The sequence below is a fragment of the Carassius auratus genome, chromosome 8 (assembly GCF_003368295.1).
Source record: "Carassius auratus strain Wakin chromosome 8, ASM336829v1, whole genome shotgun sequence".
Lineage (NCBI taxonomy): Eukaryota > Metazoa > Chordata > Actinopteri > Cypriniformes > Cyprinidae > Carassius > Carassius auratus.
Genome location: NC_039250.1, coordinates 9,863,316 through 9,991,612, shown reverse-complemented (window position 1 = coordinate 9,991,612; position 128,297 = coordinate 9,863,316). Strand labels below are relative to the sequence as shown.

General features: G+C 37.5%; 4 protein-coding genes and 1 long non-coding RNA gene across 10 annotated transcripts in view; 3 read left to right on the top strand and 2 right to left on the bottom strand.

Moving 5' to 3' along the window:
- Positions 1-13,076: 13,076 nt before the first annotated feature.
- LOC113107255 (metalloprotease TIKI2) lies at positions 13,077-69,485 on the bottom strand. Of its 3 annotated transcripts, none has more exons than XM_026269632.1 (7): positions 69,004-69,485; positions 65,741-66,310; positions 34,026-34,172; positions 30,465-30,639; positions 17,416-17,506; positions 14,019-14,264; positions 13,077-13,924 (listed from the first exon to the last, which is right to left on the bottom strand). In XM_026269632.1, the coding sequence occupies exons 1-7, from the start codon at positions 69,112-69,114 to the stop codon at positions 13,699-13,701; spliced, it is 1,566 nt and encodes a 521-aa protein (XP_026125417.1). In that variant the 5' UTR covers positions 69,115-69,485; the 3' UTR covers positions 13,077-13,698. The 3 variants fall into 3 exon arrangements, with proteins under 3 accessions (XP_026125417.1, XP_026125416.1, XP_026125415.1); XM_026269631.1 differs by having other exon boundaries at positions 14,019-14,267; positions 65,741-66,307; XM_026269630.1 differs by having other exon boundaries at positions 13,078-13,924; positions 14,019-14,267; positions 69,004-69,483.
- LOC113107256 (uncharacterized) lies at positions 60,545-64,133 on the top strand. Its single transcript, XR_003292627.1, has 3 exons — positions 60,545-60,800; positions 61,460-61,533; positions 62,537-64,133. It is a non-coding gene; the product is annotated as an uncharacterized LOC113107256 (long non-coding RNA).
- A 17,147-nt stretch (positions 69,486-86,632) lies between the features above and the next one.
- Positions 86,633-91,216, bottom strand: LOC113107254 (leupaxin-like). The gene is made up of 9 exons (XM_026269629.1): positions 91,170-91,216; positions 89,689-89,813; positions 89,078-89,130; positions 88,848-88,947; positions 88,409-88,672; positions 88,148-88,321; positions 87,639-87,720; positions 87,341-87,489; positions 86,633-87,138 (listed from the first exon to the last, which is right to left on the bottom strand). Exons 1-9 carry the CDS (start codon positions 91,180-91,182, stop codon positions 86,872-86,874), a joined length of 1,227 nt encoding a protein of 408 aa, XP_026125414.1. The 5' UTR covers positions 91,183-91,216; the 3' UTR covers positions 86,633-86,871.
- Positions 91,217-92,378: 1,162 nt separating this feature from the next.
- Positions 92,379-97,731, top strand: znf692 (zinc finger protein 692). 3 transcript variants are annotated; one of them, XM_026269627.1, is made up of 13 exons: positions 92,379-92,469; positions 92,552-92,650; positions 93,250-93,444; positions 93,804-93,835; positions 95,156-95,668; positions 95,748-95,808; positions 95,897-95,974; positions 96,068-96,178; positions 96,265-96,315; positions 96,546-96,624; positions 96,823-96,937; positions 97,092-97,191; positions 97,354-97,731. In XM_026269627.1, exons 3-13 carry the CDS (start codon positions 93,278-93,280, stop codon positions 97,634-97,636), a joined length of 1,590 nt encoding a protein of 529 aa, XP_026125412.1. In that variant the 5' UTR covers positions 92,379-92,469; positions 92,552-92,650; positions 93,250-93,277; the 3' UTR covers positions 97,637-97,731. The 3 variants fall into 3 exon arrangements, with proteins under 3 accessions (XP_026125412.1, XP_026125410.1, XP_026125413.1); XM_026269625.1 differs by having other exon boundaries at positions 92,380-92,650; XM_026269628.1 differs by having other exon boundaries at positions 92,380-92,650; positions 97,092-97,227; positions 97,354-97,470.
- A 915-nt stretch (positions 97,732-98,646) lies between these two features.
- The window catches only part of LOC113107250 (F-BAR domain only protein 1-like), a 37,124-nt gene continuing 7,473 nt past the window's right edge, over positions 98,647-128,297 (top strand). For both annotated transcript variants that reach the window (XM_026269620.1, XM_026269619.1), the window contains exons 1-16: positions 98,647-98,761; positions 109,187-109,240; positions 117,239-117,330; positions 119,250-119,324; positions 119,946-120,087; positions 120,296-120,448; positions 121,151-121,255; positions 122,372-122,470; positions 122,639-122,735; positions 122,946-123,063; positions 123,400-123,424; positions 124,436-124,496; positions 125,847-126,031; positions 126,654-126,678; positions 126,803-126,859; positions 127,409-127,460. In XM_026269620.1, coding sequence (XP_026125405.1) covers positions 109,208-109,240; positions 117,239-117,330; positions 119,250-119,324; positions 119,946-120,087; positions 120,296-120,448; positions 121,151-121,255; positions 122,372-122,470; positions 122,639-122,735; positions 122,946-123,063; positions 123,400-123,424; positions 124,436-124,496; positions 125,847-126,031; positions 126,654-126,678; positions 126,803-126,859; positions 127,409-127,460 — 1,319 coding nt within the window. In that variant the 5' untranslated portion in view covers positions 98,647-98,761; positions 109,187-109,207. The remainder of the gene's footprint in view (positions 98,762-109,186; positions 109,241-117,238; positions 117,331-119,249; positions 119,325-119,945; positions 120,088-120,295; positions 120,449-121,150; positions 121,256-122,371; positions 122,471-122,638; positions 122,736-122,945; positions 123,064-123,399; positions 123,425-124,435; positions 124,497-125,846; positions 126,032-126,653; positions 126,679-126,802; positions 126,860-127,408; positions 127,461-128,297) is intronic.

Sequence of the window (128,297 nt, the reverse complement as noted above, 5' to 3'; positions counted from 1 at the left end):
TGGGAGGGCTTTGATCAAAGCCGGGGGGGAACAGCCAAGTGGAGGTGGCTGCAGAATGTGGCTGTGATCATTGAGGAAGGGGAGAGTATGGGGGGGGGGGGGTGTTCACTACTGAGACACACTATCACTGCAAAGAACAAACACCTGCTTATCTCCTCACCACCTCCTCCGTCTCCAAACCACTGCCTGCTGCCAGTCTGTAGACTCACTGAGACATCCGGGAATGGGGGCTCGGGTAATAATGGCAACTACAGCTTACAGTGACAATAGCATTGACTGTAGTAACTAGTAGTAGTTAGTGAAAAATTAAACGGCCTTTAATTTAACATGGTTGCCAGCTTAGCTCTTATCTGCAGATTTGCAAGGCTCTTTGAGTAAAATTATAGAGGAATTGGGTGGTGTGACCTCCCTAATTAAGCCTTGAACCCAAACAAAGGAGGTCAAAACAAGGTTGAGGGGGTCTTATAATGCATTATTTTTTTTTCTGGAAAGCATGTATATACGTTTCAACAACCTTTGTAAACAACATTTTAACAACCACAACATACGATTACAAGTTACTAGTGTGCTAAATAGACGCCAGTGAACAGAAGCCAAAATTGTCTGAGGAGTAGCCTCATAGCAACAATACGTGGAGGGCTGTAGCTGTCAATGACAATAGTATGGAGCAAGTACAATGACAAAACTTAAGTACTGTCATTATCACTGTATACAAAACACAATACAAAAATCTTTGGTTTTGTGCTTTCTCAAAATAGTGAGCTTAACTTTTTTTTTTATTAAGTTTGCTATTAGTGCTTTTAAAAGACTAATCGCTATTAATCGCATCCAAAATATAATATTTGTTTGCATAATATATTTTTGTGTTCTATGTTCATTTATGTTTATGTAAATACACACACATACAGTATATATTTTGAAAATATTTAGATGTATTTACGTGTCTATATTCATATTCATTTAATTTATATTAAAAATAAATATATTTCTTGTATAAAAAATAACATATTTTTCCAAAAAATATATATGCATGTGTGTATATATATATACATATATTCATGGTACGCATACATATATTATGTTAACAAAAACTTTTATTTGGCATACGATTAATCGCGATTAATATTTGACAGCACTTATAAATATGATCCAGTGAACAGTGAACCATTTTTATTTATTTATTTATTTTTATCTAAAAAAACCATTTGCACTATAAACAACCTTTTGTGTATTGGAAGGTTTCTATGAGTGTACATAAAGAATGTTTTCTTATTCTTTATTTTTAAAAAGTGTAGTCTACTGTTTGGACAGGCGTGAGACAAACCTCGAGCGACTGAAAATTACTAACAGAAATGTCTTAAAATTTGGCCATCTGAAAGTCATTGAATAATTCGCACATTTAATAAAGCAGGAGAACAAAGAATAGACAAGAATCTTCAATAATTAAATCATATATTTGCCTAACTCCGGGAGGCACTTATTGAGCACATGTGTCAGGATGAGTAGCCTATTGGGAAAAAGTCTCAAGACAGTCTAACTAAGCGATGAAATATCTGTTCTGGCCGCTGCAGGTTTATTTTTGAGCTCAGAGCAGCACAGCTCACATTCTCCCTCTTCTGTGAACAAGAGACATATTCCTAATCTGCCAATACTAGTTAACCCAACAGTCATTCTTATTTAAGACATTTTTAAAGGCGTCTGAAAGTGTGCGATTTTAATATTTGTCTGGCTAACACAGAGACGTATTGGAATATATTCGGGACTGCTGAAAATATATATTTATTTTGTTTTTTAGGATTTCCTTCAGGTTCTGACACGCGTGAAACGTTATGCCTAACTCAAAACACACCCAGAACAGCTTTCTTCAAAGAGACTTGTTTTCTGTGTGTGTCCAAACCTGATTTATTTTCAATAAAGCAGCTGTGAATTGTCCGTTTGGACAGAAATGTAATAGTTCTCAGCTTGTATCAATATTTTGCAGACTGTCCCGGGAAGAAAAAATTAATTATGGATAAAATAAATGAATAAATAAAGCCTTTGAAACCCAAGAAAGTCATATCGTGAAAGGCTCCGCAATCCTTTGCCAAGCACAACTTACAAACACGCTCCTGAAAACCCACAGTTTATTAGAGTTGACGCATAAAGACGGAAAATTAAATTTGACAAAGATAAATTAATAACAGAAGGCACTACTGGCAGATTTTAGATGGGTTGTGAAGACAATTTAATTTCCATAAATATTCAGTATTTCGGTAGCCTACAGAATATTGTTGCTATTTGACCAAAAATAGCTAACAATAAAATTTAACAATAATTGTAATAATAATCATAAATTATTATTTACTATAAAACGTTTGTGTAATTATAAATATAGTTATTTACCTAACATAATCTTCTACATTATCGAAGTAAATGTACATTTATAGCAAAAGTCCACTATCTTTGACTATTATTAAAAACAAGAAGCCAGGAATAGGCTAATTTAAATGTTACCACAGCTGACAATAATAATAATAATAATAATAATAATAATAATAATAATAATAATAATAATAATAATAATAATAATAATAACAAAAACAACAACAACAACAACACATTGTTTATTATTATTTTGTAACAAGGCTAATGATATGCAATAGTGCACATCATGTTTTTGTTCTTTTTAGTCTTTAAATTCTCCTTTAAAAGTTTGAACAATGAATTGTCCATTGTAACTGGAGGTGTAATGGGTATTATATATATATATATATATATATACCCTAGAAATTAATTAAAACATTTATTTTATTTTATTTAAAATGTAATTAGTTTAATAAATATCACAGTCAACCATCAGTTTGCTGCTCACAATCTGCACAAAAACGTCAGAACGATCTATAAGCGGCTGTGAGGAAGAAAACCCACAAACGAACATATGTTTTAACTTTTGTTCCAAGCAGACTAACACACCGAGTTGAGCTGGAGATGCCGCCGACGTTTCATCCGTTTCATGCTCCCTGAATGATGTCATGTAATGGAATCACTGGAGAAGATGACATTTCAGTGTGAGGAAGGAAACGCACAATTAAAATCAGAGTGAATCGGCATTACACAAATCTGGCTTTTGGCTGCTGCACAGGCCTGCACTAGCCCCCCTATACCGTGTGTCTTACTTCACAAGCAGCGAAGTTGTAGCCTATGTATGTATGTGTGTTGTTTGGGGTTCTAAAGCATCTAAATAATAGCTAAATAAATCACGCCTTCCCGTTAACAGCAGAAGACCAGTGGGCCGAAGCTTGGCAACGAGACAGCGTTTGGATGGAATCTAATCCCAGTAATTTATTTTAAAAGCCTAACGCTTCATTACTGTAATATTGTTGAAATCACCACATAACTTAATTGCTGCTTCCTTGCCAAAATAGCCTAAAACGTAAGCTATTCTTCCTGAGATCAAAGTGTGATTTAATTACAGGAAGTAATCAGGGAATTCAAATGTTCATATTATTATTTAGGACTAAAAGACTATGGACATATTTACATTAACTGATTTGATTTCTTATTTGTAACGACATAGGTTAACTGATGCCTGTTTATAGGCTGTTTGTTGTGACCTCTGTTCTCGACTGCTTTGTGTTTTTTGTGTGAGCCTTTATTAAGCAGCCTATTTGTCTTTGTAGAAAGAACCGAGTATAGTGCCTTTTTTTTACCTGGAAAAGGGGAAATGGAAAAAGCGAGAATTAAATCAATGTGTGTTTCCAAACAAAACGAATGGAATCAAAGACGTGTTTGGTTTTTCTGTGCTTCTCTCCGCGGGCGATCCCTCACTTCTTCAGATGACCCCTCATTGGAGTCTCGGATTGTGCGACACAAAGGCGAGCAGATGGGCTCTAGCCTCCTCTTTTCTCTTTCTCTGCACTAACAGCATTGCACGCAAAACTAACACACGTCTCAGCGCCGTTTCTTGAGGACGTGCTCTTGCCACCATTTCCCGTCCTGAACAGACTCGGGTCAATTAGACATTCTGGCTGAACAATAATGTCATTTCTATTCTATTTGAACTATTCAATGTTTTGACTATCTATCTATCTATCTATCTATCTATCTATCTATCTATCTATCTATCTATCTATCTATCTATCTATCTATCTATCTATCTATCTATCTATCTATCTATCTATCTTGTTCGTACTGTAGGCTATATCAAACATTTTAAAGTAGTAAAATAATTGTTCCAGCTCTCATATTGAGCTTTCTCTCCACAGCAACAGAAGGGCAGCCAGGCCTGAGAATCCGCCGTGTTCATTGCCCTTTCAGCCCACTTCGAGAAGTGGTTTAGTCCTCAGAAGTGTATTTGGCATGAATAGATTGGGGTCTCAACAAAGCGGCCGAGCTCTGGGCTCCTCATCGGTGTTTGGAAACCACTGGTTCGTGTGATGAGACCGAGGGGAGATCTGGGTCTGAAGGCTCTCTCTCTCTCTCTCTCTCTCTCTCTCTCTCTCTCTCTCTCTCCTCTCTCTCTCTCTCTCGCTGCATTAGGCTGTAATAGGTTTGGGATGACCTAAACGATTTGTTGACTGGGACAATAAATCTGTTGTGTGTTTCTTGGCATGCTGAGGGGAGGATTACAAGTTGTCGTACAAAGGAATGCAAATTGCCGGCCAAACTGTTGGAGAGGGCTTGGAGGAGGCGAGCAATTCGCACCATTTGTGCGGATCCCTTCTTCTTTTTCTTCCCTTTATTTTATGTTTTTCTATTAGGCCTAATAACTGTGAAGGGGTTGAAAGTAGTCACTGTATTCATCCCAAATCAATGGATCACCCATGGCAAGCCTTGTAGACCCCCATATTTGCATTCCATTGAAATATCGACGCTAAAAGGTGACCAGGAGGACAATGTCCTTCACTGGTGTTAGGACATTTCAATAGGGGGACCGCGTGAAAAGTCTTGAATCACTAGGTTTTCTTCACCCTCTTCGATCTCTTCTGTTCTGAGTTTCCCTGTGTAATTATTTCACTGAGTCTGCCGAGTTTCATTTTGGTCCACAGGCAACTCATTTCACCTGCTATGGTTTTCATAACAGTATCATTTGATTCCAACAGTTGCTAAAAAATACTATTCGATAGATTCAGAATATCGTAGGCTATTATATTTACGCGTTTTAAGGAAATGCTGATAGTCCTATAGACAATTTAAATTGTAATGTTCTTACTATTTTAAAGTCGTGCATATCGAATTATATATGTTTTTCTTTTGTTTTAAAATAAAACATTATTTTATTATCTTTATTATATTTTTATATAAATTGTAAGGCTATAATTTTTTATTTTTTATTAATTTCCAGATATGTGATAGGCCTACAAAATTACAGCTCAAAGTGGGTTCTCAGATCTGAGATGGACTGCAAAAAAGCATCTTTATTCAACACTAAAACGGTTCAAATAAGTAATTTCAGCACTTGGTATTTCAGCAGAGTGTGGTGGAGCTTGTAGATCAGTCACTTGTAGGCCTTTGTGTATTATAAGCACAATTAAATGTCTCTCTGTTAATAATTTTTCAGGTTTAAAGTATGTTGGATGTCTAATTTGTAACATTATATTTAAGCCACTGTAAAGCATTTCATCCATCTTGTTTGCTCTGTAATCGGGGTGGATAAATTGGCTGTCCTGTAGATGATTTCAGTTTTGGAAGGATGAGTAGGACAAAGCTGTGTTCAACAGCGCCTCCTAGTGACCACCGAATAGGCCTACAATGTAACGCCAGTTCCCCCAAACCTCGAATTCGTATTCTTCATCGAGAAAATAAGGCCATATATTTTTATTAGTCAGTTATAACGAACAGTAGACTATATATTTATACTAAACAAGTAATTTCATTTTAGGGATTAAAAAAATACATATCGACGATCTTATTGAAAACGAAATAAACCTTTATATTTTATTTGATAAAGTCTATTTAGCTTCATTAATCAACCTCTAATTTAAAAGCAAATATTTTCACCGTCTGTCAGAAATAGCAGGCTAATCCACTAAATTATAAAAAAATTATAATTTCTAAATCTAAGCTATGCACTCCATATGAATCCATCCATCCTATCTGTGTGTGTGTGTGTGTGTGTGTGTGTGTGTGTGTGTGCGTGCATGGAGGAGTTGCTGGACATTCAGCTGACCCCAGCACATAGTCAAATCGCTAAACCTGTATTCCCTCTCCTTTAACTCCCTTCCTCTTGATCAATGGGGAGGGATCCGTCGTTTTAATTAAAACACAACAACATCTTTCTAGTTTGAAAGTCTGCTCCTGCAGAATTCTCAGGAGACGCCAGGCTCCTCCCAGTTAACAGGTTTAATGGTGCTGTGCTAAAAGCACCTGTCATGTGAAAATTACAATGATATTTTACGACCGCCCTCTTCTAGGGACAAGCCATAATTGCGATCCCCATAACTTTTAACTGACTTTTTGTTGCATAACAGCAAAGATGGTTATTTTAAAAAGACAGTTACGAGAAAGCGCGCGTGTGAGCGCGCAAGAGAAAGACTCTGCAGATCTCGATTTATGTCACAAAAACTACACTTAAGCAAAAGGCCACTGAGAGTATGGCAGGCCGTTTTCACCTTTATTCCTTAAACTGATCTAGCATCTAAAGTAAACGAATCGTAGACGATTGAAAATGATAAATTCGAGGCCTCTCTAAAGGCGAGTCAAAGTGGAAATCTTTTGAAAACCCTCACCGGGAATCTACTCATCCTAAACCCCCACGCATCTCTTTATGCAAACCAAGGCTGGCCCTTCAATTAATCTCATTGTCTTTGATCAACACTTGTGGCTAAATTTAAACCCATTGGCACTCGGCTGCCCATATGTGGCAAGCTGTATGAGTGGTCGTGCGACCACGATTGGTTTGATAAATACAATTATGACAAGGCACAAAAGACCTGAATATCCATTTCTAAGGAGTGGAACGAGTGTTTTTCCCGCCACATACAGTACATCGCCCTGGTAACGGCGCCTCTAGAATGCAGATCAGGCGCTTGGCTCTTGTGTTCTTCTCAGCAATCGAGTTTGATAGCTGTCACTTTTGTTCACAGGAAAAGAGGGCAGGTGGAAATTACAATGTGCTCCGAAACCATCGCCCAGATCTCTTTCCTCTCTCCAGTTTTGAATTGATCAATTTGCCTCCTTTTTTCTTTTTTGCCCTTCCACTTACGAGCGCCAGAGTCCTATAAAACCGCTCACTTAGGCGCGCGCGGCGGCAGCGGGAGAGAGGTCAGTGTTATCCAAACAGTGCCATCGGGCCATTTGCTATAGCACCCTCCAGCCAGCAAGCCGGAGGAATCAGAGCCCGTCACTTCAATCAAGCTTACAAGCACAAGCTGTGCACAATGAATTTATAATGCCAAGAGCAGAGGCGCAAAATCACACCAGAAGAGCAAGGGAGAGGGAAACGTGGAGAGAGAGATGGAGAGTGTGTGGGAGGTGAAAAGCATTGCACACACACTGAGACACACATTGACACACACACACACAAATAGAGTATTATGCTATCGGTGTCAATGGCTACTATTTTGCTTGTGCGGTTGCTTGTTTACAGATGGAAATAAACAAGTGATTGTTGAAGGTGAGAAAATAGACTGTGAGCAAAGCCAGCAGTAAACAGGGACCTGTTGTTATTGTGTATGTGTGTGTGTGTGTATGCCAACAGTGTTAATGTGCTATTGTCAGGTATAGCTGCTGTGTGGGTGTCTAGTTATGAAGGTTTATTTCAAGAAGCGTCTGTGTTTTCACAACACTTTATAAGTGTAACAAAATACTGTGACTAGCTATTTGAATATGGTGTGTGTGTGTGTACGTTTGTCAGGGATGTTTGCCCATTTTACACCTGGCTGGTGGCCTTTGACCACATTAAGTTCTTAGTTATTATGGCTGCTCTTATCATGTAGCTACAATCAAACATTTAAAGAGAGATACATATACATGTTTACCTAAAGAAATCGAATAGGAATGACAGAGCATAAAATAATGTGAAAATAAGAGGAAACATCTTGAGGTGAGGAGAAAATGAATCGAGCTGTAGTTCCTCATCTGTCCTCTAGTTTTAAATGGAGGCCAGTCAGTCTTTGGCAAACAGGATGTTTTTACGAGGCAGCACTGCAATTACCTGTTACCTTGACTGTCTCGGGTTTAAGAGCACGTCGGCCTTGGGGTTACCTGGATACACCTGGGGGAGGTGATAAAGATCTTAAGTTAATGGAGCCAGTGAGTTCAAATTAAACCCATTCTAAGTTAGTCTCCAGGTTTTCATCAGAGTGGGTCTGAGGCCTATTACCTTGTCTGTCTCCAGGGTCTCAGTTAAGGACAGATGCCATTCACTGTGTATTTCTGCATCTACAAATAAAGCTAAATGCTGTTTCCATGGTGTGGACCTCACCCTGCAACACTTTCGGTGACATTTCCATCAGGTGTCTGTTACTGACTGATGGGAAAATATTTGATCCCTTATCTGTGCATGTTTCCCATCACCTAAAATTAGAATTTGCATATGTGTGTGTGTGAATATCTGTATGTGCCTGTGTGTGTGTTTGCATAGTGAGCATTTAGCATCAGTTAGCAGACAATGGCCTCCAAAAACACACACTCACCCCATAGCTCTGTTTGATCAAATTTAATCCAGGCCCATTTGACCTCCACCTTCCCTATGACCTCTAGCAAACTCCTCGGGGAGATGAAGGCTAAGGTGTGTGTTTGTATGCCTTGATGTCTGACTAAGGAGTAAACGCTGATGGTCAAACACACATCCCTTTTTTTCTTTCACTCTCTGTCTTCTCACTTCCAAATGCACCCCAATCCATTCCTCTCCTCCTCCCATAAAACATAAAATTCCAGCATAGCGTGGTTTTTATTTGATCTGTCAACATAGTCTGCAAAAACCTGGTTTATTTTTTCCAGTTTTGCTTTTTTACAAAACATCTAACCTCGGTTTTTGTACACTCTGCTCATTATTCAGTGTGTGAGCAGTGCTTGTTGATCTGTAGACCCCTTTACTCAGAACCATTTTGGGGTCAAATGATGCCTTCTTTTGCTTAGTCAATAAAAATAATGTTAGAATTAGTATTCATTACGGGGACAGCATCTTTGGATAAAATCATATTTGTTTCTCTCTTTTTACCATCTAGCTGCCTCAGCAGACAAGCTTTCATGTGTATGTAATTATCAGACATCATTATGTGCTGATTGTCATCGCTGGAGCATCAAAGCTTGGGATCCCGCGTGCGTCAGTGAAGCTTACCACTACTTTCCCCCTCGCGCTCTCTCTCTCTCTCGCTATGTCCAATCATTTATTTATTAATTTATTTATTTTGAATAAATTTGTTGGCGTCTGTTTTTGAGTGCACTCTCTCGAGCTGCAGTCGGTATCAAAGAGAGCGCGTGAAGTGCCCCTTGTTCACAAATAATGAATCGGTGAAACGTCGAGAAAACCTGTGAACCTCGACATACACCCCTCTTTCTTAATTCGCTCTCATTCTCTTTCCATATTAAAACATTTCTTCCTGGGTAGCAAAATATGTATTCCATAGCGCGCCACGACATAGAGACATGCCACAAAATAATGCAAACTTATCTTGTGTAACCTATTTCAGTTTCTGTTTTAACACATTTTATTTTCACCTCTGTAACTTATGTTTGTGTGTGTGTGTGTGTGTGTGTGTATATATATATATATATATATATATATATATATATATATACATACATATTTTTTTTTGCCTGCTAGTAATTAAAACAGGCTATATTTTTAGAAACAACTTGTCATAAATTGGGCTAGTTTGAAACACTTATATAAAATATGGACATTTTAAATGTTCTGTACTAATTTACAGTGAAAATATTATAGGCCTACTTCTTTAAAATAATTATTAAGCTACGTCCAATCGTCTCCCTTTCATTTAAAAATTTTAATTGAACATGGTAAACATTTAATTCAAACAAAGCAAATTAAAAATCGGAAAAAAAAGGCTACAGCACAAAACGTGCTCAAATACGTTCCATAATATTCGTAGTTTATTTCTTTAAATGTAGACGAAAGCGTGGATATATAGCGATATTAAAAATAGAACCTGTTCATTTGACACATTTTTGTCATTTGTTATTCATAACTAAAATTATAAGCGAAATTTTAAAATCTTACTATAAACTATTTTTTTATTTACGTTTATATTTTTAAACATACTGTCACTTCAGGAGGTAAACATAATTAATTCCTCGAAACTGCATTAAAAGCGGTTATGTAACTTCTATATTTATATAGCCTATTATGTAGCCAACATGTTGTTTGTCATAAGATATAACTCCAGAGAGATTTTTAATTAAAGGATATTGTATTAAGACAATGAATGTTGGTTTATCCTTGAATGGCTCCTACTTTATTGTCTGACACCCACACAAGGGCAAAATAACCTCAATGGAAACACTGTGTAGCATATACATTATAGAACAGTAATATATTTTGTAATAATAACAAGATTATCGACATTTTGTAAAATGGGGAGAGCTGCATTTTTTTCAAGGTGAATATTGATGCACTAATGTGTTTTTCAGATGTTCCTTTGAAGGAACTGGAATAACAGCACTTATTTGAAATAATAAATTGTCCTTACCTGGTGATCTCTGAAGAAAGGGCTTTCAATGGCAGTCCCTCACATTAGCAACAAAGGCCCTTCTTGTTATGTGTTTTAGAAACATGTCCCTGAATTTGTATTGATCAGATGAATCCTAATATAGCCTGAATTTATAATGTTATATTTGAAAGACCTCGAGTTGATAACCATTGTGTGCATGCTTTATCTTTCGCTCTGCTCAATTAGAACTGCTGTAGATATATTTCCAGAGAGCATTTGAGGGCCCCAAACAAAATAATAAATACAATCTAATATTAATTATTGGCTATCCTCAGCATCCCCACAATGTAGACAAGATGCTGAAACTACTCCGTCTTGGTCTGGCCCTGATGGGCCTTAACCTTGGACCATTTGACCGTGCAAAGGGGGGCTTTAAAGCCGAGGGGGTCCTGGAGGTGTGTGGGCAAAGTCATGCCTTCCACATTATATGCTTTAACATGGATAGCAAATCCAGCACGGTTAAACAAACTTAACCTTCATTTGTGAAACGGTGCAACTCAAAGGGCAGAAAACGACTTGTGAAAGTAATTACCGCTAGGGAAAAGCAACAGAGGGAGAGAGAGAGAGAGAGAGAGAGAGAAAGACGGAGTGAAGGTAAAGAACAGAAATCATTTAAGATGAAGAGGCATTTTTAATGAGTTTGCTCAGACATTGATTTTCCCCAGTAATCTTTTATTAATATGCATTGGGCACTCTGTCCCCAAGCCCAGGGAGGGGTCACAGCCTGTCAGGACCCCTACTCCCTCAAATAACACCCCAAAGCCCAGGGAAAATGGTATTTTAGCAAAGGCAAACATTGTCCTGTCTTGGCTTAAGGGGCCGAATAGCTGTTTATTTTAAAACTTGTTCCTCTCTGCCTGGATAAGTGACACACTTTGAGGCAGAGCGTCAGGAGGTGAATATATATATATATATATATATATATACAAGATATAAGAAATTCATAACATTGATATCTAGCTTTACTTATTGATTTTATTTAATATATTAGATGCCAAGTTGCCTAAGTGTTTGAACTTAATTCACCCAACCACAGTATTTAATTGGAAGGAAAAACATATTAAGAATTGTGCAGAATAATTAAATACATAAAAATGCTATATAGATGAAAGAGTGAAATTTATTAATTTCATGGTAAAACAATTTTATTTTTGTTCCTATTAGCCTACATTTATTTTAACTAAACATATTGAAACATATATAGGCTAGCGTTTCAAATAATTTAATATTAAGCATTTGTCAGTGCTTTTAGTTGCTTTAAAGTTTAGCTAACTGAGACAAAACTTCTAAAGATAAAATTATGACAAGGATTGTTATTGTTACTGCATTTTAGTAGGTCTACTGTGTGATAGCCTTTATTATTTATATCACAATTGTTTATTATAACAACTTAAAATTATATTGTTATATAAAAATTTGATAATTGTTTTTTTATTTAACGTAGACAAACCATGCATCTTTTGAAACGTATTTCTTAAGGTTGCACGCGAGACTGCAACCCATTTCTTTCAGTTATAAAGGCGTTGTCTGCCACCTAGTGGCTACAACAGGATGGATTCATTACTTTAAATGGGTGTAAAGGGGAAGTTGATCCTACAAAAATGTTTTCTAATTTTTACTTACGCCATTCTAACGCAGTGTTTTCTTCTTCCTTGAAACATAAAGGAGATAGATAGCTTTTCAGTACAAAGTTAAATTCCAAGCTAGGCCTATACCAGAAAGATAATAAGTACCATACAACTATGAATGTCCATATGAATTGTCATCAATATTAAAAGTCTTCAGAAGCCACGAAGAACATATTGATTTTAACTCCTTGACCTGCGATTTTTTTCCCCTGTGCACTTGCGTCTGTTTTGATCAGTCGCATGCATAGACTGTAGGTCACATGACAAGCGAGAACAAGGGCCTATGACGTCAATATTTGTATGAATTTATTTATTTATTTTAGCTTGAAATTTAACGTTACTATCCGCTTTTATTGTGTGGAAAATTTGTCTGAAGATATTCTACCTGACAGGAAGAAAGAAAATAATATTGCTTTGGGACTGCCTGAGGCTGAGTAATGGCAAAATTATTGTATTTTTATTTGTGGCTGAACTGTTCATTTCAGTTATGTGCTAAATCATCTTTGAAAATGTGTAGCTATTCTAATATCATGTCGACCACACTGTACCATTTCCGTTCCTTTTAAATAAATACTATTTTCGCATTTTATTAGACAATTTCGTACTATATAGCTAATAATAATAATTTGTATATTTAATATTATTAATAATAATAATCATAGTACAGTTATAGGCTATTATACAAAATTATAATAACATTGTATGGCTTGAGTGCCAGTAGAGGGCAGTATACATTGATTTCTCGGCAACGCTGCAAAATATCAATGGACAAGGCAAGTTTGTTAACATAACTATAACTTTAATACTTGAGAAATGCATGAAAATATACTCTTCATGAAGTAATAAATATAAAAATTCTGTATGAACAAATGCACAATTTACAAAATATAAGTGTCATCTCTGTGAACTAGTTAAGTTATCTGTCAGTGACCATATTACATAATAAGTCTCTATTATATAATTTAGGTGTTTAAGCTTAACCTCATATTGATAGTTTTGGTATAGTTTCTTTTAGCCCCATATCATTTATTAGAACACATTCATATTTAGCTGTCTGCTCTGATGGGGCGATGGGGAACAGTCATGGTGGTATTCACATAAAAAGGTACAATCTAAGCTGATTCTTATGAATCATCTCTGGGCAGAGTCATTGCATAAGTATAACAAAATGTTCTTGCTTTTATCCTATTGTTATTCTTTCAGACTACCATTCTGCCAGATGTAACAATTAGAAATTACTTACATACGTCTACTGTTACATACTGCGGCAACTAATTTACTGTAGGCAGACATCCAAATCTGATCTAAGCAGTACCTAAATGTACTTCACTGCCATTTAATTTTACCACAGGCAAAGTCACTCAGATAAAATTCTGATTGATTTGGTTCGTGAGCTTCCAAGAGACCCATTTCCCTCTTCAGGAAGTGAAAAGCAGTTGTGAAATGAGACAGGCCAAAAGGCAAGTCAGTTCATATGTTGAGTTTGGAGTAGCGAAGTCAAGTGCCCTGGGGTTTGTGGGGTGGCTGGAAGACTTCAGTCTGTCTCGGAGCGGCGTTCGTCTTTGCTGTTGTTCCTGTCGTGTTCGAGGAGGTTCCACCGTCACATAGCCATTGGTTATCCTTACATTCGGGTTTGGAGTCGTGCTGAGGTCAACATGAAAACAAAAATGTGGATTTTGTTAGTTAAAAGCAGCTTTGAATTCCCTGTTGTGGCTTCTGGCATGCGTTCTGTCCTCACCTGTCTCCTATGCGCACCCACAGGTCACTGAACAGCCGCGGTCGACTGTGTGTATGATGGGTTTTACGGGGGCGCTTGTAGCGGCCAAACTCCTCGAGCTGGCTGAGGCTGTCTGGCAGCAGCATGTGGGAGAGTTCTTCCTGGCTGATCTCCTCTGGCTCAGGAGGTTCTGATATCCATTCCGTCACTGCCTCAGAGCTGCCTTCAGTGGGATTCACAGTAGTCCCCTCCACCTCAGACCAGCTCCTTCTGTCAGAACATGTGGAAGTTATAAAACTTGAGGTATGCAAAAAGATAAAATTGAAATGGTTAAAACGCAAGTATCGATATATATGCTTAAAATTAAGGATGCATGATATATCAGCACCATATTTGTCATCAGAAAATATTAGATATTTCTGCTGTCATCTAACACTCACTCAAATATTTAGCTATGTTTAATAATTTAATAATGTAAATTCTTCAGTAAATCTCCAAATATAATTTTTTTACCTGTACATTATAATGTGGTGATGTCTAAATTGAGTTGATGCCATAAAAATGTTACATTTTACACTTTAAAAATTATTTTTTGAGGTTGTAAATAAAACTCGGATTATTGGAGTATGTTTCAGAAGAAAATACTATCTTGTCTTTCTACTTCAGAATTTCATGTTTAAATCAATGTGTTACTTGCCGGCTTTCTTATTTGAAAATATTATAATATTAGCATGTATTTTGTTGGCTAATTTTTGAAAGTAAGTAGCAATTTCTGAGTGAAAATCATTTCAAAGTAAATCCCATACCACATTTTTTGTGTAGTTTTAGTTAATTTATTTAAAATAATTATTCAAATTATTATTATGTGTTCTTAGATAAAAATCAAGTATTTTACAATTAATCATTTACACCATGGACATAACTCTTAAATTACTGATATGGGACAGAATTTTAATATTTTAATAGTTTAATTATTTTTATATAAATGTAATTGTAGAATTTAAAGGGACTAATTTGAGTTTATATTTGGTTACATTTTTAATTAGTTGTATTATTAATTCAAATTTCAACATAAGCCATTTATGACATTAAGTAATTCCCTATATATCTCTATTGGTCTGAATTTTTTATATTTAAAAAAAGTGGATTTATACATACAAAGGTTATCTGAGAACTGTGCAGTGTCAGGAGACACTTTTGAAGTACTGGAGATAACATCCCTGCAGTGTTTCAAAGAAGCTCTGGCTTAGTGGGAGTGTGTGTGGACTTCTTTGGACTTCAAACAGTGTTATATCAACCTTTCGGCTTGCTAAGAATTCACAATGAGTCAGTGAGGTCAAAGCCACAAGCTCCAAGTCTTGAGCTCCCTTACTGATATCCAAGTTTAGGCTTAACTACCAGTTCATGTTGCTATTAAATGTGTTATATAATCACCACCTTAGTATCATCCATACTAACTAAAGAATTGAATATTACAGACATCTGGACATAGATTTTACCACAGTGTACCAGTAGGGCGTAGTATTGCCCAAGTTTATGCGACTCTATACTTGTCACCTCCGGCTTGTGAGTGCCCACTGGGGCATTTTATTGCAGTTAACATCAGCCAAAGCCGTGCACACTGGTAAACCGTCCTTCATTCCGAACTGCCTCATTGCGGTTAGGCCAACCCGCCGTGTTTAGTACGTCCACAAAGTGTTTTGTTTGGTTTGAATCTCGTAATCACCCATATGTGCACCACAAACACACTACAGGACTGTTTTCGGGCCTCAAGTTTGTGGTTTATGAGCTTTTAGTAAACACATGTCCGGCTGCCATTGCACGTTGTTATACTTGCCCATCATATCACCTCATTTTTTCGCTTTACAGTGGAGAGGAAGTGAGCAGAAGGGAGCGTGGGCCTATAAAGCTGAAAGGGTTTGTGTTTCTTAACCACAGTCAGTCCGTCATTCAGCCGGTCCATCCAGCTGTCAGATTGTTACCACAGCCACTGTCATCATCTCCAGCAATCTGAGAACCCCCCCTTCAAGCTCACTTTCTCTGCCTCTATTACTTCCACTGCCGCAGTGTGCCAAAGGAAATTGTTCGCACTAAAATTTGCAATAGGAGGTTTTTCAAACTACACCGGCTGGATGTTGCGGTGGTGGTTGGGCGCTTTGCAAGTTCGAACTACCTTTCTGGGACCGTTCAATTGCTCGGCGTTCTCATTTTTCCATTTGCGCCTTTGTTGGGTGTTGGAGCCATTACAACAGCTATTTAATGAGTACAACCTACACAGCCTTTGGATCACCTCTTTCCAGCTCCCCTAAAGGCCTGTTGAGTAATGGTACAAGTATGCCAGCGATGAAGGTGGGTTGTCTTTGTTTGAGCAGGCATAGCACCCCTCTCTAAGACAAATGGGTGAGGCATGAGTTGGCACAGCGCTGGTCTGGCCCACTCTGTCATGGTTAGCAGGGGGAGATCAAAGGGATAGTTTAACCCTGTTTGCAGTTTAGCACAGTAAGTGGAATATCCTCTCAGTGAATTACAATGTGCTTGGGGTTTCGATGTGGTGAAACATGATGCTTTGCTGAGCCTGTGTATGAAGTATGTATCATTATATTCTTTGCCACAGGATATTCGGGAAAGTTTGTTGTTTAAATAACTTTATAATTATTAGGTGTGTGGGCAAGGTATTGGCATAGGAAGAAAAGGAATTAGAAGAGGACAGAATCAGAATAGGGAAAGGGTGAAGAGAAGAACTTTCCTTGTGAGAACCATAAAGCCAAGTGTGAGAGCAGAATTGTACACCATTTTATATTTAGGGTGACGCTTTAGTATAGGGCCAGTTCCCTAAAGTTGCTTATTAACATGCTTGTTATTAACATATTGGTTGTTTATTAATACTTAAGGTCCAAAATTTTCACAGGTTAAAAAACATACCTCACGATATGTCAATCATGTTTTCACACTGCCACAGAAACTGTCATCCGACTAGTATTTTTTTTTTAATTGATCAAAAATGTTTAAAAAAAAATGTATTCGTTTTTGCACCATAGTAGGCATTAAAAAAAAAACGTATGCAAAAATCGTGTGCATGATTTATTCATTTTTTCTTGAATGTCATGTACGAGGTAACAGAATGCATAATTTAATTAGTAGATTTCTATGCCTTAATTTAATATTTAGTTTATATATTAATTCATACTTGACAAATTAACTATTGTGGACCAGGGTGGAGGAGAACTCCCAGAATGCAGTACCTGTGTTGAATTTCTTGCCATTGTAATTCAGTAGATTCTATTTCTTGTCATTCCAATTAAATTTCCTGTGTGATGTGGCCAACACACTCATAAACTCAATAGGAGCCAGTTGTTCGATTCAGAATTTTGCACAATTCTGGTATGGAGTGTGTGTGTGTGAGAGTGTGTGTACTCACTGTGTGATGGGCTCTTGTGCTGGTGTGTGCTCCACATCATAGCCCTCCTGGCGCAGGATGTCCAGTACACTGTGATTCCCCAGAAAATGACCTGCAGCACACAACAAACAAGTAGCAGCCATGTTAAAGAGGAAAGGTGTGCAAATATTAAGAGAAAGCAGATAAGAGCATGTAGTCTTGGGGGTGACACTCTCTCAAGAACCCTCCTTTTCTTGTGTTCTTGATCTCGAGGTGCACTTGTTCCTTCAAGAATGGGGCTATATAAAATGCCCGTGTTTATGTTCTCTCCGCCTTGGCTCTCACGTGTAATACACTCATAATTCCTTCACTCTTGAGACATCAAACGCACGCGCTCCAGCGCCATGCTGATGAAAGCTGTTTCACTTCTTTGCACAGCCGATAATCCCATGTGTCACTCAACTCAGCAATAAGCGCTAATACAGCCTGACCTCATCGCCTCAGCATGCTCCGTGAGCTTATTAACGGCACGCTGAAAATCTTCAAGGCTGTCTCTTTTCATGCTTCTTTATCATCATTATTTTGCTGATCAGTCGTGAAGACAGGGCGGGGGATGGGGAGTGAGGGGCCCACAATGCTTTCTTGGCCGCCAAGTTCAAAGGCTGCTGGGGCGACTGGCACGGAGCGTGAAGAGGCTACCGCTGAGCGTCGGTCAGATCAGACGGCCAGATTACGGCGCTACGCCCTTCGGCATGGTGGGAAGAAACAGGCGGCCCATTGAGGTGCTCCCCTTGTGTTCCACACCTCATCTTCGTTCCCAGTGTCAGACGCGGACAGGTTCAATGACACGGCGGCATGATCAGCGGGCTTTCACACCCACATCCTCTGTTTAATGTTCATATTAAACTCTGTTAGAATGTACTTTCATGGAAATGTTGAATAAAACAGCCATGCCTCTGTATTCTGCGTGTGAGGTCGAGAGGTTCAATTTATGTGCTGTATTTATTTGCAGGGTTCCAGCCACATAAATAACCCTGCCGGACAGAGCACTCTCACAGACTTTGGCTACTGGAGGAAGTAGTTACTCGAGAAGTGTTCAGCTACTACAGGAAGTAGTTAGCTTAGGTTTCAGGCTGCGGTGAGGTGCGGTAGGTCACCTAGCTACCAAATTGGTGAGATTTTTCTTGGTTGGGACTTTTTAAGGCTGTATGATACGTACACGTCGTGTTGGAAATATCTTATCTGCAAGTTAAACGCACATGAACTTCACCACCAAACGGTAATTACACATGGGAAACTCAAAGGTGTTTGGCTACTGGAGGAAGTAGTTACTCAAGAAGTCTTTGGCTATTAGAGGAAGTAGTTAGCTTAGGTTTCAGGCTGCGGTGAGTTGGGTTGGTCACCTCGCTACTAAATTGTTGAGGTGTTTCTTGTTTAGGACTTGTTCACAAGAATTGAAAATAAAGCAGACTTGACTTGACTTGACTTTAGGGACTTTGGTGCATTCAAGTCTTGTCAGATAGATAGTATTTGTGAGTTGAATGCACATGCACCCCTATATCATAATTATATGTAGAAAACTCAAGCCCAGAGTTTCAGAGTTGATGACGTGACAGTAAAATTATGTCAAGGGTAATAGATGCAGTTGATGGTCATTTTTATTTACAATAAAACTACTTAAATGGTTTTGAAACAAAATATGTATTGTACAATTTCTATGGAATATTTAACAATTTATTTTACAAAAAAACACAGCTGATGCACATTCTTTATTCATCTTTTTTAAGAGTTAAAAAAATAATGCTGATTTTTTTAGGTACATTGAAAGGTACATTGATATCTTGCTCTGACCAAACTGAATTAATTGTACCTGACGTTAAGGCTGTGCAATAATAGTCAAATAGATACTCATGATTATTTAAAAACAGAACCCTGATTATTAATCATGATTATTGTCATTTTAAATCTTGTTACATTTCATCACAATTATTGCATTTTCACATAAGCATGAAGAAAACATTAACTCGCATGATATGCTCACAGATTTATTTAAACAATGCAAACAACCATTTGAAAGAAAACAGACTGGCTTTATTACACTTTTAATTTGAGTACAATATCTCAATAGAGAGGATAGTAACACTTTAGTATAGGCCTATTAATAACATATTGACTGTTTATATACTCATAAAGAATATTGTACATAATGTGTAATGTACTCTAATCCTAGCCAATACCTAAACTTAACAACTACCTAACTTACTATTAAAAAACAGCAAATTTGTAGTTTGAGGCAAAAGTTAATTAGATTGTTAATAGCAAGAATTGGACCTTAAAATAAAATGTGACCCAGATCACTAAACTACAGCTTAACTGTACATGTTTGCCTATAAGGCAGCACTTTTTCCATACTGTAGAGAGAATGCATTTACATGGTTGCCAGGTTGGGAAGACTATCTAAACCACTGGGCAGATAATGAATCGATTTCTGGAAAAAAAAAAAAGCTTTAACTGGGATATTTAAACTCTTGAAATCTGGCAGCTGCAGATTCAGATGATTATGTTTAATAACTCAAAGCAGAAATCGGGATCATGATTAAAATACAATTCCTCATGCAGCCATACCTGACGCCATAATTATGACTTCCCAACTTATAAATATGAACTTCCCAGCAGGACTTGAATGCACCATTACTGAAGCATTCTCCTTTAATTAATGCAAGGAGGCAGGCGCATGCTACAAAACAAATCAGCCTGAACTAATCTCTTGCATTCATTCTTTTAAGGCACCCACACCCAAAACACTGGCACACGATAAATAAATATACACACCCAGAAACAAACAAACAAACCCATGCTCCGCACACACACACTCGCAGCTCACCAAAGGATGATACAGTTCATTATGTATATTTGGGATGTTTATTTCATAACCGCAGTTAGCATATTCTGATTACCAAGAACAAACTGCTGTTTCAAAATCTTGAAAACACAGCCAGTACACGCAGGCCTTAAACAAATCCATTTGCAAAAGCAAAGGCTTAGCAAAAAGCTCCTGGCTTTACGCTAGTTATGCTCAAATCCTTCATCCAAATCACAGAGATGAGACAGGTGCAGTGACTGTCAGTTCATTCCCTCTGAATCAGTCTGAAAACAGCACATGTAGTGTTTCCATTGCTGGAATAGGAGTATTTTTTGTCAACCCATAGTTTTTTATTAGTAGACCATAGTGGGAATGATTCTATAGGTTCGATTCCCAGGGAATGTGCCTACTTTGAATTCACTGTAAGTGGCTATTAATAACAGTGTCTGCCCTATTAATAAATGTGAATGTTTGACTAATGTCTTTACAGCCTGGCTTTTACTGTAATGTGGAAATCCACAGCTTGAACTATATGCTCTCTCTCTCTGACTTTCATCAGACTTGTTCCCATTTTCTCTCTCGTGGTAATTAGGGCTCTCAATCACTTTATAGCAGGACTTCTTTGGTGCATTTATACTTTTTCCATACCCCTCTCTCCACTCGGCCCTTCATCATACTCAGAAGATGTACTGTGAATGGTTCAGGTGTTGGTTTGAGTATTTTGGGTTGTGTCCAAATATGTCAGCACCTTCGGGATACATGATACATTACACACAAGAGCATACATACATATACAGCCAATGTTTTAGGTTTATGAGCAGTGTTTTACACACCAGTTTCTTAGTTTAAGTCATAGTTACTGTTATTTATTTAGAAGTTATTTAGATTTAGAGACATTTTTAATATATGTAATAATTGTACATAAAAAAAAATTTGGTAACACTTTAGTATAGGGTCCAATTCTCACTGATAACTAGTTGCTTATTAGCATGCCTATTATTAACATATTGGCTATTTATCAATGCTTGTAAAATACATATAATGCATGACATCCATAATCCCACCCAATACCCTAAATTTAATAACTACCTTATAAACTATTAATAAGCAGCAAATTAGGAATTAATTGAGGCAAAAGTCATAGTTAATGGTTAGTTAATAGTGAGAATTGGACCTTACAATAAAGTGTGACCAAATTTTTTATTAATTTTACACTTCCTAAAATAGCATTTAATTTAATATGCCATTAATATGTAAAACAGCCCAAACCTAAATTGTTAGGATATTAATACATTGCAGTATTATTTTTTGTCATCATATTTTGTATGAAGTAAATTAATAACCATAATTGAATCTTTTTAATCTTTTTATTTTATTTTGCTAAATCACAATTTCTTTGTCAAACTTTAACATATTTGTCAGTAGTCAAGCATTGTTAGTGTATGTTTGTGTAACACTTGATGAGGAATCACACATATAAATTGACTGATACTGAGTTCACACACAATAGGCCTCATTGTCTGCCAAAAAACAAAATATTCCTCAGCAAGAGTGAACTGTAGAAAGAAAAGAGAAAGCACAAATAGTCAGAAATATGATTCGAATTTGAAAGGCATTGTAGGTGCCCAGAATTCATTTGTCTTTGATCATAGTACTACTTTTGGGTTGTTTTCTCTCTGCTTGCTGTCCATTATTATGAGCATGTATGCATCTGTGTGTGTGTGTCTGTGTGTGTGTCAGAGGATGCTCGAGGATAGCCTCTATCTCTGACTTATTCATTTTTCTGCTATCCAACACTCACCCTACAAACGACGAACACAATAACCCTACAAACGACTGACCTCTAATGCAGCACAGCTCTGTCTAATCCATGCGTACATACACTACCTTCTACAAGTTTTTACAGCAGCAGGAAATCTATAAATCTCAACATGGTCTCTGAGTCAACAAACCCTCTCCGCCGCCCCGGGTGTACGCGAGAGTATATGACCCACAGATCAGCAAGGAGAGCAGCTCTCACACCTCTTATAAATCTCAGAGTGAGATCAGGAAATTCCAGCCCTCGGGCCATCCCGGGGATCTGAGCTGAGTCGAGAGATTAGTGAGAATTAAGGGGGTGCTGCTCTCTTTTACCTGTCCAAAGGGACTCCTCTGGTGGTAGTTCAGCAGACTCCATAATAAGGGCACACTCTCTGTGATGTAGGGGTTCGGGGAACTGGGCTGAACTGTTTAAAGATCTGTTTGGGGTTCAAGGGTTTGATGCAGAAACATTGAAACTGTTTCCTTTATGGCTTTAAATATTTACATTTCTTTTACAGTAACTGTAGGGTGGCAGGCAAGCAGATTTACCAAAGAGAGAAAGAGAGAGTTAATCCAATGGTTGGGGACATTTTCACAGTTGGGGAAATGTGGAAATGGGGTAAAGAGACAAAAAAGGGGCAGCAGGAGTGCATTAACAGTTAAAGTTCACAAGGGTTAAAGTATTTAGGGGAAATTGCCCCTACCGTTTGTTTTAGTTTTTGACAAGATGGGGTCCTACTTCTTTTCTTGTAATGCTTAGGAGGCTTTGTGAAGCAGTGGGCATGACTGAAGAAAAAGAAGACTTTCTTGCACATAAATAGACATGAAATGGTGCGTGCACACATACTTGCAGAGCAAAAACTGTACTTTGTATTGAATAGGTATTGCACAACTTTTTGCGTGTATATCTTTCTCTGACTGTCTTTTTTATATGTGTGTGTGCTTATATATATTTGTACAGATATATATCTGTACAGATTTTTTTGTATCGTCTCTGTTGCGGCTATATGCTCATGTGACGTTTTTGTTCATTTAAGCATTGCGTTTTATGTTTAGATGCAATCAGCAGCGAAAGATAACTTCTTTCGTTATATGTGTGCTCATAGAGTGTGAGAGTATTGAACGGAGTTATTTTTGCCACTTTATATGCCTTGAACTAGGGTGTCGTGATATACTGGATATACCGTTATATTATCGATATCGTGTTAATTCAGTGTGTGACAATATACCGGTATTAGCGATAACCGCAATATTTAAAATGAACAGTTCTCTTATAATAACACCACATGCAAATACTCCATCTCCAGTACCTGGTTGAGCTCCCAGGTGGCAGTATTGTGTCTTAACACTGACACCTGTCACACAAGAAGAAGACGCAGCACTCACAGATACTCCGAGGAGAACCATGTTCAGCAAAGTAAGTTGCCATTATTTTACTAGTCATAGAATGGGAAACATTTATTAACCTGTTAACAGCGGTTTTCTGTGTTCATATATTTAAGTAAAGGGTGATTATTTTAATAAGTACTGCATTTTCTTTACTCGTCTCATTTTTGTATTTGCAATCAATACGTGCGTAGTAACACTTTATAATAATAATAATAATAATATAATAATTCACATTAATAAACTTTATTTTCTATAGCGCATCTAAATGTAGATCTCAAAGCGCGGAACTAAACAAATAATATACTGTATAAAATAATACAACAAGCAAAAATATGAAAAGAAATACAAATCAAAACAACAAAAAATAAAACAATTAAAAAAATAAATAGTACAAATGTTTAATTAAAAGCTACCCTAAAAAAATTGTTTTAAGGCGAGATATAAAAATGCTAAGAGTTTTAGCTTGACTTATCTCAATAGGTAAAGAATTCCACAGTTTTGGAACTAATGAAGAAAAAGCCCTATCGCCCATCAATCTTAAACTGGTTAATCGAACAGTTAAAAGGCCAGTTTCAAATGAGCAAAGGTCACATTTAGTTTTGGTTTAAACTCCATAACCGAACCATCAACGGGCAAAGTAACCGACCCAGCTTTACGTAATTGGTGGGTTGAGCCATTGAGCATAAACTCAGTTTTTTCACATGTGACATCCATTCTTTTATCATGGAAATACATGTGGAAATAAAATAAACAGGCACAGTGTCATTAGGTTTAGTGTGTATGTAAATCTGAGGATCGTCTGCATAAAGGTGAAAATTTAGACCAAGAGATCTCAAAAGCTGACCAAGCGGAAAAATATAGATGTTAAAAAGCAAGGGGCCCAAAATTGATCCCTGAGGGACTCCAGATTGCACAACACCAGTTTTAGAACTAAATCCACCCATAGACACAAATTGCTTACGATCAGAATATTCCTAATCATCTAATATTCCTGCTGTCTGTCATTCATGTTAATCAAACAATAAAAAGAGAGAAAATCTCTCACTGCTCTTGAATAAATCATTTTTGTAACTTTAATATGGAGAAATATTTAATTTACACAGTAAAGAATATGCAGTGTTTTTATACATTTGATTGCTTTAAACAATATATGTAGCATTTTTATTTATTTGTTGTACTATATATATATATATATATATATATATATATATATATATATATATATATATATATATATATATATACATATATATATGGAGCTTATAAACAATAATAGCTAATAAACATATAGCTATAGTCCTATAGCTTATAAACAAATTATAAACTATAGAACAATATATATAGGACAGTATATTTATATATATATATATATATATATATATATATATATATATATATATATATATATATATATATATATATATATATTGTCCTATTGCTTATAATTTGTTTCTTATTCTTATTTAATTTCTGACTGTTTACTTGTCTTCAGTGTGCTTTTTTTTCTTTTCTTTTTTTTTGCTAGTATTATTAATATTATTATTATTATTTTTGTAATACTGACACTGGTGACAAGAATTATGAAATTTCTGTGGTATCAAAAATTCGATATCACAAATACCTTACTGAAAGCAAGAATAATTAACAAAATAATAAAATAAAATTACTTATATAATGATATAAGATTTTGTCATATCACTCAACTCTATTGCATATTTAAAATATATATTATAATTTATTTAATAATGTATTTTAATAAAGGGCTACTACATTTTTTTTTTCACTCCCAGGACTCTCAGAATTAGTTGACTTTGTAATAATACCCACAGTTCTTTTCTCAGTTGTAAAGGGACACAAGGTTGCTTAAATAATTCGCCTAATAAATCACAGACTCTGTCTTGGAGTGCATCCACATACTCTTTAAATATGTATGTATTGGCTGAATTCACATATGCAGGTAGATGCATCCGTGAAAGTGCGTCACAGTAAAACTGTGTGGGTGGGGAGAGAACATGTGTTATGTGTGTAATGTGAGCTTAAATTCCATTAGCACCCAGATCAGTTGTTTTAGTAGTAAGGCTAATGAGGCGTGTAATAGCAGAGTCTGATAATGAGCTCTGCAGATCTAATTAGCACTGAGAGTCACTTTAGCATCTGCGGAAAAGTCCTAAGAGATGCAGACCAACACAACACTACAGCTCAAGATAAATGGACTGTTTTCTCCAGCATCCCAAAAGCCATTAGATTTGATTACCATTTAATAGTTGAGCTTTTTTATTGTGTAACCATTTGGAGTAGTTATTTAATGACATTGCCATTTAGATAAAACACTTCATGTTTATCGTTTGAACATGACAAATGTTAATCTGATTTCCATTTTAACCAGGTGTAGCATTGAAGCAGATTCACCTGCTTTTAAATAACATTTCTTAACAATTAGAAGACCGATTGCAATGGTTATTGTGGTGCCATGCAGAATTGCTGGAAGTCAAGCTACATAGATAATACAGTTCAACTATAAATAAAAAGTAAAAAGGAATCCACAGGTCTTCATTTAACCAAACCATCAAAATGAACTTATTAACTAAAATGAACAGGACTTCCCAAACATGCATCATTTCCTTGGAAGCTATTCATTTTGAGCACTTCTGATAGGAATGACACTAAAATGACCACCACAAACAACTGCAAAACACATGGGCTGAGAGTTCCTCACCACACACAAACACACGGATGAGTGATCACGTTCATACAAACACTGTAAGACATAAACAGTGGCCTGTGTGCTTACTGGAACTGATTGCTTTAGCACCTGTGATATTAGCCTTGTCATTTATTAGTGTCATATGCATGTCAAATCAATAGCAAAACAAACCTGAGGCTATTAATGAAAAGACAAATGCTCCCCATCACATGCAGAGTGTGTATTAAAATCGAGAATGGTGCCTGGGCTGTGGCCATCACAGGAAATTCCTAGGGATGTTTTCAATAAGAGCACAAAACTCCACGCAGCAGTGAGAAACCAGGCAAATGAGAACCTCCTGAAGTGCCACACACACACACATTCTCTCCTTTCTCAGCAAACAGTTAATTACATGCAACTGAACATGTTTGAGAGGCACAATGATTTGCATTAATGTACATCAAAGTTTATAATCATATGGCATTGACCTATGGCATATAGGTGGTTTTTATGTAAGATTTATATGTGATTGTTCTAGGTTTATTAGTAGATTCCTAGCGGATGTGAAAAACTGATAACTGCATTTTGTGTGTGTGATCTGTACCATAAACAGATGTGCCATGGTGGCATGTTCCCGCTTATCCTCTGACCTCTTATGTAACTTTGCAGGCTCTCTCATAAGGTCACACTCACAAAAGAACAAAGCATAACAGATGAAAGGGAATAAGAACCTTTTTCTTATGAAAAACAGAATTGACACAAAACTAGTCTTGGTTTTAGTATATGTGATACTCCAAACCAGCAGGGAGCAGTAACTGCTAGCAGTGTTGCAGTTCTACTACAGCAATTTAAAAGAATAGTTCAACCAAAAGGGCATAAAATAGAAATCTACCTTATCTACTTTCTATGCATGTTGTTGATTTTATTGTAAATTTATTTTTAAATTGTGCATATTATATTTTAATTATTTCATTTAAAATGTCATAACTGCATCTTCATGAGCTATTATTGTAAATATGCGTTTCCCAGTTCCCAAATTGGACATGAAATGGTATCGCAAGTCATATTTTCAAACGGGAAACTCTGAGATAATTTTGAGACCTGAGCTTGCATTCAGATCTGCCTCCATCCGGTTCATAATCGATGGATAGAAGAATGTTCCCACCCTAAATTTTTATTTCTTAGAAACTTCTCTAATTTACATTTAACAGACACTTTTATCCAAAGCAACTTACAGTGCATTCAGGCTATACATTTTTTTTTTTTTTTTTTACTAGTATGTATGTTCCCTGGGAATTGAACCCACAACCTTTTGCGCTGCTAACACAATGCTCTGCCACTGTGCCACAGGAACATATAGGAATAATGTTTTTCACTTGCACGTCACAACGTCAAAAAAAAAAAAAAAAGCTACTGAAGCTTTTAGGTATTAAAAAGGACACAAATGCACTATAAAAGTATCATAAAAGTTGTTTTTCATACCTAAGCTGTTGGTTAGTGAGTTGGTGATCACTGTGACTGATTCAATGAGTTGAACTCAAAAACATCAAATCATTTAGAATTTTTGTCAAATTCAAATTAATGAATCGTGAATGAAAGTACATGTGCCAAGTAGAGCTATGCTTGATTTTTCAGATGAACACTTTGGAAAATGTATGGGAAGATGTATTTTTTTGTACACCAGTCCATTCTTTGTAACTGCATTGTGGAGACATTTTTTTTCTCTTTTTGTGTGCCACAGAAGAAAGTCATACTGCTTTGGTACAACGTGATGATATAAATGACATACACGATGACAGAATTTATTTTTTTCTTTGGGTAATCTATCCCTATAAAAGCTAGGCATTCGGTTTCCACAAATTGTGCTTTCTTTCCAACTCTGCATTATGAGAGTCAGGGTTGAGGGTATGTGCGAGTGCACGTGTGTATGATTTCCCAAAAGGGTCTTGTTGCCTGTGCCATGGGGCTTCCTGTAGAATCAAAACATGCTATTGCTGTGGAGCAAAGATGGATGGCCTGTTGAAACCACTTTACCAGCACAGCGTGTAGTTTAATCACCCCTGCAAAGCCTCATAGAGCACTCTGGTAACTGTAGAACCCTCCGAGCCCAGGTTTACAGCTGCTAATTTTGCTTTCTGTCAGTAGTTCTGACTAGGTTCTGTATGAAATGGTCTAAGTGAAACTGAGCAACTCAAACAAGAGCTCTAAGTAGAGAGAGGCCTAGCACACAAGGCAAAGATAGACCAACTAAAACCTCAGCCATCCAACTATTAAAGGGGGGGTGAAATGCTATTTCATGCATACAGAGTTTTTTACACTGTTAAAGAGTTGGATTCCCATGCTAAACATGGACAAAGTTTCAAAAATTAAGTTGTACGTTTGAAGGAGTATTTCTGTTCCAAAAATACTCCTTCCGGTTTGTCACAAGTTTCGGAAAGTTTTTTTCGAGTATGGCTCTGTGTGACGTTAGATGGAGCGGAATTTCCTTATATGGGCCACAAGGGCACGTCTGCCGGAAGAGCGCGCGCTCCCGTATAGCAGAGCACTGAGAGCAGAGCATAGACAGTAAAAGAGCAGAGGCATTCACTGATCAGAGCAAGAGTGTCGCGAAATGTCACAAAAGAAGTGTATTTTTGGTTGCCAGGGCAAGACAACCCTGCACAGATTACCAAAAAAAAAAAAACAGCATTAAGGGACCAGTGGATGGAGTTTATTTTTATAGAGCATCAACAGAGTTGTGCAAGTGTTTGTGTCTGTTCCCTGCATTTCGAAAATGCTTGTTTTACAAACAAGGCCCAGTTTGACGACGGATTTGCGTATCGTTTATTTCTTAAGGATGATGCAATCCCAACGAAAAAGGGCCATGATCATGTGTTGGAACCGCAGGCGGTGAGTAAAACTGCTTCAAATATCTCTGCCTCCTTGTTAGTGCGTCCGCCTCCCATGCCGAGACCCGGGTTCGAGCCCCGCTCGGAGCGAGTCGTTTCTGCTGCTGCTCTCGTTCAGTTTCAGCCTCAGGATCTGATTCTGGATCATAAATATACGCTGAATCTGACAGTTAGCCATGGTTTGTTTTGTTTGTTTTTTTCCTCACGGTGTCACAGCTTCCAAACGCTCTCAACGCAAAAGCTTACTCGCGCTCGTGATTCTTTAGCTCCGCCCACACGTCACGCCTCCAGCCGGTCGTGTTTTTCCGGGAAAAATCGGTACAGACTATCTTTTTCTTATGAATATAATAAAACTAAAGACTTTTTGGAGTTATGAAGGATGCAGTACTACTCTATAGGTACTCAAGATTAACAGGATATTTAGTGAAAACGAGCATTTCACGCCCCCTTTAATGTTGATTTTGGGACATAGAGCATTGATAAGATATATTTGTAAAAGTCATTATCTTTTTATGAATTTTTTATTTATTTTTAAACACCGGAAAGGGTGGCATCATGTTAAATTGTTCTCCATTAACACATACATCAAGTTTCTCACACACACTGTAGAAACCTCAGATTCACCCCATCCGTGCTAATGAACGACACACAAACATAACCATGCGCTCAAAAGCACACCACGGCTTTCCCTCAGGACCTTGATGCAGCACTCAGGAAACATTAGCAGCATTAGCTTGGAATGCAAATTAAAACAAACAGCTCACACTCTCACAGATGAAAGTAGCTGTCTGTCCTCTAACTGGGTCTCATTCACTATTAAATGTGTTCAAGTGTTCTTAGTTACGCATGTACAAGGCTATTGTGCAAAATTCCCACTAGATTCAGAACAGGTGCGTACACACATACATTTCTATTCTCATTCTAATGAATCCAGATTATTCTAAAGCATGTGGCCAGAGTTAGTAATTAGCCCAAAATCTCATATTCTCTGTATACACTCTCTCTTTCTCTCACTATATAAATAATATATGGATAAATAAATACTTTTATAATAATAATAATAATAATAATAACAATAATAATAATATATATATATGCTGTAACCATAAAAAAAAATAAAACCCAATAATAAAAAATAAATGTAATTGCAACCTCATGATTGATGATCCTGATTATTACTAATTTCATGAAAATAATGCTTTTTGTAAGGAATACATTTGTCTCACAGACAAAGAAACACACGCACACACACAGGTGCACTCAGAACATTAATGAAAGTGATTTGTTCTCAGTCGTGGGAAAAGTTCTTAGGACCATTTCATTTTACTGCCATCTGGGGGAGATTGTGTGTGCGTTTGTTTTGTATGTGGAGCTGAACCTATTCCTAGTCAGTGTCAACTGACCTCATCTTCACTTTGTTACGAGTGTGTAAGTGTGTGATGGATGGTTTAGGTTTTGTGTGACTCACCAGCTCCGAAAGCAAAGAAGAAGCTGTGGGTGGGGTTTCTCTGAAGGAGGGCAGAGACGCGGCGGGCCATTCGTTCATTGCGTTTGTAAATGAGTTCATGTCGCAGGTAACTGTCAATCTGCTGTGCCGTCAAGCGCTCGTGAGCTGGCAGGGAACTGTTGATGAAATGTGGAAGCTGAGACAGAATGAGAGAGAGAGAGGTGTTACTAAAGGCCTGGCATGGATCGGAGTCTGTGTATAAATGAGAAACTGGGCAGCTGAGACATTTATGCCACTTCGTGGAACGTGACAGCCACACACATAGAAAGACTGTTTTACTGTCTTGGACTCCACATGAACTGATTGATTTGCTGCAGGGTAAAGTGTATGGGAAGCTTTCTACAGCTGGCCGGTCTTTCTACACAGTCTGCTATGAATGGTGAGGGATAGACATAATAGATTGAAGTAGAAAAAGGGAAATAAGGAATAGAAGAGAAAAAAGCGAAGTGAACTCCAATGTGAAATGGTTTGATGTGATGTGGCGACGTATTTCCTAATGAAATGACTGAGGTTTTCCACTTTTTAAAACATAAATAACTAAACAAATAACCAGTGGTGTTAATGAACGTTAGTCTTTCTTGACATCTTGGCCACAGTTGTAATAAATAAAGTATAATCGATTTCCTCTTTTAGATTTAATATAAAACTATAACATTACTATCAGTAAAACATTTACTGCTGCTAGAGTAAATAAAATAAAAAAATATGTTGTTTAAAAAAGATCCATAGCACTGCAATCTAGAGTTTTCAGTGTACAATATGATTTTGTTGGTTTTTCAGTGCTTTTACAGCAAGTGCATTGAGACATTGTTACGAAAATTGTAGAAGATTGTCTAGATTTGAAACTTTATCTAAATTTTAAAGTTTGTAACTGTAAAAAAAAAAAAAAAGAAATATATATATATATATATATATATATATATATATATATATATATATATATATATATATATATATATATATATGTTTTTTTTTTTTTTTTACAACAAAATCATATTGTACACTGAAAACTCTAGATTGCAGTGCTATGGATCTTTTTAAACAACATTTTTTTTTTTATTTACTCTAGTAGCAGTAAATGTTTATATATATATATATATACACCTTCTCATTCAAAGAGTTTTCTTTATTTTCATGACTATCATGACTACTGAAGGCATCAAGGGCTATTTGACCAAGAAGGAGAGTGATGGGGTGCTGCTCCAGATGACCTGGCCTCCACAGTCACCGGACCAGAACCCAATCGAGATGGTTTAGGGGTGAGCTGGACCGCAGACAGAAGGCAAAAGGGCCAACAATTGCTAAGCATCTCTCGGGGACTCCTTCAAGACTGTTGGAAGACCATTTCAGGTGACTACTCTTGACGCTCATCAAGAGAATGCCAAGAGTGTGCAAAGCAGTAATCAAAGCAAAGAACCTACAATTTGACATATTTTCAGTTGTTTCACACTTTTTTGTTATGTATATAATTCCATATATAATTCCATATGTGTTAATTCATAGTTTGATGCCTTCAGTGTGAATCTACAATTTTCATAGTCAACTCTTTGAATGAGGTGTGTCCAAACTTTTGGCCTGTACTGTATATTATATGTTGCAATTAAAAGAATTGAATTCTTAATCATAACAAGTTGCAGTACAAAAGATATAGTCACAATTTTGAGATAAAGAGGTGCAATTATATGTCAAAGGAAAAAAAAAATCATGCGTTAATTGCAATTTTGAGATATATAGGGCAAATAACTTTTTTATTTATTTTTTACTTGGGCTTCCATATGTTTGGAATCCATCTTTGGAATTGGAAAAGTGTGTATAGATCTTTGAAAGAGAGCAGGACATTAGGGATTATATATGGTTATGGAGCTCAATTCTGGACCTTTTGCTCTAATTGATGGTCGGAAACACAGCGCTTCCCATGTCTTGACCGGCTATACATACACCAGAGATGGTGGGGGGGGTAATGGATAATGGTACAGGGACGGAGGAAGCAAGAGAGACTTAAAAGGGAAACTGTGAGGTGGCCTCTTGTTAGAATCCAGAGCTCTGGAACGTCTAAATACTATGTGTGTGTGTATTTATCCATACGCCCTGCTAATGAGAGAACAGTTTGGAAATGGAGAGGCAGGGGGGTAAATATGGCTATACACGTGTGTTTATCTGAGAGATTCCTGCCTGAGCTGTGCACTAAAGAACTGAAGTGCAGTGGAGCAGAAAGCCATACATTTGGCTCCATTTTGTACGTGTGTGTGTTCAGACACTGATAGATGAGCTGCTGTACCCCTGTAAGCATCCAAACCACTTTTACAGAAGGCCTTTCCTGTAATGCCCTCTTACACAAACCCCAAACCCCCACCAGCATAACACACAGTAGAAAGCCTTCAGTGTGTTGAAGATCTGAACAGGGTCTGTGCAGAAGCTGGCGAATGGAAGTAAAGATGGTTATATATATTATGTAATAATCTTAAATTATGAAATGTTGTATGCAGTATTTATATAGTAGGGACTAATATACCTTCTTTTTTTTTTTTTACTTAGACCTAACTCACAACTGACAAGTAATGAGTTTATGTTCACATTATCCTTGAGTGTGGTTAAGTTTACTGCCCATAGAGAAAGAGAGAGTTCTCCCAAAAATGAAAATTGGGTCATTAATTACTCACCCCCATGTTGTTACAAAGCTGTAAGACCTAAGAACACAAATTAAGATATTTTTTGAGAACTATTTTACCCTCCATAGACTACAATGCAGCTACCATTTTCAAGTCCCAGAAAGGTAGTTAGGACATAGTTAAAATAGTCCATGTTACATAAGAAGTTCAACCTTAATTTAATGAAGCTACAAGAATACTTGCACAAAGAAAACAAAAATAACAACTTCATTCAACAATTTGATCTCTTTTTTGTCAGTCTTTGATGTGTTTATAACATTGGCAGTTCTGTTGCTGTCTATGCAGGATCAGAAAGCTCTCGGATTTCATCAAAAATATCTCAGTTTGTGTTCTGACCATGAATAAAGGTCTTACAGCTTTATAGTGGTGAGTAATTAATGACAGAACTATCCCTTGAAGAGAATTGAGCAGAGGACTCGACTTAAACTAAAGTCAAGTACTTGACTGGAGTTCAGTATCCTGGAGTACAAGAGCAGAACAGAGATAGAATGAGGAAGAGAGGCATAAAGCAATGAAAGAGAGAGCACAGATACCTTATCAGGCAGCAGAGCCATTAGCTGCCCTGCGTCTGACCTCTGCAGGAAATATGGAACAACAGAAAGATATTTCCTCCCTTCCTCGTCTTACTGCTCCCTCGCATTTTTCCTGAAATGTTTGTTCTCTCTTTCATTATGTGTGTCTGCTGTTGCTTTAATCTTTTAGCATATTGCAGGGTGAAGTGGAGAATTATAGGCCATTTATCAGAAGTAACCTTCTGCTGCTCAAACTTTAAGCTCATAATGACTCCAATGCATCACATACATACTCACATGATGTATAGAACAGGACCAGGCTGTGTTTTTGGTGCGCATACCTGGGATGTGTCATGATTTAAGATGATGGAGTAAAGGTCTCCACAGTTGTAGTGTGTGATGAGGTCCTCAGTAGTGAAGGCGTCCTGCAGAATGCCTGCACGCAAACTCTCATGCTGCAGTAGAGTCTGGTTTAGAGCAAACAACACCTGCAGACAGAGAGAGAGAGAGAGAGAGAGAGAAAGGGGGGGGGGTCAGTCATTCTGATCGCATAAAATACACAAGTGTAGTCATTCTCACTCCTGGCACACACAATATGATGTCACATCAGACATCATGTGTTCACAAACGCACTCCTTATTTATTCATACACTATAAACATAGTCCATGTGAACATTTTTTCTTTTAGGGCCTCTCAGATATTACGCCAGGTACAACTTTGTTGTGTAAGCCAGACAATTTCTAAAAAAAAAAAAAACAGGTATGAGAGAGAGAGATACAAAAAAAGACAGGGAGTGTTCCTTTAAAAACAGCTCTATCTCCAGGGTCCAAGGGTCGTAAATTTACAGTCTCCATTAAAATAAAAAGTAAACCCTCTTTAGAGAGAATTTATGGTGTGCAACAGCCACAGACCACAGCGACACTGCAGCTGTCCCAGACTCCTGGGGTTAAACTTCACACTCCCGCCCACTGCGCTCTCACGCCACGGCTGACTGGCTGACTCGCTCGACTCCGGCTGTCAATCAAAGTTAAGCGTTTTGACAGCAGAGCCTGCTGGAGATGGGAGGAGGGGAGTTTTTTCCGTTATTTTGCATGGAAAGGTAGATTGAATTTCACGCTGTCGTGCATTCTGCTGGCTAACACGTTCATACCCGATCATGTGTGGTCAGTTGATTTGTGTACTTGATTACACCTCTCTATTCTGGCTGGGACCCGTCACACTAATTGCCTTGGAGATTTACAGGGAGGGTGTGTTTGTGAGCGTGTGTGACAGAAATACAGTAATGAAAATGGTCTATGAAAGCAGTGATGCTGATTGATTTATATACTAGCTTAAAGGCTACAGAAGATTTAGTCCCTGCTTCATGCAGAAAGGTTGGAAATGAGAGTCTGTGCTGTTCAATTTAGCACTGGGAATGAAATACAGATTTCTGTTTTGCTCACTAGTCTGGTGTGCTTTGCCTACACTGTGAGCATCGCCAACAGCAAACCAAGCTTAACATCACTTTACAGTAAATATTAAGTTAATGTTAAGAAAATGCCTCTCCTAGAGTCTCATCTTCTCCACATCAGTTCTTGTCCTCTCTCCATAAATCTGTGGATTACAATAGGAGAAAAGTAAATATATATATATATTTTTTTAATTTCATATTTTTTATATGAAATTATATAGTGCAACTAATTACTTTCTCAGCATAGCACTTTTTTGCAGTAGTATAGCTAACTGTCTTTTTTGTTGCTGTTATTTTAGTAATATTTATATAACAAACTTACTTCATCCTCTTTGTCCCAAGTGAGACATAAGGCTGATATGAGATTATTTTTATACCACTATAGTATTTAATGATATTTTGAATAGCTTTTATTTTATATTTTCAATGTAAGTTTTAGTTTGTTTTAATATTTTTTTTTTTCATTTTTATTAGTTTTGTTTTATTAATATATATATATATATATATATATATATATATATATATATATATATATATAATTTAATTCTGTATAATTCTGTAATTCAACATTATATTTTATAAAGTGTTTTTTTTTTAAGTTTACATTTTTGGTAAAAACTTTTGTATAGGGAACAATTATAAAACTATAGTTGCTTATTAGCATGCCTATTAATATTATTAACATATTGGTTTGGATATCCCTAATCCTACCCAATACCTAAACTTGACAACTTACTAACAATTAATAAGCAGTGATTTAGGAGTTTACTGAGGCAAAAGTTATAGTTAATTGTAGTTAGTCATAGTTATTAAAATTGGGAAAAAAAAAGTGTGACAAAGTTTTTTATTTTATTTTATTTTTATTGCAGCTGAATTACTGAAAGCTATATGTATGTATTTTTTTTATTTTTTATTATTATTTCTTTTTTTTATTTAACTTGCTCAGCAGAGCCTGATGTTAAAGGGGGTTTGGGAATACTATTTAAACATTTTTTAAACAATCTATTTCCAGCCTCCTAGTGTTGTGCAGATCTTTGTCACGCTTCCAGTGCGGTAATCCAAAAATGGACCACGATCAAACCAGCACCAGAAGAGCACGAATGCACTCCATCTATCGCACTTCACATCCAGCCAGCACTCCGTGCTCTGAGCCGACCCCCTGCCGGCCTTGTAATCGCTGGCCATTTATTTCAATATTGCGTGTGTTGTTTTATTGTCTTCATTTTTTACACTGCCATGTCATGTCGGGGTGTTGCCCTCCTGTGCAGATGTGCTCTGGCTCCATGTGCCACGGTATGTACCCACACATGGGAGCTTTATAGTGATGCCAGCTGCTGCAGCGGCCATGGCATGCTCAGATTAGGAGACGGGTGTCTGACCCATCTGCCTCGCTTCTGTATTGGTGCCAAAAATGAGGAGTTTCCTTTAACCTTAAGCACATTCCATGTGAGAAATAGAGAGATGAAAGACGACTTGGATGTGATAGATAGAGGGATTAAAGGATGGGACGGCAAGGACGAGAGCAAGCCAGGAAAGAGAATTGGATCATTCTGTGCTCTTTTGCCATTCATTTGATAGACAGAGTGTGAGAGAGCACAAGACATCAAGGCCTGTGTGTGTGTATGTGGGATAAAGGATGGCTAAAGTGTGTGAGAATGTTCCATTTGTTGAAGTGTGAACACCCTTTAGCATTCATTGTTCTAAACAAAAGCATATTTCCACAGTCGCTTTCTCACTGGTAATGGAGATTTCACGGGGCGGTAGGTGTGCGATCCACGCAGATGGACTCTTGTGTGTTTTTTGACAAGTGAGAGGCTTCGTTTACATTTGGTATTAACATCCGTTTTGGAAGTCATTTTAAAACAGGATGTTGCCAAGATTTACATCATCAGATGATTGTTAAGATTTACGTATAAAATAAACCTAAAAGGTGTATTTGGGAGAAGGAGTGGTGATATTTTCCCCCGAGACGGATCTTAACCAGGTGTAAACGGGACCAGATTCTCACGGGCTGATTAAACACAGAAACCCTTTAGCAAACAACAAAGTTTGGAGAACCCAGTCTGCTGCTGGATTGTCTGCCCTTCACCCAAGCATTGCATTCCAAAATTTCATTAGCGGTTTGGAGAGAAAAATAGAGAAAAAGACCAAGGAGGGAGGGAAACACAAAAGAAGAGAATGTTAATTCCCATGTAATGTTCCCAAATGAGAGGAGGAAAAAGAAACATGCTATTTCATTGACACGTGCGAGTATGGAAGCAGTTGACTTCTTGTTCATTCACGTTCGCAGATTTCTTTTTCCAGTTCAGCTGGTGCAACATATGGCACATGATATTAGCGCTCCTACACCTTCATTTCTTTGTTTCTGTCTTTTGATTCGACTCCCCAGCATTCACTCGCTTGTCTTCATTGTTGTTTATGGAAAGTTCTGAAGTAGAACAGAGGGATGGATGGAGAGAGGATGGCAAAATAAATAATTGCTGGCTGCAAACGCATGTGCACCACAGCTGGAAGTGATTTAGTCTCTTTTAGAGTGGTCAGAGGCATTATGGGAAAAGTGCAGATGGGCACAGGTGCAGTTGGTGGGCAGTGTGAGCCAAAATCAGCTCAGCGTATCCAAGGAAAAACAGCAGTCGAGCACAGCTGACCACTTCAAACCAACATCCTGTGGATGACACTTGCTCTTTATTGGTAATTAATTAGAGCTTGTTTTCTGTTTCTTTTTCTCTGCACTTTGTTCTCACTCTTGACTGCCTCCTACACAGAGATTTTGTGGATTAGATTGGGATAACTCAAAACATACTACATGGCATGCAGTTATTTTTTTAGTTTCCAGTAATCTTTCAGCAGAACATGTTTTTCACAGCAGTGCTGGCCGAAATTTAGAATTAAAAAAGGCACTTTTCCATTCTTGTGCATGAATTTGAATTAAAATATCAAAAAATATCACAGCATTTAGAACGTCATCTATCAAAATTGGAATCTTTTCATTTTATACGATGTTATGAACTATTAAATATTAATTACTCCATTAAAAACTACACTTTCATATAAAATAATATGACTTTTTTGGGCATAAATTTTAATTGCATTTCCTAAATTAACATGTGAATTCAAATTCTGCTTGAGTGAGTTACTGGAAATATTTAGACATTTTAATGTGGTTTGACATTCTTCTTAATAATTTTGTGTAACTTTTCAATTTTTTCTCCGTGTCTTTGGATACATTTCATCAGATGCAAAAAAAAAAAAAAATCTAAAAGTTATGATATGACTATGATATAACATCTTCAGCTGATTGAAAAATATTTGATTTGTAAGAAGTTCACGCAGAACAGAGAAGACCTTTTGCGACATATGCTTATAAGCACTTTCTGGACCAGGTTTTCTTTGTTGCTATCTTGCATACTAATTTTACATACTTTCCTTGTCTTGTCTTTTCTTTTAGTCCAGGAGTCTGAATTACTGCCAAGAGAGGTTTGGTAGCACATCAATGCCGTTTGGTTTTCCTCTCCTTCCTGGCTTGCTAGACAAATCTCTTCATCTCTCTGTCTAATCTCTCCAATGCAGTCGTCTCCATCCTGTCAGTCTCTATGTCTTGAACCCGCTGTCTGCCCGCAGTGACCATCTGTGTCTGTTTAATAAGATCATGGAGAGAGTTTCTGTTTTCCTGTCTTTTATTTTCTCTCTCACACCCTCTCTCTCTTTTTGCACTTGTCCAAAAACAAACTCTGCCATTTGACTTGGCAGCACCGGTAGTCTGGTAGTCTTCAGCAATTCTTTCCCTTAGAGGAAAAAAAAAACTGAAAAAAAGAAAAAGAAAGAAAATAATCAATTATTGCTCAGTGCTCTAGCTACTTATGTGCTGTGAGGAGAATATAAGCGGGAAAAGACCAAACAGTATGAAACGTGAAATGGTACACCGTGCACAGAGGAACAGAAGAAGAAAAAACACTCAGGCTGGTCTCTAGGAGCTGAGGGAAAGATGGAATGGAGGGACGAATAAACAGAGCGGGAGAACAGCATTGTTGAGAGGGGTCAGAGGTCAAATAAGACCCAGCCTTCTGAAAGCCCATCGCTCTGAACAAACATGCCAGGAGAGATGAGCTGAGCTGCATGGGGCTTCAGGACATTTATTAAACCCTGTGTGTGTGTGAGGGGTCAGGTTCTGCTGGCCTTGTAGAGGGGGAGATCTGTTAGGACAGGATTTGTTTTCTAAATGACCTTACGATTTTTAACATACAACACCTGTGTTTTCATGTTCTGGTTCGGAGAGGACTGGGATCTGTGCTTCTCTGGATTTGGGTGTTATGGAAGGGCATGTGCTGCTATGGATGCAAGAATCGTAAAACCCTTTTAAATAAATAGAGATGAATACATGTATGACCAATACATGATATAACACATTATCGTTTAAATGTTTTTGGGATGATTTATTTATTTTATTTTAAAAGAAGCACTTTTATGCTCACCCTCACTGCATTTGTTTGAGAAGAAATACAGTAAAAACTGTATATTGCAAAAATTGTATTACAATTTAAAAATGTTATGTATTTTAAAATCAAATTTATTTCTGTGATGGCAAAGGTGAATTTTGAGCAGCTGTTACTCCTGTCTTCAGTGTCACATGATCCTTCAGAAACCATTCTAATATTCTGATCTGGTGCTCAAGAAACATTTCTTATTATTATCAATGTTGAACTCAGTTGTGCTACTTAATACTTCTGTGGAAACTGGATGGAATGTATAATAGTTTTTTTTTTTTTCCTTTGCATTTATTTGGAATGGAAATCTTTTGGAACATTACAAATTCCTTTCATGCCATTTTTTGATTCATAAAAAAAAAAAAAAAAATTCTTCAAATAAAAATAAATAAAAGTACTGAACACAAATTTTTGAATGGTAGTGTAGTGAATTTTTCTTATAGATCTTAATCATAGTAGCACTATATTAAAGTAATGAAAACGAGGCTGTGAAGGAGAGAAGTACAGCATGTTGTTGATGCAATGGATCATACTGTTGTTTACCAACATAACAAATATTCAGCTGACGAAACATATTTATGAAAAATAAAAACTCCCTCAGACAGTTTTGAAAGTTGTGAATTATGAAAGTTACATGCTCTAGGACCTTTATTAGTCTATCCCTCACTGCCTCATTTTCATCCATATTAAATTTAATGTCATCTATCTTGACTAAGGTCTGTTGATTTAAGTACTTCAATTTTACTCAGACAGTTGCCAAACATGTATTAAACCATAATAAAAGTGCACCAGGCTGAATAATGAGAAGTGATAGAAAGGACACACACACACACACACTCAAAACAGTAGGTCGGTAATTTGCAAAGTAATTTTTTTATCAGACCAGTACAAGAAAAACATACGTGCTTGATTGCTTTAAAGTCCAAATGTGCCTAACCTCCACAAGAAAGACTAGGCAAAATAGTGAATATTATTTATAACTGAAAAATGAAAATATGATATTGTTAGCGATAAGGCAGGATTAGGGAATAGAAAGTCTCATTTATTCGATATATCCACAATAGAAAGCTATGGAAATTCCTAACTATTTTAGATAAACAAACATCTGCGTCTGTGTGTACTGTACTCTTGCATTGATCCTTTCACATTAGGATAACACAAGGATAGCTGCCCCTCCCAATGGGAGAGATAACTGACTCCCACCGCTCTTTATCAGGCCCTGGGGCGTCTGATAGCATCTAAACCATATGCTGCTCATTCCAAGCAAGAGCGAGAGAATAAGAGAGAGAAAGACTGAGAGTCCTTCCAACTTCTCTCTTATCTAGAGGACAGGTTTTCGTCCGTTTAATGCCCTCAGGCAGAGTAATTCTCCTTGAGTGATTTGTAGTTTTCACATACTCTTGCTGGAGGGTGTGCTGAAACATGAACGTAACCCATGAGTTTTAATATGAAGATCGATGTGCTGAGGAAACTGGGACATAGACTCCTACTGCTGCCGTTCATTCATACAGACAGACCTGTGTGTGTTTGAGAGAGACTAAATGAGAAGCAGACAGTGACATTGTGTCATGTTCTCCTGCTCCGAGTCGCAGATGAGATCTGGAGCACAGCTGGGCTGCTCCCCACCCAAACCTGCAGTCTTATCAACATTACATCCTCTTTTTAGCTCTCTTTCTGTTTCTGTCTATGATTCATCCTCTTCATAATGTTTATTCTCCTTTCATCTGCTCCCTGCCCTTCCTGTGCCATTTTCCTTTCATGTGCGTGTGTGTGTGTGTGTGTGTCCACTAATGTTGGCCAAATCTGAGTGTGATTGAATAGTCAACATGTAGGTGTATTTCATGTGCTCCAGCTGGTGTTTGGAGAATGCACCAACTTTTTTTTTTTAGCAAAGATACCATATTGCCACTTCTGTTTTTAGCTAAAAGAGAAAATCAGCAGAATAGTGGAAAAGAAACCATTATAAAATGTTCAAGTTCATTCTTTTATTAGTTATTAACCCTCATGTAGTTCCAAACACAAAAGACTTTCATTTATCTTCGGAACACAAAGATATTTTTAATGAAGAGAGATTGATTGAGAGATTTCTGTCCCACCACTACTCAAGTCAATACTTCACCCAATTCTATGATGATTCAAATTATACTTAAGTAAACTACTGTAAAATAAATCAATTATTGATTTATTCATGGATTTCTTTTACTTTTTGAATAGTCAGTGTTTTGGATCAATGCACTTTTAATTGATGGTAAACACAAAAATACACCTTAGCTACTGTACTTTATTGTCCATTCAGTTTTGTTGAACTGAAAAAAAAGAAAAAAGAAAATGTATTTTCTTATTTAATAAATGTGCAAATAATGATTTTTTTTTTTTTTTTTAATTGGATCATGGTGCAAAGCCGGCATTCACAAGAAATGATTCAGATGTTGATTTATAGTTTTATAGTTATTTATTTGTATAGGATTTTTTTCTTACAAAGAGCATTTAAAAAAAAGAATTTGACCAGCAAAAGGGAATCTTGCTTATTTTTTTCAGTTCTCTGTGAAAATGAAGTGCTGTTGCACTATGAGTGTCCCAAGTTCGAATCCCAGCTTGTTGACCTTTCTCGATCCCGCCCACACTCTCTTTCCCACTTCACTTCCTGTCGTTACTCAACTGTCCAATCAAAGGGAAAAAATGCCCAAAAAGAAAAAAAAAATGAAATGCTATTCAAATACTGAGTAATCCACTGCATGATTTTAGCCCTGATTTGTACTCGCCAAAAGTTTTGGGAATATTGCCGACAAATGTGTGTGACAATTGCATAGTGTGTGTTATCAAAGATAAGATCCGAGAGAAGTGCTGATGTGTTGCCGATGCCTGTGAGATATTTGGCATGCTAAATATCTGGACCTCAAAAGTCCTGCAGTGTGAAATGTGTTTTGACTGGAAATGACATTGGCAACAACCTACAGCCAAGGAAAAAGTAAGATACGGGGCAAGGAAAGGGAAAGACTTTGAAAAACATGCACCGTGAACCCAGAACCCTTATTGTACATTTATGTGGAGCAGGATTATGGATTATTAATTTGTATTAAAAAATTAAAACCAAGTGACCAACAGATGATTTTGTTGCCTGTCACAGTTGCAGCTAGTAAGGATCAACTCAGATTTATTTGAAAACAGAGGGTTTGTTGCTTTGTTAGAAGATTAAATAGGCTGGATGTGACTTGTGTCATACTATGTGCAGAAATGCCGCACTAATGCAGCCTGAGCCCAAACAAACATAGCATTTCACGGCAGATCTTTGCAGAAAAGTCCAATTTCACACATGGACTGCACCAGCACTGCCTGCAGGCCTCTGTTTCGCAGACTAGAGGAGAACCAGTCAAAATGTGCGAGTGTGTGTGTTTGGCTAATGGCAGGCATATGTTGTCTTGACTGTGTGTAAGGTACATGTGACCTGACGACAGAAAACATGGAAGTGTGTGTGCTGTCATATCAGGAGCGTTAACTTGTGTTGAACACATATGAGTGTGTCTGTACAAAGGCAACTGCACTCAGCCGAAGGGGTCAGCCTCCCCCGTCAATTTCAATGTATTCCATTACAGCACGAAAGGTTCCTGTCAACACGTGCATACACACTGCAGCAAGAGCAAGCTGTCTGAACCTGAGCAGATATTGATGGAGCTTTCACAGACTGGCGCACAGACGCACCATGCGATTCTGTGGAGGAGCCAGTGGCCTCTCAGTGCTGGCTAGAGTGCAGTCAGAGTCTGAAACCAGAATTAAGGGACACTTTTTTCCTGATGGAAAAATGTACATAGGGCTTAAGCAGTCTTATGTCATCCATTTTTCAAGCTTTCACGCTCTATTTTTGGCTCTAACCATCCCAAGGCCTACAAGCTCTGTGTAAAATACACTCACGTGTATTTATACAGTGACATGAAAACCAATAAAATGGTTTATATATGAATGTGTTTGTGAGAATAGTTTAAAGAGAGAGAATCGAATAGTCTAAGCAGATTTTTTTTTCATTTTATAATTTATTATAAATTAAAATTTAATTTAATTTAATTTAATTTAATTTAATTTAATTTAATTTAATTTAATTTAATTTAATTTAATTCATAGTTTATTAAATTTTATTGTAAAGGGTATTTGTCTGGAAATAAAAATTGAATTTTATTTGATTATAAAAGGAATATTTCACCTAGAGAAGATTTCTTTTGAACTATTTTTTCCCCAAACTGGGTGATGAGGTCCCAAACATGACTGATATATTGAAACCTGTAAAACACTGACTTTACTATTTAAGATATTAATAAATCTGCCAAATAATACTTTGCTTTAAATCTATTAATGTCAATTGTAAGATTTAGGATTAGATGTGTAGTAAATCATTTTTTTAGCAGGAGAACTATTTTGTCTGTGTAAAGTCCTCACTAAAAAAGCTTCAAAGGTCTATGTGTTTGTGTGTGAGGTGCATGCTGGCCCCGACCGCCCTCTCTGACAAAGCCCAGCTCTCTTTCATATCATCAGAATACATCATGTCAGCTCTTTCCCTCTCCTCCACACCCATCACTACACAGAGCGAGGGAGCGGGTAGCTTGGCAGAGGGGAGTGTGAATTAGAAGCAGATGAAGACAGGGAGTCACAGCCAGTGTTTCGGCAGGAACAAGAGCATTTTTACTCTCTCAGAACACGTCCACTGTGTATGCACATACAGAAATAGACACACACATACACACACACACGTTTTTTTTTTTTTTGTCAAAAGTGGGGACATCCCATAGGCGTAATGGTTTTTATACTGTACAAACTGTATATTCTATGGCCCTACACCAACCCTACACCTAACCCTAACCCTCACAGGAAAATTGTGCATTTTTACTTTCTCAAAAAAACTCATTCTGTATGATTTAGAAGCGTTTTGAAAAATGTGGACATGGGTTAAGTTCTCATCAGTCACCCTCTCCTTGTAATACCTGTGTCATACCCATGTCATTATACAGAGTTGTGTCCTGATATGTCACAAAAACACTGCCCACACACACACACACACACACACACACACACACACATAGAGAGAGAGTGCTTCCGTTTCTGCAGCTGGCTGGATCCTTATCATACCCTGTGCATGACACAGAAGGAGGGGAAAATGGAAAGAGGGATAAGACCAACATAGACAGACAGACAGACGACAGGATGAACTCAAGGAAAAGAGACAGAGAGAGCCAAGAGATGGAGCCAGGCAGACAGACGTATACACACACACACACACACACACACAAACAGAGCTCCTCTTTGACTATGTGCTGGTCTTAATTAGAAACTTCTCTGGCTCTTTCTTCCTCTCTATCCCCTTTTCTTTCTTAGTCTCTCTATCTCTCTCTCTCTCTTTCTCTCTCGTACTTTCTCTCTTGGCCATGCGCAAGTCTCCAAACCAAAGAGACGTTTATTACTTTACAAGAATGTTCCACAGGTGAGGGCAAGGCCAATTTGTAAATGAGCCACTGGGCAAGTTGCGAAGCGAAACATGCCAAACTGCAGCAATCACAGTTATATTTGCTTTCATTTATGTCCCGTTTCATTTGAGTCTTCATTAGCCTGTCACAACATTATTTATTTGTATATTTATGTGTGTTTTGTGTATTTTTAAATCATTTAATCATTCAGTACTGCATGATGCAATGTCATATTCAGGGTTTAGTTACTGTTATGGCTCCCCATTGGGCTTTAAGTTAGTAAAGTGCTGTTAGGGAAAGACATTGTATGAATTTTATGGTAGTGACAGATATTCATATTCTGTCATTTACGGCCCTTCATGTCGCTCCAGATCGTACTACTTTGTTTTTCTGCATTTGAATACAAAAGAAGTGCAGTTTTCCATATAGCGAAAGCATGCAATGTCCAACAACATGAGGATGAGTAAATGTGACATATACACTACAATCCAAAACTTTGGGGTCTTTTTTAACTTTTAATTTAAATAAATTCTTTTAGCAAGAATGCATGAAATTGGAACAGGGTTGCAAAAATCTATTTCAAATGAATTATGTTCTATTCTGTTTCCATTCATCATAGAATCCTGAACAAAAATCTATCAGTTTCCATAAACAGTTTCCAGTTTCTTGAGCATCAAATCAGCATATTAGAATGATTTCTGAAGGATCACGTGACACTGATGACTGGAGCAATGATGCTGAAAATTAATCTTTGCCATCACATTACTTCTTATTAAAATAGAAAACAATTATTTTAAATTCAGATAGTATTTTACAGTATTACTGTATTTGGATCAAATAAATCCAGCCTTAGTGAGCATAAGAGACTTCTTTAATAAACATTAAAATCTTACTGACCCAGATGTTATAACATCTCATTATGTTACAATTTATATTTAGTATGAACTGTTCTTTTTAATGCAGAGGTGTTAGGTGTGGTGGACCTGTAAACTGCACAACATGTCGTGCGTGTCTGTAATTCTAGGCGAACTTTATAGGTGTTTTCCAGCATAATTACCAGCTTTCATATCTTTCATATGATGTGTTTAGTTCTGGCCAGTCCAACAGCTCAGAGCTGATTTCATTTCTCTTGTATATTTACAGCTGTAGTTGTTTTCCCTGAATGTTTTACTGTTGTGTTGTGTGTTTGTATGTTTTTATGGTGGTTTGTGTACACGTGTGTGTCTGTTTGTTTTCTTCCCAGTAGTAGCATGCATTTGGCAACCTTAAGTCTTTTGCTGAAATTACAACAGCATTTGGTTTACGTCGTTCCGTATCTTTTTGTGTGTGTTTCATTTGTGGCTCAGTGCATTGAAAAACAAACATTTTATCATTTCATTAGAACCTTTAAGAATGTGAAGCATTAGGAAAAACAGAGATCTGGGATTGGTTTCCTAGTATTGACTAAAAATAAGGGTTGTTTATTTGACTTGAGGACATGATAGGTCAGCAACCAATCACAAGCAATCCTGTCTTCCAACTTCTTCCAATGACCAGGCATCATACACACTGGTTTTTTCTATATATACATTTATATTATTAATCGATAATTATTTGTGCTAGACAGAGCATGCAAAAACACCGCACACACCTGTGCTCACACACTTTCGTGGGATAGAATTTAATAGCAAACCTCTTAAAAATGGCTTATTTCATGAGAGACCTTCAGAAAAAGTACAGAGCGCCGCTGATGTTGACAGAACAGCAGGGAAGAGGGAAAGTTTTGCACCATATTTTAACCAATGAAACCAAAGAATCCATGGCAACACACACATACACATATACAACTATATTCTGGAAACTAGAGACTTTATTAAAGTCATGACTATTTATTAAAATTATGATTTGAACATTTTCAAATAGCTGTGGTTGGTATAAAAAAAACACTTTTTGTAAATTACAGTATAATACACAGAAAAAAAACATTCAATTTGAAAATTAAATGTAATTATTATTATTTTATATATATATATATATATATATATATATATATACACACACACACACACACACACACACAGCATATTATGCGCTAGTGCTACAGAAGTTCTACAAATGATCTTTCATGAAGAATAAAAAATATATTTTTCATGCACTTTGGCAAATAAATCTTTCCTAAAATAAGTATTTCTAAATCTTTCTGGTAAAATAACGATTGGTTTATTTTTTGTTGCCGTTATGTTGCTATGTGGTTGCTAGTTTAAAGCTGTGGTAGCTGTTCAAAGTCAAAACAGTTCACCTCCATCTCTCTGTGATATAATGAACCCTATATGGCTGGGGTCCCTCTATCAGAGAAAGTGTAATGGATTTTTCCGCTCCTTTAATTGTCCGTCAGACAAAATCGTCAATCCAATTGCTTAGAAAAATAATAGCACACCTTTCCTCAGCAAACCACATGATTTAAGGTATCATTCACATCTGTAGCACAAACTCAAGCTGTTTAATACTCAAGCTTAGTGATTTATCCAAAATCCAAACCTTAAGTAATACTAATGATGATTGTCTTAGCAAGCACCACCATTTATAAGTGTGATCTGACTTTTGAACACTCGTTTAATCTTGAAAACATTTAACTGTCACAGATTGATTATCCCTGTGGGAAATAGCGCCATTAATGCGTATCAGTCCTGTTAATAAAGTTGGATAACTTGTGATGAAGCAGGTGAGGAAGAGGGTGATTTTGTGGTGGCGCTAAACGTTATTTCTGCTAGAACAGCTGTGAGCAGTAAATCCAGTGGTGCCGCCAGACTGATCTCAGCTGATTTAATTCAACGAGTCGTCTCTTTTCCTGCTCTGGACAACACCGAGGTCCGTACTCAGGCCTCATGGGAATGCATACAATGGAGCTCTTTTATTGGACTCTCAACTACTGTTCTCTCACTCTCTCTTTCTTTACCTCTCTGACATTGTTCATAAATTTAAATGGGGCCGCTCTGTTTAAGAGCAGAGAATTTGGGTAAACCTAGTTTAAAGTCTCCTGTTTCTGTAATAGATTGTGCTGATTAAGTCTTTAGGGGACCAGGCTGACTCTTTTGCAGCTGTAGGGAGGTGTATTAGAGAGGGCAAATGTGTGTAAGAGGATATTATGAAGCAAATTATGGATGCAGGGCATTGTGGGGCACAGGCAAGGATTTAGCAACCATTTTAAACCGAGGGAATAGAAATCAGTGACAGACATTCTGTTTCAAATAAATGTTCCTCTTTTAAACTTTCTATAGTCCTGAAAAAAGAGGTTTCCATAAAAATATTCAGCAACACAACAGTTCTCAGCATTCATGATAATAAGAAATGTCTTTCTGAAGGATCATGCGACACTGAAGACTAGAGTAACGGCTGATGAAATCTCATTTTTGTCAACACAGGAATAAGTACAATTTGAAATAAAATTAAAAAGTAAAATCGGGAGATATTATTATAATTAAAAGTAACTCAAATAAATGCAGCCTTGTTGAGCAAAAGAGAAAAACTTTGACCAATCTTTTGTATGGGTGCTGTGTGTGTTTAAGGTTATAGTTTAATCTGAGATTGAATAATCTCTGAATAAACATTCAATTGCATGCTCATGGTGGTACAACTATAATTAATCTTTAGCTTCATGCGGAAATACATGTAACTGTTCAGAATTTCACACAAGATCTGAATTTTCCAGACAAAAGCAAAAAAACTTGAACACAGTTATTCATGAATGAGACCCATGTAAATGATGAATATCAATGACTTTGACAGTGGGAAAGCCTCAAACTCTGAGTGTCTGTATCAGTGTATATATCTGACAAAAAGCTCAGTTTTGCCGGACCTCAGTCAGGACCCATTCACTTCTCACTTCAAATTAATATTAGAATTAATATAAATATTGAACTCAGACAGTTAAAGTCTTGGTTCCTGGATGTGTTTGGCCTTTTCCATCAAAATGTTTGACAGACGTCTCACAGTAAATCTGTATCTGTCAGAGGTACTTAAGTTACGAGGAATGTGTTTTTGTTTATGTGTTTGAGAAGAGAGCGATAGCAGCTCCCATCTTTCATTCGGGCCACTGCTCTTGTTTCATTTAGTAGCAGATGCTCTGGGTGAGTGATTGTGGTTTTGGTATCTTTTGGCGTGTGTGTGTGTCTGTGTGTGTGTGGTGCGTTGTGCCTCCTAGACACAAACTAACCACATTTTATCGCTCTGTGAGCATACGTCGGTCGGTGCCTTTATACATAATGGGAATGGTAGGACGAAGAAGAACTATTTCAGCAAAAATAAGCACTCAGTTCACCGCAAACACAGACACACTCATACTTTTGGCTGTGTGAGGGAATGCTTCATTTTCAAGGCCTTTCCACATAGATTACAGACAGGGAATTGTTCACCCCATAAACAGTGTGCAACCAGAATCCCTGAGTAGAGAAGATGAGCTCTTTGGGTTATTTCAGGTCACATTAGACCCAAACACTGCTGATGCCTACAGGGAATATTATAGGTGTCAATTAGACAGACACAACACACACATAATTAAGTCCGGTTTGTGGGCAGTCTGACAGGGCCCATGAGTCAAAGCACAGCTTCAAAGGAGGCCTTGAACACCATTTTCAGAGAACATTTAAACATTACATCTCCATCCATTTAAACAAACTCAAAACAGCTTTACCCAATGTGGTAACAGAACCCACACATACAGAACACAGAACTGGATCAAACGGCCTGGATATAAAATAAACAGTAAAGCTTAGCTGAGATATGGTGCTGGTTTGCTTGATGGGTTTGGGCTTTGGTGATTTAAGATGGTGTGAATATATATGGTTATATGTATATCATGAAAACATTTTAGGAGAGTTTAGCATGGTAATGTATAAGACAATGTTAAAGTGTCTGGTCTTGGAGGAATAGATCTGCTAAGCTGCTGCTGTGGCGGAAGAGCAAATGCTTTGACTTGCTAATGTCAATACATCCAATGTAAGAAACACTGCTGCTGCACATATAACATATATGTAATGACCCCATATATAACACACATGAAATCGCCTTGTAGCAGATCTATACAGGTGGATCTGGGGAAGGTGGAGGGTTTCTGAAGTGCTGAAATAAATCAATTCATGAAATAAATCAATTCATGTGAATAATGATGTGTAAAGCCAATGATTAGATTAAACTATTTTATTGATTTGTTTTAGTATTGCTTAAAAGCTATTTTACTCTCAACTCATCCTCCATTTGGATCATTTTATTTTCGCCGAGCTCAATGCAATGCATTCTGGGACTGTTTTTTCTTGAGAGTACATGCCATGCTGCCTAAATTTGGTCAAAGAAAATATTTTAGAAGGCAACGTATTTAGGCTGCTTGCCTTTGGCAACAGCCTTCATATCAGAAGCATCAAGCCACATTTATCATTTGGACAGCTCCAGATACTTGTGACAAGGTTCACACTTCAGGACATGATAAGACATTTATCGCATAACAAGACAGAGTATCTAAACGTAAAAGTATATATGACACAAGTAAAATATAAATGTGTAATAAATAGATATTATAGTAGAAAGTAATATGCTTGCAGAGTAACAGTTGCCTGTGATGTCTGGAAATGCTGTCTAGTTGGGCAGCTTACTTGGTTTTGGTTTTGGTCAGGACTGATGTTTCTTTCTCCAACCAGAGCAGGGACAGGGACACATGGTTATCATTGAAGGGGATTGTGGATTCCTTTCATCTGGGGGTGACTGTCTGTTTCCTAAACCTTGCTCTGACCTCCCTACCTTTATCTCTCTCTGTCTCTCTCTCTTCCTTTCTCTTGCCATTTTCACCCGCTCTCATCTGCTTCTCATCCGTGAGTGAAAGTAAAACAGGGGTTTGTAATCAGAGCATGTGTAATGTATGTCAGTGCTGGACTCCAAACCGTTTTCCCATGTAGAAGTGGAGGTTATCTATTCCCACAATATGATATAGCTCGAAGTATCTACTGTGGCCAATGAGCCAATAGATACACGCGGATCACCAGTCCAAACAGTGGTTTGTCAGTGTAAATGTGTGGGCTGCTTGCCTTTGTGGAAAAAACAAAGGAGATTTGACGGGGCAGCCTGCCATTTCAAAACACACATATACAGACATTCTGTAAGGCTGTCAGTGCCTGTTAGGCTTGGCATCCTGATTAGCAGGCGGTTTGGATCCACTTTCAGAAGACCTTTCCCCCCAACTCCTCTCCCATACACAGACAGAGAGTGAGAGAGAAGGATTATGGGAAAGTCTGAAAAGCTCTTGAAAGGGAAAAAACACTGAAAGGGAGAATATAATACATTATAATCTTCTTTTCTCAAACCCTTATTTTAGAAAGTACCTCTTTGATGCATTTGATATAAACATTACATGCGATAAATCAACAAATTCACTTAAAATTGTATTTCTTTATTTTATTTACTTGCTTATTTCTATGTTTGATATTTGTTAATTGTGCACGCTAATTTCCCCTATTTTTTTATTTTATTTTTTCTCATTATTTAGAGTACCCTCATCTAACACTCACTTAAATGTAACATTTAAAACACACATTTTTAAATCTATTTTTAATCTCAGTCAATTTACATTCTCAAATTTATTATTTAATCTCAAAATTAAAATATTATTTTTTTTATACTTTATAACGCAATCTTGTAATGCAAAAACTTACATGTAGCATTTAAAATTGTTTTAAATTATTAAAAAAAAAAAACATTTACCCAAATTACTATAGAATTTTTATATTGGCTGTTAATCTGTTATTAGCCATATAACATGGAAATAATTACTGACTTATTGTATCACCAAGACATTTAATATGAGGGTATCCCTGCTTTTACTTTCACATTTTGACATAAAAATTCTTAGGGACTGGAGCTTGTTTGGGAGTTATGAGACTTCCCTGTGAGTCATAGTAACATCAGCCTTAAAACTGACCCAGATCACATACAGCCAAATAATGGCAGAGCCTCAGTGCAGACAGAATCAAATGTACTGATGTTGTTTATCACCACATTAAATTAGTTATTACCACAATAAACAAAACGTAAGAGCGTTTTCTTTGGATGCAAAGTGTGCTACAGAAACCAGTCCACTAAAGGTGCTCTTTCTCTCTTGCTCTAACCATCTCTCTTTCCCGTTCCCCCTCAGAGGAAAACCATTAGCTCCTACTCTTCTTCTATGGATAATGTGTTTCAAATGACTCCTTGCATCTTTTTCATTCCGCTTTGTCTCTCCTGAGGGGCAGGGTGCCTCTTGAAGGGCTTGTTTGGAGAGGGATGTTTCCTCCTGAGTTTGGCTGGACCTGTGGCAGGTTCGAGAGGGGCCCCTGCAGGCCTGTATTCTACAGGTTGATGGATGGCTGTTTCACTGTGGGCAGCTCTAAGGGTGGGGGAAAACGTCTCTGCTCTGTGATGGTGTAACAGGGCTCGTTCACCCCCGAGACGGATGGCACTCCAAACAAAATGTGAGCAGCAGGGGGCCATGTGGCTTAGTAAGTTAACAAGCTCTTGTGTGCTTTTCTCGCAATATATGGAGCACTGTCACACTCGACCTCTACACAGAGGGGTCACGGCTACCGAAGAACACAAGGTGGGAGGGGGTCCGCATTTGGCTGGTAAAGGCATTATGGAAGAGAATGCACACACATGCCCCCTGGTAGATAGATTTCTTTTTAAAAACGTTCTTACATTTAAGCCTTTAAATTTCATTGTTTATTATGTCTACTGACCAGAGAAATGCTGTGCTAAACAAATAAAATTAAGCAACACCATGGGTCATTGGTCTGATTCCCAGGGAATATATGAATTTGATAAAGTCTACATTAAGTTTGCTTATATTATGCAATGCATAAATGTAGATTTACCCTTTATTAGAAAATAATACTTTGTAACCTTTTCAGAATACCTCATAAAATGATTGTAGTTATTACAAGAATCAAGTTTTCCACCAAGTAAAATTGTTCATTAGCTTAACTATAGGCTGTTGACAAGATGGTCCATTAATATGGCATTCACCTGATGTGCGATCACAAGTTTTCTTTTGGCTAATTTACATTCACATGGATCATCCAATCACATTTTAGAGCTGGAACCTATCCATTTTATTAGTGTCATTTAAAGGAACATTTTGGGTTTAAAATACTCAAGCAATAGCACAAGCTATCATAGCATCAATGATATGCTGTTGATTACAGCAGGAAAAAAATACATATTTCCTTGTTAACAGTAATGTTTAATATTTGCAAAGCTTTTAACTTTCTCTCTAAAGGTCCCCCTTTAGCTTTTCTAACAGTGTATATGAGTAATTCAACCAAAATCCTGTCTTCGTTTACTCATCACCATGTCATTCCAAACCTGTATGGCATTCTTACTTCTGTAGGACACAAAATATATTTTGATGGATGTTGGTGACTAAATAGTTTTGATTTCCATTGACAAAGATACAACGATGAAAGAGATCTTGAGAGAGTGTTTGGCGCTACTACCTTTTTTTGTGCATTGTATAGACAAAAATTACAATAGAAGTCAATGGGATCTGAAGCTGCTTATCAATGTTCTTCAAAATATTTTTCTTTATGTTCAGCAGAGGAGCAAAATGCATAAAGGTTTGGAATGGCATGAGGGTGAGTAAGGATAACAGAATTTTGGATGAACTATCCCTTTAAGTTATTAATTTTACACATTGACACACATAATGTTTGTCTTATGGCAATGCCTTATGAAATATTGAATTTTTTGTATTTATCATGGCGCAAAGCCTCACACCTTTGACTTCCCTTGTTAGTGCTTAATGCATAAAAGTAAATGAGTGCATTACTTAAAAGTGATGTTTGGAAACTAAGAGACGGGTCCAAATTATTTTGTGTTATAGACAGATGCTGTTAATAGAGCCTTACTTATTTTGAACTGAGAGCATTCCTTTAACTTCTTTCCAAAGTGTATTCAGTCTAATGCTGTATCTTCTCTGCAGTGACCTGTTTCACCCTCCTCTGACCTGTTTTTAGGAAGCTGTCGGGGAATTTACAACTGAAGCTACAGGTTGTGGCTGTATACAGACCAGCTGACACAGAGAACGTCTTGAGCACACATATACACAAACACAGTAAACATTTGTAAGTGCCAAGCGGTATAACTGCCTTTCAAAGTTATAGAGACACTGAAGTCATCTCAGGGCTGGAGTCAAAGGTGCTGAAATATGTAAATCTTGGACTGAAAAGTCATAAAATCCGTAATTGCCTCAGCCGGTGGGCCAAACGTGGCGCTATAAAAGCAGACTCCCTGGAATCACAACAATGTCCTAATACATCTCCACACCCATTTTCTAAACTCTCAGCTAATTTCTCTCTGCATTATTCCAGCAAAAACACATTATACCATTAATTGAACCACTCCAAGATGTTTTTCGAGCCTTTCAAGTCATTTTTGGCCGCCTTTACATGTAGTTCTAACCGAATCCAGCAAGCGTAAATGGTGGTAACATTCAGGATTAGTGGACACCAAGGAAAGCTGACGTGTTCGGCTCAGTCAGGGACGGCTGGAAAGACCCGTCCCCGCTCTGTCGACACTCTCTTCCCATCTCCAGTTCGCCACCGTGCTAAATACCACTGCTGTTAGCAGGCATTAAAAAGCCATTCACACTGCAGCCATGTGCTTGAGTTGGCCGCCATAATAGCTGAGCTACGTCTGGAAGGTGTCCGTTATACACACAATCTTTCTCTCGCACATCTATTTTCTCCATCTCTCTTAGCTTTTGGCATGCCAGCAGCGATCTGTCTCTCTGGAACATTGCTTTGAGCACTGTTGCCGCTCAGACATGGCAGATAAAGTCTGCTTTTTGTTTAGTTTTTTGCCTCAAAACATTGAGAAATAGCTGTTATGGCTGTTACCTGTGAGAGCCGGAACAGAGAAGCGTGATTTATGCGCTTGAAAACGAAAGGATTTGCTAATGCATGTCGATCGAATATCACGGCTAGCCACGGAAAAGCGCTCTCTGGCACGGATGAGTGCCTAAAGCCATATTTTTCACATTAGAGGTTCTGTAAAGTTGCCTTGTGGTGCACATATCCGCTGGCACCGTGCTCGAGGGACGACCGAGCCTCGGCGGAGCTGTTCTCATACTGTGATGCCCATCTGACCGTCATCATAATCAAATAGACTGTACATGGGTCCTGTGAATGATCCAGTGTTGCAATGGGAGCTGAATTGGGGGCGTTTTGGAAAGTAAGGGAGGGTTAAGAGCTTGATGGGTGGGATAGAGATGCTGTAGTGCAAGTCTCTTTCTCTCTCTCTCTCTCTCTCTCTCTCTACCTCCTCCCTTGGGCAGGTGGTCTGGCTGAAAACTGACAGGGGCATCAGAAACCAATTACCCAGAATGCTTACACACATGCTTTTCACTGCCAAGCCAAACTATGCTATCTGAATAGGCCTGCGTGTTCACTCCCACCCGAACCCCCGCCTTTCTCTCTCTTTCTCTGTGTCCAGCTCGCAGCAGAAAGAATGCAAGATGGTACCATATTATATCCCTGTTCCCAGTCTTTGTTTTTCCTCATTTTCATTCATTGCTGATGTGGCCTCGAATGCCAATTCACAAGTCATAAACGCAATTAAACTATTTATAAAATGGTGTATTAAGGAGCTTTTCTTCTGAGGTGCTAACTGAGTTTTTCTTTCTTTCTTTCTTTCTTTCTTTCTTTCTTTCTTTCTTTCTTTCTTTCTTTCTTTCTTACCAGTTTTGCCTCATAGCTGGTCACTCATTAGTTTGTTCCTGTGCTGCTTTAGGATTTTTATGTATGTTTTTTTTTTTTTGTTGTTGTTAAATATCGAGTTTGCTTTTAACTTTTACAATTTCATATATATATTTTTCATTATTATTATTATTATTTTTATTTTCTATTTATATTTAGCTTTATTAATTTTTGTATTTCAGCTAAAACTTCTAATATGTTTTTCATCTAATACATTTAATTTTATTTTAATCAGCAATTTCTTTATATAGTTTTAGTTAAGAATAACAACGCTGGTTTGTTCAGCTCTGGTTTCGCCACAGAGCACATCAATGAGACTTTAGACGTGTGCCCTCTCCTACTTTTGAACCTGACAACCTGAGATTTCTCACTTTTTCTCTTTCTTCCTGTCTTTCTGTCTGGAGGGTGTAATTTCAGATGCCCATCATCATCTCCCATGGTAACCGTTTCCTGAAAAACCAGAGCTGGAATCGTTAAGCAAATTTGATTTCTCAACTCATTTGCCTTCTATAAACGTTGCCATGTGTTTGATATTACATATAAGCTGTTCCAGTGGGAGAGCAGAGGGAAAGCTGAGAAAGAAGAGAGGTGGAGAACAGGAATCGGAACATTAAATGGCAGGTGAAATTGAGCGAGATCTGAGGCGGAGGAAAAACAGGGAAGATGAGAGGAACGATACGCCAAAACATCTCTTTTCTTGGCCACAAATAAGGAAAAAGGCAAAAGTTCTCTTCTTTCAATCACTCCGTTTTTACATCCGTAAAACAAGAACATCCGAATGTTGAAAGTTCAACCAGCAGACAACCGGGGTAGAAGACAAACACCATGTCCCAACTTCAGAACGGACTTAAACAATGCAACACTGAGTGGATAACCAGAATCTCTCTGTAGGGTGAATCAACAGTATATGGTTTCTGGAAAAAAAAAAAAAAAGATTATAAAAACAGGGGGGTAGAAGTATTTAACTCAAGGACAGCCTGAAGTTTGGACAGTTTCATGCACTGGAAGGAATGTAAGCAAAGGAAATGTATCAACCAAAGACAGGACTAAAAACTTTCAGCAATGACATTCGGGATACTTTACCCAAAAATGAAAATTAACGGACCATTTATTTACCCTCATGTCATTTTAAACCCATATCACTTTCATACAAAACTTTTAGCAGTTTGTCAAAACTACTTTTGGTCCACACAGTGAAACTGAAAAGGGACCAGGAATGGCAAACTAATAAAAATAAATCCTGCATTAAATGCAACAAGCGACTAATATATAGAATTAAAAAATAAACTTTTAAATGAATCAATGTCCAAATATGTAATTTTAATCTTATTTGTTTCAAATTTTTTTCATTGTCCCATTTCATTATGTATTTCAGTGCCACCATTTATTGACACTTTTAATAAAATACAGTATTTAACATGCTCCTTGTCCCACTAGGGAAAAGAGACGCTTGTACATTCTGCTTGATAACCACTTCGATGTTCCACACAGACAGACAGTCAATCTTATGGGTTTGTAATTACACTATAGGGTGTGTAAATGAAGACAGAATTTTTTTTTCACTATCATTTTTATGCTTTGTAAAGAGCATTATGAACACTGAATGAAGGCTATGAAGAGTTGAGAGTGAGATGGGTTAAGAATAAAGAACTGGGGATAAAACAAGACGGTGATGAACTGTTAGTAATGGATACTTGTCAGCGTCTCTCCCGTGATGTCACTGGCACTAAACCAGTATTAGCGCAGTGCAGAAACCTAATCGTGTGCTAATCTGGACCTATCTGCTGTCGTCTTAGACGGACTGGGGGAAAAAAGCCCTCCAAATGCCATAAACAAGTGCTGTAGATGTACTTGGTTCCACATGTAGCCATATAATCCGCTCTCTAACAGCCACGAACAGTGAGCACCATTTTACATCCCTCATTTATTGATGAACTGGGAATGAATTTGTCTGATCTCATTCTGATATCATTGAAAAAAATGGATGGAGGGACGTACAATCTTTCCCATGATGCCTTCCTCAAGAGCAGAATAACTGTGTAACCGAGAATCAGGCCTTGTTAAAATCACTGAAGCCTGTCTTTATCCCTCAGGCGCTGATGATCAGGGGTCGTTCGGATTCCGAGACCGCAGAGGTTACGGTGACAAAGTGACGGCAAACGGGTTTTGAAGGGAAGAGCTTGACAGGGAATCAGAGGATTTATGTGCATGCCTGTAAAACTTTATGAGAGGAGCCGCATTTCAAGCGATCCAGCGGGCGTTTTTCACATCAGTCCTAACGCGGCGGGGGCGAGCTATGAAAACTTTGTCTGAGGCGGAGGTAGAAATTATAAAAGACGAAGAGAGCTATGTTTTAGCCAGTGGATAGCAGCATCTGTTCAAGCAGTCTGGCTGAAGCTTTATAATGCAAAACTGTCCATTAGGATCATGAATGTTGTGATTAGGGCAGTGATTCTTACGCTGCATGCACGCGCCTGCTTGTCCAGGGGTCACAAAAGTAGCCATATTCCCATCTTTACTCGACTCATGGGCTTTGTGTGGACATGTGCGGGCAGGACCCAAGGGAGTATTTAGGGAGAGTATGGATCATATTAGAGCAGAGGTCACCAAGAGGCTGTACATGTGTGCTATGGAACTGATAAGATGCAGAAAAAGACCACTGGATCCACTGTAACCTAGGTTGGATTACAAATATTAATTTCTTAAAAAAGAAAAAAAAACACGTACTGGCCCAAACCTTTGGTATATATAATATTCACTTTCTTATTTAAAGGCAGTGTCTTACAATAATTCACTTTTAAAGGAGATGAAGTTGACCACACAAGTAGTTCAAGTGTGCACAAGACAAATATTCTATTTTCTATATTTCAGTCTCATTTCAATCTCTGTTCTTTGTTCCATTGACAAAAGCAATGCTGGAAAGTTTCCTCATATTTCTGAAAGGGTGCCATGTTTGTGGTCAGTCGCCGCAGAATCTTTCCTATGAAGAGGGAACACTCTGAAAACCTCTTTATCTGTTGACTGGCTGAAGAGTGTTTGTAGTGTGCTATCCGGTGTAACTCTGTTACAACCATTGCTTGTATTTGTGTGTATGTGCGTGTTTTTTAAATAATTTTTTTTATTGTATTTAGACCTTGTTCTCGCTGATAGGTGAGACAGCCGGTGGGCGACCTCTCGCGTGACGTGAGGCCATTAAAGCAAAGATGAAATGACTGTTCCATTCTCAAAGAAGGAATGCAGTGAAGATGATGAAGAGAAAGGAAAAGAAAGCTGGATTTTGGCGCTGGGATCACAGCTGTGTGGAATAGCACTCTGTCTTGTGCATTCCCAGCTGCTGGGAGTTCATAGCTCTGCTGCTCGAGCACAATCTATCCCCAATGTGCAGAATTCATTAGGGCTGGAATACTGTAGCGCAACAGACTTAACCAGACAGACCATTCATTCAGTCATTGAGATGTTTCATGAATCACTTACAATAGGAAGCACCAGGGACCACTCACTGTTAACAGCAACTTGCATGCACAAAATCAGCCTCAATATCTGTATGTTAAGACATTTATACAGTGCTTTAAATGAAAGTTTGGGAGGAGCATGTTCATCTAACCCTGTCAAGCAAAACCTAAGTATATATAAATTAGGAATGGGTTAGCTGAGTGATGAGATTTAGATTAATTCACTACTTGACTTTTTTCTTGAATATTTTAGTTGCAATTCTTTAAAGGAGAAGGTTTTCAGCACTGAGACAGTAAGCTATATTTTAGCGCGATAAAGGTCTAACACCAACTGTCAGCAAGGTTGACTAAAGCTCAACATTCATCCCTGTTAAAGCACTGCCACTACAGCTATCAAAGCACCACCTTTGTTAATATTATATGTAATATTAAAGCTGCGGTAGGTAACTTTTGATGCTCCAGCGGTTAATGAACAGAACTGCTTGCGTCTTGCGGAAGAACATCGTAGCCGGAACTACTTCTCTCTGTTTATGTCAATGAAGAATCACAAAGATACTGGGTTACTACGCTGGATTCACAGTGTACTCGCCTATTATAGAAATGTTTCTACATTTTGAACACAAACTAAGTTACAGACCGCAGCTCTGATTGGTTGTTTCTTGCCGGGAGCGATGGATTTTCTGCAAATGGCAATAGGACCACTGGGAGGAGCCAGAGGAGCTTGATTTTTTCACTGATTATCATATTCTACTGTCAGGACATAATGACAGGTTTAACAAATATGTAAAAAAAATATTTTTACAAAAGTTACTTACTGCAGCTTTAATACATGCAAAATATTTAAAAGTTTTGGTTAGTCAGATATTTTTTCGTAATACCTTTATTCATCAAGCATGTGTTATATTGATGAAAATAGACAGTAAAAACATTTATAATGCATCAAAATATTCATATTTCAAATAAATGCTTTTCTTTTTAACCTTCTATTGATCAAAGGATCCTAAAAATGTATCACGTTTTCACAAAAAATATTACAAAGCTCAACTGTTTTCAACATTAAAAATAAGAAAGGTTTCAAATCAGCATATTAGAATGATTTCTGAAGCATCGCGTGACTGAAGACACAAGTACTCTCTGCTAAGAAAAATTCAGTTTTCCACCACAAGAATAAATGATATTTAAAAACTTATTAATATAGTAAATGGTTATTCTAAATGGCAATAATGTTTTATAATATTACCGTTTTTACTGTGTCTTTGATCAAATAAAAGCAGCCTTAGTGAACATAAGTGAGACTTTGCAGACACATCTTTTGCTGTTGAGTCAGAATTCATTACACCTATTAACCGTATCTACTTCTATTTTAAACTTGACAGCAAGCCGCAGAAACAGGATGTTTGTGGGACACAAACGTCAGTGTGTACTGCATGGATAATTTCCTCTTCGAGGAAGGCCGCACCCTCAGCACAGACAGAGAGTTGGTCCTGCAAGAGCATCGCTTCCTCGCTGTGTGTGTGCCACGCTCTGGGTAAGATGGCACTTTGATGTACAGTAGGTAAATACCTCCCATCTGATGAAAGTAAACACTCACAGTATCCATGGCTTGGCTTTTCCACATCAGTGAGTTACAGAGCAAGCCTCCTTTTCAGGCCAATACATAATTGTCTAAGTGGTTCTGGACAGCAGGGGGCAATTTAGTCATTAGAAAGGCCAATTAAGTAATTAGGCCAGCAGTTTGACTGCCGCGTGTATGCTCACGGGCCCCGCAGATCGCCTGATTTGGCTCCGGTGCCACTTACGCACATTTGCTCTTGATATCAATGAAGGCTTAAGTCCCCTAGTGGACATCCTCCAAATGGAAATTGCATTTCTTTACCAGCATGATGGGTAATTGAGAAAATTAAATTGTGGATATACAAACCGAGGTCATTCCTGAGTCAGAAGCATTTATGAAGTAGAGAGTGCCAGAATCTTGGGTAATATTTAAAGACATGCTTAAAACATCATCCAATCAGCCACGTGAAAACACCAGCCTCCAATACCATCTTGAAACAATGAGGAAAGAATTTGATGATAACATCTTTGCTTCATCCAGACTGAAGCTCGTGTGTTCTCATTCCCATATTATTCAAACGCTCCAGTCATTCTAATTCCATTGCATGCTGACACTCATATTCCATTCTGCAGGTAAAGTATCACAGAGGTGTGCAAAAAGCCTCCACAAAGGACGAGAGAGAAAAAAAATCTGGAGACAGAGAGAGGTAAGGAGAATATTTTGGGCTAGGAGGTTATCCAGCAGGATAACAGAACAGAGGTGGCTGATTTTTCCATCACGCTGTGGCTCATGCCAGCAGATCATAGCGCCCAGTTCTTACACATGAGACCTGGAATGTAAATATTTAAATGCGGCAAAAGTCAGATTCTCCTTAATTCTATCATTTAAATATGCATTATTTATCTGAGGTCCATCGGATGGTTACAGCATGGAGTGCTGAGTAAATATTTGTAGCTGAATACTGATGATGATCTGTTTTGAACATAAGCCAGCTGAGACATTTGCCAAATGTATGATGGAACTTTTCCACACTTTTTCCATCATGGTATCATTCCTAATAACATTTCTAATTAAACAATAAGCATACGAGCAAAAGTATATGGCTGTGATACAGTTGTTTTCTTGTGATGTTCTGTAAGTTGCAAGTTTGAAAGAAGTCTTTTATGCTCAGCAAGGCTGTTTATGTGTTTAAAAATGCAGAAAAACTGTTATATTGGGAAATGTTATTACAATTTAAAATAACTATTCTATTTGAATATATTTTAAAATAGGAATAAATGTAATTTAATATAAATGTAATTTAGCTTTCAGTTTTCAGCATCATTACTCCAGTTATCAGTGCCACGTGATTCTTCAAGCAGAAATCACTGTAATATGATTATTTGGTGCTCAAGACACATTTCTTATTATAAAAAAATTAACTTAATATTTTGGTTGAAACCATGATTTTCTGAATAGACAGTTCTTTTAGAACATTGTAAATGTCTTCACTGTCACTTTTGATCAATTTAATATGTCCTTGCTCAGTAAAAGTATTAAAAAAATATATTTTTTTATCTTACCGACCCCAAATTTATGAACAAGAAGTTGTTAACAAATAATATAAAGTAACTGACATTTTACTCACAATAAGGCTGGTAATACAGTATGGTTTATTTTCTCTCTGCCAACACAAAGACTGTAGTCAATACAGTTTGATTTCTCTGCAGCAAACACAGAGAAGCGGAGTGATACAAACAAATCAGTGGACTGGAACTAATTGCTGTATAACAATATGACGAAGAGCTCATGACAACTACACAGTGAGTGTACAAATATTTCTGCTGTATTTGACCTATATATTTCAGTTAATCCCATTTTAACAGAGTCTTATCCCTCTAAGGTCCATCAACACTTCAGCACTTCTTCACAGCTGAAAACAGATGTGGCTTCTGCTAAAGTGTGAGTTCCAGCAACTTCATTCTGTTAGTCTGAGTTTGAGTTTGCAGTGGGGTTTTCACTCCTTACACAGAGCCTAAAATAGACTTGTGACTTTTCTGCTTTGCTAGCCAGTATCACACATAGACTCTAGTATCCATGAGGTTGTCTACATCGTCAGCAAGGCCGTGACCTTTGACCTCAGCCCAGAGAAGGGTGACATATATATATATGCTCTTATACATTTTTTTCTCCTCCCCCAATGTTAAAATGCTAGCTACAATGAGACCCCAAGATGAATAAATAAGCACATGCTTACGTACCCTGCTTTAGCAAATAACATTCCACTGATGCATCATGGGAGCTTTTCTCACAAAACCAGAGATAAAAAACTTGCTCGTCATCCCTATAGAGACCCGGTACTGCTATCGCTTTGTGCATTCTGCACACTTTAAGCAAGCATGTGTTGCTTCCTATCATACCCAGCTTTCTATATTCATCCACGTTTGCAGAGCTGGAGATGAACCATGCGCTCCATGTGGCCTTTGAAACTCACCACTCCTGCTTCAAGGAGAAAGCCAAACCCTCCCCAATGCTCCTTAACTTCCCCCTGCACTCCATCCGAGAGCCAGACGTGGATCTTTGCCAGTCCAGGCAAAGCGCTCTGTCTTCCAGGCATCGCACCCCATTATCCTCCGAGGAACCACATCAGCATTGAGATGCGGACCTGTTTTTCTGTAGCACCTTTTGAGCTCAAAGCACTTCCTGAACTCTTGGCGAACAGAGAGGAAAAGGTCAGGCTAACTGCTTTAACCCAAGGTGATGGCCAGGGTGGCTGACACAAATCCTAGTGTGGAGATGCCAGCGATAACTGATGACTCACGCCACGAAAACCCGAGAAAGAGAGCGCTGCAAGTTCGACGATATCGTAGGCAGTTACTTTTATTGGGAACGATTAATACGCTGGCTAGCGGCATTTGGACGCGTTCCCAACTCTGATCTCCCACAATCCTGCGGCTCATGTTTCAGATTAAGCCTCGCAGCGACACCACAGCCTACACATCATCCAACCCCTTCCTTCTTGCCTCCACGCATGATCTTGCCGTCTGACCTCACTCGTGCTTGAGCGTTCCAGGCGAGCGCAGCGCTTAAATTATCCCTCAGATTCTAATACAGCATAATCATTTGCCTGTCATTTTCATTTCATGCTCTTTACTTCTTCTGGGACTATTTTTGGGCGGAAAGCTGTAGGAAATTCAGATGTTCAAAAGCTTGCTGATTAGCCCTGTGATTAAAATGGATCGCTGGCTGAGCCTTCGCCAGAATCTAAAGCAGAGACTTCTAGAATCATTAGGAGTACTTTGTAACAGTTCATATTGCAATGCCTAACTCCATCTGTTCTGCCCATTCTGGTGACATTTAGCATATGAACGCAATGCAGTGAAAAATAAACTCATACTCAAAGAAATATTTGATGCAATAAATATCCAAATTGTAATTCTATCTAAAACCCATTCTGTCTGAAAGTATAATTTGCTGCTACATTTAAAAAAATAAAAGAGGGATATTTTGATTTTGTTAGCCTGGGAATGAGAGTGGTATTTTGACCTGTCCCAGATTAAAGATGAGAGAGCTGTCACCCTGCGCTGGGTCCACATTTCTCACGATTCCTTACAGGGGTGCGCTGGCTGGCTGGCAGGCCCTGCAGGCATGTTCTTTTTTGACAGCATAGTTAGGAGGTGCTGATGAAAGTGGAGAGGCTACATTGCCCCTGTACCCTCTCAAATTAGCACAGGAACCCTGTTGCCTGTCACACAGGGGCCCCGGTTCACAGATTGAGTTGCAGTGTGAGCATTCATGTCTGTATTGCTGCCGCCGATGCAGGTTTTGTGGTGGTTAGCAGTGTATTGTGGTCATGTTGAGGTCACATGAGACCACAGTTAGTGCAAAACAATATTTTGGAATTTTTTAACAAAATGTTTTTTTACAATATTTTTTAAATGTGTATTTAAGGTATATACAGTGTATATATAAAATGTGTGTGTGTTGTGTGTGCGTGTATAATTAAAATTTGAATTAAAATTAAAAAATATAAGTTTGATCATTTAACCTGTGGATGACTACAAAAACTAAATTATATAATTTAGCATTTAAAAAATCTTAGAAAATAAGAGGTTAGGTTTACATATTTTTTTCAGTCAAACACACACACACACACACACACACACACAAACAATCCATTTCATATACTGTATAGTTTTTGAAATGTATTACTTCATATATATATATATATATATATATATATATATATATATATATATATATATATATATAAGTATAAGTTATTCATTTTCAAAACACACACACTTATATATATATATATATATATGATTTTAAAACAGTGATTATTCATGATATGGGGCGTACTTTGTGATGTCATATAAAACAATTCCTGATGAAGGTCATGCGACCGAAACGTAGTAAATAAATATTTAGATTTTTTGCCTAGATATTTATATATATAGATATATAGATATATTTGCCTATACATATCTTTAACCCACTCATTTTTCAGTGCAGAAATAAGAGCTGGATATCCTCCACCTGCACATCATCAAGCAATAAGGTTAGTTTGTCCATCTTTTACTCTAATGTTACATTCGACAGGCAGCAATAGGATAATCAAGACGTGTCAGATGACAGCGCGACCCCACAGGCAGACAGTCATCCTCTTTTCTCCCTCTATACCTCATAAATTTTATTCAGCATTGATTTCCACACCAATCTATCAGCCTGACAGCTGCTCTCCCTCCCCCTCTGACTTAACTCCAGACTTTGTGTCAGACTTTTTTCTCATTTCCTCCTTGCTCTGTTTGTCTGTGGATATTCATAATCACTTAATCCAGAACAACACCTTTTTTTAACCAACGGATCTCCCATGCACCCTTGCCAAAACACATACACGGGACTCTCTGTCTGGTAGCCTGCTCACTGACCTGTGAGAAGTTCAGTCCATTCAGGGGATGGCACTGTTCCTCCACCCTCTCCACAGCACCTGTCTGCTTTCCGAGACGCTCGGCCTCCTGCGCCAAGAACAGGTCGAGCACCGGAGTTCCCCGTGACCGCACATCTGCTTCGGTCAGTGAGTTCACCATCAGCATCACCCATACAGGCCTCTTGCGTTCCCAGTTCCCTGCGATGGCATTGAAGAGGTAGTCGGCATAAAGCCCCCGGCCACGCTGGTCTGCCGTCATCCAGAAGGGCATCATGTGTTTGACGTAGTCCAGGTGGCGCTTGAGTCGGCGGTACAGATCGCGCGGCAGTAACGTCTGGAGGTTTTCTCCGTTGGGCAGAAGCTGGCAGCTAGTGAGTTTTGAGATGGTCAGGGGATCTGTGAGATCCAGCTCAAAGAACACATTGGTGCTGCTCTGGAAGGCCCGTTTTGAGCTCTCGGGGATGTAGTCCCAGACTCGAGTGTACGGGACGTGGATTGTCCCAAACAGATAGGACGGAGCATAAGGAGGAGGCCGCTTCACGGTCCACAAAAAGGAGTTCATGTCTTTCTGCTTGATAAGGAAAAAGGAGAATAGATTTTAGGGTCAAACAGTGATACAACTTTTCATTGTTACAACTCAAATAACTTCATATTGAGAAGATTAGCTTATGTGTTGGTAAATATCAATTTTATTATCATAAGACAAGAGATCATAATCTATGTTTTCGACTGCATAAAGCAGACTGATAAAGTGTTAGACACTGATACAACAATCTCAAACTGAATTCCACAGGTCACAGGCATTATGCATTAACTTTTTCCTTATTTGAAGTCAAACCGAGGGGGAAAAAAGCACCGTATAGTAGCTGTGTCACAGAGGACTCGGTTCATGCCAGTGCACTGATAGAGCTGGCGTACTAAATCTGTGGTGGAAATGTTTAACTGGGGTTCTTAGTTTACAGTGTGCCTCTCCTCGTAAAAAGAGCCTTTACACTCTGCAGCGCTGCAAACCTCTGCTGTTCTGCAGCCTCTGAAACTTTCAAGTATTTATAGTTGCTGAGGCTGTCAATAGCTGTGCCCTTGTAAAATGTAACCTTCAATGAACAACTCACTCTTAAACGGTAAACCTTTCAATTTAATGAATTGTTCAACCACCTCAGATCAGGAAAAAGCAGTTGAGAGTTTATTAACCAGGAGTCAGAGCTGATTTTAATGAGAGCAGAAAGAATTGCAAGTGATTTTTGACTATTTTTCCCCCCCAGATATCTCATGCTTGCTTATGTTAAGAAATGCTGTTCATACAGAAATTATTTAACTATATAACTTCTCTATGATTAATTCTTAATTAATGTCATTTAAATATTTTTTTCTTTCATGATATGTGTGTATGTGTGTGTATAGAAAACTTTTTAAAAGTAAATATTTTGAAAATAAGGACGCGTTTTAGTAGGCTACTTTTTTTCCTGATGGTTACACCACGTGACATTTTAGGCTCATAAAATCTATATTTTTAAAAAAATTAGTATAATGTGTTTCAAGAATGTATGAAATCAACACGTAATACAAAGTTTAGATTGTATTTTTAAGAACTTGGCACGTATTAAACCTAGCTTTTTAAATTACATTTTTTAAATTATCTTACCTATTTCGCATTGATTAATGTGCATCGTCAAACTGCAGCTTTATATTTCTTTGAAAAAAAATTATTTATTTATTTATTTATTCTCTTAACGTCTAAATGGCCAGTGTGCTCGCGACTGCTCACGTCTTCATATTGTATTTGGACACCTGTGGAAATGACTCGGACACTGACCAGCTTTACTGGAGAGAACATTATAAAGTAATATATTCTGTATGAGCAGGTCACATTCACAGACCCTCTGCTCTGTTTTATGGAGTAATTTCTTAACTAAAAACAGGCCTCGCAGTACTCGCGCATTATGAATTACATTAAGAATGCACAGGTCACATCCTGAACAATGGGACCATTAATGATATAAATCTCAAGGAGAAGATAAACATTAATTGTCAAAGCAAATAGAAATGTAGAACGTTTGTGTGCATAGGCGAATGCATTACATTTCGTCTTATATTTAACAAAGAATTGTTAAAAGACTTACAAAGACTTGCATTTCTGCCTTAAAATACACAAACGCTCTGTGGAATGAGTGAAGAACCAATCTCTTTTAAAACTTGGGTTAGTCAATATTACATATTTTTAATGGAACATAATGTTTCTCTCCTCCTCTACTGATGATGAATCCTCTCCTCCAAACACTGTATGGCTCAGATGAAAGCGAGACATTAATTGCGTTTAACAGCCTCGCGCACTTGCCAAATCATAATGAAGTAAATATGCTCGATAACTACTCTAACAGTTCTCGTCTCAATGAAACTTGATCAGTTTATGGGGGTCAGTGAATTTTTTCCATATAAATGCATTTGAAGTCTATTCACCCCCGTGGGGCTTCCCCCTTTTTCCTTTGACACATAAACTGGCACTGCACTGGCAAGACTTTAGCAGTATTTCACTTGGCACGAAATTCATTTTTCTGGCCCAGATTTCTATAATTACATGACAAGAAGTGACACGCGGCTGGCTGGACGCCACTAAATAACTGTTGTTTTAAAATAGATATTCCGTTATTGCTCAGTTGATCACTGAAATGCAACAAATATAATAATTATATTAAGATTTTAAAATCTTTGTAGCAAATATTATGTCTTACTATAAAATGTCTAATGTCTATTAAGGTTTACATTTAACTAGATTGCGCAGAATAATTAAATAAGAAACGAAAACGTCACTGAACCTCACAGCAAAAGTAGTTAATTTGTTGCTAAATTGATACGTATTTTAGTGGCCAGACAGTTATGTTAAAAATAAATTGCAGTCTGAGGAAAAAGATTTTTTTTGTACCATTTTTCCTTTTAACTTTTTTTTCCCTTTTAATTGTATCCAACAAAAAAAATATAAAAATAAAAAAAAATATTAAAAGTTAAACTGAACATGTATCAAACATTACAACAAGTCTAATGATTTCGACTCACAGTTTTTTAATTGAATTATTTCAGTTGTTGGTAATAAGAGCAACTCTTTAAAATAGCCCGCATAAAGCAGCGGATAAGGTCAAACAGCGAACCAATCTCCTATAATAATATCATGCATGATAGATCTTGATGACATGCCATTTACGAGCTTCTGCAAAGGTGCGTGCAGTGCGCGCGAAGCAACTTCACAAAGTGAGCATTAGGCAAACTCACCGATACGGGCTTGTCACATTTCCGCGTGCTCTGGTGCGTGTCCCGGGGTGAGCCCACTTGAAAGAAAGCGCATAAAGTTACCAACCATCGTAGTCCCCAGTGACAGTTCATTTCGAGATGAGAGGGCACAGGACACCTCGCGCTTCCCTCAGCTCAGTTACCTCTGTTGTTTAAAAGTTGTTCGTGACTTCACAGCACAAATAAAATGTTTTCCGCCGGTGATGATAGTGGGCTCACATTTGCCGTCTCGAAAGGAAAGCATTCTGCCCCTCCGCCATTCTCCTGCCCCAGACTTTCAAAGGGATTCGCGTTGTCTCCCGTCTCTCTCTCTCTCTCTCTCTCTCTCTCTCTCTCTCTCTCTCTCTCTCTCTCTCTCCAGCTGCCCAGCTGTGGAGAGCACAAACTCTACTCTGCGCCCCTCAAGTTTCCACTTTATCTGCGCAGAGAACGTGAACGCCTTGAATGTTTCCCCCTCTGCTTGTTAAGAGGAGGGCAGAACAGGTTCTTTCGGAGGACCAGAGTTTAACATTTCGACGGTCAAGAAGCAGATCACTGGTCTACACTGAGCACTGATAAAATACACTGGCCATTAGATGGATGATGACTTTTAATTAGATGTATTAAGACTGTAAAAAAAATTATACTAAAAAAAATAATAATACGGTTAAAATTACTGTAAAACTGAGATCTGCAGTGCTATAATGTTTAGTAGACCTACTATAACGTTATACATTTGACTACTAGTAACCACTGTAATATTACAAGTGGTACCGTAAATTACCATACCACATGATGAACAATTACTAAAAATGTATATATCTATTCACACAAAAACACCGTAGCGGTAACCCACAGGACAGTGCACAATAAATTAAATATTAACTAAAAAACATAAAAACATAGATGTAGCCTATTGCTTTTACAAAGAGATCCAAGTATTTTGCCGAATATAACATGATGTGTCCTGCTGGGACCTCAGGGAATGTTTTGCTGTGTTTCATCTAAATTATAACCTGCATGTATTATATTGCTAAACATAGTTTTTAACTGTAAAATATATTTTAAGTCATACTTTTTTTTAGATCCATAAACAATTTACAGTAAAACTGCATGGCCATTTTTATCCATAAAACGAATTGATGACTATGTTAGAAAGCTTCCAGTAATATCTATAGGATACTTTTATTTATTTTTTTCTAATTAAACAGAAACATTTTACATCTATTTCAAGGAGTCAAAATAATCTGACAGTCAAGAGCAGTTCCTACAAGAAAACTTTTTTCCTTTGATTCTTTTCCACACAGTACAAACTGATGCTTTCTGTGTGAATTTGTTTGTTGTTTTTGTAAAAATGTGAAGCATTCTGCATGTCTATAGAAGGCGCGCCATCAGGTCTTTTAACACTTAAATATTTCATTTCTGGCATATTGTACCGTTTACCCTCAATTCATCACTGTCACTGTCTATTTGACAGTAATGTGCCGTGGCCATTGACTCTAATTATTTTTGCATTGACGTGTTCTGGATCGAAGGCGTAGCTATGATTAATGAATCTAAGCATTGTAGGAAATAATGTCTGCAAAAATATATTTTAAGTTTGTTTTTCAATCCAGGTCTCGTTAAGGATGTGTAATTCTGGCCAGTACCACTGAAGAATGAATAGCTGTGCTGAAAGCCAGTTGTCGTTTTTCTGCGGTGCCAGATCTGGTGCCGTGACCCGTGTTATTGTCCGAGTGGACAGCCGAGTGACATTGTCAAGTAGTAGGCAATTAATCATAGGGATCCTTCAAAACGAGTGCTACATAGAGCTCCTCTGGTGACAGCAGAAAGGGTCAACACAAGAGCCCCATTGTGTTTCCATCATGTCTCATTCCCAGACTCTCCACAGGTCTTGCATGAGGCTCCAACGCGGGCGTACTTGCTCTTACCTACTGTATATTTTCTGTCGGCTCAGTGATTACACCACACTGATTACAGCCTTATTTTTGTTTATGTGAGTGCGAGCCTGCTCAACAAGGTCTTGATGATGTGCAGTGTCAGTACGTTTTAAAGCAGCACGTTTCAATCACAAGTGTTGATGAACGATTAAATTATATATCTGGTTACAGTTTAATGAATGGCTCAAGCTAAAATGCCCTTCCTCGCAGTTTCCCCTGCATGCTGTAGAATAGTAAGAGATTCACCGAGAATCAGTTTTCAGTCTGAATGATAGATAATCCCATGTAATTGTGTTATTCCACGGCTCATTGACCTTATGCGCCGTTTAGCGGGTTTATTTGACTGTTACTCTCATGGAGATCCCACATCTGCCTTCTCTCATTATGTGTGTTCTGTTATTGAGGGCTTTTCCCTTCGTGCTTGTCTTCTGTTTCACCTGTGTGCCACCTGCAGATGCACTTACCTGTTGAAACCATGCCTTGCAAGAGTTCGGGGTCTGAGGTTGATTTTCACATTCTTGGCTGTTGAGTGCGAAAAGCCTGTGAAAGAATAGGCCTAGGCCTATTCCTGGATCTGCTCCAGAACGTGAAGCACATATAACCTATATATGTATTGTGCTCTCGGATAGTGGGGAAAAACAGTTGAAAGTTAATGTTCTGGTCGTTTCTTTAATGGATGCCTTGGGACACATACGCTTAAGAGCTTGTATGTGTTTTTTTTCAAAGGGCACACATATGGTCGCACTGTCATAGTCCGTATCTGCATTCATTCAACTCTTCGTCAGACTGAACTCTTCAAATAGACTTCCAACCAAACAAACACCTTGACAGACCAGTCTGTGCTCTCATATGCCGTCAAGCTGCTTTGAGATGGAGTGGGTAATGTCTTTCACCTCAAGGTTCCTCTAAACGCGTGTTTTTGTGTTTCTGAGGCCGAGAACTGACACTTTGATGTTTCACAGCGCACCCCTGAATGAGCTCATGATTCATGATTGAATCAAGATGAAATCTCTCAATATATATTTAAAGGTCTTTTTTACTTACTTTCTTTTTTTATTTTATTTTATTTTTGTCCATACCTGTGACAGCTTAACTTGTTTATCTTTAAAACGGTGCCCTCTATTGCCTATTCACAGTATTACAAGAGGCTGCGAGAGCAGACTAAAGTCATTGTGCTGCTCTCTGTAACTTAAGACGAAGTCAAACAAAAGGGAAAGTTCCCAGTGAGAGGGGTGAAAATTAAAACAACCTAGCTCGAACCATGCAGATGTTTGCTCATCCTGACATCCTGGCATAATACAATAAGTCAGTGGTAACTTTCAAATAACTTTTAAATTGTCCCCTAAACCCAAAATAATACAGCTTTTTTGTAAATACTGAAGTATTGTTGTGGTTTATGGTGCTCTGGATTTTCTAAGAGGTCCTCACAGAAGGGGGTTTCAAGTGTCATTCAGGGGTCAGTAGGCCAAGAGTCGAATGAACTAGTAATAAACCAGCCTGTGGAAAAAAAAAGTGCACTTAAATGGGTTTAAGATTTCACAATCTTCATGCCAAAACATGAAGAACTTGTGTAGTTTTGACAGCAAAGTGTAGCAAACTACAAAAACAATAAAGGAGAATGACTCTTTTACGACTGTTTGAAGCATCTGTTGTGCGGCGCTTTCCTGGCGTGTGCTCACACGCAGACAAAGACTGTCAGGATATCTCATGAATCAGTATGAGAGAGATGGAGAGAAGGGGTGAAAGTGAGAGGTGGAGAGATTCAGATGAGGATAAGATTGGAAGGCGACAGACGGATGGTTGTTCGCTTTCAGTGTGACTGTGATGGAATTTCTTACAGATCGGATTCGACAGTGTTGCTGCTTCCAGGGAATATGGGAAACTGTGGATGGAATTGTTTAGCTCTGTTTGTTTGATGTTGGAAACAGCTTAACTGGCTTGTTAGTGTATGTATGCAGGAGAGAGAGCGGAAAAAGAGCACGTTTCTGTGTTCATAACCTCAGAAGACACTGAACAATCACATCAAAGAGCTTGCAAACAAAGGCTTCCCATAATGCAACACTGCTTTCTTTTTAGATCGGAGATTATATGTGTAATTGCATGATGATCTGTGGGGGACCCCTGCTATGGCTTCATCCGTTACTGGGGTCTCTGTGTTACAGTCTGAATAGACTGAATAACGGCATCTTTTCATGACGCAATTTTGTACACTGAGATCCAAAATGACTCCTGGTTGAAGCTTGTGGTGGTTTAATATAGTGAGACCTGGAAGTCTGGATTTGAACAAAAAATATCATAATATTATGGAAATTACAACTTGGCCATCATTGTCAGGCAGCAGTTCATTCACATTTACCACAAATCGGCTTATCTTTGTCCAAGAGATGCTCACACATAGCAAACTGGCAACAGGGATCCAGAATTTACTTCGTACTGAAGCCGGTGTAAATCACATATACTCTCAGACCGTGTAATTATAGGGTTTGCAAGAGCACTTAATCTGACCAAAGCAGGCAAACAGTTATTGTCATAAATTTGCCAATCACACTGTTCTGACACACCGCTAGATGTAGTGTATCATCTTCTGTTCAAAATGACCTTATGTGTGTGTGTGTTGGAGACAGAAGTGGGTGGGGGGTGGCCAGAGAGATTCCTAAGAAAATAGAGAGAGGCCTGTTTCCTGGCTGCAGCGTACTGTGTGGGGTTTTATGAGTGGTGAAATCTTAACCTTGTTTATCTAGCGTTTTTCCAGTATTCTTAAAGAACATCTTAGTTCCTTGACCTGAATTGCTTGTCAGATTTTGAAATGTTTTGGCATTGGGCGGATCCTGTGTGTGTACTGGGTTGACAGGGAAGCCTAGACTTTTTAAATCAATAATGAATACATTCATGTATTAATTTTTATGAATGTTGTTCACAGTGGACAATCTTCAAATAGTAAAATGTTGAAAAAATTATTATTATTAATCCAGGTTATTACTTACAGAACATCATCTTGTCTGCAACATTTTGTACCTTATGTAATAAAGGCACAAAAGTATTTCTATTTTACAAAATTGTATTTAAAAAAATGAATAAATATGTGTAAAAAATATATAATATTAATTTCTACACACACACATAATATTTTAAAATGATTATTATTGTTTGTTAAAGGAGGTGAAAGAGGAAAAAAACTAACATTCGGTTCCATCTATAACTTTTTAATGGTAAAAAAAAAAAAAAAAAAAAAAATAAATCACCAAATTATCAGATCTGTCTTTTTCCATGTCCCTCTTTTGACGTGTTTTAGATGATAGTATGTTCATATGACCTCACAAGTCTTGCAAAAAAAGATGGTTAGCTGATTGTTAGCTTTCTCATGCTGGTACTTTTAAATGTGTTTGTGTGTCCATGGTGTTATTTGAGGTTGTGCTGATTATTCATGTCTCAGAAATCATAGAGAAATCACAGCGGGCCAGCGGGGCATGGGAGAGAGATGTGGACTGCTTCCCCAGTCTGTCAGTTGGACAGATTTGTACTGACATTTTTCAAAAGTTGCAGAAGTGCATTACAAGTTCTGTCAAACAATCACTTTCTTGTCATGCTTGTCTTTGTGTAATGTCCTTCATGAAGAATGCCACTTCACTGGATAAATAAAACTCAAATAAATATCTTGTCCAGCATTTTATGTCTTACATAAATGACTTTACGGGGAGATCAAAACAAATTCGATGATCTAAAGCTCTCCAGGGATATAATAAGTGCAAGTCATTTTCTCAGGAGGGAGAAAATGCTCTGCTTTCCTTTTCCATGAACGACTCTGCACTCCCTAACACCACAGTCGTCCTGCTTTCCTCTACAGTTTGTTTTCATCCAGTGCTGTCAGTAAACAGCACAATCAGATCCTGTCTTTTCTTGTTCTGCAGCATGTTTTTAATTTTTAGCTCACAAACTGTTGTTGCTCTCTGGCTCAACCCAGAAGCAAAGAGAAGCTGTCAACAGAGACATGATAAAACCTAGGAAACATCCCACCCACCTATTCCTTCAATGATTCGAAAACCCTTCTTCTCAACGAACGGTGCATAACATAGAGAGAGAAAGAAGAAAAGAAAACAGTGTGAGTGTGGGCGCTTCCAGGAAAAGCTCAGCTCTCATTTTCTGCTTCTACTGCTGATTCTGAGCATGTGTCTGAGCTTTTACTGTAATCTACTGTACGCGTAGGAAAAGGAAACACGCGTTATGCTGTTTTCATTTTGCGATTTGTTTATTGTCCTGCCAGCGGCCTTGGCCTGACGTGCCACATGTTTGTGCAGATTCATTTCACGCACATTTGTATGGAAGAAATTATTCAAGGATGTGTATTTCTGTGTGAGACATGAATGAATCATTCACGTCACTTTTCCAGGCACGAAGAGTAGTGTTGAAATCATTATCATATTCAGAATAAAATCATTCATCATTAACTTTGATGATGATGTGAATGATAGAATGTGCACTTGTAGTGTACTTAAACTCTTAAAAGAATACATTAAAAAGTTTTCAAAGTGAAGTTTTACTTTAAAGTCCACTTTTAATAATTGTTTTATTAATTGTTACATATTTAAATGCAATATACCTTAACAATTTTTCAAAGATAATAAAAGTAAAAAAGCTCTCCTAAGTTAAGCTAATTGCATTTAGAATAGATGCAAATTATAATATATTTTCATTTTATAATAAATAGCATGCAGTGTGTGAAAGCATTGCATTGAGAAGTATATTATGTCTGTAACCCGCATTTGAAAGTATGCTAAAGTGTACTTGTTTTGCCGCAAAGGGTTTGCATTTCAGAAGTTTCAGTGAGACTCAGTTTGACTGGGCCGGACCCCCTACTAAAGCCTGTAGGGGTTTGTTTTAAACGCGTGGGCAAAGGTGAAGGACTCTGTTTGCCTAAAACACACACCACTCAACAGGGGGTTAAAAACACAGCAAGGCCCATATGCAAACACCTTGATTAATGTCTGCACTCACGGATACCGGGTTGATCAGAGATGAGATGCCAATTCCTCCTAAATCACTCTCAGATAGCTGCAGATTTGCCGGTGTTGAGTCACGTCATATCTTAGATGCTGTACGTGATAGCGCCGTTTCCCTCAATTTGATTTAAATGAGATGAGTGCCTTGTGCTCAGACATAATAAAAAACAGTCATTCCGTGTGATGCACTTCCTCCATTTTTTCCACTCTGCTGTCAAACACAGATTCCTTACACATGGAGACATGTTATGAAACACTTTTCTATGTTTCTGTTTGTAAAACTCTCTTCTCAGGACAAGCCACGGCTGATCAGAGCATCATCATGTTCTCTTATCATCATTTGTCGGGTCTAAATGATGCATGGATGGATGAGAAGCATGCCAGTAATCTGATTCTCTTATTCAGAATGAGATCACAGCTAAATCGTAATGTATCGTTAAGTTAAACAAATGTTTCTTTTTTTAAAGAATGAAGAGAATTCTAAGAACGTTTTTCTAAACTCTGTTATTTAAAGTTAAGTAAATTTAACCATATTTCTTTTTTTATATATATTATTCATAAAACTACAAGATAATTAAATGTAGCATCTTATTGTAAAAATGGTCAGACTAATAGTTTTTCCATTTAATTCTAAAAAATGTGTATGAAATGCTTTAACAAAACCCCATACAAAAATTCCATAATTTGGTGTATTTCCAAGTGAAGCAGGATATTTAATGAGAAAAAATGTAGTAAGGCACTTGATTATATCCATGATAAATTGATCGGCTTGTGTAAAGTGGGCATAATATACTGGATTGAAGTTTTTCTTTCTTTTTTAAGGATTACAAAGGTAAATCTTTTTGATGACATGACGCAACTTGTGCACAACAGGAAATGTGCTTTAAAAAGGAATGGCTTCTGAAAATTAAAAGGTTTCTAAAATATATAAATACATACAAATATATATTAAAAACCTTGACAGAATATAATATTATGTTCCAGTTTGTAATTGTATTCATCTTGTCTTGTCTTTTTTTTCCATCAGATAGCCAGTCAACTGCTTCAGTGTGTTTGGAGACAGAACTTCTGTTTTGAAGATGCAGGACTCAGACAGTAAATGAGCCGTGGTGTAGGTAATTGGGAAAATAATCCCCCTTGAGCTGCAACAGTGTTTTTTTATTTATTTATTTATTAAGTGGAAACAATTTCATAGCCTGACCACCACATACCATCCAAGAGGAGGAAAGAAAGAGATGAAAAATTGCAATAATCCCTCCTTCCTGTTTATCCTGGCTCAGTGTGATGGAATGTGATACTCTGATAAAACAAGGAACCCATGTTTGATGCAGAGAATAAGGGTTTCTAATGTCAGACAGACCCTTAGAGGTTGTAAATTAAGGTGGGAAAAACTGTGTTCTCGCACGTATGAAATGTGGTGTTAACCTAAAACAGGACTATCATTTGTATGGCACTGAGAGTTAAAAAGCAGAGCACTTTAATCAATGTTTAATAAAAAAAAAAAAACACTAGTTAATTTGTCTTGCGCAACTTGTGAAAAGATGAAAGATCCCATCCATGCATGCTCATGCACTTTATATATAAATGATAAATTAGGCCTAACTCTAAGAAATCACAGAGGTTCCTGTTCTTTTCCAGTTCTGTTTGATTTTTCTTTTTTCTGATCACCAAACAGCTATGAAAGCAAAAGAGACATGCCCTTCAATCAGTGCTATGCCGGGGCTTTGTTCAGGGGATTTTGCACATGATTAATTAGATTAGATTAGCACAGATTCCTCTGCTATTTACATTAATAAGCTTGTCTGTGTCTGTGTGGGTGTTTATACAGTATATGTGTGTGTGTGTGTGTGTGTGTGTGTGTGTGTGTGTGTGAGAGAGAGAGAGAGAGAGGACTCTTAATGTTTTTCATGACAGGGACCAGACAGACCCCCAGGCTCAAGTCTCTCCTGACAGAGCCTGTGATATATCATCTAGTAATACCCTTGTTTTAAATCCACACACACACACACACCGACCGATCAGCTAAGTTCTCATGTGGTTAACCACTCCTCAAAGAGACAAATCTCTCAATAATGTCTGAATTCCCTTACGTAGTGGAAGGCGCTTTCCCTCCAAAAAATGCAGTTTGTGCTGAAACATAATACCACCGCAAGTAGGAGAGCCATACACCTATTTTTTTTATAAATATTTTTAAGGGGCACCTCTTTTGTAATATTAGAAATGGGTTTACTGTTACTGATCAATTTAATGCATCCTTCAAAACAAAACACAACAAATCCGAGCCCAAGGGGGGTCATATGATGCAATTTCAGTTTTTTTCTTTCTCTTTGGAGTGTTACAAGCTCTTTGGTGCATAAAGAAGATCTGTAAAGTTGCAACGCTTAAAATCTCAAATCCAAAGAGATATTCTTTATCAAAGATTCTGCCACGCCCCCATAAAACGGCTCGTTCAAACACGCCCCAACATGTTTATGTCACTATGTGGGAATATTTGCGTAATGCCACCCAAATGTTCACGCAAAGAAAGAAGGCGTGGTTTAGAGATGAAGATCTTTGCCAGAACCCGACGGGACCCGACAGGTTCGGTCGGGTTCGGGCTTAATTTATATAATTTTACACGTGCTCGGGTCGGGCTTACGCTCCGGTTTGCAAGGTATATGAGCAGTAATATGATGTGTTTTCATTAGCACAAGAAAGATGCGAAAATGGATGCTGAGTAGGTGAAACCGAGGTTTGCCTCTGGTGATTACGTTTTGGTTGCACCAGCAAATAAAGCAAAGTCTAAGGTGTGGAAAAGTTTTGACCATGTTTATAATGAGAATAATGAGTGAATAATGACGCACCATCAGTGAGCAAAGGAACTTAATTTAGAATTTATCTTAATTTCATTTGCTAAGAAAGTCGTTTTTATTGGTGCTTTGGCCCATTTATAGGCTAAATGAGCCTATGCCTAGGCCTATTTAGAGTGCTGAGATGTTACTATGTTACAGAGGATTTATTTAATTTCTTTGTTCCAACCTCCAAGTGGCCTATAGCCTATGTTAGTCATGAATAAATTATGTTAAAACATGTATAAATGACTCATTCTTGACAAAAGGTAAAAGAGCATTTGAATAATGTCGGGCTGTAAACTGGTTCAGGCTTTTAAAAAGCTGTCAATCAAAATGTACTTGTCGGGCTCGGGTCTTGTCGGGCCTAACTTTTAAGGCCCGATTACAGCTCTAGTGTGGTTTCAGTAACCACAGTTAGTGTTGAAGCAGCCATGTCAGGGAGATACTGTGTGTATTTAGGCAAAAGCAAAAGCATTTTATTTGGTCTTCCGAAAGTAGATGCATTTAGGAATCTTTAAGATTACTTACAACAGAACAGTAACACATTTTATGGACGACAATTTTGTAAACCTAGGAGAGGAGGTCATTCTGACTTTGCTACGACAATCTCGTGTTTCTGAATCAGTTACTGTAATTATGTTTTGTTATTAGTTAAGTATTTGCTATTGAATGTTCAAATGCAGAGTTTTGCACTCGTGTGCGTGTGTGTGTGTGTGTGTGTGTGAGAGAGAGAGAGAGAGACAGAGAGAGAGGGTCAAAACGACCCTCCTCTCCTAGGTTCACGAAACGTCCGTCCATAAAATGTGTTGCTGTTCTGTTGTAAGTAATCTTAAAGATTCCTAAATGCATCTACTGTACTTTCTGAAGACCAAATAAAGTGCTTTTGGTTTCACCTAGCATCTCCCTGACGTGGCTGCTTCAACACTAACTGCGGTTACTGAAACCATGCCTTCTTTCTTTGTGTGAACATTTGGGTGCCATTACGCAAACATTCCCACTTTGTGATGTAGACATGTGGGAGCGTGTTTGAATTGAGCCATTTTGGGGGGGCGTGGCTCTTTGGCAAATCTCTTTGGATTTGAGACTGTAGTCTTTGCAACTTTACGGATCTTCTTTACGCACCAAGAGCTTGTAACACTCCAAAGAGAAAGGAAAATTTTTAATCGCATCATATAACCCCTTTAATTTCTACAAGCTTGAATTGAGTACTAATACAGAAATCTTTTTTTTTAAAGGGGGGGGGGGTGAAATGCTCGTTTTCACTCAATATCCTGTTAATCTTGAGTACCTATAGAGTAGTACTGCATCCTTCATAACTCCAAAAAGTCTTTAGTTTTATTATATTCATAAGAGAAAGATAGTCTGTACCGATTTTTCCCGGAAAAACACGAGTGGCTGGAGGCGTGACGTGTGGGCGGAGCTAAAGAATCACGAGCGCGAGTAGGCTTTTGTGTTGAGCACGTCTGGAAGCTGTGACACTGTGAGGACAAAACCAACCAAAACAAACCACGGCTAACAGTCAGATTCAGCGTATATTTATGATCCAGAATCAGATCCAGAGGCTGAATTTGAACAAGAGCAGCATCAGCAATCAGTCTCTATGTGGTATGTACTGAAACTGTATATATTTGCTTAGCGGTTTTGGAAAATGACTAAGTTCCACTTTCTTTGTCGTCTTTTTTTTTTCTTTTAAGCTGTAGATGTGGAAAGTGCAGTTTGATGACAACATCGCATGTTGTTTACTTGATGTGCTTACGCGCCGATAGCTAAGTTAACAACACAGAGATATTTGAAGCAGTTTTACTCACCGCATGCGGTTCCAACACACGATCGTGACCCTTTTTAGTTGGGACTGCATCATCCTTAAGAAATAAACGATACGCAAATCCGTCGTCAAACTGGGCCTTGTTTGTAAAACAAGCATTTTCGAAATGCAGGGAACAAGCACAAACACTTGCGCAACTCCGTTGATGCTCTGTAAAAATAAACTCCATCCACTGGTCCCTTAATGCTGTTTTTTCTTTGGTAATCTGTGCAGGGTTGTCTTGCCCTGGCAACCAAAAACACACTCCTTTTGTGACATTTTGCGACGCTCTCGCTCTGATCAGTGAAGTCTGTTGTGCTCTCATTGCTCTGCTATACGGGAGCGCGCGCTCTTCTGGGAGAAGTGCCCTTAAGACCGCTCCATCTAACGTCACACAGAGCCATACTCGAAAAAAACTTTCAGAAACTTGTGACAAACCGGAAGGAGTATTTTTGGAACAGAAATACTCCTTCAAACGTACAACTTAATTTTTGAAACTTTGTCCATGTTTAGCATGGGAATCCAACTCTTTAACAGTTTAAAAAACTCAGTATGCACGAAATTATAAATTTGAAGGTTTGTTGTATAAAATTACAGTCTTCAAATGTACGTGCATGAGACTTTGGGGAATCAACTCCTGTAGATGACAAATGTCAACCTTTGTTTTCCCATCAGCGCTGGGGCAAGTATCGGCTGAGAGAGCTCTCTGTCACAGCCTTCACGCTTCTACAGCTCTCGGGGGGGTCAGCAGAGCGTGGAACTGACCACCCTCAGCAGCCTCTAAACGACAGTAAATCAGGCCTTCATGACGCTGCTGCTGCACTTTTCAGGTTCAGAGTATCAGATGAGGGGGAAATGAGAGGAGAGATGAGAGAGGAGGATTTAGTGGGTGGGAGGATTGTGGTCTGAGGTTGATTTGAAGCTCTCCCAGGTTGCCTCCGATCGCTGCTGTCTCCATAGCTACCTTTCTGTTTACGAGGCAGTTTTGTTTTTCTTTTCGAGTTCCATTGGTGACTTACTGCACACACGAGTCGCATTTCAGAGGGCCCACAATTGACAAAAACATATATTAAATGACAGTCCACCCAAACAAAAGAAGATGTTTTGAAGGATTTTGGTAACCAAAAAGATTTTAGTCCCATTGACTCCCATAATATTTTTGTCTATTTGGAAGTGAACAGGACCCAAAACCATTTGCTTGCCAACATTCTTCCAAATACATTATTTTGTGTTCCACAGAAGAAAAAAGTAATACAGTTCTGTATCGACACGAGGGGAGAGTAAATTATGACAGAATTTTCATTTTTCTTAGGTGGAGTAACCTTTTAATAAAATTCTTCAAATTAATGGATTCTTGGGCACCTGTACAGTCATAATTTAGGAATGCAAACAGCTTGTTGCATTCTCATTGAAACCATGAGTTCTTACTTGAGCGAAGGAATTAGTGGCCAAAACTTAGAAGCTGAAGGAAAGAGAGCGTGAAACCACAGATCAAATGATATAGAGAAAAAAAAAGTTGCCTTGCACAGGGAGCATCAGCTAAGCACGACAGGAAGTGCTCTACAGAGAAGCTAGTCATTAATCTGACGTGATACCTGCACTAGGCTGGCTGTAGGCCAAACCAAATAGGTAGCGGTGGAGGGAATGCAGCCCATTTCCTCCAGCTTTGAATGAGCTCGTCTAATTAATATATGGGCTCTGTGTCACCGGGATGCATTTAGGGGGTGTTGAAGTTGTCACTTCTTGTCTTCGTTTAAAAACCACTCTTTAGAGGGCATTTACTCCAATAGACAGACTTGAACTTTGTGCTCTGTAGAGGTTAACTCTGTAGAGCCTAACGTTTTAGGTAAAAACATCATTACATATGAAGTATTTTTATTTGTATTTTTGGAGCTGGTACTAATTCAACTGAATTACAGGTCACAGATTTTGTCTGGGGTCAGAAATAATTCTCACTGAACTTTTGCTGTATGAGGTGTACGAGAAGAAAACATATAATTTTTCATCACTAATTATTTTTTTTATATATTATGCAATCATAATATTTTAGATTATTATTTTTATACAAATAGTTTCTAGTATATTAAAAATAGACTAAATGACTAAAAACGAGTAATGAATTTGGTTTAATTTCTATTATTGATTATATGACTTTTCCCCAAATAACACAAAATGTCAAAGCTCTTTTCCATATTACAAAAATGCAAACATATATATTTTTTTTCTGTTTGTTTTTTTCTGTCATCTATTATCTCTTCGGTCAAGTAAAATTTTTCTTATGAATTCAAGTGTAGTTAATTATGTTTGGATTTTTTTATTTAGTTTTTTTTTTTTCTGCCTCACATATTTCTAAATTCTGTTTTTCTGCGGTCTCTAACATCTAAGTTTGCACTGGCATCCATCTGGATCTGATAAAAAATAAATGTTACGATGTGTCTCTATGTTGGTGATGGAAGACATGGCAAATAAATCAATAAAGCACCACTTTGTTGACACTCCTGCATTTCACGTTTGCTCCATAAATAGATTAAGTTACATTTGACTTCATTGGTTTTATTAAGTATCGCATTTAATCATTTTGGCATCGAGGGGTCCACATTCATCTTTCCTGTCCTTTATAAGGAGTCTGAGACCGCTGGATGTGGTTTTGTTCATGTTGTTACACACTCACTGGCTTGTCTGGCAGTGACATACTGGACACTTATTGGCTTCATTGTTTATTATAGGAGTGTGGTCTCAGGGTTGCCAGGTTGGGCAGTATTTACGGTGCTTTGTGACCCATGTCGTGGCTTTGTGGATTGGTGGGGTGACAGAGAGGCTAAGGTCTGGTTCAGGTGAGGGTAGTGTTTCAGAACGACTCCCCTCTGTTTACCTTCCCTATAGGATCCATGGGCCAATTCACCCACCAGCCTCCTTCAGCCTTACAGCTGTAAATGTCACCTGACTCCTGCCACACCAACACTTATTGACAGGCCTTTTATTTCTGCCGCTTTAACGAGGTTGAGTGCTCCTGTTTCATTCCCTATGGCTTTAAAGCTACTAAACACCATTTCTCCCAATAATTCTCCCATATTGTTGAAGCTAGCTGGGTGGTTATTGCTTTTAACCGTTGAACAGTTTGAAAGAGTTGTTTGAATAAATGATTTGATGGCTTACTCACAAAGAAATCGAGATCTGCTTAGAGACCCAATTATTTTTAATGTACTGGATTATCAAATTGCATTGAAAGAATCTTTGGCGAATTTGACTGAACTGATTGCAGCAGTAAAACGGATAGTTTTCCCCAAAAATGAAATGACTTACTTTCTTCCAAATTTTTGCAACCAAACAGTTTTGGTTTTCACTGACTTCCATTACATTTTTTTTGTCCATAAAACATGGGAACCAGTACTGTGTGGCTGTTTGTTTCAATGATCAAACTATAGTGAGTCTCAAATTCACTGAACTAGATATGTCTGGTTCAATATGAATCAAAAACCCAGAGTAATATGTGCTCAGAGCTTAATTTGGGCTCATAATGTCATACTGAATTCCAACCTATTTAAGCTTTTTCCTGTCTCTAAAAGGATGTTTATATATCAAACAGGGAAAGATACACCCTGTTTACCACAGAGTGTAGCAACCTCTCAGAAGACCCCATCATCTGTGTACCACAGGACCAGAAGTCAGAAGGAAAGAAATCAGATGGACCCAGACAGTGCAATTCAGGTCTTATGCAGTGTGGTTCCAAACAGAAAACCCATTCAGGAAACTCTATATTAGAACTAGATTAGCAGTTATTTGAACAAAGGGACAGTAAACAGAGAAGAGGGAGCAAGAGAATATGAAAGACAGCAGCTTCTGTTGTTTTGTGACAGCAACGTATTTTAATCCAGTCTGCATAAACCAGAAAAGAGAGTTCTAATGTAGTGATGACAGCATGATTTATAAACTCAACGCTTACACATGTCTTCCCAACCACTGCATTGTGTTCCTTCTCCCTTCTCGCTCTCGCTCTTTCCCAATTTCTATTTATGAGAGGAAGACACTTCCAACAAAAAACTAAATCCATTTGGTAGTTTTAGGACATTTTAAAAATGCTGTAATGTTATAGTGTGGATTCAGTTTTTTTTAATTTGGCTTATACAAATCTTAATTCAACTTCTAATTAACACGACTTAAAACTTTATAAATCTAAATTAACTAAATACAAAAATATATATATTTGAGATAGGGGTTGTCACAGGGGATTCTCATACTTGGGGATTGATGGCATTAAACTGACATTTCTTGTCAGTAATAGTAATGTCATAGTGAAAGTGTGGTTACTGAACTTGTGTCATTTATGGTAAGCAAAAGCTAAATTAGTCACTGCATTGAAATCTCAACTTCAGCTTGTACTGTATGAGTGTTTGTCCACTCACTCTGTGGGTCATTCTTGTGGTTCATGACTGTTATGGTGTGATTAACATCTTGATCTTTGACCCATCCTCCCAAAAAGCAGCTGTCATCTCTTACCATCAAAGAGCATTCTTAGAAGATGAGAAGGCACATCCTTAAGTTACTGCCTGGCTGAACCTTGAGTAACAGTGCAGTGAGCTGACAAATAAAGGGATCTTGAGCAATACCTACAGTGATGTTCCCTCATGTGACCTTGTCATGCGCACAACAAAATCAACAGGCTTCTGTAAAGTTCATGTTTATTCAAGCAAGAAAATTATGGTCGGTGCTATTTAACCCTTTTTGAATGTTTACAGAAAATGTCCCCATGATGTCACTGTAATGCATGGGCTATGAAAACACATGGGTATTAAGTTAATTAGGATCTTGAGTCTTTTAGTCATTGAAACCTTATTGAAATAATAGTACATTAATAGCATTTACCCAGAAATCTCCTCATAAGCCTGCAGAGATGTATGTTTGTTTTGATATGCTCTGAGAGCAGAATTGAATTCATGGCATTGTCTATATATTCGAGTAAAAGACGATGAATCCCCTTTTTTTTTTTTTTTACATTTTATGAACATTTCAGATCTTTAACAATCATTTTTGTTTTGTTCAACATGTATTACAACAGCTTCAGTGATGTGACGTAATGATACAATTAAATAATAACATATTGCTATAGTTTACTTTGTTAAAAATATAGTAGACAATACATTTTAAAGATGTTTTCTGAGTACAATTTACATTGTCTTGCATTTGACTTGCATTCTCTAAAAAGTTTTTTTTTTCTTTCCCTGAGACAAAATAGAAAAAAAACACATGGCACATGTATCCTTCCATGCTATTTCTTTCTAAGGGGTCGTTTACACAACAACGTTTTGGGCCAAAAATCTGAAACTTTTTATGCGTTTTGACTGTTCATGTACACAACAACAGCATTTTTGGGGAACTGAAAATGCATACTTTAAAAAACGGATTTCAAAGTTCAAGTATTTGAAACTGGCACCGTAAACCGATTCCCTGCAAACACCCAATAAGGGTAACTTTGAAAATGTTGACGTCATGCACATGCATAGTACATGTTAGGTATGTAGACATGCGTGTTGATTTTAAAGGCAAGCGCGAACAAGCATACACAACAATGGCAGAGTATATGGTACTGTTGCTGCAGCTCAACAGTTTGCTAACACTTCTTCAGCAAAGTGTGGATTTACTTCACCAATATTGTAATCAACAGCCATAGACAGTAATAGAAGGTCAACAGCAGAGACACATCACGTACATAAAAAATCATCACTTCCCTACAGGTTTACTAACAAGATGACAGCACCAACTACTGGTCTGGCATATGTAATACAGCGTTTTTGGTCGTTTTCACGGCTATGTGTAAATTATGTTAAAAATGTTGTTGTGTATATGTGGAAGTTTTTAAAAATGCAAGGATAAAACGTTTTCTGTTTTTTAATACACCGTCATCATGTAAACATAGCCTAAAACAGTGGTTCTCAATCAGGGAGTCGGGGCCCACAGGGTGACTTTAAAGTATTTAAATAAATAAAAAAACGTATATGTTGAAATAATTTTAATTTTAAATGTAAAAAAAAAGTAAATGAAAATGTAAAAAAAAAAAGTAAAAAAAAAAAAGATGGAAACTGAAGTCACATTTTTATTTGTTTATTTCCCCTCACTTAATATTGATTTTATTGAAGAAAATGCAGGTTTTATGAATCCTGGTTCATTATTTTTATATATTTTGTAATATATTATTATATTAATATGTTTATTATATATTTATTTGTATATTTTAGATTATTTTGAATGTGAGGGGCCTTTAAAAAGTTTGACAACCACTGCTTTAAAACCTCGATCATTTTTCACACAAAGAGTTTCGTATGACAAACTGAACAGTACGGCTTCCCTGCCTGCTCCTTAAACACTCCCTGACTCAGTTGCCGAAGGCAGAACGCACACACAAAGTGTTCAGGGTGAAACTTGCGGTCCAGAGCAGCGATGCAGCGGCCCGAGATGGGCTCTCCACAGGTCCCACACAGAGTGCCCTGTCTGGAGTGATAATGCAGGGAACAGAGGGGGCGACCGTTCATCTCAAGGAAGCAACCGTCTGTGAAAGGCTTCAGGCAGTCCTGGAAAGAGATGCAGAAACAGAGTATTATAGAAACGTTTAATGAAGAAGAATGTTCTGGAGTGATAGATTAGGCAGGTGAAGTATTCACCTTTGAAGCTTACACAATAGTACAGACTGACTGACTCCATATTCTTTATTTATAAGGAGTGAGTCACATGACTGTATTGCATTCCAGCCTTCAACGCCACTAATTCACTCACCGCACAGACAAAGCAGTCAGGGTGCCAGGTTCCATTGGCTGCAGACAGATAGTTCTCCTTCACTGGCTCTCCACAGCCGGAGCATTTGGGTGCAAAGAGGCGGTAGAAATCCCTAGAGCAATATGGCTTACCATCTCTCTCTAGAAACCCTGGAAAAGACAGATTCATTCAGTACAAACGGTCATTTCTCAACTGACGACCAGATCGGCTGACTCACAGAATGTAGTGTGGGATGTTCTTGGCACTCGTGTGCTGATAAATTGTTTTAGTTTAATTGATAAATCTGCAGTTGTCTCACCATCAGGTCCAAATAGATCTCCACAGTGGCTGCAGAAGAAATGTTCTGGGTGCCATGTTTGATCCATCGCTGTTAGAATGTTCTGTGCAAAACACCAAAAATGATCACCTGCTTGATTGGCTAGAATAATTCATTCATTTGTGAAGTGAAAGAGTTGAAAAGCACATTCCACATTTATTTATTTAAGTTAGTATTGCATTTTATTGGAATTTAAATATAGACTCTATTTAGTTTATTGGTTGTGTCTTGAGCAGTAGTTCTCAGCTGGTGGGATGAAATGAGTTGTATGCAGCACACATATAAACATTAAGCCTATTAATTAATTTTGTTTAATTATAATACTATAATAATTCATAATGATTTGGTTTACTATAATGGTTACTATAATAACTTGGAATTATTCAGTTACTGGATGGAATCATAACTTTTCAAATTTTCTGTTAACATGGCTGAGGAAATTCTAACAAGGAGCTTTCAGAGGGTAAATAGAGACCGATATGGCAGGTCACCTGAGTAATAGGACCCTTGCAGTAACCGCAGCGAGGGGAGAAGAGGTTCTGGTAGTCTTTCTCACAGTACGGCTTGCCGTCTCTCTCAAAGAAGCCACATGTGCCCAGTTCCTCCCTGCATGCCGTGCACACAAAGTGTTCCGGATGCCACACCTGACCCAAAGCTGTAATCATCTGCAGTTGGGATACAGGATGACATGTTTGTTAGTACAGAAAACTGATTAGCAATTTGCAAATTTGTTGTCTGCCTCTTGGTAATACCTTCCCAGCTATACACTTGCCACAAGAAGCACAGTGGCCTTTGGCAGCTGTCCGGACCCCCATTTTCTCCATGTCTGAGCTGAGAGAGCCCAGCAAGTCATCTATAGCATCCACATTCTTGGATACTTTCTGTGACAGGGGAGGATGCATTGGGTTCACAGCCTCTTTTTGCGTTCCACTATCGCTTTCTTTAGTTTCCTCAGGTTTTTTGTCTTTCGTTGCCTTATAAGCAACTGGAGGTGGGTTTGATGTGGGTTCTGAAACCTGTACAAAATAAAGCATTATTTTGATGTTTCTTTCAGTAATTGACAAGGGGGCATAAATTAGGAACCTTAATATGCTCATACTGCCCTCTTTTGGCAATACTCATAAAGTGCAACAGTGATTTAACAGACAGCAGCTGATGAATGAACTGATGTCCATCTCATGTTTCACTCACCTCCAGGCCTAGCCCTAGCAGCTCATTCATGATGGAGTCCAGTTCTCGTGTAGCTGTGCCAGGACTCATCACTCCGGCCTCCACGGGGACCGGAACCACACTAGAAAAAGATTCTTCTTCTTATTGAACTGCTGAACCTCCAAGGATACAATGTATGCCAAAAGGTATTAAATAAAAACATTAACGGACAGGCTCTTTCTACTCCAGATTTTGGAGGGAGGTGGATATACCTGTAGGGATCACATGTCTTTCCTGGACCAGCAACAAATCCTGAGGATTCAGTCTGTAACGGGAGGAGAAAGACATTACAATAGCTCAGTTTGGGACTAAATACTGTAGATATTTAATAGTTTGGTAATAAAATAGTTTGGTGGCGGTAAGATGTTCTTTTTTTTAATTCCATATTTTAATTCAGCAAAGATGCATTAGATTGATCCAAAGTGACAGAAATTGTCTTTTTTATTTATATCAAATTAATGCTTCTCTTGAACCTTTGATTCATCAAAGAATCCTGAACAAATGCATCATGGTTTCCACAAAAATATGAGGCAGCACAACTGTTTTCAGCATTGAGGATAATCGGAAAAGTTTCTAGAGCAACAAATCAGCATTTTAGAATGACTTCTGAATGACCACGTGACACTGAAGACTCGATTAAATGTCACGGGAATATCTTGTACTTCTAAATATATTCAAAGAGTTATATAAAATGTGGATAATATGTGCATAAGCGACTAATTATACACGCCCCAAACTGTTTTTGAAAGTTTCCAAATTTGAATGCTTTTCAAATTCATGTTTAAATTCAGTTTGAAACCGAATTGGCCTGAAATGTAATTACTTGTTCAAACTGAGGTGTGCTGCTACTTTTAACCGAGGCTCCCAGGTGGAGAGTTTTGGGTGGAATGGGTGCAGGAACATTTGAAGTCTGGGTGGAGTTCTGCGCCAACTCCTCTAAAAGCATGTCTGCAATATCAGATTCACACATGTCAAACACCTGCACTGATATTAGTGAACACTGAACACAAACTTTAACACATACACTGACCCAAATAACACACACACACACACAAAAAACAACATTTTTGAACTAAAGGAAAACCACTGTAAGTTAGCAATCCGTGTCATTTCCTGAGGAAGTGAAAAGGCATGTCACTGTCATCGCAACGAATGCAGAACATGAAATAACAAACTGAATTTCAAACTTTTGCCACAATTATTTTGCTGACAAAGAAATATAGACATGGGTTATCTGACTCACTTCTATACTTCTATCAAAATACCAAGAAAAATGGGAGATTACAAAACAAATCCTTCACAAGAACATACATTTATTCTTAAGAGTGACGTGAGTCTTTACTGTTTAGATGCAGAGAATTAAAATAAAAAAATTTTTTTAATGATTTTTTTTTTTTTTTTTTTTGAGGGGAATGACAACACTTCAAACTATCTTTTAGAAAGACTTGGGTACACAAACCTGTATTAAAACCTGTTACATCCTGTTACATCTTCAGGGACTCTACACTGATGCTGTTATTTGGTTCAACTGCACGTATACGTGCAGAGCAAGTGAAGTTATGATTTACAGAATGTACAGTAGAGTTGCTATATACAGTATTAAGAAGAATATTTACAGAATATAAATAGGAATGCAATGGAGGGATTATACGTACATTATGAACAGCAGCAATGTAGGGTTATATGTACATTATGTACAGCAGAATCGTTAGACAGTGGTAATAAATACAGTTGGTTGAGTGTTTAATAGAACTGTTTAACAATGTATTCTATGCAAGTAATCAGTACTGCAATAATATTTTTATAGAAATAATTTACTGTGCTGTGTACAGTAACAATGTTAGATAGTTTACAGTGTGATAGCTTGAACAATGTGTAATCAGTGCAAAATATGAGTAGTGTAAATACATGTATGTAAAGTACTGTTACCAGTGCAGTAAGAAAGCAGGTGCAGGTTAGATTGGTGGTGCGGAGTTCAGAAGAGTCACAGCCTCGTGGAAGAAGCTCTTCCTGAGCCTACTAGTTTTAAACAGTACTACTTATAATGCACTGATCGCATCGTTTTAGTCTAATATGGGTAAACCACTGAAACGGTCAGAAAGAAATCTCATACCACAAATACCTGTTTGTATTTATAGCTCACATTCTAAAAGAGTCTACCAGAGAACTGTAGTAAATGATAGAAAATAAACTTAGAATATCATCTCAGCCTTTGGATTACAAATATGTTACAGTATATCTTTACACTGATTAAGACTTTATTGTTAGAATGACATATAGTAGACATATAGTTGAACAACTCACCAAGTTCGTCCATTGTGGTCTGTGCTGTGAGATGAGAGGTAAGCAGCGTTCGTTGCGTTCAGAGTGATGTGTGGAAGGCTGATCTGATACGTGTAGCTGTGGGTTGAGCCCAATCTAACATGTGAAACTGATGTTGCTTCCTTTTTAAGGTCTCGTCGTTACACTGCTTATCTCATGTCTTTCACCCTGTTGCATTTTTGCTACTGTTTGCTAACAGGAACTTTGAATGTTTTTAGTGGCTGTGGTGGCCCTCTTATAGAAATTAGATGAGAGTTTTTACCCATTTATTTAAATACTTAAATTGTATTACTATTGTTAGCCTAGTTGTAGTAGTAATTAATGTAGTGGTTTTACAAAACCAAGTGTACTTAGTCTGTATTTTAGAACATTATTGAAAAAATTAAATGTGTTAATTATACGCTATTGAAATCATGACACAGAGGCATTAAGTAATAAAAAAAATAAAATAAAAAAAACCTTCCTTGTGAGACAAAACAAGGGCACTGACATATTTTAAGATCAATCAGTACAAGTTTCTTTCAGCTGAAACAGCTCAGACTTACATTTTAGTCTGGGACTAGGCTTAAACCAATGTAGGTAAACAATAATATGCAAATTAAATCATTATGTTATTTGGTCCCACTTTATATTGTTCCTAATACCTGTATACTTACATAGTAGCTAGATGTGTACGTATATGTAACCACAGTGTAAGTACAAATTGGTAGTATCTACAGCTCTAATGTTTGTGTAACTACACATATGTAACAACCCACTGAACGTTATGTGTAAGTACAAATGTGTAAAAGGAAATTGGTAACAACACTTTTTGGTAATGAAAGTAGTACAAATGTGAAATATGACTAACACTTATTGGTAAAGAAAGTGTCACACTTTATATTAGATTTATCATGTAATTACTCTGATGTTACATTACACAACAGCAGTCAGTAAGTTAGGTTTTAGCTACACATAAATTGTGGTTGGTGTCCAGAATATTACACTTTATATTAAGTGGACAGTTCCTGAGGAGTTATCATGTAAGTACACTGGTACAGTATTACAGTGCTGCACCAACTCCAACTTAAGATAATAATAATAGTAATGGTTAAAACATCGGATTCATATGAAATGATAAAGTAGCACAGTTGTTTGTTTTCGGACTACATTTCCCATAGATCCTAGCTGTGCCGCGAAGACTTCTGGGACATGAAACTTCCGATTTGCTTTCTGTTTCTGCAGCTCGCTCGGCATAATACTCTGGATCTGGACATATTTCACATAATCGCACTGAGAAGATGTATTCAGCCTATATTCATAATTTTCGGTGTTGCATCTCTTTCAAAGCGAGATATTTTTAATGCTTTTTGTATCGACTTTAGCGACAGACTGTGTTGATCGACCGAGCGGCTCCTCCTTAAAAGGGCAACGGTTTGAGCAAGTGGGCCCCGCAAACACTATCGCCCAGGGTCTTATTTAAGGTATGTCAGTGGTTTCTTTCCTGCTTCTTAGAAGTTGTCAGACATATTATGCATATACATAAAATGAGGCGTAAGAGCAGCTGCCGGTGGCACTTCCCATGAACATATATTATTTTTATTATTATTATTATTATTATTATTACTATTTTTACTTAATTTATTATGTGGGTGTGTTTGTGTTTCCCAACAAAACACTTAATGTTTCAGCATATAATAGTCAACCTCGACTCAATATCAATTTGATTTTATATGAACTGTTTTATATTCTATTCATTTTCTATTAAACAAATACAGAAAACTATGTCTAATGATTGACAAGGCTGCAAAGTTACCCCAAATTAAATGTAGTTTAATACAGCCATGATAATCATAATACAGTGGTCATAATGAATTCATATAAATAAATTAGAGGAGCCCTTTTATTTATGTAGTGTGCTGTACCTGTAATTAAAACCATTACAGTGCTCTTACAATACATTTTGCAAATATGGCATTTTGGAAACCAATGATTGCAATTTATTAAACCGTTTATTCATCTGTCTGATGATTTCAGTCCTAACCTCTCATCCTCTTCTCCTGATTTCTCTCTCCATCTACAGTGTTGTTTGAGTGGCACCTGTCAGTGTGATGTCATCCTCTAAAGACACTCAGCGCAGTCAGCGGCGCAGGGAGCTGGATGCCCGCAGGAGTAAGTCTCGCGTGCGGCTGGGCTCGTGTCTGCAGAGCTGGGGTCAGCTCAAAGAGAAACTGGGCTTCTCTCTTCACTCAGAGCTCGCTCAGCATCTGCTGGAGAGGTATAATACAGTCATCCTGTTCTGCAGAGAGATACAGTTACCCTTAGACCCACTAGATGACAGTTCGCTGTCTGGAACTTATTTTGGAATTGCATCTGCAGTTGTTGATTCTGGCTTTGAAGATGAGACTCCGATTTTTTCCAGTTGTTCTGATCCAGCTCCAAATCATACAGGGAGAAGACAGGAATTATGAGGGAGCTTAAAAGAAAATATAGGCAGTAAAGCACAGATGAACTTGTGGTTTATGGATTTCTAAACGTATTGAGGTTTGGCTGACAGGCAGGTCTTTTAGGGGTGTGTGAAGCATTACAGATAAAATGTGGTCTAACTGACAATGACATTCGCTTTATGTTTTGCAGCTATACTTCAAGAGTTTGTATCAAGTGCTCAGGTAAACCACAGATTCCTTCCTTAAAGGCATAGCTCACCAGCAAAACGACACGTCTGTTATAACTAATTCTATAATACTTTATCATTTATCAAGTATTTTAACCTTTGTGACTTCTTCATAACTAAATAAAACATAATATGTGTTGTTAAAGATTTGTTAGTATTTTTGTCTTGTTGCCCATTACGTAGATTTGAAAACTCCTAAATGAAAATGCATTTAAGAAGGAAAATTACTTAAGATATTATTTTCTGAAAAATGTATTACATTAAGTGAGTTTATGCTTCTCTCAATGGAAGAGACAAATGATCTTCTTTACCCTTTGAATTTGAAATGAGTTTATTCCTCTGACCCCACTAACATTGTTTTATTTATTTTTGCCTCAAGTATTTCAGAAAGCAAGACTTAATATCTTCAGTAATTTTGATTCTCAAGTAAATGTGTCTTGGTTTTAGAATGTTTTAGATATTTATTCTGGAAGAAAAGACAAAAATACTGAATAAAAACCCATTGACACCAAAAATGATACATTTAGTATGAGGATAATTATTACGATAAATGCATTACAGTCCACACCAATGCACAATGAACATCTGTTTATTGCTATTATTGCAAATATTACATTCTGGAAACAAGTGGTTGCCCTTTATTAAACAATTTATTAATCTGTCTGATGATTTCAATTCATATTTGTACTACATCAGCGAATATACAAACCTCTCATCATCTTGACCTGATATTTAATTTTTGCTTTTTTTTTTTTTTTTAATTTTGATTAAAAAAAATGTTTCGGAAAACAAAATGTAATATCTCCAGTAATTTTGGTTCTCAAGCAAATGAATCTTTGTTTTAGAATGTTTTAGATATTTGTACTGAAAAAAATAAATAAAAACTAAATAGAGACCCGGTGACACCAAAATTTTTATCTACAATGATAAATGCATTAGCATCCATACCAAATGCACAAATAAGTTCTGTTTAAGAGCATAATGCATGTTTTCTGCTGCTTTAAACGCTCAAGCTCTGAGTTGATTCTGATCAGCTGGAAAATATCCTTCTGAAAGTGATTCCATTGATATTGTTCCTCTGTGTCATTATCATTATCACTGTAGTGTAGACTTCCCTATTCTCACAGAATTAAAACCATAATTAAAATGTTATTGTTACAGTTATTGCTTTTGTTGTGAATGGCCTAATGTTTTGCAGTGTTTTTGGCCTTGTAATTCTACTACAATCACAAAATTTATTGGTTTCTCAGTGCATTTGGTGTGTGTGTGTGTATATGTTAAATATCTACTCTGGTTATACATTGGGCTTTTTTAGGTGATGGGAAAGGAGAGACAAGCACTTTGTCAACTACCAAGGAGTCTTTGCAGGAACTCATCCTGTTGGTCCACAACCATGGACAGAGGTGCCCTCTTGCCCCTGTCCTGCATTCTGATGCAGTCAAAAAAACAACAGAGCAAGATCAGGGCTCTCATGCGGCAGGGACAAGAGCAGCTGAAACTGAGTCCAAAGACTCATCTGAGGTGGACGTGTGTCTCAAATACACCTGCGAAAATGGACATCATTTTTTGTGGTCTCCTCTTAAGAAGGAAATAACATCAAAAAATCAAGGTGATAGAACTGCATTTAGCCCAAAGAGACTGAAACCACGAGGCAGGAGACTGAAGGAGCCAGACACAGACATGGAAAGACAAGAATTGAAAACTAGAATAGTGACTAGATTAAAAACCAGACAAAAACAACAACAAGAAAATGCTGAAGTTACCACAAATGACACAGAACAGAAACGCAAGACAAGATCTGAAATGTTAAGGGTAAACAAGAATGCAGGTGATTGTTTTTAAGGATTTTTCTCAAAGAAAGATGCTGTTTTTGTTATTCAAGCACTAACCACAACCATGTGTTCCAGTGATTCCTGGGACACAGGAAGGAAATGATTCAGCTGTTGACTTTTTACATTCAGATCACGGGTATATATCTTTGCACATTTGGTTGGTTAGCTGTATTTACAATATTTTGTTTCAGTTTTAAGACTCTGATTTATTTTCTGACTGTCAGATCCCCAGAAGACAGTGATGAGGTGACAGGAGACGGACCTGCAAGAGTTTCCATTGAAAACCAAAAGCCCACTGATATGTATGTGCGCTATTCAAATTTTACTGAAACACTTAATGACTGAAAAACACAAAAAAGTTAAATAAACTATTTCCGTTATAAACCGTTTCCTAGCAATGAGGAAGTTGCAGTGCTGAATTTAACCAACAGAGGGACCCAAAGTAAAACAGATCCTCCTGAGACACACAATGCCAACAAAAAGGCGGGAACTCCTAAAAATAGGAGGTGATTTGTCTAACAGCACGTTTCTGTATTTTGATTCCCAATAAGTTGAATGAAACCCTAAAGTTTTGCACATTTTATCTCTCCAGGCCACAGTTACTGAAAGATGAAGTGTCCCAGATTGGTGGCAAAAGAAAACGGTTTTTATTTTTTTTATTTTACCAAGATATTAATTTATATTTTTAAACCGACCTATAGGTTTAAAAAACATTTATATAGTATTCTATGTATAGATTGTTATGTATATTTTAAATATTAGAACAGACATTTATTTATGTATTTGGTAATATTTCCATGGTTTGAATTTGAATGTCCAGTTGTATCATATGTTAACGTCATATTTAGATGATACTTGTCTCTGTGTTTACAGAAAATCAACACCCAAAGTCATTTTGCCATGTGAGTTTGAAGATTGCGATAAGATTTTCTCTAGTCTGCAATATCTAAATGTGAGTGATGGGGCAGTATTGACATGTCCATGACACATTCATTAATCTTTGCTGGACTGAAACAGCTCTGAGAGAGAACAACTCTAGTTTCCATTATTCTGCACTGATCCGTGAGAAAATGAACTGCAAGGTTTTATGGAAAAGCATGCACACTGTGACAGGATGGCAAAGCCTCTCACAATCTGTTCTTCTCCACAGCATCACGTCAAGTACCAACATCTCAAGAAGAAGAGCTTCATCTGCTCGCACCCCACCTGCAGCAAGTCATTCAACTTTAAGAAGCATCTGAAGGAGCATGAGAAGCTGCATAGTAGTGAGTTTTTAGTCCATATGAATGATATTTGTAATAAATGTCATGCACAGGCTCTGTATCTGGAAGCAAAGCCACTGATTAAGTACAGTGAATAGTAGTGACTATTGTTTTTTTATGCTGTGGTTCTCTCTGTATGATTCTTTGTGTGTGTGAGATCAGCGAGACTATATCTGTGAGTTCTGTGCCCGGGCGTTCCGAACCAGCAGTAACCTGATCATCCACCGCAGGATACACACCGGAGAGAAACCGCTGCAGTATGGGTTTCACCACACACACGTGCACTAGGCCCTGTAACTCCCAAACGAATTTTTACATGAACATCCCATCAATATTTAACAGAACGACTATATTGCTCAAGCCTGTGCTTCTACAAGTTTCAGCTTTCATATATAACCCGCACCTTCTCTCTTTTTTAGGTGTGAGGTGTGTGGCTTCACCTGTCGCCAGAAATCCTCTCTGAATTGGCACATGCGAAAGCACAATGCAGAGAGCACCTACCAGTTCCCATGTGAGATTTGCGGTCGCCGCTTTGAAAAGAGAGACAATGTCACGGCTCACCGTAGCAAGAGCCACCCAGACTATAATACACCCACTCCGGAACTGACTCTTCCCCTTCCTCCCTCTGACCCACTCCCACATCCCTCTGGGTACAGCGAATCTTCCCCTTCTGCTTCCAAGAATCACACTGCTGTAGAATAACATTTGTTATGTAGTGTTTTGATTAAATATGTAATAATTTGTGCATCCTTGACCTTGACCAAACTCTAGTGTGGCTAATTGGTTTTAATAAAAAAGCTAAGAAATTGGCATGTGATGCATGTCTGAGACATTAATTCATTTTTTGGTGGTTTTTCAAATAGAAATAGATCTTGTTTTTATGTAAAATGACCTAAATCAGCAATACAAAAATCATACAAAGGTCAGTGTATTAATTATGAATAATTTATTATTATTAGATTTATTAACTAATATCACACATTGCGTATGGGTAGCAATGAGCCTTCAATTATATGGTCAATACTCATTACAATACCCATTAGGACAAATATAAATTTGATTAATTGTCATTGTGGCATTTCAATTATTGACTGAACTTGATAAATGCAGTTTAATGTTGTGATGGAATTGTGTGCTGCATTTAAAAAAAACATCAAAAATAAAGTTTTGCTGTTTTTTTTTTATTATTTTATTACAAATCAAAGCATATTACAAATCAAAATCACAACAAATCATATTATTTTTAACAATAATATTATTATTTAACATTGTTGCTATTATTATTTTTGCTCTTTTATTATTTAATTATTTATTATTTAACATAAATCCCAGTTATCAGTAATATTTAATGCGCTCTTTTCCAAATTTGCTTTTGTGCTGAGTTCATTTTTTAGGCCAATTGGACAGCGGATTTGTCTTTATGGATTTTGGAAAATAAATGAATTTGCATACATTACAATAATCGAACTCAAGGGTTCCCGCCTTTTGTAAAGGCTTACTTTGATTGACAAACTTTTTATCCAATGACTCTTGTCTTTGGTAGGTGGGCGTTGCCTCTTGAAATTGAACCATTATTTTATTGGCTAGGAAAAGCGGCATTGGAAACGCAGTTGCCATGCCTACAAAGTTTTGCTCCGGTGACGCTTGAGTGACGGGAAAAGTGAACCAATAGGAGCACTGGTGGGTGGGGCTTTTTGAACACTGTCAACTGTTCGTTCAAACCTTCCTACTCTCTGTTACACATTGAACGCAGCACGGTGGAAACAACTACCGGCGTTTACCAGCGATGAAAATGAGCCACGTTGTTTTTACTGAAACCACAACCAGGTAACACACTTTTTTACGTTTCTATGCACAGTATGAAGTCATTGGTTCTGCTGTTGAAACATTTTTACCTGGAATGCAACATAATAGGCGTAGTACAGCAGAAGGCAGCGCATCGTGTGTGTGTGTGTGTGTCACTGACAGTGAGGCTTTCCCCAGCGGAGCATCTCTGTTTCAGTGTCAGTCAGCATTGTGGAGCAAAAGCTTTTTCATTTCCAACAAGGTCAGATTCAGTTTGGTCTGGCAGCGCACAGCATGTGTTGTGCTGTTCCCCATCAGTGCATATATTTCCTCTGTCTAGAACAAAGACTTCAGACACGGGGCTTTCTGGAAGGAAGTTGCTGTGACAGAATAATGATGGCCAAAGTAATGGAGATTTTGTGGCTTTTAGGTGGAATTTGAAAGTTGGATAGATTCATTTGTTTGTTAATTATATGTTTTTTATGCCATGTATTTTATATTTTGCCTTAAGTCTTATGACAGTAATATGACATGCCAACGTAGTAACTAGTATCTACATTTATGTTATTTGGCCTAATGCTTATTTTAAAGTATTAGTAAATAATCTACAGATCACTTGTTCTTTTTAGATTAACTAGCAACTATACATTTAGTTACTAGGACAGTATTTATTAAAATAGTGACTCTTTTAATCAATTTAATTTGTCACTAGTACTTATTCATTACATACAGATACTATTCTAGTAACAAATTCCACATTATCTTTGGTTCATTATTCACTTCAGATAAATACCTTTTCCAGTTTTTACTGGTGCTTAATTTTACTAGTAGCTATTCAATTGGCATTAATACTTGTATCTGTCCCAGCTTTATTTGCATTTATGTTTTAGATTCTAGTGTTCATTTATGAGACACTTGTGTCTGTTCCAATTGAATCTGTAGGATAGTTAGTAAAACTGAAATAGGTACCAGCAACTGGAAGTGAATAGATATTATATGAACCTAAAATTTCCATTCAGTGACAAATATGTTCAAATTGTGAATAGTAACAAGAGAACAGTTAAACTGCTTGTCATAAATGGAATAGAGAATAGTAATAAAAAAAAAATATTAGTATGTAATGACTAAGTATACTAACTACTAGTGATACATTCTACCAGGATGTAATAGAAGTACTAAAATCAAATGAAAGTGAAACTAAAACGTACATTTATTTATTTATTACTGTATTGTATTCTAGTTAAAATACTGGTTAGTTGTAAGGAATACTTTTTAAAATGGCTCGTCTTTTTTTCCTGATTCACTAAGATTCTAAAAGCCGCTCTATTTCAAATTTCATGCCTAATGAATAATGAGTAATGTCCCTGTCATTCTTGATGGAGTTGATCAGGAGAAATATCTCTAGAAGTGGCCAGTCGCCTGTTCGGAAGTGTGGCAGGTTATTTCTAGAAACACTTGGTGCACAGTGTCACATCCTGAGCTATAGTGCCATGTGGTGGTAGATTTTGTGGAGAATTGCTGCAGGCTAGTTTTTCATATTCCCACAAAGTCAAAAGCTGAGTTGTTGAGCAACACAGATCCTGGGGCTCATGTACACTGTACTCTACTATGTAACTTCACTGTGTGATCTCTTGCAGCGTGTTTTGTAAATGTGCGGCATTGTATTCCCACCTCATGATAAGAGTCTTGTGATGCAGATGCAGATTGTCATTTGAGTGTGTGTGTCTTGACTTGTTCTTGTTTAGTCTATCCTTAAAAGAACCCAGAGATTCACAAAATTATCATCTGCAACTACAGTACACAAACATAACTTTCTAAAGGCAATTAAGATGTACTTGAGGGCATAGAGATACGGGTAAGATAGGAAAGAATGCTGGAGTGCTTTTAAAAACAAATGAACAAACCATTCAATCATCTGATTCTTGTAATGCAGATTGTAGGAAACAACAATCAGAAGTTATGGATTAGTAAAAAATAGATAAACCCAAGATAGTGGGTATGAAGTTGAATAATTGTATGCTAATTGTTTTGAGATTGTGGTTTCACTCAAGTGGGTGCTATTTTTTATTAATTTATTTATTTAACATGAAGTAGTCTGCTTACTGTTGAAGACCATTCTAATGCTCTTTCAAGATTTCAGTGCACACATGTAGACATTAAATCAAACATATGACTTTTGTTAATGTCGTCAAATTGAATTTTTTATTCTAGTTACATTATGCATTTTGACATCATGTCGAAAACTGTTGGTTTTTAACACTTCTAGCATTGCCATTATCTCAGAATAAATGCTAACAACTTTTAAAGCATGTCAGAAATTCAGTATCAAGCATTCATGGCACTGCAAGGGATAAAAGGCATTTAATAGAAATTAAACTAATCTAAACTAATCTCTAAGTAGTGTGTGATGACGTTTGAGTCTTGCAAGGGCCAGGACTGAAGACTGATATTGCTGCATTTCCTCTCTACGCACTAGAGATATCATTCAGTGCACGGCTCGCCAGTGCAAGCATGCATGCAGAATGCATTGTTTTTTGTTTTGTAGAGTAAGCTATTCTCTCTGTTCAAAGTTTCACACTGCGATTTTGGAGGCTATTTTAGACATCCTGTGCATCCTGTCTCACTTTATACAAAAGTCTGATTCGAGCTTTGAACCCTTTAGTCATCTGGATAATTCTGAGTCTTATTTAAGTGAAGAGCTTTGAAAGGGCTCTACATCTCATCTCCAGCTTTTCGCTTCAGGTTAGCTTCTTCAGTTCATGCTGAAGTTAACAGTAGATACATTGAGCCCACACCAGGCCTGCTGAGCTGTAGTCAGTCTGGCACTTTTTAAGATAAGTTAGATCCATTATCAGGCCCGAAAGAGTTGAGACACATGAAAGCCAGTGCAGTTTGAGATTAGAGGGATCATTCAGAAACACCCCTGGCCCCGTCTCTGAAGACCTGCAGAGAAGGATAGAGAGAGGGAGGTGGGGGATGCACACTTTGCATTTAAATTTGAATCGGTTTGAGTTGGTCCTGTTGATTAGACTTCATCAGAGAGAACCTGCTGCATTAGCATGGACTCTCTCATTATCAGAGGAACATCATCTTATTTTAGCAGACTGAAAACCTGAAATTGCAAGGAGTCCTCCTTGTCCTCCTGTCCCTTATTTTGTCATCCGCTGTTAACTAGTGGTCATTAGCATTGAAAGATTTGTAGTTGTGTGTCAGTGCTGCTGGCTCACCTACATCCCTGCCAAGCAGGACAGCGCCTGTGGGCAAAGCCTGGCAGCCCGTGGCAGATGGAGGATTTCTGTCTGTTGGGCTGTCTGGAGGCACACAGAAGCCTGGAGAAGAGAACGTGGCTCTGAGCCTAGCCTGATTGTGGGTCATTGTCACATGAATTGGATGTGGGACTTTTCCATAAGTATCAATTTGTGTCAGCTTGTTTATAATTAAATATTTTAATAGAATAGTTGGCCCAAAATTTGATCATCCTCAACTCCTTGTTATTTTCTTCTGTGAAATGCAAAAGGAGATCTTGGGGAATATGGCTTACGAGGAAAGTGAATGGTCATTTGTACTGTTAAGCTTCAAAAAGTATCATAAAAGAAGACCGTACAAATCCTATTACAAGTCTTCTGAAGTCATATGGTAGCTTTGTGTGAGGAACATACCCAAAATCACAAAATTATATATGCTGTAGTTTGCTGTCAGTAATGCACTGTAAATATATCCTGTTCAATTTGTTAAATAAAAATATTACCTTATGGTTGCCTGAAACGTATAGCCCTCTATTTCATCAAGTGATATAATGTTAATATGTCAGTCTATTAGAAGTACCAAAAACTGCTTCAAATCATAAGATTGAGCTGATAACCACTGTGATAATACAAATGGTATGATAGGAAGTAACATGATGAATTCAATGATGGACCATCTATAAAACATGGTCAATACTCGTATAAATAGTGAATGTCTAATGTTGGTCTGATCCTCACACAAAGCTGGCTTAAGTATCATTTAGATATTATTTCTGGTTTATATTCTGAATTTCTTTTAATTTAATTTTAATTTAAAAACTGTAGTGTATGTATATATATTCTGGAGTGAATTAATCCTTTAAATAGTGAATGGATTGTAGGGACTACTTTTATAACATTCATGCCCACCAGCTCTCTTTGTACAAACAATTATTTAGGCTAAATATCTGTGTAAAATAGATTAGTAGACCCCTAATTTCAGCAGTTTGACATTTGGTGAATAGTGAAATATGGTCATGTATGTAAAGGCAGAGAACGCCGGGAAACAAATTGAAGAACGATTGAACTGCTTTGAGTATAAACTGTCAGTTGTCCCTTTCAAGGTTTTAACAGTATTTTAGTGAGATTATCGAGCGAGTACAGACCTCATGACTACATGCTGAGTGGCATGATAATAAAAGCTAGTTTACAGGAAATCTCAGGGCCATGTAATTGCCCCATTGAGATGCAACTGTCCCTGAATTCAGAAGACCCTAATCAAATTTGCCATCTAAGTTTTTTATGAGATTCACTCTGAGAAAGTAACAGTAAGCGATGCCAGAGAATAGGACAATGTTTATCATTTGTGTTGCTAATCCACCTCTGCCAGCATTTAAATATGCTGATCTGAATTAATTAATGCATTGTGTACAATTGTTGATTCTGCATGCACTCACATGGCTTATGCAGCTGGGTGATGTACCAGGTGGAGGTGAGCTCTGGCCTGCTGTCATAGACTGTGCTCGAGCAATACTGACAACAACAACAACAGCATTCAGCACAGCACAAAAGCCAGCAGAGACTGTGGTTTCATTCTCCTGGACTCTGAACAGAGAAACAAGCTGAACTCTGTTGTGTGGAGGATATATGGCTGTGGTCCACGTGGTGCCATTTGCCTTTACTGTTCAATGATGTGACATTTAATGTTGTCTTAATTGCTAATTAGTTTTTAGCAAATCACTTATTATCTAGAGTGACTGACACTTACTTTACAAAGAGGAAACCTGGGGTTTAAGACCTTGTTCATAATTATTTTGGTCAGAGATCATTAGTCATCACCCTTTTGAGAATTTGAACCTTTAGTCTTTGGGTTTCCAGTCCAGTGGCCTCATTTATAAAGCGTGCATAGGCGCATAGGCGTGCAAAAGTGCTTAGTGTCCTGTCAGGGTCTGAGGAGACGTATGCACTTTTCTTGTCGGAGTAGGCTACCACAGGTTTTTGAAAATGTAAGCTGTTCTTGCTCATTGTTCTAAATGAAAGAATATGGAAGATGACTGGTGATATTATATAAGTTCAGAGGTTTCACTTCTGAAAAAGACGTGTACATGCATTTTCTGTGCGTACATTTATTCTATGAATCACACGTGCATATTTGAGAGACGATCATAAGATGAATTGTAGGATGGTTTCTGCGCATCATTTAATAAATGAGGCACAATATCTTTAACCATGATGTTTTTTTAACTGGGAGTGAACAACTTCATTTTACAATATTATATATAGTTAATTTAAGAGGTCGACCGATTTATCGGCTGGCTGACTGATTTTGACTGCTTTTATTAATCGGCATCAGCGCACTTACTGTTTCCTTAACATTGAGTTATTTGTGACGGCTCATCACTACATCAAAACTGACCACCACAAATAGATTTTCCAAAAGGAATATATATATTTATTTTATTTTTGTATAAAATGAGTCCTTCACGGTTCAAAATTAAAATGCAGCGCGGGTGTTTTTATGTGAATGTATCTTTGAAAAGAACCAACTGTCGTCAGAAAAGCTTCAATATCATTTTCATTTTGTCTTTCCTGTAATGCTTGATAAAGTAGCGTTTGTAGCAGCGTTTATTTGATTACAGCCGTTACTTCGGAAACCTCTATATCTCCGCTCAAACAGCGCCGCCTGCTGGCAGAGAATTCATTTGCAGTCTGTGGGAAACACAGGTGTCTGTCAGTAAACAAACAAAAAGCATTCTTCAGAACTGTTTTGAGAAGGTGCTTAAGTTTTGAGCCATGTATAAGTACTCTAAATTGGGCTACTTCTACTATTATTACTATCTTATACCCTGCAATAATACTTTGCCCAAACTCACTTTTATGAGATGAATGGGGGAAAAAAGAAAATCGACCAAACATATTGGCCAAAAAAATCTGCATTAAATATCGGCATTGGTCACTAGTGAAAAACCCTTATCGGTCGACCTTTAGTTAATTTATAGTTATTTTCAAAGATTTCAGAGTACTGTATTTATAAAAGAACTTCATTATAGTTTATTTAATTCTAGCAAATAAGTTCTTGTTAAAAACTAATCCAATTAAAAATAATTTGCTTAAAATTTCCACACAGGAGAGGTTTGGTGTTATTTACAAACAAAAGGAAATATATCGGTATTGGTATCGGACAAAATGAGTTGAAAAATATTGGATATCGGCAAAAATCCAATATCGTGCATCCCTAATTTCCATGGTATTATTTACTACATTGGTTAATGAATACCATATCTAATCATTCAGACCCATAGTCTTAGGTTTTCTGGGTAAACTGAATACTACACATGACATTTTGTAAGGGCTTTTTGTTCTTGAGGAAACAGCAGACGGGGCTTCTACAGCATAAGCCTCCGAAATTCCAATCAAAAATCCCCCCCAAATGTATTCGTAATGACAACAAATCAAGTTGTGGGCATCTTGCTGAAGCTCTGATTCAGAGATACAGACAGCCTGGCGTGCTTTAAGTGGGTGGGGAATTTGGCAATGTGCTGCTGAAGATAGCTGCAAAAACCCCTCTGACAAGAAATATTCTCAGCTCATTTTCTTTCCCAGAGCAGGTGAGGAAGGACACAAAAACACTCTCTCATTCACACTAACCCACACGGTAATAAGTGTTAGAGGCTTTATTCACCAGACAGCCTTGCCACATCTTTTTCCTCAAAAGGCTGTTCATCAGGGATTTCAATTTAAGTACAGTCATTTCTTATAAATGTGTTTTAAGCCACTGTTGGTTGGTTGGTTTTGCTCCCTCAATTTCTTTTCTAATGTTACCCTGAAACCTTTTTCCTTCTTTAGAGTTTCACTAACTGAGGGTTAATATGCTGCTTCTGTTTATATGAAGCTTCAAATAGAAAGAGAGAGAAAGGAGATCAGCGTGTCCCCTCTGAGCTGCATCTGCATCTGCCAGTAGTTCTCTAACAATCCTCTCAGTCACAGCAAATTGAGAAAGAGAGAGAGAATAAAAGGATGAAAAGTGCTGAGAGTTGCCATTTAAACTGCCAGAGAGGGATGAGGGTGCTTGGCAGCGCGCTTTACTTTTGGTAAAGTTTTCATGCCATCTCAGTGTAAACAGAGTCTGCACATGCTTTTATTATGTTCATGCATATTTAAATTAATACATACATTTCAGAATATGGGGTTTAATTTAGCCATTTCTTGTCAGCTAAAAATTTTTTTTTGAGGATATTTTAAACGAAAATATGACAATTTGACAAAGTTGATAAAACTGTAATCAGAATGACTTGCTGAAATAAACGAGTATAACATGAAATTTCGAAAATAAAAAAAAAACCTTTATAATGAAGAAGAAACTATAAAACTAGAATAAACCTGAATAGAAACTTTAAAACCGAGAGCGCCAGATGGATCCTCCAGGACTCCACACTAACCACAGATTCAGCTCTAGGAGGCTTATAGTCTTCAATGGAAATTTCAGCTGCCAGTGTCACTGTATTTTAGTGCCAAAGCCAGAGGGTAGATTTGCCATGATCCAAAATGGCTGGAATGTAGTTATATCTTGTTATTTTACTGAAACATCTAATTTTTTGCATATTATCATGCCAATGGTTGATGGTAACGAGCACTCTGCGTTAAGTGAATATTTTAGCAATAATAAGGTGTTTAAAAAAAAATCTCAGTATTGCTACTTTCATGTCCAATGACATATACATGGTTGACACATAAACCTAATTACAGAGTACGAGAAGCCAATATTTAGAAATTCCTTCTAGTCCCAGTTGGATCATATTCCATCTTCTCCACATTATAACCTGACGTCTGTTTGGAGCACTCTGAACCAATGACTGAGTCTTATTTTTGGAACGAACCACAATGCCAAGCTTGTGTCATTCGTAGGGGTGTAAGGTTGGCTGGGTCAAGTTAATTAAAGGGGTGTGAAAGGAGGAGAGAGGGAGGAAGACGTAAGCATGAGTATTTCCCTGTCTGTGAGAGGTCGTACTGTGCACCGGCTGATGGCCGTCAGTGGTGCCAGGAGAGGCCTGGCCGGCGAGAGAAAAGCCCTGTGGTCAGCACTCCATGAGCTGCTGATCCTGCCAGCATCCAGCTCTCAGAAACATAACAGGAATCACACCTCCAACCGCTCTCTGCTGGGCCCATGCCTGGCTTTCACTAACACATCTACTCAAGGACAGCGCTGTCATTTAGGCAATTTCCTTAATGTTAAACTCTATAAAGCATGTTTCTTAAGACCATAATTTGTAGAAGAAATTGATTTCAAATCAGTAATAGACAGAAACATCTGCCAGACTGATATTTGTCAGCAGAAAAGTTACTGTTAAATTTATTATACATATATACTACCATAGGTCTTTCTTTTTTTAAATAGAGAGAGAGAAAGAGAAATATTTTATCATCACCAAGGCTGCAAAAACAGTAATATTGTGAAATATCATTACAATTTCAAATAAAAGTTGCAAGACAGTAATTAATCTGAATGGTATGTGCACACCCAAAGCAAATTTAATTATTTGTGCGAGTAGATTACATAAAAAGTCAAATTGCAAAGAAGTAAATAGACACATTGACATGGCGCATCCCACATGTAAAAATCAGTGATAACACAATGTGAATATTTGTTTTGCTTTTGTTGTGAAATGTTGAAATTGATTGTGCTTAAAAAAAAAAAAAATATATATATATATATATATATATATATATATATATATATATATATATATATAAAATAAATGTTTTTTAAGTAAAAGAATGTGGTCCTTAAGGTAAAGCATTTAGGTTGTTTATATTGATTTTGTTTTGACATTTGTGTCCTGATTCCGTTCCCTTCTCCTTCCCTCTACTTTCTTGTCTACCTCCACTGTTCTGTCAGCCACTAAACCTCTAAAAATTGGGAGGTGTTTCTGAAGGTTTCTAACCTGTCTGATGTCAGGATCCTCATTATGAGCCCCTGGTGTTGAGCTGTAGGATGCTTGTGCATAAGAAATCAGGAGCACAAACCTGCTAATATAGACACTGCACTGGAAATGCATTCTGAGATCCAACAGTCTCTGCCAGGATGTGTTTATGAAAGAGAGTGAGGAAAGATGAGGAGAGGGTAGGAAAGAGGATGAAAGTTTGTGTGTGTGTGTGTGTGTGTGTGTGTGTGTGTGTGTGTGTGTGTGTGCGTGCGTGCAGTGAAAGAGGCAGTATTACAGAAGTGTTCTGTAGTGACTCAGCTCCTTGCACCTGTTGTCTTACCTCAGAGAAACTTCCAGCCGCCATATACACAGCTGCAGAATAGACGCATTATGAAACACTCAGTTCAACTGCTCTGACATCGAAACTTTTAAAAGCGTTTTTGTGTTTCATTTAGCCCCAGACCTTAAGGACAAATATTACATTTGGTTTTACTGACTAGACTTGACCGAAAAAAAAAGGAAATCAGTGGGCTGCTCAGGCTATTAGCTGAGGTGATGGTTTTATATTTCTGAGTTGGCTGACATTTACATTCACAAAGAAACACTGTCACAATGTCATCTGCTCTGCCAGAGCATTGAAACAGAGTGAGCATGTTGGTGTGTGCACCTCAGCATGGGTTTGATCTTATTAAAATTGCCTTTGAGTTCTTGCCACAAGCCACTGCAGGAGCCTGCTGACATCAGCATTAGATGTCACTCTGCTTTCCTGCTTAACCTTGTTTTGATTGTGTACTGTACCTTGTTTCTTCCCTGTACGGTTCTCTGAAATGCATCCATGTATCAGTTTCACAAAGGTACATCTATCAGTAGATTATGCACAGAGAAAGTCTCTTGTTTTAAAGATACACCCCGTGACACCCTGTGCCTGCACATTTCCACAGAATATGAAAGCCAATTAGTTGAATAGTTACATATTTGTATACATTACATACTTTATATGCTACATAAGCTGATATTAGAGGTTTTTTTTTTTTATTGACTTTCTGTCTATCTATTTAAAAGTTAAATTATAAGTAAAGTTTTTATAAGTAGGTTTTTAGTTTTTAATGAGGACAAAACAAATAGAATTGATCAGCGATTGAGAAAAAATAAAGATTAGTTATAGTCTATGATTATGACAGTGAAAGGAGAAAAACATTTAACTTTTTTTAAATGAATTGAATTCACAATTTTGCTGACATTTTCCTAAAATAAGTTGAACTGGCAAAACAGCTCTAAATATTATATCTGGGCCATAACCCTCTTCTTCTCTTTTTCAGAACTCTCTAGGAACCCTCTAAATGGAGATGGCATATTTCAAGAACAATTTTTGGGTAAGTCTGTCACATTTCTTATGTAATGGGGTTTTTTAGCGTTCCAGCTTTGTAGCGGTACAGTAAGAGAAAATGTTTCCTCAGCGTATGTATTGTACCGTTGCCTTGTAAGCAATTTGGGATTCATATGCTGACTGTTTCAGTCGTGTCATTTAAAATATGAAGGAGGGATGGAGAGAGGAAAGAACAAAGAGAGAAAGAAGTAAGAGAGCAAAAGCAGAGGGCCAGGGCTTTGTCAGCTTTCCCATGAGGACAGCCATGCTCTGCTCTTACAGCACACCTGGCAGGGCTATTTCAGGTGCGTCCTACTTTAATACCCAGCCTGCCCCTCTCAAAGAACGAGGGAGAAGAGAGAGAAATCAAGGCAGAACATTGTGGAACCACTGCTACTGAAAACAGGTCACATTAAAACAGTACAGAAGCATTACAGCGAGATAAAGACCTCCATATGTAAAAAAATTTTTTCAACATCTAGTGCAAATGTAAAGTGACTTTTTTCCCTTCTAAACATAACTAAACAGCATAAAGTGATGGTTTCCTTCCTGTTTAGTCTGAACAGCCTTTCTTTCATTTGTAGTCTCGACTGAGGGTTTTTATTTGAATTTTTAAATTCCTCTTTTGTGTGGTTGCAGCCTTTGGTCTGCTGGCCGGTTTCAGCCAGGTCATTTAGTTGTCTGGCTTTGTGTCAGAGGACATTGGTAGATGCAGTGACCTCCACTTTTGTGTTCTTACACAAAGCTGGTTTAAAACACGCCCCCCACCAAACTCCCAAGCATCCATGCAGAACTATTATTCACTCTGGACCCCCTCATGGCTCATGCAGAGTTATGCAGACGCTCTGGCCTTCACTCTTTTCTGTTACCCTGAAAAGCAGTTTTTAAAATCATCATGAAATCAAAGTGACCCAGTTTACTTTAATTTTGGTTTTACATTTTTGATTACATGTTTGTCGAAAGAAAGAAAAAGAATCCAGATAAATTAATATTTGTTTAGTCATTCTTTTTTTTCTAGTAATAAATGGACTATAAAACTATTTTATTTATATAAGACCCCCAGCTAGTTGATGCATTATTTTAATATAATATTTTTATAATATTTATAATAATTATGTTAATGCATAATATTCTATTTTTCTTTTCTTTTCTTTTTTTGCTATGATGTTTTTTAGGTGGTTATTCTGGTGATCTGGTTGGTTGGTTTGATCATGGAATTACAGTAGTAAAAATGATTTGAAACACTGATTCATGTTGACTTTAAAGAAATAGATTTTCATTCTAATTTGTGTCTGTATGTAATCAAAATCGTGTATGTTCGTCCTTCTCTGACTGTTTCTTGCAGTAGTGAATGAAAATACCTGTGTGAAATGACTGAGACGACACATTTGGGTAATTACTGAAAATGCATGATTAATTAAGTCTCAGAGAGGGAATTCGCAATCGCAGTGATTAAGCACATTCCTTATTTGGCTTGTGCGTCTTCATCCTTATGACTGTCTTCGATCTGTTTCCTCCTCAGATGGAAAACAGGATGTTCAGCAGGCAGATGTTTGTCACACAACAGAGAGCTCGTTTAACAGCCTAATCAGTTCATTTCGTTTCACTATTACTGTTCTGTTTCGCTTTTGTGAGGTTGGATGCAGATTTTCTCAGTGTCTCAGTGTCTCAGTTCATGGCTTTTTTAAAGATTTCTGCACAACATTCAGACAAGCCTGTGAAATACTGGGAGAAAACAGTCTGGTCAGATAAGACCAAAATTCAAATTCCAACTCTTTGGATGCCATAATACACACCATGGTGTGGCAAGATTCATATAATTGAAGGAAGGATGAATTGAAAGGATGAATTGAAAAATGTACCAAGACATTCTTGATAAATATCTGCTGCCATCTACCAGGATGATGAAGATAACAAGGGTGGAGATTCCAGCAAGACAATGATCCCAAACAAAGCCAAGGAAACTCTCGTTTGGTTCCAGAAAAAGAAAGTAAAGCTGCTAGAATGGCCCAGCCAATCACCTGACTTGAATTCAATAGAAAATCTATGGAAAGAACTAAAGATTAGAGCTCATAGAAGAGGCCCACAGAACCTTCAAGTTTGTGTGGAAGAATGGGTCAAACTCACAAATGAAACCAAAACATATAACATAAAAATGTATTTAAAATGTTCACATCCTGTTCCTCAGTTGGGACATTCACCACAAAAATAGGCCTACACATTTTTTAAATATAAAGAAAAATTAATTTAATTAATATCATTTAATTATATACATATATATATATATAAATAAATCAGGTCACACACAAGTTCAATAATCTTCCGGATTCTGTGCTAAATGTATAAAATAATGAAGTAAATAATAAAATGGAAACTTTATTTGATCTTTTTTTTTTTTCGGCTGCTACTATGGGCTCAATGGTAAAAAATCTTTTATGATAATAACCAAATGACATTTCGATGCAGCTGTCTGTATGCGTGAGCTTTGGATGTGTGCGTGTGTCACTGTGCGCTGAAAACTTCTCACAAGCGCTAGACAATTCCCTCAACTATCCCGAGCAGTGTTGTGGGTAACGCGTTACAAAGTAACGCGTTAGAGTACTCTAATTACTTTTTTCCTGAAATGTGTAACTTAACGCGTTAGTTTCGTGCGTAAGTAATCAGTAACTTCGTTATTTTTTTAAAAAAAAGTAATCCGTTATTTTAAGGAAAGGAAAATCCCGACTGCAGCCTGCTTTTTTTCAGACAGTAGGCCTAGGTCTACTGTGCCACCTGCGGATGTATCAGCGGAGCCGAAGCTCTGTGATCGTAAAGTCAATGGCTGTGATGCGTCTGTGCCCTGCGCCTGACCCTGTGTGTGTGTGTGTGTGTGTGTGTGTGTGTGTGTGTTTTTTTTTTTTCGAACTCCCGGCAAGATAGCAGAGAGGACAGCGTTTGGTTTATGGAAGTACGCACATTATTTTCAATTTGTCAACGAAAAAGAAAAGAACATAACGGTAAAATGCACACTCTGCTTTGGTGAAAAGCTTCTGTCGACCGCCAAAAATTCTACCTCAAATTAAACGCTACGTTTTAGTCACTACTTTGAAGAGTAAATGTAAGAGGACAGTGTTAAAACGAATTTAGGCTTGTGACTGTGAGTGACACTTTAATAATAATTAGTTCGGCTATTAAGCGATTTGTCATTTGCCTGTGTGGCGGTGAAGGATTTAATTCGGTTTGTTATCATTTTTGTTTGACAGGCAGCTGTTAATTTCTGTTAGATCATTGGCTGGCTGATTGTTCATCATTTCTAAATGGATTTAAATCTGCAAGCATGTTTAAGGTTGTGTTTACAAGTAAGCATACTTGTACTTTGATAACTGCATTATTTAAAGTTAAAGAAAAATCAGGAGTTATCTTGTGGTGCTCATAATATACAGTAGCCTAGGCTACCCGGGCTGGGTAGGTGCGAATTTTGATGAATAATATGTTCTGTGATAATAAATGAATAAAACGCCATGTGGAATAGCCGATTGCTGACTGTCTTTCCTGTTATTGTTATCCTGCAGTGTTAATTTAGTCGGATGACTGACGTTATTCATTGTCGGGAGTCACGACTTCTAGGTGCATTTAAAGGGGCCGGGGGCTGTGTCTGTCATGTGTGAGCCGCTGCGAACTGCTTTTAATTTTTGGTAACGCATGAGTACTCTAACGCGTTACTTTTATGAATAGGTAACGCTGTATCATGACTGATTACTTTTAATTGATGGTAACGTTGTAACCTAACTAACTACTTTCCAAAGTAACTATACCCAACACTGATCCCGAGCGTCTTTTACATTCACCTTTCAGGCAGTCTTATTGTCCCATACTGATACCATACAGTATTGATTTTTGAAATCTAATTTTTTGAGTTGCACATGCATATGCTGTTTTTTTCCAAGGCATTGTTAGATGCCAGTGTTTCCTATGCAAGGACCTCATTTATAATACAGAAAATACAGTATCATAACTATTTAACAATATCTTGTGATTTTAAAATTAAATTATTAAATTGTAAGTACTCACACAGCCAAAATAGGCATGGATAACTTTAAAAGATAGATCTTTGGATTTTAAGAATTGATATAAAGAAGAAGAACACTGTTTTAAGGCATTTAGCATTAATTTAAGCTTGATTGTGATCATTGAACAAGACTGTCTATATTTCTTATAGTTTAAAACTGCATTTTCATTTTGCGCCCACCCTATTCAAAATAAAATCACATCCTACTTCTTGGAGCCACTGGGAGCTCATAGAGCTGCACTGACAGTAGTATGTGAAAAGGAGGGACTACCATGAACATAGTGTTCTGTTCTGTCATTTGTGTGTGTTTAGTGGGTCTCACATGATTGCCTCACTGCCCTGAGCATCATGGCATTGGAACGCCCTGCGATCATCCAGTTACAACTTTCATGAGGCATGGCTCATTTATTAAACTCCATATAAGTCCTTACATGCTGTTAAAGTTATCTTCCCTACTTGTGTTGTACCGCACGGGGGTAATTAAAATCAAGTGAGACTGGTTACTTTTTGCAGACTAACACAGGTTGTCATTGTGTGGTGGTTCTTAGAAGATGCTACTGTTGAAAGTTCAGGCTGTCTTTTAACAGAGAAGCACATTGACAAGGCATGATGGAAAAGTTAGAGGTTTATAAAACCCTCTTCAGAATAGCTCTCGAAATTTGGTGACATTTTATGTTGTAATATTTTTTTCTCAGAAATTGCTGTTACATTTGCCAATTAATTAAAAAGAAATGGCAAGTAATACCACATTAAACATGACATTAAGTGAAATAGCTGAAATAGTATTTTTAGTAGAAATTGTATATTTATATTAAGTGTGCATTTAATAGGCCTTGAACAGATAAATACACACTGTATGTCAAAATTTCCATCTTTGCAAGAACCCTGGGTAAATATAATAATTTAGGTATTAAGTGAAAGCAAACAGCTCAGGAAGAAAAAAACGTTTAACAGTGTATTGGATCTGGGCAGCTCTTAAAGTGACAGCACTCTAATATTCCTGTCTATTATTCATGTTCAAGGGGTGGTTTACTGTTTTTTTTTTCTAGGCTTGATTGTGTTTATGGGGTGCAGTCTAACATGTGTTCATGCTTCGTTTTTTTTAAAAACGGATTATTTTACACATAATTTACCTTTATTCCACACCGATCTGTCCCCTCTCTGACAAATGCCTCAATTTATTTCCTGTTATTATGAAGCCCCTCCCTCAGAAATATGCAATAGGCTGAGATTGGTCAGCTGGCTCAGTGTGTTGTAATTCACTAAACCGCCTCGAGTGCGTCTGAACATCCCGCCTCACTCCTTTAAACAAACGACAAAAGAGAGCAAATCTTTCACTTCTCTTGACTAAATTACTTGTAACTTTAATAATAAAAAAATATATATTTAATTTACACAGTGAAGAATATGCCGAGTTTTTATACTTTTGATTGTTTTATACAATGTAGCATTACTTAATTATTTGTCTACACCAGTTTTTTGTCCTATTGCTTGTAATTAGATTCTTATTCTTATTTAATCACTGACTATTTACTTATCTTCAGTGAGGTTTTATTTTATTTTTTTATTTTTTTTAGGCTGGCATTGGCTTTTCACCCTTCACAAGTGCCACTTCCTGAGAGGAGAGATCAAATAAATTTTTTTATTTTTAACAGAAGGAGTACTTCAGCCCCGACACACACGTATGCCTGTCACCTTATGGAATGAGCCGTCATGTGTCTCCCGCTCTCTCTGGGTCTCACAGTTACCAGGGGAACCCTGTCGCTTTAGCAACTGCTATCTTGGTAGGAGACGTTAATACGGAGAGGATTGGAGTTTCTCTTTCAACACCTGAAGCCCTGTTTAATGTCACTGCAGCTGTTCTGTTCCTCGCTATGTCTATCATGCTCTCTTCAAGCACAAAGCGTCCTCTGTGGCAGCGTCACGTTAGATAAGGTGAATGGCAGATACGGCTGTATACTTTGCAAATGAACTTCAGGAAATGAAGCTATGAAAGAACAGAAATACTCTGGGTGTCAGCAGATGGCCTGTCATTCCATTTGCTTTCAGCATCGAATTCTGACTGAAGTGTCAGGGGGAAAAGACTGTCAGTTTGCTTGCCAGATACTTGTTTACTATCACATGCATAAAAAAAGAGAGGGAAGTGAGAGAACGGGGAAGGGAGGAGAGAGAGAGAGAGCACTTTAAAAGGGGTGCTGTTCTACCTGTGCTGTGTGGGCAGAGCAGAGAGATCAGCTTTCCAAAGGGGTCAAGTTTCAGTAAGCATACTGGCCACACAACAAACATCAGCTGTTGTTTTCATTTTGGTTTAAGATTAAAATGACATGTTGGTTGCAACTGGTTTTGTTATTTTGGATCCTCAGTTCTTTAAACAGCAAATTTCTGTGATCATGTTCAATTAAAAGACTGAAACTGAACACCAGAAGGGTCCATGGGTAACTGGAACCCTAGTCTGAATCTGACTATAGTGCCATAGGAACTTCATAAAGTGCAGGAGTAAACCCACTTTTTCAGCTGATTGATTTTCACCTTCATTTTCTTCATAGGGATTTTTAACCAAACACTTCATGACATTGCGTCATTTGATTCAAATTTTTTTTATAACTATTGGATTGCTTGATTTGGTTCAGTTGTTTTTTTTGTTTTTTTTTTACTTCACCACACCATTGTAGGAGCTCTGTCACTGGCCAAAATCTATTCTGATGACCTCTACTGTCCCCTGTGGGACACTGAAGCCTGACCTTTGACCTACTTTTATGTATAATCTGAATTTCGTATTTTAGAATCTTCAGTGTAGAGTTTGGAATTTCTTCACATAAAAACTTGAAGCTGCAGTTTTTGGTATGATCTGAATTTTGTATTTTAGAATTTACAAAAAAAAAAAATAACTTTGAAGCTGCATTTTTTTGTAATCTGAATATTTACAGCTAGTTTTACCTCAGAACATCTTAAAATGTGCTGTTTAAAAACACAAATGTATAAAATGTACCACCACTGTTAAATGTCACTAAAATTATATCTAAAATGTAATCAAATTTTTTAATTTAAATATGCAAAATTCTAATTAATTTTCTGCTTTCATAAATAACTAGCTTTTGACTTGTAGCTCACTAGTTTTCACTTTCTCAATGACATGCAACTAAAATAATTCAATTTAGGCCGAAGTGAAAAGTACTTCGGAGAGTGCTAAACTGCACAAATGAACATCACTTGTCTTCATCAGTAATATGCTTGTCATCAATATTTGTGACATTTTAAGTAAAGAAGCTTTTGTTTTGTAGTATGTTTTGGCTATTCCCGTTTCTATCCTTTCCCTTTTTTTTTTTTTTTTTTTTTAACCTGGGAAGTTCTTTCTATGCTGTGGGGGGTATTTATGGTAGTGACTGGCCTGGTTCTGTCATCTCTCTCTGTCTCTCGTTTGTAGACATTTTTCTGTTTGCTCAAAGAAAGGGGGCTATTTTTATACCTGCTAACTTTGACCGCAGGATGTGCTGTTACTTTGTTCCAAAGGTTATCATCTGAGGATCTCCCCACTGGGCCTTGACCTTTGAGGGAAATCTGTGTGTTGTGCTCCTTGCTCACGTGGCATGTCTTACACACGCTGCTGTGCGATTCTTTTATTGTTATATTTTCACTGTGATTTTGGACCTCAGTCAGCTTCATGAAAGCTCACAGCGCAACATGAGAAATTAGGCTTCTTTATTTTCTGTAGTTCCCTCTGACTTTAAAATCCCTTTAATGTTTTGAAGATGATGTTTGTTTACAAATGCTGACATTATGCACAGGCACATACTGTATTTTGTGCCTGCTATAGTCAACGGCCCGCAGTCGACAGTCTAATATTACAATTTCCTCTTGCTATTTTTATTTGAACACTTATTTGTTTCTGACGATGATTCATTTTTTTACATACACTGTAGGAATGCACCTTATGGTGGTGTGTTTGTTTGTTCGCAGGGAGAGAAGAATGCAGGTTTTGACGTTCTCTACCACAACATGAAGCATGGACAGATCGCCGCCAAAGAGTTGGCTGAGTTCGTGCGCGAGAGGTGAGGTGTTGTTTTGGGAGGAGTCGTCATGATGATGGGGAGGCGGGGTGAGACGGTGTAACTGGTACTGTCAGGAATGTGCCAGCGTGAAATTTGTGTACTATTCCTCACTTCTTGTGTTTCTAACTCACCAGAAGCAGTTGTGTTTGGAATGTTTGTGTTATGATAATGTTTCAAAAACATTATGCTGCATTATACTGTTCCTTGTTAGTATGACGTTAAGTTCCTTGTTATCCTATAATTTTATATAACACTGTGCATTAATTATTGTCTTATTTCTTCTTTATTTTTAATATTACATGACATACGATACTTTGTCGTTATTATAATGTTATGTCTTATCTGAAAATCTTATATTAATGTATGTTACATTATACCCTGTTGCAGTTTGATCATTTAATCTTACTATATGATGTTACATAATTGATGTTGCTTATTAGCATGCCTATTAATAACATATTAGCTGTTTATTAGTACTTAAGACATGATCCTACCCAATAACTAATCTTAACAACTACCTTACTATTAATAAGCAGTAAATTAGTAGTTAATAGAAGCAAAAGTCATAGCTAATGCTTTGTTAATAACGAGAATTTAACCTTAAAATATGTGACCATTGAATCTTGTCGTATGGCATATCGTTTTTTTTTTTTTTTTTTGCTCTTTGGTTCATTTCTTCACACCACCATTCTGTCTTTCAGCACACAGCACTGAAGTGTCAAAACACACAAATCTGAGAGCAGCAGAGCAGTCCACTCATGCACACATCTGCAAATATGCAAGGCAGCTCAGCAGTCAGAAAGTGGCGTACATGCAGCATATAAAACAGATGAAGAAAGCTTGATCTTCATTTCCTTCCACTGACAGCATATGTGGGATGTGTGAGCATTCCTTTTGCTCTGTAGTCGACATTTGAGTTGGAGCTAATTGCAGTAATTAAAATGAAAACCCCAAAACGACTCTCTCATTCTACAGAGAGAACAGAGACTACTTACAGCTCCGCCAAGCCTCCTGCCAACTTTCATAGTCTCTTCTATTCATTATAATGGAGCTGGATGCAGGCACCCTCTGTCATGGACTGGAGGATTAAACTGTATTTTTAAAATTTTTATGTTAGAAATCCATCCAGGAATGCCCTGGAGGATAGTGCTGAGAAATTGAGAGAGACAAATATGTCCCTGATAAAAGCATAGCTTGTGCAATAAATTACATAAATCACATTTCAAAGGCCATTTTGCATCCACTCAGGACATTCTGCCTCAAAGTGGCTGTGTTCCTTGAAGAATCTGACTTGACTTTCCAATGTGCTGTCCCAACAGAAAGCAAAATTTCACTTCTAAGAACCAAATTATATGTTTTCTGAGAGATAAAGCCAACAATATAGCTAGGCAAACTGGGATGATAATGACAACATCCTTTTTCCATGAGCGGACTCATGTTGTGAAGTCAGAACAAAAAAGCTTGACGTATCCGAGAAGCAGATCACGTAGAGGTTTATTAGAAATATTTGGTGTTTTCAGCTTTGGCCATGACCCTATGAAACTACTGTGTTTTCTCACTATTTTTGAAGTCACTTACAAACACGTACCATGTTTAAAACAATCTAAGATAATTTTTCTATTATTATTTACTCATGGCTAATATTAAGTTACCACACTCTTATTGAAAAAAAGAAAACTTTAATAATTACGACATTAGGGTATAGACCTTGCCTCACATAATTTTTTTTCTTCTCAGATGTATTGTGGTGCACCATTATGAATATAAACGCTCTGCAACTTGCATCAAACTTTTGTGACCTTTGAGGCATTAATGTTGGTGCTAAATCACTTTAATGCGGAAGTAAATTTGCTTTTGTGTTTATGTGCGTATCCATTACCTACTGACAATGTGTGTGTCTGTTTGTCTTTGCATTGAAGGGCAGCTATTGAGGAGACTTACTCAAAATCCATGAGCAAGCTCGCCAAGATAGCTAGCAATGGAAGCCCTCTCGGGTGAGTGATGTTATTCCTGTTATTATGAGATCAGGATTTGGACATTTTACAGCATTGGTTGACCAGAGTAGGTAAAAATATAGGACTTAAAGTTATTATGTGTTAAAAATCACTACTGGCATGTGATTTTGTCATCTGGAGAAGAGCCAAACTTAAAAAGGTTTTCTCTTGCTAAGTTTGGCCTGCTGCTGACTTATAGATACTTATCAGCAGGGATATTCGAGAGGATTGTATGTGTGTATTTTTTTGTGTGCGAGTACGTGCGGTTGTGTGCAATTGGTCGAAAAAAGTCGTTGCTATGGTTAGCTCTTTCCTCTTTCTGCTCTCTTCACCTCACTTCCTGTCTGCACAAGCATGTGCTAGTTGTCACAAAACAATCACACAGTGCTTTAACAGACTTTGCTTTGATGCCAAATTTATTAAAGAATCAAGACCACAAATACAAAGCTAACAGAATCATAACTGAATTTTTTTCCTACAAACTTTGGTGTGGGGTGTCTTTGGGAGTCAGGAGAAAGCAAGGAAAGCCTGCTGTTTTTCTAATACTGCTGTGCTCTAAGAAATCAGAGCGGCTTACGCACTTCCATACATCAGCATCTAACCACCTGCTTTCCCCCCCAGCACGTTCGCCCCCATGTGGGACGTGTTTCGCGTGTCCTCGGACAAACTGGCCCTCTGCCACCTGGAGCTCATGAGGAAGATGAACGACCTCATCCGTGACATCAACAAGTACAGTGAGGAGCAGGTCAAAATTCACCGCAAGGTAAATAAAGGGCTTTTAGCTTGATTGAATTTCTGCATGTGTCTCTGATAACTGGCTTTCCTGGCCAGAATTGTGTATTGCTGTTTTGTTTTTCATGAAGCGTCCACCACAGTTTCTGATCCCCTGCAGTATCTCAGAATGAGCACATTGGGCTCTAAATTTCTGCGTAATATCTGTTGTGTTTTTAAATCTGTTGTGTCTTATGTAGACAAAAGAGGAAGTGATCGGGACTCTTGAGTCAGTGCAGTCTCTCCAGGTGCAGAACGGCCACCTGCAGAAGGCCAGAGAAGGCTATCACAGCAAGTGTACAGAGTTGGAGAGACTGCGCAAAGAAGGAGTGCCTCAGAAAGAGCTGGAAAAGGTGTTTGTTTGTGTTTGAGAGAGATGGCATTAAAGTCTGAAAATGTCAATTCTATCATCATTTGCACACCCTCATGTCATTGTAAACCTCAAAAAGGACACAGAAGCACAATTGAAGTAACATGAAAGTAGTCTACATTCCGAATAATGATAGTTTTGCATGACAAAGAGACAAAATTCAGGTCATTCATTAATAAATTGACCAGTTGGACTTGGGAACCAGAGTTGTGAACCATGTCAACTGATTTATTAAAACTGATTCAAAAGAACTCTGTTAACGAAGCCACAGTGACTACTTTTCTCTTGAATGCACCAGATGAAACTTGTCATAGTTCCTAGAACTATTAGCGGAAGTACCCACTTTTTGGTGGGTTTGCACCACAGGAACTAAGAACATATTTAGTTCTAGGAACTCTGTCTGGGGGAACTACAGTAATTTAGCACCTACTTTAAAATATGGGTCGACGTACATGAACCACCATTCTGTCTAGTTCCTAGAACCCTATAGACACAGGCCAGTGTTTTTTCAGAAAGAAAGAAGAGAGTCATACTAGATTAGAATGACATGAGGACAACAGTTTCATTTCTGTTTGACCTAATCTTTTAAGCTGGTAGACTTTATCCTCTTTTTATGATCTTAAAAAATAAAGACTTAATTTCTGACTTTGCTTTATATATACATCCTCTCTTTCTCATTTCTCAGGCTGAGCTGAAATCTAAAAAGGCAGCTGAGTCTTTTGCAGGGTCTATTGAGAAGTTTAACCGCGCTGGAAGAGACTTTGAACAGAAAATGAGCGAATCAGCACAGGTTGGTGATTTTCTTCCAGCTCAGCTAAGGGCATAAGAGCAGACCACAGTCACATATGTGAAACATTTTTAAAGCGGGGGTTAGCTCACTTGTTCTCATAATCTCGACCTTCAAAGCAACTTTTACAGTATTACAGTGAGCTCAATAAAGCAATGTAAAGTTACCATGGCTACAAGGGCTATTAAAACAGTCTGTTTGACAAAATGATTGCATGCTTACAGTCTATTTCTGCCTGGTGTCGACCTGCAAGTATGAACAATTTGAGAGCAAAGAAAGGATGAATCAGTAAAATGTAAGAATCCTGACATCACTCCGAGACCAACTCATGTCAAGTCTGGATATCCCTCAATTAGGGCATCAACAATAATCTTTCAATTATAGAGGCTGATCACTACTAAATGCTAGGGCCACTACTGCAAAGATTCAGATATAAGGTCTTGATTTACTAAGATCCCAAATAAAAGTTGTGCAGTTTAATAAAATTCTTTTCAGCTCCATTTCTTGCATTGTCATCAATGTCAAAATGTCAGAAAATATCCAGATTTTGCACACTTATTTTTCCCACGTGTATTCAGTAGAGTAGCCCTAATTCTTTCAATTTCTGTTGTTAATAATTCCAAACAGGATTATCTTAAAATTTCTAGAATGTAAAAAACTGTAAGGCATAAAAAGTCAAATATCGAAACAACATTCAGAAGATTTTTGGCTTAATAAAAAAAAAAAAAAAAAATTATTACATAAACATCTGTTTCACAACTTAACTGTCTTTAAAATATATATCATATCTGTTTTTCTTTTATTTCTATTATATATTTATTAACCATTTCAGAGCAATTAGAAGGTTGAGGCCTCACCATATTGTAAATATTCACGATATACTGTACACTACTGTTCAGAAGTTTGAGGAGATTGACTCTTATTAAGCAAGAATGCATAAAATCGAGGGGAAAAAATAATTACATTGCTACCAAATTGTTTGGTAAATAAATGTAGCCTGGGTGAGCATAAGATGATAAAATGATTTTAAAAGTCTTACCGACTGCAAACCTTTAAACAGTACTATTGGTCAGTAGAGGTAAATATCTTCTCTTTACATTTGTTCTTCTACATCTGCAGAAATTTCAGGACATTGAGGAAGCTCATTTACGTCAGATGAAACTACTGCTCAAAGCGTATTCACACTCCATTGAAGACACACATGTACAGGTTGGGCAGGTACGGCTCACTCTGGGGATTTTACCTTCTCCTATATTCTTTTTAGCATCCTATAATTGTGATGAAAGTCTTATAAAGACGAATTACCCCTCTGGCTCAGAGTTGTTTTGGTCAATGTGGTCTCGATTAGATGTGCTTGATAAAAAATCTTTGTTCTGTCTCCTTCAGGTCCATGAGGAATTCAAGCAGAACGTGGAGAACATTGGCATTGAGAACCTCATTCAGAAGTTTACAGAGCAGAAGGGAACAGGGAAGGAGAGACCCGGTGAGTCACAGAAAGATAAAACACTTTCTTATTTCCCCAGATATTGCATTTCTGGTTTATTGGATAGCAATCCATAGAAAATCATTCTTCTGAAAAATGCAAGGTTTTATAGTTTGTCATATTGTCCTTTCAAATGTACTGCACATCTCCGAACCTTTCTTAAACTTCTGTTTGTGTGTGTGTGTGTGTGTGTGTGTTTGTGTGGATAAGGTCCAGTAGGGTTTGAGGAATATCTGTCCCCACTAGTATCTGAGAACAGTAAAAAGAGTCGAGCTAAAGCCTTCAGGATCCCTGGACTGGGAAAGAAAGACAAGGAACCAGATTCAACGTGAGTCATGCTATCATATGAAACACAACACATTTAAAGGGATAGTTCACCCAAAAATTCTGTCTTTAATTACTCATCCTCATGATGTTCCAGACCTGTTGGTTCATCTTCAGAACACAAATTAGGTGTTTTCTATGAAATTGGAGAGCTTTCTGACCCTGCATAGACGGCAACACTAGGTTTGGAATGACATGAGGTTGAGTAATTAATGGCAGAATTTTCATTTTTGGGTGAACTATCCCTTTAATGTTCTAGATCAGGAAAGCAATCAAAATGACCAATTCTTCTTATATACTGTATGGATTTTCATACCTCTTCTGTTTTTTTGTCCTCTAGGGATTCAGCTGTGGCAGATGCATTTGTGAGTTTACACACACACACACCCTCTCTTTGCTGAATTGATTTTACACTGAGAACAGGTGATCGTGTGTGTGTGTGCGTGTGCGTGTGTGCATGTGTGTGTGTGTGTGGTTACTGGTCTTGTATCATCAGCTGTACGTGATTAAACTTCTGTGATCTTATCTCAAACCAGTTGTTAGTTTACTAGCACACATATGTATGAAGACCATAGACCCTACACTAGTGAGAACATCTCGAAGCCAGAGATGTGCTTATATTATATTTATTGGAATTGTGTTTTTCATATGAACAATTTCATTTCATTTTAATATGTACATCACTAAAAGCAATGATCATTTGCGATTCGATGAGTGAATCAGATGTTGATTAAATGTTCTGATTTAGCGATTCAGACCTGTAACTCCTAAACCTGGATGTCTTTGGAATGATTCATCAACAGAACTGGCTTATATTTGTTTGTTGTTGAATCAAACTGCACTGGTTATGCTGAATTCATTTGATTGACTCAAAAGAACCAATTCCAGAACCAGTAACATCGTTCTATATATTTAATTTGGGGAGGTTATTATAAACTTCTGATTACAAATTTGTAATATCTAAGTAAACCCTCCTCCAGAAGTAAACAGAAACATGCTGTCCACAGAATGCAGACTCTTTCTACACAGACTTCTGTGTGTATACACTGCAAGACAGAGTGACGTGTTTGGCAAGGTCTGGTTACCTCATTAAGCTATATTTAACTGTGGCAATACCCGGGGCGTTTAATGAATGTGTGATAGCCTACTGACTGCCAAAATCCTTCAAAAACACACACATGTTTAAGGCTCTTACGTAAGACATCAGGCCGCTACTAACTCTCCTAAAACAGCGGCACTATTTTAAATGAGCCATGGCAACAGCATTAGCGTCTTTATGAGTGTAAAACAGACCACATCCAGTCAGCTGATGTCATGTGCTTTTAAATGTTGTTTCTTATTGTGAGCTTGTGCTGTCTGTTTGTGCTTGTGTGTAGAACTCGCCCCTCGAGGTGGACGACGAGGGCTTTGTGATACGTGCAGATGTCAACCAGAATGATATCCTTCAGAATAAGCCATCAGGAGTGCATTCAGTGTGTGTGTGTGTGTGCAGAACTGTGTATGCACGTACAGTCAGAGATTGCTAGCTTCAGTTCATTTTAATATAGTTCTATTATCAGCATAACAGTTTAACATGAAATTAATATGAATTTCAAAATGTCTTGGTATTGAGTTTGTCTCTCTTTTAATTTTTTTAGTTTAGTTTATTACAAGGACAATGCATATTAACATGACAAGTCAAAATATGCCAGAGTCAGCCAAGAGGCTAGTTTTCATCTGCAGTCCTAGGCCAGATGTACAACAGGCAACCTAAAAATACAATGCAGATACAACAATTTAATCAAAACATAACAAAATATAACATAATACAACAGACCCTACAGTTTCCAAAAGCAACAGAAAAAAAGAAAATTAAAAAAAAATTAATGTTGACAAATTTGCATGCTAAAAAGCCAAGTTTTAAAAGAATGACAGCTAAGATGACAGCTGGACCTCCACAAGTTTGTGTAAAACCTGAAAATTGTTTGATCCAGCATGATTGGACAATCATCAAAAGAGCATCTTGTACTGCAGTGGAAGCAAAAACATCTGTACAAAATTCACTAGTTTTCTTTTTTGATGAATGACCTAGAATCAGAATCTTGAAGATTTTTCATTTGTCCTAAGATTTTTTTTTAAACGACTGAAAATACCAAAGCTTTCTGAAATTCTTAAGTTTCTTTTCAGGTTGATTTTGAACTTGGCCTCAGGCTTTTGAACCCTACTGTAGATATTTAAGGATTGAGAAGGATATCCTCAGCACTACAACAAACAATTTTGCCTAAACTTATTTTTACTCTCATAGCTCATCCACATGGTCTAAAGCAGAGGGAGAGGAGAGAGATTTATTTGCCTTCTTTGTTTACTTTTTATTATTATTTTCTGCAGTACTGTCTTCACACCATCAAAAGTATCACGTACAGATATAAAGGAAGTTATTGTGTAGACGTGTGGTTTGATAAGGCAGGACAGAGACTTCTATTTTTTGATAATGGACAGTGATGGATTTGCTGTCTACTTTCCAATAACAATTTCTCCCCAGATACCCCGTGATGAAAATCTGTTTTCATTCTGAGGTTCCTGAGAATTGAAGCTCATCATGAAGAGGGTTTAAGGATATGAAACTCAGTAGACTTCCTAAATAGGATGGTTATTTTTGGCACCTCATCACAGTCTGTAGGCTGTTCAGAACAGCTGTGTTTTGTGTGAGTGTTTGCACTCTGTGTGTGTTTTCTTTGTAACTGTGTTCAAATACATACGTATCCTGCATCGTGTCTGGATTTGCTCCTTAATTGCATTGCTCTCTACGTTGTGCTGCTGAGGAGAAGGAAGGGAATTTTTACTCCAGCGACTCGGATTTCGATGATGACGAGCCCAAGAAGTTTCACATCAAGATCCGACCGGTTGCCAGCAGTAACCGTAGCAACTCAGCAGCCAATGAATTGGAGCTGAAGGCCACGGTGGGGGCGTTGACCTTGCCCCCTAACAGAGCGGTAAGATGTGTGGGGGGGGGGTTAATCTTTAATAGCTAAAATTAGACCTATGCAAATAATAGTAATGTAATAGTAATTATAGTATTAGTCAAATAATAGTGACGTTGTCTCGCTATTCTCCCATTATTTGACATTTTAGTTTCAGAATAAATGAGTAAACAGATCAACTGAACACATAAACAGACTAACTAAACCGCTCTAATCTGATTGGTTGCAACTTCTGTGAGCCAGGATTTTGCGAGTTTGTCTGTAAACTGTGTTTGTCTGCTAAAATGCGCTCTAGAGCAAAAACAAATGACTGTATTCGCCAAAGGCTTCAGATTTTAGTGTAATCCAATCTTTGAAAAATAGTGTTTTTTTGTCTGTGTCTAGTTTATTCAGAAAATCCACACGTAAACAGTATTTTAAAACAAAGTGATTATTCAGTGGGAAGAGAATAAAGTCCATGACTGCTGTCATATTGGTTGGCTAGAAAATAAATAAGATGCAGCAAAAGCACAACATTTTTTTGAAATTTAACAATATACTTTCCCATTTTAAAAGTGTTGTTAAAAATATGGTGCACAACATTGATTAAATTTGATTTTTTATGACTCTTCCTTTCATTCATCCCATTCTGTAGGTGTCAGTAAAGAAGCAGCTCTCGCGTAAGTTAACTTGTATTTCCCTCTTTATCTCAGACTATATTGTATTATGTATATTATGTCATTACGTTACTTGTATATCATGCTAGTGTGAATATTTATCATGCGTCACTTTTCTCCATTACAGGAAACTCCAGTTCAGCAGGTCGCTCTGAAGGGGAAGGGGAAAGTGTTCCCCAGAGAGGTCGGTCACACTCCGCTGACCACTTCTGTACTCATTCAGATAGAGCTGCATTATAGATCATTCATTTTTCAGTTCTCATGCACTGTTCCAGCGACTAATTCCAACAAGCCATCTCAAGTGGCCACAATCACACACACAATGTCCATCCTCCACCTCTGTCCACATTAATAGATGCCATTATCCCACAAGCTGCATCTGACACCTTAATCACAGCAATCTGCCATCCAGCTGACCTGGGATCAGTGTCATAACTGCACCTGATCTCAGGTCAGCTGAATTGCTGTAATTACAGTCTCAGATTGAGCTCTATTTTTATATTGTGGGTTTTGAGAGTAATAGCGAAAGTGGAAGCCATTTGGTGTGTGTAAGTGGTTTGAAGAAAATGGTTTTAGGCTGCCTTCCTCCCAGGCTCACTATTACTCAAATTGCTTAATTGCAGACATTTATCACATCGATTAATTATTTGATTAACTTTGTGATTAAAAATTTGTATTTTTTTATTCAGTAATAATATACTGTGCTGTAGAGGTAATGATTGTTGTTCTGCAGATGGAGAACAGGAGGGTCTGCGCAGATCCACGTCCAGTCCAGATCACAGCAGGTACACAGAGATTATTCACACAGTATAATCACTGAAAGCTTTAACTTCCAAAAATGCAGATTTAAATGCATAAATGCTAAATGCTGAATGTTGGTCTCAACCCAAACCCACACCACTGGTTGAGTCAGAAGTAAACATGTTGTAAAGATACACTGAACAAAAATGATAAATTTAATCAATATTTTAATACTTTTTCAAATTATTTAAATTAAACAGTGTTTTATTAGATTATTTAAAGTAGATTAAAGTAGGTTATAAACACTACCGTTTAACAGTTTACAGTCTGTAATGTTTTTTATGTTTTTATAAGAAGATTCTTATGCTCACCGAAGCTGCATTTATTTGATCAAATGTACAGTAAAACAGTTATAAATATTGTGAAATACCACTGCAATTTAAAATAACTAGTTTATATTTCAGTATATTTAAAAATATTCACATAATAGCAAAGCAAAAATTTCAGCAGCTATTATTCCAGTCTTCTAGCCATGTTTCGACTGTCGAGCTTAAACCGGGTGTGCTAGTGCGTGCCAGGGCCAGTCACGTTTCCACTGTCACTTCCGGGGCTTGATCGTGCCTAGTCAGGGCTTCCTTGGGGCCAACGGCCAGGGTTTTTTAGCTTGAAGAAAACCTTGGACCAAAGTGGGCCAGCTGGGGCTAGAGGAGGGGTAATGAACAAAGGCAGAGTTTCTCCGTGTCTGGAGAGATCAGCGATCCGGATCATTTCAGAAAGATAACAGCTTTAACACCAGTATTAAAGACTTTTTAAAATAAGTTGAGCTAAAAACTCACTCTTAGTCAGCAGCACGTGTTTGAAATAACTTGATCCGATGTGGA

Coding starts and splice junctions, on each gene's coding strand:
- znf692 (XM_026269627.1), top strand. CDS start 93,278: ATGTCATCCTCTAAAGACACTCAGCGCAGTCAGCGGCGCAGGGAGCTG. Junction 95,809..95,896: donor TTTTTACATTCAGATCACGG/GTATATATCTTT, acceptor TCTGACTGTCAG/ATCCCCAGAAGACAGTGATG. Junction 97,192..97,353: donor ACCGGAGAGAAACCGCTGCA/GTATGGGTTTCA, acceptor TCTCTTTTTTAG/GTGTGAGGTGTGTGGCTTCA.
- LOC113107255 (XM_026269630.1), bottom strand. CDS start 69,114: ATGAACTGTCACTGGGGACTACGATGGTTGGTAACTTTATGCGCTTTC. Junction 30,640..34,025: donor TAAATCATGACACATCCCAG/GTATGCGCACCA, acceptor ATTCTGTCTCAG/CTTCCACATTTCATCAACAG. Junction 14,268..17,415: donor GCACAAGAGCCCATCACACA/GTGAGTACACAC, acceptor ATGTTCTGACAG/AAGGAGCTGGTCTGAGGTGG.
- LOC113107254 (XM_026269629.1), bottom strand. Junction 88,948..89,077: donor AAGACATGTGATCCCTACAG/GTATATCCACCT, acceptor ATCTTTTTCTAG/TGTGGTTCCGGTCCCCGTGG. Junction 88,673..88,847: donor TGCTAGGGCTAGGCCTGGAG/GTGAGTGAAACA, acceptor TATTTTGTACAG/GTTTCAGAACCCACATCAAA.